Below are 144179 nucleotides of genomic sequence, written 5' to 3' on the forward strand. Positions count from 1 at the left end.
GGGGAAGGAACGCAAGAGCATCTCGCTGCAGTGCTCTTCAGAGGGAGTTGTTGTTGCAGCAGCAGCCTCGGCCAAGGCCAGTGCTGGTAGAGGGGGGCCGAAAGCAGATAAGATTGGGGTTGTTTGGTCTTGGGACGAGTAGCCGCATTCCAATTTACACAGCTCCTGGTCCATTTTATGGGTCTCCGAAACGATCCATTTGCCTTTGCAAAGCTGTGAGCTTCTCCATGATGTTATCCATATTGTGGTTCATAGACACAGTCTGAGTGCTGACAGCTCTGCCCACTGCTTCAATCATAACGGGCAGCCTTGTGGGGTTTTGGACAGCTGTCACCGTCTTCTTAATTCCTCGATAAACCAGGGCAATGCCTAATCCAAACAGCAGAAAACCTGTTATCATGGTTCCGAATAGGTAGATATCTTCAATGTCCTCCACGGAAAGAGCCGCCAGACACACGACCCGCCACCTCTCCCACGCGTCCATCATGTAGCCAGCTGCGAACGCTCCGGCAGGGCAGTCAGGTTCCCCCGAACCCAAGCTTCTCGTTGAGAAGATGGTGTCAATTGCGTTGAGAGACCAGTTGATCAAATCCATAATTTCTTAGTTTGGAGAGCAGTGCGGAGAGAGTCTCTCAAAGTACAAGACAGTAGACTAGACGAGACGAGAGGAGCAAAGCAGGGGAGATAAGGGAGAGGAGGGTAAGAAAATGCGACCGCCTTCGTTGAGAGCCAAAGAGAAAAAAAACGAATTACTAACTAATTACTAACTAAAAACTAACTAATTCATCATGCTGGAATAAAACCTGGCTTTAGAACAATGCATAGCGCCACTCGTCGTGGTGTGCCAAAACACTTAATTATAAACTTCTACATTTCATTCAAAACAATCTCAAAACGCTTTGTGACATTCTGAAAAGCCGTGCATGCATTACTGCCACTGGAACCATGAGCGTGACAGAATACTGGTTCTGATTTTATTGTTTGTCGTTTAAACGTGCCTGTTGCATATCTTTATTTTATATATTTTATATGGTCTATTGAATTAGCATTGAGATATAGCTATATATATATATATATATATGTTTTTTTTTTTTACAGAACTGCTTTTGAAATTACGATTGGAATTATTATAGGCTACAGAAGTAAAGTCATTGTATAATATTTGTTCCTTAGTGTAAAATGGAAATGCATGGTAATTTTATTTTATAAATATAAGCAAAAAACTATGGTGTAACAGAGTTTTAGAACTAGACAAATCTCTCTGCATCAATAATAGGCTATAAAATGCATTAATAGGCTAATATAAAAATAACAGTAGTCCAAGTTGGTTCGGGATTTGAACCTGTGTCATCTAAATGATCGTAACTTAAGTTATACCACTCGGCCATGAATTTTCTCGTTGCGAAATGCCCAAACGTTCCAATGTGTGTTCTCTCACATGAACGAGAAGCGCTCTTCATTTGTCTCATTCCTCAATAGAATAGTACAAATAATCAGCTTCATTGCACATGAATTATTTTTATTTTTTTATTTGGTATTAAAATTGTTTGTTTTTTTTAGTTTTTTTTAGGCAAGACGTCTCGTGCGCATAGGCAAGACGGCTCCCAGCCGCAGCCCGCCGCCGCTTCGCAGAATCGTCGACAGGCCCGGGACCCCCTCCGCCCCCCTCCGCGTGGGCCCCGGCCTAAGATCGAGATAAAGCCCGAGGCCTCAAAGTCTTCCTAGCCCGCCTAGGAAAACGACGGTGTTCAAGTCCCGCTGCGGCCGGACTTCCACCAAAACTTTTCGCTCGTTCAGTTCCAGAAAATGCGACTGTTCCAGTGTATTTTGCAGAAAACAAGCCGGTACCACAGCCCGTTTGCCTGCACACAAACGCCGTTTTTACGGCGACCCAGATGAATCTCATAAAGAGTGTAATTTCTGGTATTCCGGCCACGGCCAACGGTGTTATGAGTGTAGTAAAAATGCCCACGGCCCAGTGTTCATTCCTACACACAAGCACAGCCTGCCACACAGGGCTCGCACACATAAAATCGACTCATGTCGATTGTGCATTAAATGTAGTGAATGTGCCCACGACCCAGTGCCCACAAACACTACACACTGCATGTCTCACGGTTTCTGTATAAATGAAACCAACACACATACAGTCAGCTCAAGCCGACGGTGTTTTCAGTGTAAATATGCCCGCTGTCCTGCGCCCACATTCACTCACAGACATGACAAGCCCCACGCTCGCTCTCTCTCAGCAAGCCGCCATAAGAGAGCCGAGCGCGGGCAGGCTGCCCGCTGTGATCAGCGCGCCCCCCGCCTCGAACGCTGCAAGCACGGCGTCTATGTTACAGCATATCGGTGCTCTCCGGTCGTCACCATGTCGCGGCCAGAGCCCAGATCTCATTCAACCCCTAGCTATTCATGCAAGTGCATTGGCAAAGCTTCCCGGGGTATCAGAGTGGGTGCTGAACATTATAAAGAGAGGCTATTCGCTACAGTTCGCTCGACGTCCCCGCCGTTACGCGGTGCGAATCAAAACTACGGTAGAAAAGGAAGTAGCACATCTACTTTGAGCCGAAATAGCGAAACTGTTGAGCAAAGGGGCCATAGAGCCTTTATCTCAAGCTCAGAGCGAAGGGGGTCTATACAGCAGATATTTTCTGATACCGAAAAAAGACGGGGGTCTCAGACCCATTCTAGATCTAAGACAGCTGAACAAAGTCCTTTCGAAACGCCGGTTCAGAATGCTCACAACCAGGAAAATTCTCACGCAAATTCGCCAAGGGGACTGGTTTATGTCAATAGATCTGAAGGACGCATATTTCCAAATACAAATAGCGTCACGTCACAGGCGATTTTTGAGATTCGCCTTCAAGGGCCAGGCATATCAATACACAGTCCTGCCGTTCGCCTTGTCCCTAGCACCCCGTACATTCACGATGTGCATGGACGCGGCGCTTGCACCCCTGAAACTTCGGGGCATGCGAGTTTTGAACTACTTGGACGATTGACTGATTCTAGCTCGATCACACTCAGAGCTCATAGAACACAGGACCATATTACTCGAATATCTCGAGAATCTACGTCTCAAAGTCAATTGGGCGAAGAGTTCACTGTTTCCCAGTCAGAGAATATCTTTTCTGGGCACAGAACTGGACTCGCTGTCTATGACAGCACAACTATCGCCACAGTGCAGACTGAATATTCAGCGCATGACGAAATCCTTCCGCTGTGGCACTATAGTCCCGCTCAGAAAGTTTCAAAGAATGCTGGGTCTCATGGCCTCAGCATCATCAGTACTCCAGTTGGGTCTGCTTCGCATGCGCCCACTGCAGTTCTGGCTAAAAGCGCGAGTACCGAGTCGAGCGTGGACCTCCGGTCTTTTCCGCCTCAAGGTCGATCAAAAGTGCGTCTCAGCTCTGAAACCTTGGAGAGCGACCGACTGGTACCGGTCAGGTGTAAGCCTGGGGACTTCCTCGAGTGTGAAGGTGGTGTCCACGGACGCCTCCACCTCGGGATGGGGAGCGCTGCTCGAGGGCAGACTGTTCTTCGGCCAGTGGTCAGAACGGGAAAAGCTCCTACACATAAACTGCCTGGAGATGTTGGCAGTCGACAACGCGCTGAAGCGTTTTTGTCCCCAGATAAAAGGACACCACATCTTGGTCAGTTCGGACAACATGTCAGTGGTGGCCTATATAAATCGCCAAGGAGGTATCAGGTCCCGAAACCTATACAGGCTGACGGAGCGCCTCCTGGTCTGGGCTCAGCACAATCTGCGCTCGTTGAGAGCAGCGCACGTGCCAGGTCACCTGAATGTGGGTCCAGACAGACTGTCCAGAAACAATGTTCCGGCAGGAGAGTGGTCTCTACACCCGCAGACAGTCCAACTGCTGTGGAAGACATTCGGCAGAGCGAAGGCAGACCTGTTTGCATCTCAGGAAAATGCTCACTGTCCGGAGTTTTTCTCCAAGAGCAGGGATGCGCTGGCCCACGTCTGGCCCCGCTGCCCTCTCTATGCTTTTCCCCCCGTCACGCTCCTAGGTATTAGAGCGAATCAGGGAAAACGGATGCTCAGTGCTACTTGTGGCTCCGTTCTGGAAAAAAACAGGCTTGGTTCCAGTTCTGATGCAGCTGACAAGCACTCCCCCATGGCCGATACAAGTGAGGAGTAACCTCCTCTCTCAGGCCAAGGGCTCGATCTGGCATCCTCGCCCAGAGCTTTGGTCCCTACACGCGTGGGCAATCAACGGGTACCCGCTAACCTCCCGGTGGGAGTGTTAAACACGATCACGCAGGCTAGGGCTCCGTCTACTAGACGGCTCTATTCCTCGAAGTGGTCTGTGTTCTCTAGCTGGTGCACAGCCCGTGGCATATCACCCTCAGACTGTGGGGTGACGGAGGTTCTTCCCTTCCTGCAAGAGCTACTGGATAAGGGTAGAACCCCATCCACGCTCAAGGTTTACGTGGCGGCCATAGCAGCGTTTACTAAACCAGCGTTTAGTCAGTCACTTGGAAGGAATGATCTGGTTATCCGCTTCCTTAGAGGAGCTAAGAGGATGAATCCTCCCAGACCTCCCTCAGTCCCCATGTGGGACCTTTCTACGGTTTTGGAAACCATGAAAGGTGCCCCATTCGAACCAATCCAATCAATAAATATCAAACATTTTTCTTTCAAGACAGTGTTTCTTCTGGCTCTCGCTTCGGTAAAGCGTGTAGGGGACTTGCAAGCGCTCTCAGTGAGCGCGACGTGTATGGAGTTTGGGCCAAATGACTCGAGAGTCATACTCAAACCAAGGCACGGGTACGTTCCTAAATCCCTCAACACACCGTTTAGGGCACAGGTGATTTCCCTGTCGGCTCTGCCGGTCTCTAATGAGGAAGAAGACGCGGGCTTCCTTTGCCCGGTCAGGGCATTAAGGGCTTATGTGTCTCGCTCGACTGTCTTCAGATAGACGGAGTAGCTCTTTGTTTCATTCAGTGGAAGTTCTAAGGGACTAGCTGCGTCAAAACAAAGTCTATCCAGGTGGATAGTTGATGCTATAGCGCTGGCTTACACTTCTAAGGGCCTGCAGTGCCCGTTAGGTGTCAGAGTGCACTCCACAAGAGGCATGGCCTCGTCGTGGGCTTGGTCTAGTGGGATTGCCTTGCAAGATATCTGTACGGCGGCAGGCTGGGCCTCCCCGTCTACATTTATAAGGTTTTATAACCTAGAGGTTCCCGCCTTGCAGGCTAAGCTGCTTTCGGTCTAATATATCAGTATTGTCTGCCCTGATGCTATCGGCTCAGAATACTGAAACTGCTTGAGCGCCGCTCGCTGATCGATTAAATAACTCTATGGGCAGTGTGTAAGACCCATAATATTCATCAGTCCAGGCCGAGTTTTCGCCCTGAATGTGTGGAACACTATTGATATAATTTGCTCCTTATAGGATGCTACTTATTATGGGAATGATGCTGTTCTAGCTCCTCTTTCCCGGACTCTCTGCGAGTCCCTGGTGATCATGCACTATATGAGCCCCGGGCACCTGCCCTTGGGACTTTGGTGTTGGATCTCAGCACGCACGGCGTTTTACACTGTGTTCCCCTAGTGTAAGATATTACGCAGTACGAGAGACCTCTCGTAAGAGAACGTACTCGGTTACTAATGTAACCTCGGTTCTCTCTAGAAGAGGGAACGAGTACTGCGTATCTTTGCCGTGCCTGCAACACGCTCTGGTTCGCTTCGGCGATGAAAAAAAAAATTCTATCAGCCTGTCGAGCTGTATTTATAGGCCCAAGCCACGCCCGTTTCGGCGGGACGTGACGCAGTCTGACGTCACGAAGGGCCTCTCTCGATAGGCTGCTGCAGTTGCCGCAGGGCAGCCAATAGGCGCACGAGCCGTCTTGCCTATGTCTGCATGCTGCTGCAACGCATTTTACATTATTTCAAAATTAAGGATAATTTTTGGCTTCAATATCTCGCGAAAAGACATTTTCCCTTAGCGTAAGATATTACACAGTACTCGTTCCCTCTTCTAGAGAGAACCGAGGTTACGTTAGTAACCGAGTACGTTACACTGTATTCAGCGTAGTTTTGAGATAATGACGTTTATGCGTGGTTTGTGAAAAAACTAAAAAATAATTGTCACTGAAATAAGGTCATGAAACCCATACTAATTATTTGTTCACAAGACAATTGAAAATTGTATCACGTAGCCTAGAATATTTACTTCAAAACTATGTGAAAATCATCCTGCGTACTCATTCAGATAAAACAATATATTAATTTAAAATTTGTTAGACATGTTTTGTGTAAGAGAGCTGTATGCGAGGAGGCGTGAATCATCATGAATATTGATGTGTTTCACACCTGAGAAAGACAAAGCCCCTCCTATAATGGCCCTATCAGGTGGGGCTGTGAGAGAGCTATAAACAAAGAATGAGTAGAGATTTTTAAAAGAATGGCTTTTTGATTGTTTGGATTTATTTACAACACTACATAATCCAAAGATACACAACAAAGGACAAAAAAACACATTATTGAACACACTGATCTAAAGACAGAGACTTGAACAGTCACATAACTTTGTGCGATTCCTGAAACATAGTAAATGCCTGTCATTTCCAAGGTGTTTGATTTTTCATTTTACCATGGTCATGTACAGAGACTCTGTGAATGTTGAAGTCAGCAGGACTCTTCAGTGGCATCTGTATAAAAAAAAAAACTGAACATGCTGATATCAAGAGAAACTATAGGGCTGCACGATTTTGGGTATACATTTTTTATTTTTCTGGTTAAAATTGCGATTTAAAAATTACTTATAAATATATATATACATATATATATATATATATATATATATATATATATATATATATATATATATACTGTATATATATGTATATACCAGGTTTGTTGTGCCTTGTGGGCATATACGTGTAGGGCTGCATAGAATAGTAACAATAGCCTATATTCGTATAGCCTATAGTTTCCATTCGTTATGACGTTATGAAATGAAAATGGAGTAAAAACATGAAGCCTAACTCAAACTCACAGCGCGTGCAGGGAACATATTTCAACATGTTTCTGTATATATAGCATATATATATATATATATATATATATATATATATATATATATATATATATATATATATTAGTGGTGGGCATAGATACATTTTTTTAATCTAGATTAATCTCACTGTAATCTTGGAATTAATCTAGATTAATCTAGATTAAAATGGCTCATTTGAATTCTGCCGAAGGCATTCAGAATATGTGTGTGCTACCCAAATAATGACTAAAGGGCACATGTTTCTTAAATACAAAGTGACATTTAAAAGAAGAAATGCCAGAGATTTTTTTTTTATTAAAACTAACATAATAAAGTATGATTTTTTTTATTTATTTGTTTTTACTTTGAGCAATGATGGAGCTATAATAGACTCTTCTTATGAACATATAAAACAAAACAGCTCCTTGGAAAAAATGAAATGTAACCTAATATTGTAGTAGTTATAAACAAAGGTCTATTTTTAGTTCAGATTAACATTTGAAGGCAGCAATTTTATTCATAATGTCAAAATAAAACCAACGTAATATTACTTGAAAGCATTATAGCCTACTATTCCTGCCAAACTTCCATGGTTGCAGTTTTACTACAGTAAATCCATGGTAAATGTTGCAGATCTGTGGATACTGGATAGTTCATTCATGGCACAATGTTTCTTCCTGGCTTCCACTGTGCTTCCTGGCACTGTTTGATCCGTTAATAACGGAGAAATGTGAATGTTTCTCACTAGATCTCGCAGCGATGTTATTACTTAAGTAGCGAATTCAAATGCTTTCTTTACTGGATCTCTTAGCGCTGTGTAGTAACAGTGTCGCATGATCAAGATCGGCTCGCGCTGCTTTGGTCCAAACTGATAAACAACGGTCCGTCAACCACACAATAACGAGTAGCTCAGTTTCGTTCCGCTTGCATTACGTTTGCCATTTGATGTTGGGCAATGTTGTGGTCGCGCCAGCGAATGCCACGCGCGACCCGCCTACATTTGAAATAATGAAATTTTGGTCGGCAGGAAAAATGATCCAACGAACCGTTCGGTTTGAAAATGCATACCGAACACCGAACCGAATTTGGCTAGGTATACATCTGCGCTAAAATATCAAGGTGAAAGTCATCATAGCTTGCGTAGTATAGACCCAGCTCACAACCCAACTTTGAGAATAGATTAACGCCGATATTTTTTTTATCGCCTGATAAGAGTCTCACGTTAACGCAGCACGTTAACGCCGATAACGGCCCACCACTAATATATATATATATATATATATATATATATATATATATATATATATTGCACCAGTTTAACTAGTAGCTACAATGTAAAGTTTATGCAACAATAACATGCTTACTATTATGAGCGGACATGTCTTACCTTAAAAATCTTAGGTAAATCCAAGGTAAACAGCACAGCACAAACACAGTCTTCCACAGCACAAACACTGAATTCTCCGATTCTTTGTTTTGAGGTAATGGCCGTTTACAGGTCAGCGTTCCTCCACGTGGTCACATTAGAGCTAATGAGTTCAGACTGGAGAAACTGTACATGAAGAGTTCAGATGCAAAAACCTCTAAGTGCCATCTGAAATTTTCTTCTAGAATGATAATTTTTATCAAGCTCGTTTATTTAAGTACAGTAATTTCACTTAAATGGCAATTAATAGGTAATTTTCATTGCCATTTAGGTTAAATTACTGTACTTAAATATACAAGCTTCATATAAATGATAAAAATTTCAGATGGCACTGAACATGTCGTTGTTTTCATACGGATTACTTAAACAAAGAATTTTTTTTTATATGATTTACAACATTTAAAAAAAGAGATTTCAAGCTTTGTAAAGACATATGTTTCATGTATGTGTGGCAAGCATTCGCAGAGTTACAGATCAGTTTCTGTCATGTTTATTTTCTTTATTTTAAGAAAAACACAACATTTTGTTTTTATTATTAGTGTACACAAATAAAAGAAGACTTTTTAACAGTTTTGAATGTATAACACTTGCCTGTATGACAAAAATCAACGGAGTTATTTGAGTCCCTTTTGCACTTATAAGAAAAAAAGCGAGACAATCGCGCTGGCACGACAGCCGACCCCAGGGGGTTAATAGCCCCGTTTTGGCCCCGAGTATGGTTCTCGGACCTAGAGTCTCTCCTCGACGACTCTCCTCTGGCGATTCCGCTCTTGGGGGAATCCTTTTCTCTCAGGCGAGCGGGTCGATCCTTCACCCCCACCCAGAAAACTTTGGGCTTGGCCTCTGAGGGGGCCCAGCTCATAAGTTCAGGTCTCTCAACCGAGGTTGTTGAGACCATCCTCCACACCAGAGCTCCCTCCAAAAGGAAACTCTACGCCTTGAAGTGGATATTGTTTCACTTCCTGGTAGGGCTGGGCGATAAAACGATAACGATATGTATCGCGATAGACACGTAATCAATATCAATAAAAAATGCGTTCGATAAAACGTTCGATAATTATTTATTTTTTTTCGTTGGAAGAAACCAGCAAAGCAAGTTTGATTGCATGAACAAAGGCACTCACTCTCTAGTAACTAGATAAAACAGGAAAAGTCAGCTCGCCTGACTTCAAGTCTGACCGTAGTCTGAACAATGTCGTCTGCAGATTATGCAAGACCGTCGTCAGTTTCTCTGTCATTCGCGTGCTGCTGATGCGCTGTTCTAGCGTGTGCGTTTCTCAGCGCGTAGTTACATGTGAAGCTCACATGCACTAAAAGCCTGTCTTTCGAGTCTTATTGTGCTAATACTGTTATATACACACAAGGTTTACATAAACTAGTCGGATATGTCTAAAGTGAAAGCAAACTTGAGAAAATTGAGAGAAAATCTGCTTGTCAAATGCGTGTATATTAGACGCGTCGCGCGCAGCTCTTAAAGAGACAGTAGTAATAGTAAACACGCTGCCGCTTGTCCTTAAAGGGATAGTTCACCCAAAAATAAAAATTATCTCATTATTTACGCACTCTAATGTTGTTCCAAACCTGTATTCATTTCCTTATAATATTTTCTAATATTAATATTTTGAAGAATGTGGGTATCCAAACAGTAGCTGGTCCCCATTGACTTCCATAGGAGAAAAATATACTATGGAAGTCACTGGGGTACATCAACTGTTGGTCATTCTTCCAAATAACTTTTATTTTCAACAGAAGAAAGAAACTTATTCGAGTTTAAAACAACGTGAGAGAGTAAATTATGAAAATTAGAATTTTTAGGAGAACTATCCCTTTAATGTTAATAAAACAACAAAATGTAAAGAGAAAATCACTCACTGCTCTTGACTGATAACTTTACTAATAGCTTTAATAAGTATCAATGTATAATTTATACAGTGAAGTCTGTTTTGTTTTATTTTCATATTTGTTCATTTAATTACTTTCTGCAATGCTACTGTTAAACACACCTACTGTAGCTGAAAACATAAAGCACTGTTTATTTAATTTGTATATTAAGTTGTGTATGTGTAATGTGTATCTTTGATCTTAATATTTAATAACAAAGAAAATAATGAGAACATTTTTTATCTTCGCCCCTGTCTGCCATTCTTTTTTATTTTATATTTTGTTACCTAAGGCTTTGTTTTTAAAATATGGACATTAGTTTGGCTGCAATGCTCAGTCACAAAATAGTAAAACCAACATAAAAAAGAATTGTGATAAAATTGTGATTTTCCTGAAAGAAATCGGAATATTATATTTTTGCCATATCACCCACCCCTTTATAAAGCATTTCTTACGTATTCTTTAATTTTGCACCTTAATGTTAAGAGATAATTGTTAAGTGTTCATTGTGATTTTAGACTTTTGAGTTTTCCATGGTCGTGTTGACATTTCTGCCTTCATAACTGATGGGATTATAATCAGAGGTAGGTTAAGTTTAAAATAAAAAATCTTTAAATGTAATATATTTGTCTCCTGGACTGGTCCTTATTTTAAATATGTTATAAAAAATTTCAATAATTATCGATATCGACCGATATGAAACACTTATATCGTGATACAGTTTTCAGCCATATCGCCCAGCCCTACTTCCTGGTGTGGAGTGCACCAGTCGGACCCAGTTATCTGCCCAGTGGGTGCAGTGCTGGAGTTCCTGCAGGAGCGCTCCTCCGCAGGTCTATCCCATCAACAGGTGTACATGGCGGCCATAGCTGCTTACCATGTCCCTTTAAGTTGTGTATCCTTGGGGAGACAACCTCGATGAACGTTTCCTTTGTGGCACTGTGAGGTGTCAGACCAAGAGACTAGAAGTATGGCTGCTTCTAAAACATTATCGTCAGAAGTTTCCCTCCAATATGTTTGTGATGTGGCGGGATGTTGCCTTGCCGCACACATTAGTGAGGTTTTATGACCTTGACCTTGGCTCCACTCCAGGGGCGCAGGTGCTTTCGTCTTAGTGTGCGCAGAGATTTCACACGGACAGGCACTTGTTACTATGGCGTCGTGGGTATAGTGTTCCCACAGCGTCTTGACACAGCTCGAGTCCCCTTGAAAGGCTCCGTCGCCCTGCCATACTCCCTGCATAGTTACTGTTCGTTCCTGGCATGCTTTACAGTTTCCTGGTTGATGACGTCACATGACTACAAATGCAAAGTTCAAGTTCAATCAACATTAAACCAACCACCAAGTATTTATGTGCCCTCTGTGTTAAATACAGCCCTAATAGAAAATATATGAAAAACCCAACACAAACACATGCTTTATGCAGATTTTGAATGGGAGTAATTGATATTATTATTCTTCTTATTATCCTTATTTAGCTAACCATATTCCTTACCCATAACCTTCTAAAACAAAATTGTTTTTAGATCATTTGAAATTACTTAACATTCAACTGTTTCATCAATGTCTCAGTGCAAAACGTAGCTGAGCTACCTGGATCCATAAAGGCATACATCTCCAAAGTTTTCTCACTCTTTATGGACTTGACTTTTACTGCCACAATTGCAAGTTTGGACTCACCTTCTCCGGCCCCAGTACCAGCGCATGATTCTTTTTCAAGTGCGATCAGAGCTGAGGATACACCTTTTTCCTCTGTGCTGACTTCTTTCTTTTGCTTGTGTAATTGATCATCCTTCTTATCAATCTGAAGTATGCTAGGGTGTCACTGTGAACATTGTTGGCATATCACCCAGTGTCAGACATCCGAAGCATTTTGACTTCAAAAATTGAATTCTTTCTTTGGAAGAGCACTCTATAAATTTACCACAAGACTTCAGTGTGTGGTTCTTCTGACAGAACAAACAGGGTTTCTCAAATGCACTTGCAGTTATTACTGAGGTTATTTTTGCAGTAGAGTCAGATGCTTCCTTTTCAAAAGGATTAATGGCTGTGACAAAGCTACCTTTTTGTGGAATTTTCATTGGAACTTTAATATTGACAGATGTGACCTTTCCTTTTCCTTCACTGCCTACAGAAAAGCTTTGAATTTCCCCACACAATGGATCAGTGACTACCTTAGCTTCTCTGTCTATAAAGCCCACAAGGTCTGCAAATCTTGCTCTCCTTCCACATTGTTCTTGAATTTCAAAGGCACTACCTCTCCATTTCTCTTTCAACTTGAATGGAAGCTTTGATATGACTAAATATTTGTGGGATTGTCCATTTCATCCATATACTCAAGATCTTCCATTACATTTCGACATACAATGAGAAAAAGTTCATACGTTTTCAATGCCTTTCCAGCTCATCGCCAAACCCCTTGTGCAAAAGGTCCCAAGCTTTTTTGTAGCCTTTGTCAGGTTCCATATGAACACAACTACAGACAAGATCTTTGGCTTCTCCCCCAGTGTACTGTTCCAAATAGTACAATTTGTCTCTTGCACTCTCTGTTTTGGTGTCGATGGCATGTTCAAAAACTGACAAAGGTTCTGTATTCCATCAAATTTCCTGTGAATATTGGAATGTCTCTTTGTGGCAAATGAGACAAATTTTGCTGTTTAACAAACATCTCAGTGATCTCATTCTGTCATTGCATCACTTTATATAAATTACCTTCAAGTTCTCCAGAACTGCTATCTTTAACAAGTTATTTTCTAAATCTTGTACTGTGGGTTCTCTGAGAAGGTGGTGGTGTCACGTCTCTTTTACTATGCTGTTCCACAAGGAAAGAGTTTTTCAGTTCCTTTTTACAATGTATATCTGAATGTTTTGATTGACATTAAAGTCCAACTGAAATCAAAATTGACCCTATTTACTTTGTTAGCGCATATTATTAGTCTTGTGGTGAAAAATTAATCCGTGCAAGTTAATACACAGAAAAAAAAATTGTTTGCCATCGTAATCTTTAATCAAAGTGTCACAGGCCGGGGTGGCCTCCCCCTATTAAGCGTACCACCTCGAGGAGTTACCCAGAGACACCACGAGACCAGACAAGGTAATCAGTATCAAATGTTGTATTTTATTATAAAATTTTATAAAATAGGCTAAATGCTAGGCTGATCCGCCTCTCTTCTTCGTCAGGCAGCGTGGGAGGTTCACGCAGCGATTCCTCTTCAGGCAGACAGAGGTAAGTAATGGGGCAGACGCTGGTAAGGAATTCACACAGTGGTTCCTCTTCGGGCAGACAGAGGTAAGTAGTGGAGCAGACACTGGTATGGGGTTCACACAGCGGTTTCTCTTCGGGCAGACGGAGGTAAGTAATGGAGCAGACACTGATACAGGGTTCACACAGCGGTTCCTCTTCGGGCAACCAGAGGTAAGTAATGGAGCAAACACTGGTAAGGGGTTCACACAGCGATTCCTCTTCGGACAACCAGAGGTAAGTAACGGAGCAAACACTGGTAAGAAATTCACACAGCGGTTTCTCTTTGGGCAGACGGAGGTAAGTAATGGAGCAGACACTGATACAGGGTTCACACAACGGTCCCTCGTCGGACAGCCAGAGGTGAGTGATGGAGCAGACGCTGGCACGGGGTTCACACAGCGATTCCTCTGCGGGCAGACGAAGGTAAGTAATGGGGCAGACACTGGTAAGGAATTCCTACAGCGGTTCCTCTTTGGGCAGCCAGAGATAAGTAATGGGGCAGACACTAATAAGGAATTCATACAGCGGGTCATCTTCGGGCAGCCAGAGGCAAATAATGGAACAGACACTGGTAAGGAGTTCACACAGTGATTTCTTTTTAGGAACCCAGAGGTAAGTGATGGAGCAGACACTGGTAAGGGATTCGCACAGCGGTTCCTCTTCGGACAGCCAGAGGTAAATAATGGAGCAGACGCTAATACGGGGTTCACACACCGGTTCCTCTTCGGACAGCCAGAGGTAAGTGATGGAGCAGACACTGGTAAGGGATTCACACAGCGGTTCCTCTTTGGACAGCCAGAGGTAAGTAATGGAGCAGACGCTAATACGGGGTTCCCACAGCGGTTCCTCTTCGGACAGCCAGAGGTAAGTAATGGAGCAGACACTGGTAAGGGACTCACACAGCGGTTCCTCTTCGGACAGCCAGAGGTAAGTAATGGAGCAGACGCTAATACGGGGTTCACACAACGGTTCCTCTTCGGACAGCCAGAGGTAAGTAATGGAGCAGACACTGGTAAGGGATTCACACAGCGGTTCCTCTGCGGACAGCCAGAGGTAAGTAATGGAGCAGACACTGGTACAGGGTTCACACAGCGATTCCTCTTCGGACAGCCGAGGGTAGATAGTCGAGCGAAGGGCCCTTCCCAACAGGAACAGCTCAGTAGCCTGGTAGCAAATCTTACCAGAGAATCAAACGACAGTGCATGAGTGTCAAGTCAAGTCAAGTCAAGTTTATTTATATAGCGCTTTTCACAACATAGGTTGTATCAAAGCAGCTTCACAGTAATAAAACAATACATCAATGTTTGTTTCTAGTGGAACGTCCACGTTTGGTAATGCTGATCAATAGTATCGTTGATTGATTAATTAAATTAAATATTCCCAAATATCCCCAACTGAGCAAGCCAAAGGCAACAGTGGCAAGGAACCGAAAAACTCCATCAGGTGACCTAATGGAGAAAAAAAAAACCTTGGGAGAACCCGGGCTCAGTCGGGGGCCAGTTCTCCTCTGGCGTTTATGAACTAGAGGTCGGATTTAACTGTAAGATTAAAAGTATTATATGAATGCCTGGCTGAAGAGATGCGTCTTTAATCTAGTTTTAAACTGGGAGAGCGAGTCTGAGCAACGAACAGTATCAGGAAGGCTATTCCAGAGTTTTGGAGCTAAATGTGAAAATGCTCTCCCTCCTTTGGTGGATCTGGATATCCTAGGTATGACCAAAAGCCTCGAATTTACTGACCTTAAAGAGCGCAATGGATTATAGGGCGATAGAAGATCGGTTAAATAGACTGGAGCTAAGCCGTTTAGGGCTTTATAAGTCAGTAGCAATACCTTGTAATTAATACGGAACTTTATAGGTAGCCAATGTAGTGATGATAAAATTGGTGTTATATGATCATATTTTCTTGATCTAGTTAGAACTCTAGCGGCGGCATTTTGGACTAACTGTAGCTTGTTTATTAAGGATGCAGGACAACCAGCCAATAAAGCATTACAGTAATCTAGTCTCGAGGTCATGAATGCATGAACTAACTTTTCTGCATCAGAAACTGATAGCATATTACGTAGCTTAGCAATGTTTCTAAGGTGGAAAAAGGCTGTTCTTGTAACATATGAAATATGATTTTCAAAAGACAGGTTGCAGTCTAATATAACACCCAGGTCTTTTACTGTAGAGGATGAAGTAACAGGACATCCTACGATGTTAAAGTTGTATTGTAAGAGGTTTTGTGGGTGGTTTTTTGAACCGATGATTAGTACCTCTGTCTTGTCTGGATTTAATAAAAGAAAATTGCGCGTCATCCAATCTTTTATATCTTTAACACACTCTGTCAATTTGGATAATTTAGCGTTTTCATCTGGCCGTGATGAAATATAGATTTGAGTGTCATCAGCATAACAATGGAAACTAATTCCATGTTTCCTTATAATATTTCCAAGTGGCAGCATATATATTGAGAATAATAGAGGGCCTAACACAGATCCCTGCGGCACTCCATAGTTTACTGGAGTTATGATCGATTTTTCTCCATTTAAATAAACAAAATGGTAGCGGTCAGATAAATACGATCTAAACCAGCTTAGTGCTTGTCCTTGAACACCAGTATAATTTTGTAGTCGATCTAAGAGTATTGTATGATCTATAGTATCGAACGCAGCACTAAGATCAAGTAAAACTAGTATTGAGATACAGCCTTGGTCAGAAGCTAAAAGTAAATCATTCGTAATTTTAACAAGCGCAGTTTCAGTGCTATGATGCGGCCTGAATCCAGACTGAAACTTTTCATAGATGTCATTTTCTTGCAAGAAAGAGCCCAGTTGAGCGGACACAGCTTTTTCTAGTATTTTAGACATAAAAGGTAGATTTGAAATGGGTCTATAATTTGCTAGATTATGTGGATCTAATTGTGGTTTCTTAATGAGAGGTTTTATAACTGCCAGTTTAAATGTTCTTGGAACATAACCTAAAGATAAAGACGAGTTAATAATATTGAGGAGAGGCTCCTCCACTATAGGTAACACTTCTTTCAAAAGTTTAGTTGGTATCGGATCTAGTAAACATGTTGTTGTTTTAGATGAAGTGATAAGTTTATTTAACTCTTTTTGTTCTATAGTTGTAAAGCATTGTAATTGTTCTTGCGGGGTGATAATTGAGGCTGAATTATAAGACGCAATTGAGGATTGAACGTTTACAATTGTGGTTCTGATGTTTTCTATTTTCTCAGTGAAGAACTTCATGAAATCATTACTACTAAACTGTAACGGAATATTTTGTTCAGGAGACATCTGTTTATTTGTTAGTCTAGCCACAGTGTTAAATAAGAACCTAGGATTGTTTTGGTTGTTTTCTATTAGTTTGCGGAGATGCTCAGCCCTGGCCTCTTTTAGGGCCTTTTTGTAACGTGACATACTGTCTTTCCATGCGATTCTAAAGACCTCTAAGTTAGTTTTTTTCCATTTACGCTCTAAATTACGGGTTTCTCTCTTTAGAACATGCGTAGTATTGTTGTACCATGGTGCTTTACTTTTCTCTCTAACCTTTCTTAATCTAATGGGTGCAACAATATCCAATGATCCAGAGAGAATGGTGCTCATAGTGCTAGTTAATTCCTCAAGTTCATCTGTTTGTTTAGGTTCACTGAGCAGCTGAGACAGATCTAATAAGCTATTTGAAAAATTATCTATGGTAGATGGAAGGATTGTTCTGCCTAATCGATAACGCGGTAACGCGGAGTGTGCAACAAATCCTCTTCACGTCAGGCAGTAATCAAGTACTCACGCCAGGGACCTTCTTCAGTGTGAACAGCTCAATGGACAGATAATGCTTCCTCTTCGAGTCAGGGAGTCAAACAACAATGCATGAATATTCAACACATCCTCCTCAAATCAGACAGTAATCAGATACTCACGCCAGGGATCTTCTTCAGTGTGAACAGCTCAATAGACATAATGCTTCCTCTTCGAGTCAGGGAGTCAAACAGCAATGCATGAATATTCACCACATCCTCTTCAAATCAGACAGTAATCAGATACTCACGCCAGGGATCCTCTTCAGTGTGAACAGCTCAATAGACAGATAATGCTTCCTCTTCGAGTCGGGGAGTCAAACAGCAATGCATGAATATGCACCACATCCTCTTCAAATCAGACAGTAATCCGATACTCACGCCAGGGATCCTCTTCAGTGTGAACAGCTCAATAGACAGATAATACTTCCTCTTCGAGTCAGGGAGTCAAACAGCAATGCATGAATATTCAACACATCCTCTTCAAATCAGACAGGATGGAGCTGCAATCCTGCACAGCATACACTCAACACACAGCAGCTAGTTAATTTCAATTCGGCACTCGAGACCAACAAGTATGCCAACTGGGGACACGAGCAGACACAAAATTATAATATCCACACCTGTGCATGCATCAATCACTTCAAGTGGTCACACGTGTTCACTTCACACTAAGCACTGCAACTCACAACAACTCACAGTGAATAAGGTCTCCACTCGCGGTCCCAGCCAACTCCCTCCTCTCAATTGACGATACTGTACATCCAAAACTGTGTGGGAAGTGTACTATGAACACACAACGGGCGTTAGAGTCTTCAAATCGGATCTCAATAAACTCAGGGGCAGTTTCACCAAACTGTTGTATACAGCGAGTACTGAAGGCATTAGGTTTCCTAATAAGAATTACAGATGACACTTAACTGCTTGATGAAGTAACATAGATCCACTGCCTGTCTTCCTCTGTTAGCATTATCTCTCTTTATAAATCCAGATCCATCAAAAACCGCTGATTTAAGGCTCCTTCCTCCTAATGTGCAGTCTCTCCCCGCTCTGTGTGACACCCTTTCTCCACACAAACAGGTCCTTTTATAATCCCCCTCGCGAATACATATCTCTCTCGCGGCTCAATCGCCGCTCGTTACACAGCTGATGCTCATTTCCCCATTTACTAAGCCCGGCCGGACTGTTTACACGGAAGGACCCGGAACCGGCCTGGTGTTACATTGAAATCGCTCCCACAGGGAAACAACATTAGGCAAAAATAGATCCGCTTCACGTCACCCCGTGACAAAAGTCTGAAAAGTTACTTCCGGTCTGGAATGGTGTTCCTTCTCTGATGATGTAGGTTTGACGGCTTGGGTTGGGAAACGCTTAACCACTCCCCTCAAACCGTTAGTCTGCTATGAGTGAGAGATGGAGAGGAGGAGCACTAGAGTAAAACCCTGCCCTCTGTTCAATATTCCTTTTCACTGGGAAATACGTCACAACACTGGAGAAAAGTCGTTTGCAACTTCCGGTTCACGCAGACTTTAACTCTTATCGTCAAACAGGAGGTCATTGTCTTTAAATACTTTGAGTTTGGCAAAGGAAGCTGCAATTTCTGTGTCCAACTCCAACTGCTCTTGTTCTGCCTTCAATTGTGCCATCTCTTGCTCAATGGATTGCTTCTTTTTCAAAGATGCAGAACACGCTAATAATGCTTATGTTCTGCTTCTTGTTTAAGCGGAGCTGCAGAACTTAAACTACGACTGGATACATTTGACATTCGTCCAGCTATGGACCCATTATTCTTTTTGTGTCTTTGTGATGAAGCTACGGAAACACTGTCTTCAGGTCCAATGTGAGCTTCTATCTTATCTTTGGTTGTAAGAATCCAAGTTTGAGTCTGTTTTACAAACTCCAAATATGCAGCTTTATGCTGTAACCAGTTCTCGTGATCTGCTTTTCTTTCTTCCTCAGACAGAAGCACTCCTAATTCAGTATCGAGGCAATTTAATTCTTTATTCAACTCTGAAAAGTCCTTCTGAAGCTTTTCCTCAATATTATTTAGATTCCTCTCATCATCTTTAAGACTATCAATTGCCATGTTTTGATCTTCTGTCCTTTATGAGATTGTGAATGAATGAATAAGCACTGAAAATTGTTCAAATAGTACCTGTTCATGAACAATATCCCTCATACAGGATATACCAACAGACTGAACCATGCGCATAAACTTTTAAATGTCTTGTGCGCTTCACACGCGTAGTTCCATAATGGACGTGCATCCACCAAGCGCATCCATACAATCGCTTAATCCTTTGATGTTTACGATCATCAGGTAGTCCTTGTTAGTAAAAACAGTAGTCCCAAAAGTCAATAATCCGTTTAGCGATCGTCCTTCAAAAGCAAAGTTTTAGCGATCGTCCTTCGAGAGCTAGGTTTTTGACTAGATGTAACAGCACTCCTTCTAGAATATGTACCATTTGTCTGACGCGACAAACTCATCCAAGTCGTTATATTCCTTTTTCATTCTTGTTTATTTTGTACTTGAAAGCAAGAACAACCTTTTAATTTTATATAATAACACAATATGGAACGACGGTCAAAAACTTATCGCTCCGTCACTTGCTACTGTCCACCACACGGATATGACATCTTATTCTCCTCATCAGTTAGCAAGGACATAACAAAAGCATAAATACTTATAAACATTGTTAATCTTTATAAAAAATACAAGTACAACAAATAATCTAACAACACTTCAATTTTATCAAATTTGCACAACGTATATTATGGCTTCTAATTATGGCGTCTACTAATACTCAAAGGTCCGGTTTCACAGATAGGGTTTAGATTAAGCCAGGATTAGGCCTTAGGTCAATTTGGACATTTAAGTAGCTTTCATAAACGTACCTTAGAAAGAAAAAAAAAAGAAACAGAAAAAAAAAAACATTACTTGTGTGCATCTTAAGACAAAACAGTGGCACTGCCATATTTTAAGACACGTCAGTGCAAGTTGTTTTTAATTAAAACAGCTCAAAAATAACACAAAGTAGTTATTACATAGTATTATAAACGTACATTAAATGTTATATTTATTTGTATTTATTTGCTAGATTTACAATGTCAGTAACTTTGAAACAGTTATTTTCCATACTCCAACTCACGGGCGTTGTGGAAATGTTGCCAGGATGTGTGGATAATAATGTGATCTGAGAGGCTATGTGGTTGCTATGGTGTTCTGGGTGATATAGGATGCGAGGACTAAACTTCCAACGAAGTTTATGTTGTCAAAATACTAATCCTACCCATAGAATTGATAGAATGATGCTTTTCTTATCAAGCAAAAGTAATAATGAAAGGGGTGTATAATAACCTTGACTGAGAACAGGGCAGATTTCAGTACCAAACCTTCTGAAACACCTGCTTTTCCTGCATGACCTGAGCAGAGCAGAGAAGAGAACAACTGATGGAGAGAGGGAGGCAGTCAGTTTGTGGGGGATATAAAGCAGATCGTTATCGGCCAGAGAAAAGATGACAGTTCCATTACCTTTGAGAGGAAAGAAGCCGGTTTGATCCAGCACAAAAGTGACATTTCCCTCTTCCTTCTCACAGGCAGTTCATCAGCTCCACCGAGCGTCAGTTCTTCATACCGCAGTAGACATGTTGACATCAACCCTTGTCTCCAGGTAATAACAGGTCAGAGACATCCAGATCAACAGTACCCCGTCAACAGAGCATTGTTCAGAAAGAACCAAATCAGATTTGGTTCTTCGGGGTCAGTGTCAGCCACTGCTCGTCTGTATGGGCAAAATATGAATCCAAACATAGACCTCTATATGAACTGAATTAATAATAAATTATAAATGTGTTCAGCATTCTGCAACAAATATTTTTTCGGATGTTCTAGACTATTTTAAGTCGTAAAGTAAGCAGGGTATATTAAACATGGGTTTGGAAGGCATGTATTTATGATACTAGTGGGGCAACCGGTCTCAGAGCTCTCCCTAGCTCTACAGTGCCCCACAAATTTCCAATGTAAATCTGTGGTGAAAAAATGGAACTGCAGTTCTCATAGAGAGTCATTTGGGAAGATTTCTGGCTGCACCGCTTATTTCCACGTGACCTTATGTAAACCTCGCAACAGAACAAGACGCTCTCAGTCCTCTTCAGCTATGTGTCTGCATCATGTCAGTAATGTCTGTTTCTCCCCTTCTGCACAGTAAAATCTCCAGTGTTGAAATCCTGGTGTTAAGGACTCTTAGAGTAAAGAGTTAATTTTCTGGTGTTGAATTTCAAGGGATTAACACTGCTAGTGTAAACCGCACCCTCTGGCTGGTGAAAATATGTAGAGTTAAATCTAAATAACACAGAGAGAGTGTAATTAGTTACATTTACGCACTGGGCATGGCGAAACGAGCTGAAACTTATAGGATAATAAAATATTACATAGAAGCCTACTCCTCCTCATTGAAAATTGTCTAAAACATTTAGGTCGATTACAATGAAATATTTTTTCATTTTTCATTTCATACAATAGGCATATAATTAATTATTAACAGTCTATAATATGTCCGAACACTGCAATAATTCATAAATGAAAATAAAAAAACAGCTTTATTTCAAAAACATTGTTTAACAAATTAATAAAAGAGGTAAAGTGTACATCGCAGGTGGCTTGGAAGACGTGGGAAATGGTTAATCCATTTTGCAACACGAACTGGAGGTAAGCAACAGTAAATTGTAGCTACTCTGCAGGGTTTTTTTTTTGCTGCAGATGAAACTTCTGTTTTCGCGTAGGCGCAGTGAGGGAAAAAACAACAGCTTCAACTGCGATATAATCATGAGGAGAGACCAAAATTTATATCATGCCAGAAATTCATCTGACCATCCGATTGCCGGTCGGGAGAGGTTAATCGCCTCTCGTTTCCCCCTGTACACTGCATGAACACTGAACGACAAACGGCGCACGACAAAGCTGAAAATCGGCCCGACCCGGAAAAGAGTCGCACGAGTCAGAATTTGGCTCAAAATCGGACGAAAATCGCAAAGTGTATGCCCGCCTTAAAATACTCCATGCGACTCCAGTGGTTTAACATCAATTTTTGTAAACTAAGTGCTGTGCTTGCAGCAAAAAAAAAAAAAAAACACCACTTAATTTATAAAATATTAATTTCCAACATGCATTCATGAGGACATTACAACTCATGCATGTTGTTGATGCGAGAGCAGATGTTGTTGCGTGAACGTGCATTGAAGATAAATATTTTGTAAATAAAGTTGAGTTAAAATTGTCGTAAAAAAAAGTCATAAAATTGAGGTTAAACCTGTCATGATTCCTGTCTTGTGTTCTCCTTGTCTTGTGTGGACTTTTGTTATTTCCTGTTCTGTGCCATGTTTTGTAGTTCTTTGTAGTTTTTCTTGTTTATTAGTCTCTCCAGGTGTTTCTAATTAGCCCTGCCCCCTTGTTATCTTGATTAGCTTGTTTGCCTGTGTATTTACACCTCTGTGCTTCAGTTGTTGTTGGTCGGTCGTTGTAGCTGTTTGCTGTTAACTTTTCCTTGTTCCTGTCCTGAGTTCCATGTTACAGAACGTTGTTCCGTGAGTCCTCATCGTTACAGAACGACCGACCAAAGATGAATCCAGCAGCACAGATCATGTGTCTCCATCAGGGAGAGAGGCCCATAGCTGCTGTTAACTTTTCCTTGTTCCTTGTGCTTGCATGTGGATTCTCTCTCCGCTTCGTCCTTGCCTCATCATTACAAAACCGCTGGAGTCACTTATGATTTCCTTTATACCTTTCCGTGGCTTTGGAAGTGGTAGTTTAATAGGCTGTCGATGAAGGGACAGAAATTTCTTAGATTTCATTAAAAATATCTTCATTAAGTGTTCTGAATGGGGGGCGCCACTGAGCGATGATGGAGTAAGACGCGTCTTTAAGAGCTCCGTCAGCCAAATCCGCTAAAAACTACTTTCAAGGGCCAACAACTATGTAAATTCTATACTTTCAGAGCGCATTTACTTCTAAAACACTAAAACTTCAAGTTTGACTGGATATCCCAATATGAGCAAACAAAAACCCAAGAAACCTAAATCGACTCAACTAGGCCTCAACCAGCCTGGCGCGCAGACCGAAGAGTCCAGCGGTGATGAGGAGGATCCACCTAATCGAGCTCTACTAGCTGCCATTACAGCACTCAGAGGTGAAATGACCAAGATAAAGGATGACATCTGTGAGAATTTGGACAGACGCATTGAGCGTGTGTATAACGACTTGAGAGAGGAGATTGTTACGTCTAACAACGTCGCCCAGGCGCCCAGACGCTACAAGCTAAAGTCACTGACATAGAAGAGGCCACCACTGCACACTCTGATAGCATTAGCCAACTTGAGCAACAGGTGGCTAATCTCAGTGCCGAAGTTGTCAGTCTTAAACAAAAGAATGAAGATTTAGAAGGAAGATCTCGTAGAAACAACATCAGAATTACGGGTGTACGAGAGGGCTCGGAAATGACAAAACCGAGGGACTTTATTGCCAACTTGCTGAAAGATGTACTCTTGTTGGACGAGGCCCCGCTTATTGACAGAGCCCACAGGACCCTTCGCCAACGTTCGAGCCCCTCTGACCCACCGCGCCCATTCGTAATACGCCTTCATTACTATCACATCCTGGAAGACATTCTCCGCAAAGCTGCCGCTATGAGAAACCTCCAGTATCAAGGTGTAAGGATGGACTTTTACTAAGACTGAATTCAAGAATCCTAACCCGCAATAAAACAATAAAACTCACTAATCTGAAGAAGAGATCTATGGGACAGAGAGCACAACACAACTTCTCCAATCTCATCTCTTCCCCCCATGCTGGGGTCCTGACTCCTCACACTATCTTCTCCCCCCAGGTCTCATTCAGCCATGCAAAACACACACACCTACTGTCTCCAGTTGTTTTATGAGAGGTCAAAATAAATACTTCTGGTGCGAATGGTAAAGAAGTTTCATTCCCGCAGCAGCAGAACAGTCAGAACAAAGAAAACAATGCCTGTTCTTCTGATGTGGGAAGATGCCCCAATAAAGATAATAGATAACCATTTGTGTTTATCCCCCAAACCCAGGCGTGACCACTTGGGCACGAGAAAGGGTCCAGCAAAAGCTGAATAAATATTTGGGTGCTAGATGTTTATTGTTCTTTTGTTCCACTTGGGTATTTAAAGGGGATTGGCAAACCACTCAAGGAAGCATCTGTAAACAGAACTTCCCACACTGTTGCTGTGTGTCTCTATTGCCAGGTATGCTGACTCTTTGAAACTATTTTTGATATTGCATTTTGAATGTTGTCTCTATTATATGCTGATCAGTTGTGTATTATGTATTCTTTTTAATTCTTTTTATTGGATGTTTAATTCTGCCTGGCAAAAATAAATGTTAACCTTGATTTATTCTGCATTCTTCTGAAATCATTATTTCCAGTAGATTAATGTGTAGTCTGGTGTTTCCGCAAATCTTTGTCCAGAATAGATCAAACTGAAGGCACTTTGAATGGACCATGGGGCACATCTTAGAAAAACCTTCTGATTTCTGACTATTCCCTGCCTTAGCATGTTGTATGCTGCAAATATTATAAAAATTACACCTATGGGTCTGTAGTGTGCGGCCGCATAGGGTAAAATATTTGTACTGCACCCTCTGACTATTTCAGGACTGGCTAGTTTGTGATCGTGAGCGCGCAGTCGCGACGTGACGTCTCAAAGCGACACTAGGTCCGTAATGAGCGAATATTTGAAAGTATGAGATGCCCAGAATAATTCTTGGTCTAAATTAAATCACAACTAATCTGCGGATCAGCTGTTAAGATAGACAATTGGAATAAACAAAGAGTCACTTAAAATTTGGAGTCAGATTAAATTATTCATGGAGTCAGAATTAAAATTGGAAATTAACTGTTTAATAAATTAAAGTGATTTTTCCAGAAGCGCCCGAAACGTCCTACACGCTGAATTCCCTTCGAACCAAGACACTGGACACCGTCTTTGGGCCGGTGATTGGAGCTTACAAAGTGGTGACCTCGACGTGATCTCCCAGTCTCAGGCGAGTGACGTCTTTCGGCGCGACAATTCAGATCCGAACGGAGCATGAGGTTTGAGCTTCTCCTTCTCTGTCTCCAGCTACTGTGGTAAGTACGTTTTTCCTGTATCTTTTAAAAAGTGTTGAGGGAAAACTTAGACGCACCTCATATAGACACATTGGTAGAACGGGTCGGAATACCCAGGATAGACCGGAACCGCAGAAAACCGGTATAAATCTAAGATTACAAGAAAAACATGGCTTATCAGGGAAATGGTAGTTCGAGTGTAGACAAGGATGTAATGGAATCTCTTGCTTTGCAAATCAAAGATCTTCTTTTTCGTTTGCGTAACAATGGGGTAGATTTTGATTGGAATAATGAGCAAATTTTAGCCTGGTACGCTACTGAGGGGCGAAAACTAGAGACTAAATCTCATTTTCGGAAAATCCCGGTCGCGATCGTCTATTTGCTACGTCGAAATGATTTAGAGACTATTGTTGAAAACGAACGCGTGATTTCAAACATCAAAGAACTAGAAACAGCGCGATCAGATGAGTTGAAAAAACTCAGAGCACAGGTCGAAGCATCTGTGTATGATAAACAAACTTGGGCAAGACAGGGCAACGCGATGGGAACACAAATTAAAAAACTTGAGAAGAAACTTCAAGTAGATAAACAATACACGTCCGCGCTCGAGGAGTGCTGCGGTTCTGCAGGCTTTCCTATAGCTGCAGTTAAGCTAGCGGCTATAAATTCTAAAATCGAAGGCGATGTATACAGTGATAGCGACGAAGATGATATGGTAGCAGCTCTACCGAGCGGCATCCAAGATCAGTTGTCACTGGGAGAAACTCGTAGACAAACTCCAAAGGGACGCTCTATTCTGGGAGTGCGCGATCTTTCTCCAGAACCCGCGACTGAAATGTATTATCCAAATAGACCCGAAGAACCGAAACCCCGCAGTCCCATACGAACTCGAAGTAAATCTGGCACTGTTCTCCGAAAACCCGTAAAAATTGCTGTTCTTAAAACAATGACTAACGCAGATGATGAAGTCACTACCATTAGCCGACCTTTAACTTGCGAAGAATGCACAAAACACAAAGAAGTTGTGGGCACAATGCCAAGAAAAGGCCCTTTTCAACCCTACTGGGACAACTTAATGTTACAGGCCTCAGTGTACAAGTTAGAGCCTAGAGACATTTGGCAAGTAGCCCTCCTCACTATTCCAGACGAGCTAAAACCAAAAATGTCACGCGAATTGAGATCTGGAGAAATTATAATCAAACAGGAAGATGAAGATGAAAATGAGGTTTATGAAAGATTGAGGGAGACTTTATTAGAGTTAAGGGGACCAACACACGCGGAGTGGAACAGAATTTTGGACATCAAACAGGCCACCAAAGAGCCATTTGAAATTTATGCTGAACGGTTATGGGTGACTTACAAAGAGCACTCAGGGTTAGAAGATGCACAGCGTGATCAGGAAGTTTTACTGCAACTCCTGAAAAATAATGCAGGCCCTCATATACAGCAGGCGCTCGTTCATGGAGCCGATCCATCTGAAAATACCTACCGGTCACTGGTGGATTGGGCTTCCAAAATAGAAACTAGGCTCAAGCAAAGCAAAGCTCGTTCTGTTTCAACAACGCAATGGTTAGCTGAAGGAAAAGGTGCTAAAAATCCTGGTTTTAGGACTAAGCCACTACAATGCTTCTATTGCAAGAAAACTGGCCATACTATTCAGAGCTGCTTCAAGCTAAAAAGAGAGCAGGTCAATCAAAAAACGCATTCTAAAAATGACGACGAAATTCTCAGGCGCTTAGGGAATTTGATTGCAGAAAATAATCCTTCAGAGAATAGCTCAAAACAAATTGAAGAACAATCAACAAACCGGGACGGTCCTTACAAAAACTTGCAGGCAGATCTCGCTATCCTACTGGCGAAATATAACAATCCCCAATAGGGGTTGCTATAGGAAGCATTATCACAAGCGGAAACCGAATCAAAATAAGAGCTAACCTTGGAGGCCGGTTAGTTAACATTCTTATTGATAGCGGAGCCGCTTGCTCTTGTACAAACATTCCGTTACCATTAAGCACGCAAACAATTCAAATTAAAGGTATAGGCGATACTTTAATGACAGCAACTCAAACAAAATCAGTCCAACTCGATTTAGGCATGGTAGTGCTAAACGAACAATTCTGGTATTTACCAGATAACAGCGAAGGAACTGTATTGGGTATGGACATTATGAGAAAACATGGATTTGTAATTCATTGCTTTGAAAAACAAATTGAAGTACAAACAAACAAAACGGCAAAGAAATGCCTGCCTCAAGGCAGGGCCAACATTATGTCCATATCCAGTACAGATCCAATTCAACTTCTCATCAACAAACACAGCGACGTTTGGGCTAATCATGAACACGACTGCGGCCTCGTTGATTTTGAAGTATGCATTGAGGGAGAGCCCCCTCCCCCACAAAAACAATACCGCATTAAACCAGAGGCAGAGGTCGCTGTTCATGAGATAGTGAAACAACTTGAGATTAGAGGCATAGTTCGGCGATGCTGTTCAACTACAAATTCTCCGTGTTTACCAGTTCCAAAACCTAACGGTAAATGGCGTCTTTGTATTGATTATCAGCGTCTCAATAAAGTTCTGCCTAAAGCAACAGCTATAGTGGCAAATCCAGCTACAATCTTATCACAAGTTTCAACCAATGCTTCGTGGTTCACAGTGCTTGACATCAAAAATGGTTTTTGGTCTATTAAAGTCAAACGAGAAGACCAGTGGAAGCTGGCCTTTACTGTAAATCAAATGCAGTATACCTGGGAAAGAATGCCGCAAGGCCTTCACAACAGCCCCTCGATTTTTCATCGAGCTGTGGCAGATGTGCTCAGTCCCTTACTAGGAACTGGCAAAGTAGTTCATTATGTAGACGACATACTGATAGCCACAGAAGAACCACTTGAGAACCACTTGCAGCTGGTTGACGAAGTGTTACAGATGCTAGGAAACGCAGGCTTTAAAATGAACAAAGAAAAAGCCCAAATTGCGCAGAGGGAGGTACACTATTTAGGATACACTCTGACTCAAAGCCACAGAGCTTTAACAGACGACAGAAAAAAATGCATTGCCGAACTGCCTCGACCTTATACTTTAAACTCGTTGCAAAAAGTATTAGGAACAGCAAACTATTTACGAGATTTCATCCCTGATTTTGCAAATACCGCCGCACCGTTGTATTCGCTTTTAAAAGGGAAAACGAAACCAAATGATGTCCTTGAATGGACTGACGAACACGAACAGGCTTTTACAGATTTGAAACAGCGTTTGTGCGCCGCGCCCGCCCTGGGTTTGCCCAACCCATCAAAAAATTTCCACATTCAAGTAGACGCGCATGAAATTACACTAAGCGGAGTCTTAGCTCAGGAATATGGAGGAAAACTGCGTCCAATCGCTTACTACAGCCGGAAAAAATCTCTGGTCGAACAAGGGTTCGACCCATGTACACAGCATGTGCTTGCGGTGCACTGGATGTTAAAAACAACAGAACCCATTGTAGGTTTCCAATCTGTAGTTATACACACAATGCACACGCCTGTACGAATGCTGTTACAGGGCCGAATAAAGGGAGTTTCCTCCCAAAGATTAGCAAGATGGCTAGCAGACATTCAGGCGCGCGAAATCACAACAAAAAACACACGAATTTTGCCACATCTGCTTGGGGATGTTGAGGGACACCCGCACACATGCCAGCCCAAACAAGAGGCACAAAGCCTTGTCCATGACCAGCCACTGCCAGGCCAAGTGCATGTGTACATTGATGGTTCTCGATTCTGTCAAAATGGTCATTTCTATACTGGCTGTGCAGTGTGGACCCCTCATCTTCCCGAGACAGATGCTAAACGGCAATTGTTGTTTAAACTACCAGCTAACATATCCGCACAAGAAGCTGAACTCATTGCACTGCTAGAAGCGATCAAGGCACACCCTGAACCGCTATGCGTGCACACGGACAGTCGTTATTCTTTCGGCGTCGTTACTGATTTTATGGCACAATGGCAATTGAGAAAATTCCTCACTTCTGCCGGAACGGCCATAAAACATTTCAACACCATAACTGCGATATGGCAAGCTGTACAAGTGCGAGAGAACTCCATTTCCGTGGTAAAAGTGCGCGCGCACATTAACAAAAATCCAGATGTGCACGAAAGAAACAATAACATTGTTGACCAATTAGCAAAGCTGGCAGCAGTGAAAGGCGACTGTTGGCAAAACGAGACAACCTCTGTTTCTGTAGCAAGTGCTGCACAAGTCACACCCATCGACCTCAAACAGTATCAACAAGATCTGTGGGTCTCTGATGGAGAACTTGTGCCACACTTGAAACATGATCAGATGGTGAACATAATTGAAGGCATAGTAATCCGAGATGGAAAATTTGTCGTTCCAGAAGCCCTCCAAAAGCCAATAATCAAATTATATCATGATTATGCACATGTATCGGCAACAAAAACAGCACAGTTGATACAAAAACAGTTTTGGTGGCAAGGAATGGCAGCTGACATTGAAAGATGGTGCTATGCCTGTCTTGTGTGTGCGACAATTAACCAGGGAAAGCTAGGCCGAACAAACCTACGCAGACCAGAACCACCAAAAGGGCCCTGGGAGTCCTTACATTTGGATTTCATTGGTCCGCTTCCCAGTGCCAAGGGAGGGTATCGCTATTGCCTCGTGATAATTGACAAATTCTCAAAATGGGTTGAAATAATTCCCACTCGCAATAATACAGCAAATACAGTGGCACGTGTGATGGCGAACCAAATCATCCCTCTTTGGGGAGCACCCATTCAACTTGAATCAGATCAGGGGACTCACTTTACTGGACAAGTCATGAAAAATATGTGCAAAATGCTGAACATCAAGCAAAAATTTCACATCCCATACAGGCCGCAAAGCTCTGGTATGGTGGAACGTGCGAACCGCACCATCAAAGAAAATATTGCTAAGCAAATAGCTCAACACCAAAACAGGTGGAGTGATGCTTTACCCACTGTTCTGACTGTGCTGCGAGCAACCCCATCAAAAGCTACAGGCATCAGCCCATATGAGCTTATGACTGGAAGGGTGATGAAGTTACCCATTGATCCAGAAATTTCCCCAGCAGACCTGGGGCCCCTCATGCTCGCAACTCAGCAGACGGTGTTGGTGCAATTGCAAGAAAGGCTGAAGGTGCTGCACGCCCAGGCTGGACTGAAACAACAACAGTCAGACCTGACAAATGATGCACAATTTAACCCAACCTCTGAAACAACATTTTCAGAAGGAGACATTGTGATGGTACGCGTTTTTGTAAAACAAAACGCATTTTCCCCTAGATGGCACGGGCCCTATGAAATTAAAGCTGTTTGCAACAGTTGTGTGGCCGTGACCATCAGAGGAAAATTAAGATGGTACCACATGTCCCAATGTAAACGGTTTAAAGGTTCAGTGAATTAATTATGATCTTTTTCCTTTATAGGACAGTCATCGCAATTCCATGGAGGCCAGATGCCAGGACGGTGTCCGGACCCACCTGCATCGAATTGGGACAACGAGTCACACTTGCACACACCTTAGGATGCGGTAGATGGGTATGGAAATATATTAAGGGGCCATCCACATCATACATTCCAGTCACATACAAAGAAATAGTCGTATGGCCCCCCGGATTAGCACCGGAACCAAATTGTGTAACAAAAATATGCTGTAAGACAGGTTCTACCCATCTTCCAGACAAAAACCTTACAAGCTACACACGCGCACCAAAATTTCACCACAACATTACCGCCTGGTACCAACTCGAAGAATTCCCAGATTCAAATATTGGTAACATGCACACACTATATGAAAATAACAACCATGGAGGAGATCCAAAAAAATGTTATTCCACTAAGGACCTCCAACCAACCACATATAGGTGCACACACACTACAACACATAACAATACACATTTAAAGTTTACTGAACTTCTTTTCAATCTAACAAATAAGGTATCGAACAATAATTTGAAAACATTTGTTTGGACTGGCCGAAAAGAAGGAACATACTGTGTGGGAAAATGTGAGGCAAATATGGATAATTATACTAGTCCTCACAATTGTTCATGGACTTTACACCATTGCTTTAACTTAACCACATGCGGTTACAAAAAACCCACACAGTGTCCGAAATTGTATACCACCCCTCCAGGTGGCATAATCAAAGGAAATGTAAATAAGACTTTACTACATGATGTCAATCTTGTGATAACACATGTCACGTATAACATCTCCAATGTGTTATCTGCTTATGTAAAACACTGCAACTTTAATGATAAGACGTATACATGGCTACAGTCACGCATCGATGATTTAATTTCTGATTACAAAAACAGACTTGCAGTTCAAATTCCATCTGCTCGTACCAAACGAGACCTGTTTGGAAATATAGCAGGCCTTTTTGGCTCAGTTAATTCTATATCCAACACTTACAAAATAACAGGTCAATCTCAATATTCAACTTGGTTGGCAAATCAGGTAGCTACTGGTTTTCAACACATCACCAATAGTAACGAAAACATTATCAAAGCGGTCAGATCTGAGGCGCAGGCGCTTCTGACGACCAGTCAATCAATTTTCAATCAGACCCGTACCATCGAGCATGACTTAGCCTGTAGATTGTATGCACAAGATTTGTTTACTGCAGCAAGACAAGAGATTTTAGATCTTCGTCTCCATAAAACACCTAGGCATGTTTTAAATGATCTTATTGAAATTTTAGATCTGCATAGATGGCTTGCATCAGAGAGAATGAAAAATATTAAGTATTCTGAACTGCTTTCAACATTAATGATGTATACTGGAAATGAATGTACTGGCTGTATTGGGTTCTTTGCCACTTTCCCTCTAATTCACCCAGATCAAATTTATCTAAATTCCACTACCATACGCTCTATTGGCGTGGTAGTGAGAGATCAAATTATAAAATGGGATCATCTGACGGGGTATATGACTTTGAAGGGCACTGAAACCTTGTTTACCACTCGCACCTGTTGTCATGAAACATCTAGTTACATTATCTGTACCTGCAACACTCTACAACCCTTTTCTTCCAATGATTCTAAACTCATTAATGTTCAGTCATTGCATGGTCACTCTGATGCTGTTCAAGTGTCTCACACACAGTGGTGCGTCGTCAGCGAGATGAATTCCTTCTCCTATGGAGGTCTGACCTGCCCTGCGAACCACACGTTCTGTTTGGAAGTGAAAGAGGACTTTTCAATGGGTCAGATAAACATCCTGGGGAGGGTACCGATGGACGTGGACGTTTCTCCCTGGTGGGAGGACACTTTCTATGAACAGAGCACTCAAGCTTTGGTCAAAACAATGGACTTGGTGCAAGAAATCATCTTACAGACTGAGTACCATCTCAACCAAGCTCAAGTGGAAGCGAATCTGGCGAGAAAGACTGCAGAAATCCTGTCCAGCTCCTCTACCCGCTCAGCAAGGTATGCTTATACCTGGTGGGACTGGACGTTCCGTGGATGTGTCCTTGCCAGTGTGCTCATCTTCTTATTCACACTCTGCCAGTGCTGCTACTTCAGATGTCTTCTCCGCACAATGCGCACTTCAACGAACGTGGCCATTGCGCTCAGTCCATTACAGGTACCAGCCCTACGGAAATTGCAGCCATAAGCGGACTTCATCAAATTTTGGCCCCTCAGGGACTGATCTAAATCTGCCCCAAGGGGCCAGGGGCGGAAACTGTAAGGATGGACTTTTACTAAGACTGAATTCAAGAATCCTAACCCGCAATAAAACAATAAAACTCACTAATCTGAAGAAGAGATCTATGGGACAGCGAGCACAACACAACTTCTCCAATCTCATCTCTTCCCCCCATGCTGGGGTCCTGACTCCTCACACTATCTTCTCCCCCCAGGTCTCATTCAGCCATGCAAAACACACACACCTACTGTCTCCAGTTGTTTTATGAGAGGTCAAAATAAATACTTCTGGTGCGAATGGTAAAGAAGTTTCATTCCCGCAGCAGCAGAACAGTCAGAACAAAGAAAACAATGCCTGTTCTTCTGATGTGGGAAGATGCCCCAATAAAGATAATAGATAACCATTTGTGTTTATCCCCCAAACTCAGGCGTGACCACTTGGGCACGAGAAAGGGTCCAGCAAAAGCTGAATAAATATTTGGGTGCTAGATGTTTATTGTTCTTTTGTTCCACTTGGGTATTTAAAGGGGATTGGCAAACCACTCAAGGAAGCATCTGTAAACAGAACTTCCCACACTGTTGCTGTGTGTCTCTATTGCCAGGTATGCTGACTCTTTGAAACTATTTTTGATATTGCATTTTGAATGTTGTCTCTATTATATGCTGATCAGTTGTGTATTATGTATTCTTTTTAATTCTTTTTATTGGATGTTTAATTCTGCCTGGCAAAAATAAATGTTAACCTTGATTTATTCTGCATTCTTCTGAAATCATTATTTCCAGTAGATTAATGTGTAGTCTGGTGTTTCCGCAAATCTTTGTCCAGAATAGATCAAACTGAAGGCACTTTGAATGGACCATGGGGCACATCTTAGAAAAACCTTCTGATTTCTGACTATTCCCTGCCTTAGCATGTTGTATGCTGCAAATATTATAAAAATTACACCTATGGGTCTGTAGTGTGCGGCCGCATAGGGTAAAATATTTGTACTGCACCCTCTGACTATTTCAGGACTGGCTAGTTTGTGATCGTGAGCGCGCAGTCGCGACGTGACGTCTCAAAGCGACACTAGGTCCGTAATGAGCGAATATTTGAAAGTATGAGATGCCCAGAATAATTCTTGGTCTAAATTAAATCACAACTAATCTGCGGATCAGCTGTTAAGATAGACAATTGGAATAAACAAAGAGTCACTTAAAATTTGGAGTCAGATTAAATTATTCATGGAGTCAGAATTAAAATTGGAAATTAACTGTTTAATAAATTAAAGTGATTTTTCCAGAAGCGCCCGAAACGTCCTACACGCTGAATTCCCTTCGAACCAAGACACTGGACACCGTCTTTGGGCCGGTGATTGGAGCTTACAAAGGTAAACCCATAAGCATCTTCCCCAACTACCCTCCATCAGTGGCAAAGCGAAGGGCACAATTCAACAGAGCCAGGCAACTATTGCGCAACCAACCCGGCGTCAGATATGGCTTGCTTTACCCAGCGAGATTCCTAGTGACCCACAACGGCTCCCAGTCATCCTTTACAGACCCGCAGAAGGCCGAGGAGTATGCTGAGCGTCTCACGGCAACACCATCGGGACCAACTGGGAGAAGTTAAAAGACTGATAATACATCATGTACCCTACTCCGACAGGGATCCTCACAAATTATGGTAAGATAACATGACAAGAAATGCAAGCAGAGAGAGACTTTTATATCAGACTTTTACTATGTCAATAAGCTATGAATGTTTATTCAAGTTAATATCCTTTTTCCTTTTATGGAGTGCTTCTCCAGTCTCTTAAGCTCTGTTCTGGAGTTATCCAGTAAGATTAATGTATAAGAATATATTGTTAAGTTTACAAACTTTTTACAATGTATGATTACTATACAGGTTTTATTTATTTTCTCATTTTCTTATTTTTTAAATTTAACCTACAAATATTTTGTTCTGTGTTACAAATGGCCATGACTTTATAGTTAGGCTTGATGGGCTTCCCCCAAAAGGAGTAACAGTTTTCGTAAGTTAGGTTACTCATACAGGGAAGTTTAGTTTTTGTTTTTTGGCTTTTTCTGCTAACTGTTTTCCTGCGGCTACATTAGATTAGCCGAAGGTATTTAAGTTAATTTTGTTAATGTATTTGTTGTTCACTGTGTTTGTGTTCGCGAGTATGCGGAATTACAATTTTTGTGCAGCCATAGAAGCAGATCTCATTCACTATAATTCATATAGATACTCGATTTCCCATCCCATTCATATGTCAATTTTCCTTCTTATTACATATGACGGACGCACTGAATGTTAAAAAGGGACTGACATTTACAAGCTGGAATATACGTGGCGCAAACAACCCGGTGAAAAGAGGTAAAGTTTTGAATCACTTAAAGTCATTCATTACACTCAGGCATAACTTTTTTGCAAGAGACACATTTTAAAAAAACAATGTACAAAAAAGACTGAAAGCTAAATGGGTAAAAGAGGTATACCACACGTCCTTCTCCACAAAAGCAAGAGGCGCAGCCATTATAATAAAGAAAGGGGTACCCTTTATCCATAATTCCACTATAGCCGATAGACATAGGGATATACAACACATCTCTAACTCTCGTCAATGTATATGCTCCCAATATGGATAATCCTGCATTTTTTAAGAAAGTCTTCAGTTTACTCCCCAATTAATCACAGACTATGTTAATTATAGGAGGAGATTTTAACACACATTTAGACCCATTTCTTGATCGATCATCATCTCGTAAAATACCCAAAAATAATTAAAGCGTTCTTTTAAATTCATTTCTTAAAAGTATGAATTTAATAGATTTATTTAATAGAGTTTTACCAACCCATCTGGCAGGGATTATTCCTTTTTATTATTAGGGATTATTCCCTAATATCACACCATATCAATTTCAGACCACAGCCCATTAACATTCAATTTATATTTGGAAGGGATGGACCAACCCAGTAGATCTTGGAGATTAAACCCTCAATTATTGACAGACAAGGAGTTTTGTGAATTCATTGAAGCTCAAATAAAACTATATTTTGAAACTAATGATATCCCAGAAGTCACATCATGCACTTTATGGGAGGATTTCAAAGCCTATCTGAGAGGATGTGTAATCTCATATGAAGCTGCCAAAAAGAAAAAAGTAGTAACTCAATGTAAACATCTTGAAGAACAGATACAACAATTGGACCGACAGAATGCTTTAAACCCCACTCCCGACTTGCATAGAGAAATAACTAATCTGAAATATCAACTCAATCAACTTCTCTCTAGGAAAATTACATCAGCTTTTTTATTCATTAGACAAAAACACTTTGAATTTGGAGAGAAACCTCACAAATTATTAGCTCGTCAACTTAGAAAAATAGAAGCCGATCGAGCTACAGTATTCACAAGATTGGAGATGACAGGGGACATATACTACTTAAGCCAAAGGAGATAAATGTGACACAGGTCGGGGCGGGCCAATCGGACTGCACCCACCCCTCGAGACCCGTTACCACCCTTGGGGAGTCGGACAGAGGACAGGCAAACAGGACGACAGACAAACAGGACTTCAAAGAATCAATATTTTATTAAGTATAAAAGTGTATCAGAAAGTTCAGATGGGTGAGTTTTCTGGGCAGGGTCTTTCCGTCCTACGAATCCCCCAAAGGCTCACAGGATTCCGTAAAGGGAAGTGCTCTGGTGAGTGGCTTCACTGTCTTCCAGTGGAAGGGACGAGTCGAGGCTCAGGACTGGGAGGCTGCTGCAGGACGGCTCAGGTGCGTGTTTCGGGTACGTACTCTTCTTCACAACGGGAAGCAGACAGAGAACTTACGGCTGGGGAGCTTCACTGCAAAGCAGACAGGTGAGTATACAGGCACGTAATCTTCTTCTACAGGTGGAAAACAGAGAACTTACGGCTGAGGAGCTTCACTGCGAAGCAGACAGGCGAGTATACAGGCACGTAATCTTCTACAGGTGGCAGACAGAGAACTTACGGCTGAGGAGCTTCACTGTAAAGCAGACAGGTGAGTATACAGGCACGTAATCCTCTTCTTCTACAGGTGGCAGACAGAGAACTTACGGCTGAGGAGCTTCACTGCGAAGCAGACAGGTGAGTATACAGGCACGTAATCCTCTTCTTCTACAGGTGGCAGACAGAGAACTTACGGCTGGGGAGCTTCACTGCAAAGCAGACAGGTGAGTATACAGGCACGTAATCCTCTTCTTCAGTATTGACAGAGAACCTACGGCTGGGGAGCTTCACTGCAAAGCAGACAGGTGAGTATACAGGCACGTAATCCTCTTCTTCTGCAGGTGGCAGACAGAGAACTTACGGCTGGAGGAATTTCACTGCAAAGCAGTCAGATGAACATTCGGGTATGCACTCCTCTTAAAGGGCTGGCAGACACGGAGCTTGCGACAGAGAGACGTTAGTGCAACAGACAGGTGAGTATACAAGCACGTAATCCCCTACTTCAGTAATGACAGACAGAGAACTTACGGCTGGAGGAACTTCACTGCAAAGCAGTCAGGTGAATATTCAGGTATGCACTCCTCTTAAAGGGCTGAAAGACACAGAGCTTGTGACAGGAAGACGTTAGGCTGGAGGAACTTCACTGCAAAGCAGTCGGTGAATATTCAGGTATGCACTCCTCTCAAAGGGCTGGCAGACACAGAGCTTACGACAGAGAGACGTTAGTGCAACAAACAGGTGAATATACAGGCACGTAATCCTCTTCTTCAGTAATGACAGACAGAGAACTTACGGCTGGAGGATTTTACTGCAAAGCAGTCAGTTAAGCATTCACTTACGTGTCTCTTCACAATGGGCTGACAGATAATACACTCAAGTCTCTGTGGAGTACAACAGTATTAGCCTCTTCTCACATCTTAGAACATGATAGAACACACAGGCGAGTGATGGACATCCAGCGGGGTTAAGTTCACACTTCACACATCAAAACAGTGCATTATAATACTTCATCACTGCAATTCAACACTCCATGGGAAATACATATGGCTGTCACCCATTTCCTGACCTGGCATTCTCATCAAGAAGTCCCATAAACAAGAGAGAGCAGATGGAGATCGATTGGACTACTCACAGTCTCTCACCAGCGATCTTGCTGTACAACGATTTCCTTCCTCCAGTTAAATCAGCGTGCTCATCCTCCCACACTCACAGTCTCGCGTCCATTGCCAGCCCCACTTCCTCTCCTCCTAAACTGTCGATGATTTATAGGTCATGTCAGAATTCAAATGCACAAACTAGCTAGTTAAAAAAATCGTCTTGTTTTCAAGGTACTGTGTCGTGTTTTTTAGCGCAATTTTTCACCGGACAAAATTGCGATTGTTAACTCATGATTTCTGTTCTGTGCGTCTGTGCGCACCAATCTTGCACTTCTATCTACTCCTCAACCAGACCACCTAGAGACTTCGGGTTTTCGGCATTATGTTAAGGAAGGTCTAATCTCGGGAACGCACAAAAAAAATCCAGGAAAAGATTTACTATCTCTTAGTGTTGTGATCCAATGACGTGAGAAAATTGCGCTAAAACACTCACTGAGTTTTTATTACTTGTTTAAAGGTATTAGTGAACTCTGTTGTGCCTCAATTCTAGAGCTAACTTAGGTGTTCAGTTGTTTTGGGTCCGGCGGGAGGCAATCTCGGCGGACATTAGTTCCGCCTTGCACGGAAACTAAAGCTGGCACTTGTCACCTTGTGACAAATGCGCGTTTCTTACAGTTTTATTCTGACTTGTACACTTCAAAATGTAATAGTGATCCTAATAATATGAATCAATTTCTAGACGAATGTAACTTATCAAGAATCTCGGAAAGGCTACAGATATTCACTGTATTAAAGGAGAACTCCGGTCAATAAAATTGAGCTCATTTTTTTGTAAATTTGGAGTGCTGTCAGTACAGAGAACAACGACAGAAATCGGTATTGCCTACACCGTGTTATCCTCTTTTTAAAATTTGCACCCTGTTGACTTCAATGGGGCAAGTTTTTTTTTTTTTTTTTTTAACCTTTATTTAACCAGGAAAGTCCCATTGAGGTTAAAAACCTCTTTTTCAAGGGAGTCCTGGCCAAGAGGCAGCAAAAACACAATCAATTACATTTATAAAAGTTATACAACACAAATAATTAAAAACATTTACAATTTAAACAGGTCATTTCAGGTTCTCTCAATCTGGACTTAAAAGCATTTAAGGAAATAAGTTCAGATAATTTCAAGTCTTTTTGCAAAAAGTTCCATGCAGAAGGAGCGGAGTAAACAAAAGCCCTTTTTCCCAGTTCTGTACGGGCAAATGGAACAAAGAGCAGCAACCCAGCCAACACGTTTATGTGGGGCCCATATGGGTTACAAATGGGCGACAGGGGTACAGAGTGGGCATGGGCTCAAAATGGGCTTCTTATCTGGGGCCCATATGGGTTACAAATGGTCTACAGGGGTACAGAGTGGACATGGGCTAAAAATGGGCTTCTTATCTGGGGCCCATATGGGTTACAAATGGGCTACAGGGGTACAGAGTGGACATGGGCTAAAAATGGGCATCTTATCTGGGGCCCACTTGGGTCAACTAAGTAGGTCCAACATGGGCAAACCCAGATGGGCTCCCTATGTGAGACCTAGTCAGTTCACTAATGGGAAATGAGTACATACCCAGCCAGCACATGACCGACTTTCAACGTTGAAATATGGTTGAAATAATGTCAGTTTGTTGTTGAAAAAGATTAACAAAACCCCTTATAAATCAACGTTGACATTTTTACAAGATCCCCAGCCAACACATGTGGGGCCCAAACGGGCTGCAAATGGGCTGATATCAGGGGCTCACCTGGGCTACCCAACTGGGAACCCAGCTAATTTTGGCCGCGGTTTCCGTGGTGGCCCCACATGTGTTAGCCCAGATGGGTTGATGATGGGCTCTTGATGGGCTCCATATCGGGCCCATATGGGTAACCTAGGTAGCACCCATTTAGGGCCTACAGGAGTCTGCCCACATGGGTTGATGATGGGCTCCATATCGGGCCCATATGGGTAACCTAGGTAGCACCCATTTAGGGCCTACAGGAGTCTGCCCACATGGGTTGATGATGGGCTCTTGATGGGCTCCATATCGGGCCCATATGGGTAACCTAGGTAGCACCCATTTAGGGCCTACAGGAGTCTGCCCACATGGGTTGATGATGGGACCCAGATAGGTCTTATCTAGGGCTCTTATGGGCCACAACGGGTATATATATGGGCTACCATATTTGTCTGTTTGGGTTACCCTATTTTACAGTAAACCCCTAAATACAATCATTACATGTAATCCACTAAACTATACTAAAATGTTAAAGGTATTCAATGAACAGAAAGCAGTAGTTCACTTTTAAAGTTACTTTATTAAGCAAGTACAAGTATCACAAAACAAAAAAAGTAAAAGATTTAAAACACTTAAAACACTTCTAAATCAACTTTGACATTTTTTACAAGATCTGTACGTTGAAACAACATTCAACAGAAATATCTGCCTTTTAACATTATTGTGACAAATAATTAGCATTTCATAATTTTTTTGATATAACAGCTCTTCAGTGTGTTAAAATATAATTATCATTATTAACAATACTAGTTTCAAACCTTTTGCCTTATGTGATTTTGTGTGAATTTACAATTTTGTCTGCTTGCCTAACCGTTTGCATTGCATTATTACATTTGTATTCATACACTGTCATGTCATTTGACTAATTAATTAAATAATAATACAGACTGCAAATAAAACTCAATACACCGATATGTTAACTCGCGCAAACTATTGTTATTGGTTGTTTCGCCGTTTTACTTTGAGCATGATTGGTTAATCTGTCTGTCTTCCAGGAAACTGTCCAATGAGAATGTGCGCGGCTCTGCGCACCTATTTTAAATTTGAAAATACGTCCGTTACTCTCGGTCGTTGACTGAGCAGCTGAGCTGCTGCTTGCATTGATTACTCGGTCAGAATCCGTGTATCATTCGTTCTTTTCATATTCAATTAAGAAATCAAAATCGGAAAATCGAAAAAGGACTTGTTTTTTCCTTATTCGTTTCATATACAATATTTAAAAAAACAAATAATGACTGTTTTTTGTATTTTCGATTACATGCTCAAATTGAAAATGGGAAATACGAAAAACGCCTCCAACACGAATCTGATTTTGATATTTAGTTATCCAACTTGGCATGACCCGGATGTAACGTTAGCTGTGAAACAGGGTTGCCAAGTCGGCATAACAAAACCCTCCCAATTGCTGATCAAACTAGCCACAAAACGGCCATCATTATCCCAACTGAATTCCAGAGGTGTTCCCCTTCTAAAATAATAATAATAAAAAAAATTGTACTAACTTTCCGAAGGGTAAAATTAGCGTTTTTGTATGGTAAAGCGCGTTCCACTTCCAGGAGGGAAGGAGGAACATTCAAGCGGAAAACCGTATACCTGGCAACATTAATGAGAGAGCGCGCACGATCATCACTGTCTGACAAGTGACAATCGACAGAGAAAATTTATATTCAATCGATCACAATGGAGAGTTTTGTGTTCTTTAGAGAGAACAAGCGAATCACTTTGAAAGAAAACGACCTGACAACTGACAAGATTGGCAGAATCTTTCAGGTAAAGTTACTGTAGACTCAAATACAATGCCAATTCACGCTGCATTGTTAAATTACACCTTAAATTCCAGTGGTCTGGTAAATATCCTGAACTTGTTTATGTTGAAAATAAATATTTTAAAGGTCCATGCCCCCAGTGTGTACATTACTGATGACAACAATGTGGCTCTGTTTCCTGCACCTGATGGCCACTTCAGTGTTCTTGACCTCACAGAAAGAGGGCATTATGAGGTGCACGGTGAGAGCATCAGCGTGGATACACCTGTAACGCCCAACCCTACTCGCTTTTCATTCCACCGGCCAGTCAGTGCAGCAGCGGGTTCTGCAACTGGTTCTTCTGCAGTTCCAAGAGCAACTACGCCAAAAACGTTTCAAAGGTAATCAAATTAAACAATTGCTCTTTGAAAAAACTTGAAACAACTGAATATGTTACACCTAGTACATAATTTAAGCATAATATTAATGCTTTTTTTTCCAGTGCATTAGTTACTTTGTCATCCAGTCACACAAGTTAATTGCCAAAAACATAAAAATGCTGAATGCATGTAAATATATACCCCTGGTTTCATAGACAAGGTTTAAGTCTAGTACCAGACTAAAATGTTTGTTTGAGATGTTTTAACTGAAAGCAACTTGCGCTAAGATATCTTAAAATGTGTCAGTGCCGTTGTTTTGTCTCAAGATGCACAGCAGTATTGTTTTTTAAAAAAACATTTAAAAAAGCTACTTAAATGCCCTAATTGAACTAAGGCCTAATCCTGGCTTAATATAAGCCCTGCCTGTGAAACCAGGACATAATGTACAGGAAGAGGATTCTAATATCAAATGTGAAAAAATGCATTTGTTTTTATAATTATTTAGGAATATTTTCATTGCTGAACTTCATGATGGCAAGTTGGAGACAAGCAAAACGTTAACGGTGCGTTTTTCTGAGTTTGAGTCTTCAGTTTCGGGTATTGTGAGTAAAGTTAAAGAGGCTCTTGGACAAGAAGACTCACTTATCCTGACTGATGGCCAAGGAAAGGAAATCATGGATTCTGAAGGAACCCGAGGTATAGTTAACATTTTGTATTTCTTATTATAGCAGGATTTTCACTGCCTCAAGAACACAACATGTACATCATACTTTGTTTAAAATGCTTCATAATCATGTTATAAATTATTCCAAATCTTTTGTTTTATAAATTATTTACTATACAGGATCAGCATACTGGAAGCAGAATGCACGGAAAGTATTTGCTGTGCCTCATAGTCAGGTTCATTATATTCAGATTTTAACCTTTGTGGGAATTTTTTGGGGATTTGCTAAACTATACATTTTTGGAAAGGTTATTGTATAAGGAGTCAGAAAATCAATGTTTGCATTTGCTCAGATGTCTATATGGCGGCCATATTGAAGTTAAAAAAATGGCCGCCGTAAAATGTAAAATTGTAATATCTCGACTTCTGAATAAACTGGAATGTTGATTTTTACTGCTAAACTCACACTGTAAGGGTCAAGGAATCCAATGGTGCTAGTTACACTTTACCATATTGACCCTTCGATGCATGAGTAGGAAAAAAATGAGTAGGAATATGTGGTTGTTTTCTTGCAATATCTTTGTAATGAAAAGTTATCATTTCATATTCCAGCTGTTCTTCAAAAAAATATTTTTTATATCACTCATTAAAACATTTAATATTTATTTTGGGAATTACAAAGACATGCACATTGCAAACCTACTAGAAAGGATGCTGAGAGTGATCCACACACAAAGTAGTTCCTGTTGAAAGATTTTATTTGTAGTGATGTTTCGAGCCAAATTAGCGTAGATGCCATTCTTCTTATGATGTAACGAGTACATCAGGATTTATGGGAAGTGTTCCCGGTTCCGGCTGACCTAATCTATGCAGCCTAACATTGAATTATAGAAGTCTATAATGTGTTATGTGTATGCTAGGTCAAAGAGATGTGTTTTTAGTCTAGCTTTATACTGACAGAGTGTGTCTGCTTCCCGGACAATGTTAGGAAGACTGTTCCAAAGTTTTGGTGCTAAATAGGAGAAGGATCTACCGCCAGCAGTCGATTTTGATATTCTAGGTATTATCAACTGGCCGGAATTTTGAGATCGCAATAGACGTGAAGGACTATAATGCGTTAAGAGCTCGCTCAAGCACTGCGGAGCTAAACCATTTAGTGCTTTGTAAGTAATCAGCAATATTTTAAAATGTATGCAATGTTTAATAGGGAGCCAATGCAGTGTTGACAGAACTGGGCTAATATGGTCATACTTCCTGGTTCTAGTAAGAACTCAAAACTGCGGCATTTTGGTCCAGCTATAGTTTGCTTATTAAGCGTGCAGGGCAACCACCCAATAGAGCTTTACAATAATCTAGCCTTGATGTCATGAACGCATTAACTAATTGTTCCGCATTTGTCAATGAGAGCATATGATGTAATTTAGATATATTTTTAAGATATATTTAAGAAGGGGTCAAGCTGAGGAGTCCATTAACTGGAAGCAGTGCATTTTCTGCCAGTCTGATGATAAAAAGAAAGGAGTCCTGGTCTAACACCCTAAATTAGAGTCCTATGGTCTCATTCTTCAGGTAGTTCAAGAGAGGGCCAGTTTGAATGATGGGAACTATGTCCAAGTACAAAGGCGACTGCAAAACTGCACACCAGAAACAATGTGCACAGAGAATGCAGTCTGGCATCGCTCCTGTCCCTCAGTGCAACTAATAAGGTTGAAATACAACGTGCAAGAGACCACAATGCACATGCTTTAGCTACAGGACACTACACTGCCAAAAAGCGTGGACAGAAAAGAAGAAGCACAGAAACGGCTGAGCCAGACCCCTCAACATCTGGTTCTTCATTGCCATTCACATGATCCCATACAAATCCACTGGATAAGTGATGGCATCTCTTCTGCAAACATAGGGCAGAAAGTGACTAGCTCCCTCCAACACTTGGAGCTCTGAAGCAACACATCTTGAGAGTCCATGCCCAAACAAGAGTATGGGCAAAGGCAGCCATTGCTCTGCAGGATCCACAGCTGGATCCTCTGCAAAACGGATACTTCAAACACTCGGATGGCATGCTCAAACCAGTGACCACAGAGGTCCTCCCAGCCCCAAAGGCCATCCTTGAGTTGGTTCAATGCAAGTGTAAATCTGACTGCTCTTCTGGGAGGTGCTCCTGCAGAACTAAGGACTTAGCCTGTACTGACATGTGTCAGTGCAGCAGCCAGTGCCAGAACGATGACACTTCCCAAGCCGTGATGTATGAAAGCGATGATGATTATGAGAAACTGTCTAATTATATAGGTTGCTTAATCATATGTCGATAGTTCCCGAACATCCATGTTTTACATTAGCTAATTTTAAACTCTTCAATAAAAGGAACTCTGAGTTATCTGACCAACTGCTTGTGATGTTTAGTCTTTTTACCCATATTGTGGATGTATTTCAATGGGATGATAAAAAACCATGGTTTTTGAGGAACATGGAATATTAAATGCGAACAATTTTTCATTACAATGATATTGCAAGAAAACAACCACACCGGGTCATTTCTGACCCACTTATGCATCTATGGGTTAATGTGAAAAAGTCTTGTAGCTTTGTAACTAGCACCATTGGATTCCCTGACCCTGAAAATGTGGGTTTAGCAGTTAAAATCAACATTCCAGTTTATTCAGAAGCCGAGATATTACAAATTAAAGTTTTACGGCGGCTATTTTTTAAAAATTCAATATGGCCGCCATATAGACATCTGGGCAAATGCAAACATTGATTTTCTGACTCCTTATACAATAACCTTTCCAAAAATGTATAGTTTAGCAAATCCCCCAAAAATTCCCACAAAAATATATAGTGAACCTGACTATCAAGAAGAATTTCTGCAGCTTCGAGAAAGTAAAAGGAGGAGACTGAGGTACAGAAAATGCTGCATTTCATTATTAATTCAATTCATTACAATTTCAATCACATTTGTATGGATTTTCACCTAAATTGGCTAGATATTCAGTATTTTCTTAAAAGTATATTTGAGAGTTCAGGTCTTAGTGCAGATGCACAGCATCACTTGGGCTCAGTTGGGGCCACTAAATTCAGATGGGTTGATGGACTGGACCTTGATTACTCTATTTATTACAAAAATTACTTTTGCTTAACATGTTATTTAAAATCACAGGTTAATACATAGAATTACAGTTAGACTGCATGAAGCCCTTGAGACTTTTAATAGGTTAAAATGATTGTATCTGCTTACTTTCACTGTCTGTTGAAAATGATTGTTGTATGATTTAAATGTTTTCCAGTCGACGAGAAGATACTGGCCTCCAAGAGGTTGTGGAAAATGTTGAAGAGGTTGTTGCAGCAGCCCAGGGACTGCAAGCAGTGTCCACAATGATGAAAGGGCTTGTGGAATTTGCCAATTCCAATCGGAGGACGACAGTATCCCTTACAGATGCAGAAACCACAGCTGTCAGAGATGCTTTTGCGTGTATAATCTGCAAAGGTTTGTATAATTTAATTTTATATTCTTCAAAATAATATTTTAAAATATTAAATTGTGTAAAATCATCAAGCAGTGACTAAACCTGCCTACCAATATTTGTGTGTATATACTATATATATATAATTTGTTTGTGCTAATCTAAACTTGATGAATACAACTGATTTACCACTTTTCATAAAGACAACAGTGTTCCACAAATGTATCAAATAGTTTTCAAATACTGTAACTGTATCAAATTTGCAGGTCCAATGAATGAACCCATGGTTTCATCATGCTGCCAAAGCCTTATTGGCTGCAGGATTTGCATTGAGGAATGGCAAACAAATTCTACATCCTGCCCAAAATGCCGTGCTGATGATTCTGCCAACAACATACAAAGACTCATGGGTCTCTCTGATGCATTGGCTGCACTCAGAAACATACTCTTGGATTAATACTATATATTACTAGTATTATCAAACATTGCACAATTGCGTTTTACTGTTGTTTTTGTTCTTTTGTCCATCTTCTCAAGATATCCAGTTCTAGTGCACAGTTAGATGTGCATCACTGCATTTGGTTATTTGATTTTGTTTTGCATCCAATCTGTGTATTGTATTATTCAATACAATTTTACACAACTGTTTTTTTGTTGCAAAATACAAACTGAAGCAAAATGTTTAATATAGTTATGTCGTTGTATTGAAAAAATATAGATCTCAAGATATCCAGTTCTAGTGCAGTTAGATGTGCATCATTGCATTTGGTTATTTAATTTTGTTTTGCATCAAATCTGTGTATTGTATTGTAACATTCAATACAATTTTACACAATTTTTTTTTTTTTTTTTTTGCAAAATACAAACTGAAGCAAAATGTTTAATATAGTAATGTCTTTGTATTGAAGAGTTTAAACAAATAATTTTAAATACAACAAAGTTCTTGGCAAAAAATGTACTTGTCTGTTTATTCAACTGATATTTGAGCATGGTGGCAGCTAAATACATGCATACATAAATTGAATCCATTATTTGTATACCCAGGCTGATTTTATAGACTTCACAGTAGGCTTACTACATGCCTAATTAATACTGCCAAATTAAGACTTAACTGCTTAAAAAAAAAAGAGAGAGAGAATTGATGTCACTTTTCATGCATATCTTTGGGTTACATTTATGAGGTAAAGCAATGCATCCTGAAAAAGGCTATATTCACTGTTCACTGCTTGATTGTAAAGTAGAGAGATGTCTGGATACTTTTCAACAAATTCCTGCTCTGCATGACATCTGTCCTCCTCAGTGGAAAAGGGGTCCGTTCCAAAGGTAGACATCCATGTCAGTGACGATCCCAACTCCTGCTCGTACATATTTGCCACAACAGAGGCATTAGGCAGCAGCTCATCAGAAATTTTTGATGGACATCCACTTGCTGCAAGTTCATTTGGTATTCCACGACCTAAAACAATTAAGCATGGTAAACAGCTATCAAAGTGAATGGCAGTGATTTTAAAGTGCCTATTCAGAAAAATATTTTAAAGTCCTCAGAGCATACCTGGGATCCTATGAGCATTCCATGCCTGCACTACTCGATTTAGTCCAATTTGGCTTAACTGACATGCCAGGTTTGAAGTGCAGAATTTAGTTAAACTGTCCTCCATGTTGATGACTTCTTGGTCTAGCAGGTGCACCAGGGCCTGTTTCAGTGGGTAGTTCACCCGATTGTTCACTTCTGGCCAAATCCTTTCAACTCTAAGATTCTGAAAAACAATATTTCATATTATATAAAACACAATGAAGAATGTATGCTAATAAGGAAAATAAAGTGTCAGTTTGAAATGCACATATGTATTATTAATTACATATTTTTATATTGGTTGTAGTAGTCTAATAGTTGTTATCAGAATTGCAATTCACCATTGTTGAAGTTGTTTGGAGGTATGGTTGTCTGCTGAGGTTGTGTCTGTGTCTTGACAGCTTCTCTTGCATGTATAGGGACAAGTAAAATTCCCTACCATGGTCAACCCTGAGCTGGTCCCACATGCCATAGTTAACTACAGCAGATCTGAAATAAAAAGATGTAAATTTGTTGTATGTGCACATGACAATTCTGAGGAGATTTTTGACAGCAAAGCATATTCACTGGGTAACACTTCAGTATGGCAAACACATCTAACTTTTAGTCACTATTAACTATGCCTTTTAACTAGTTAAAAGTGAGAATTGGTCCCCATATTGAAATGTTACCATTCACTGCTTGTTACGTCCTCTGAACATGCTCACCTGTAAACTTCCTCATATATTACGAGGTTGTTTTTCACTGGCATTGTAGCATTGGCAATAATTTTGCTGCTGTAGCCATCAACTGCCAAAACGTGTGTTACACCGAACATCACGAGCTTTTCATTTTGATCAAGGTGTAGTTTGTGGCCCATATATTCGGCATGATATGGGACTGGGTTAAGATTACGTGCACCCTAAACAAGGGGGAAACATTTGGTTATTGCAGGCTTACATTTTGAACCCATAGCTCATGCATTTACAGAATGTTTTTTTTTTGCTACAAGATAATTCTTATAAATGCTGGTTATATTTGATTAAGTTCCACCGCAAATACTGCAAAGGAAATTTGAAGTAATCATATTTCACTAACATTCTTTTTTTGCAGGGTTAACATTTACATGTTTTTGGAATGCTTCTGATAACAAAATGTTTTAGGACTTGTGCCACAGTTTGTATGTTGAAGGAAGTAACGAAAGGAAACAAAACTAGATGCATACACTTGGATCTCATGACCATGATTTATGGAACAAGTAATCAAGATTTGTTTCTGTCTAGAGGAGGGTGATTGTGATGTCACTTTATCATGCTTATTATTATTATTGTTTAATACAGAGTGGGAGCACAAGTGTAGCAAAACTTACTTGCCGTCGCAATTCATGGTATGGCTGATGAATTTCTCTCAGCAATTTTCCGACTCGACTTTCTCCTGCACGCACTCCCACTGAAGATAGATAGCCAGTCATGAATTTGCGGCCATACGATGGCCCTGTCTGTTAAGAAATTATAACCATGAGATAATGTTTAAGTGATAAGATTATTTTATCCATGACAACCAAACTGAGAAGCAAGATATTTAAACAGTATACAACAACGGGATATTTAACTGTAAATAACATTTTTGACATTGTCGATAGCCTGCCTATAACTTACTGCTTGAAAAACAGCGGCAGGAAATAAAAATGAACAAAAAAACTATATACTTACCTTAAACATAAGTCAACATATGTTTTAATAGTTCACTTTAAGCGTTTATTACAAAATAATTTCTAAAAGTAAATACAATCAAAAGAAAAAACATCTAAATTAAAGTTTGTTTCGAATGCAAAGCTGCCTGTTCCATGAAGTACCAACTTAGCTGTGAATGCACTGTCTTGTCCCAAAAACACTGGTCGAACAATACGAATATAAATAATAATAATAATAATATACAGAAGATGAAATACGTATTTACCTCATAAATAGATCCAATCATAGCTGCTTCCAGTTCTGTGTCCGATACATGTCTTTTTCGACGAAGGTTGTGTTTAAAACAGATTCGTCTAACGCTCATTTCAGAGCATCGCTGGACACCCATTTGTTGCAGATGGGTGGAAATCTCTGCATGAGTCTTGCCACTTTCGAATAAGCTTTTAACCAAATTAATGTATTGGTCTAGAGCGGCCATAGTAATTAAGGTAGCCTGTATACGAGTGAAGAAAAACTTCCGGGTCATGCCAAGTTGGATAACTAAATATCAAAATCAGATTCGTGTTGGAGGCGTTTTTCGTATTTCCCATTTTCAATTTGAGCATGTAATCGAAAATACAAAAAAACAGTCATTATTTGTTTTTTTAAATATTGTATATGAAACGAATAAGGAAAAAACAAGTCCTTTTTCGATTTTCCGATTTTGATTTCTTAATTGAATATGAAAAGAACGAATGATACACGGATTGGTCAGACCTGGATTATTTTATATGCCTGTTGAATTCTTAAATTTTGAGCGAATTTAAGTTGATATCAATGAAGAACAGGGCTGGACTGGGACAAAAAATCGGCCCGGGCATTTTTGCCCAGACCGGCCCACTATATGATCATAAACACCACCCATCTTTGCACGCCCTTAATTCTATGCATACCAACCCCTATTCATTAAAACCACTAATGCCATGTAATGAGTGAGTATAGGAACGAGTGAGAGTTAACAGATGAAATAAGTCAAAATTTGATATTTATTAATACAGTTGAACTATACTCCACAGTGGTGAATCCTAAAACAAGCTATAAGCGGCTCTGGCATAGCAATACAAGTGTTTCTTACAGGATTTTTGTTAAAACTATGACGGTGTGACCTCGGTCCTTCTAGGGGGGTACGGGGGCATGCCCCCCCCGTGAGAAAATTTTGTGCATTTTAATGTTAAATTCATCAATCTGGTGCACTTTGAGAGTTCAAAATTAAAAGCTCCAACCCATATTCAGTGTGCAAATTAAACAAAGAAAAATTCAAACCTCTTTTAGTTACAGTGTCTACATTACACCTACTACATAATAATAGTTATAATATTAATCCAATGACAGTAATAGCCATATTTTGTAAAACAAATGCACTAAAAAATAAAGGAAACTTTCATAATTAGTGTTGTACCAATTTCTATACTTGAAAGAGATAAGCACATGATCTTTTATTTTGACGCAAACTGCATCAAGCTTTTATTTTGGCGGAAAACATGGTTTACAAACGCCTCATTAAATTTCTAGTGAATTGCGGTAATCGTCAACTATGCAGATGTGGAAATAATCTACACTCATGACATGGCCTAAGTGTTTTGAAAGTAGTTCTGCTTACCGCGGACTCTACACTCTCTCATCTCTCTCCTGATCCTCCGTCCTCACTATCATCATCTGCCACAGGAGCTGATGAAGGTCAGAAAACATATATTTTGACACATAAAGCGTCTGCTTTAAGGGCCTGGTTCTATTTTTTCACGCTATTTATCTGCACATTCCTTGCGTTTCTTCTCCATCTATTTTTGACAGATACACACTGACTCTGCTGCACGCTCGCTCACTCGTTTAAAGTTGTGATTGGGCCAGCCCAGTGTCAATCAAGAAAAGAGCCAATGGGCCGCTGATCTACGTGTTTCATGGGCTGGTCTGTCAAAAAAAAAAAAAAAACTAACACTGACTTTGACCAATGCATTACACCGGCACAAACCCAGCGCCGCCAATTAAGCAAAACAAAACAAAACGAATGGGCCGCCGATGTACAAATTTTATGGCCCGTTAAAAAAAAAAAAAAAAAAAGTATGAGTATGAGATATATCGGCCCAAAAAGCACGTCGGCCCACCGGGCAAATGCCCGGTATGCCCAATGGCCAGTCCAGCCATGATGAAGAACAAAAGCTGGAATGTGAACAGAGGAAGGGGTCGACTTAGGTAAAGTTGGTTTTATATTCGCACATTCGCACTTTCACGTCTCAATAACAAGCGCAATAAAGCACATTTTTGCTAAATAAAAGCAGCTACATGATCTTTAGGACAAAGATGGTGAACTACAACACTCTCCACAATCAATCAAAACGGGCAAATATTGTTTTAATGGCATACAAAGTTGCGACTGTTCACTGAACATTCAATGTGTGTGGTAAAGAAGATTAGGGACCGTCTAAAAAGGTCTATTTTTTTCCATTGTGTGCAAACAGACAACTACATTTTTGCAAAGTACAGATGTACCAGCAAATCTCTCTCACATTATGTGTTCTAATGCTATTGATTGTACTTTAGCAACAATAAAAAATGCATTATAATGATTGTATTTAGGAAACCTGCCTCACTTTACATAATGTACATAAATATTTTTTGAATAAAATTACATTAATTCACCAAAGGGATTTTTTACTATCCGAAGGTTGTAGCATGTTCCTAGTGACCACACTGACTTACTACAGGTGAAATTTTGACAAAAAGTCCCTTACTGTACATACAGTTGACAAATATGTTTTTTTTTTAAATTACTGTAATTCACCCTAAGTATTTTTTCGTGTTCCAAAGGCTGTAGTGTTTTCCTACAGACCAGACTGACCTACTACAGGTGAAATTTGGACAAAAAGTCCCTTACTGTACGTACAGTTGACAAATTATGTTTTTTTTTTTTTTAAATTACGGTAATTCACCCTAAGTATTTTTTCGTGTTCCAAAGGGTGTAGTGCTTTCCTAGTGACCACACCGACTTACTACAGGTGAAATTTTGACAACAGTGTACAATTATCAAATATGTTTATGTAATGAGCATATTATTACATATGTTTATTACATGTTTATGAAATAAACTGTAAATCACCTATAGTGTTTTTTATATATATCCCAAAGGTTGTAGTACTTTCCTACAGACCAGACTGACTTACTACAGGTGAAATTTTGATTATAACTCCCTTACTGTACGTACAATTATCAAATAAGTTTATGAAAAAATTACTGTAATTCACCTAAAGTATTTGTTCATGTTCCAAAGGCTGTAGTGCTTTCCTAATGACCAGACTGACTTTCTACAGGTGAAATTTTGACAATACCTCCTTTACTGTACGTACAATAAACAAATAAGTTTAAGAAAAAATTACAGTAATTCACCTAAAGTATTTTTTCCTGTTCCAAAGGCTGTAGTGCTTTCCTAGTGACCACACTGACTTACTACAGGTGAAATTTTGACAATACCTCCTTTACTGTACGTACAATAAACAAATAAGTTTAAGAAAAAATTACAGTAATTCACCTAAAGTATTTTTTCCTGTTCCAAAGGCTGTAGTGCTTTCCTAGTGACCACACTGACTTACTACAGGTGGAATTTTGACAATATCTCCTTTACTGTACGTACAATAAACAAATAAGTTTAAGAAAAACTAACAGTAATTCCCCTAAAGTATTTTTTCCTGTTCCAAAGGCTGTAGTGCTTTCCTAGTGATCAGACTGACTTACTACAGGTGGAATTTTGACAATACCTCCTTTACTGTACGTACAATAAACAAATACGTTAAAGAAAAAATTACAGTAATTCCCCTAAAGTATTTTTTCCTGTTCCAAAGGCTGTAGTGCTTTCCTAGTGATCAGACTGACTTACTACAGATGGAATTTTGACAATACCTCTTTTACTGTACGTACAATAAACAAATACATTTAAGAAAAAATTACAGTAATTCCCCTCAAGTATTTTTTACTGTTCCAAAGGCTGTAGTGCTTTCCTAGTGATCAGACTGACATACTACAGGTGGAATTTTGACAATACCTCTTTTACTGTACGTACAATAAACAAATACATTTAAGAAAAAATTACAGTAATTCCCCTAAAGTATTTTTTCCTGTTCCAAAGGCTGTAGTGCTTTCCTAGTGATCAGACTGACTTACTACAGGTGGAATTTTGACAATACCTCCTTTACTGTACGTACAATAAACAAATACGTTAAAGAAAAAATTACAGTAATTCCCCTAAAGTATTTTTTCCTGTTCCAAAGGCTGTAGTGCTTTCCTAGTGATCATACTGACTTACTACAGATGGAATTTTGACAATACCTCTTTTACTGTACGTACAATAAACAAATACATTTAAGAAAAAATTACAGTATTTCCCCTAAAGTATTTTTTCCTGTTCCAAAGGCTGTAGTGCTTTCCTAGTGACCTGACTGACTTACTCCAGGTGAAATTTGGACAATAACTCCCTTACTGTACGTTCAATAAACTAATACGTTTCCAAAAAAATTACTGTAATTCCCCTAAACTATTTTTTCCTGTTTCAAAGCCTGTAGTGCTTTCCTAGTGACCTGACTGACTTACTCCAGGTGAAATTTGGACAATAACTCCCTTACTGTACGTACAATAAAATGATACGTTTCCAAAAAAATTACTGTAATTCCCCTAAACTATTTTTTCCTGTTTCAAAGGCTGTAGTGCTTTCCTAGTGACCACACTGACTTACTCCAGGTGAAATTTGGACAATACCTCCTTTACTGTACGTACAATAAACAAATAAGTTTAAGAAAAAATTACAGTAATTCACCTAAAGTATTTTTTCCTGTTCCAAAGGCTGTAGTGCTTTCCTAGTGACCACACTGACTTACTACAGGTGGAATTTTGACAATATCTCCTTTACTGTACGTACAATAAACAAATAAGTTTAAGAAAAACTTACAGTAATTCCCCTAAAGTATTTTTTCATGTTCCAAAGGCTGTAGTGCTTCCCTAGTGATCAGACTGACATACTACAGGTGGAATTTTGACAATACCTCTTTTACTGTACGTACAATAAACAAATAAGTTTAAGAAAAACTAACAGTAATTCCCCTAAAGTATTTTTTCCTGTTCCAAAGGCTGTAGTGCTTTCCTAGTGATCAGACTGACTTACTACAGGTGGAATTTTGACAATACCTCCTTTACTGTACGTACAATAAACAAATACATTTAAGAAAAAATTACAGTATTTCCCCTAAAGTATTTTTTCCTGTTCCAAAGGCTGTAGTGCTTTCCTAGTGACCTGACTGACTTACTCCAGGTGAAATTTGGACAATAACTCCCTTACTGTACGTTCAATAAACTAATACGTTTCCAAAAAAATTACTGTAATTCCCCTAAACTAGTTTTTCCTGTTTCAAAGGCTGTAGTGCTTTCCTAGTGACCTGACTGACTTACTCCAGGTGAAATTTGGACAATAACTCCCTTACTGTACGTACAATAAAATGATACGTTTCCAAAAAAATTACTGTAATTCCCCTAAACTATTTTTTCCTGTTTCAAAGGCTGTAGTGCTTTCCTAGTGACCACACTGACTTACTCCAGGTGAAATTTGGACAATACCTCCTTTACTGTACGTACAATAAACAAATAAGTTTAAGAAAAAATTACAGTAATTCACCTAAAGTATTTTTTCCTGTTCCAAAGGCTGTAGTGCTTTCCTAGTGACCACACTGACTTACTACAGGTGGAATTTTGACAATATCTCCTTTACTGTACGTACAATAAACAAATAAGTTTAAGAAAAACTTACAGTAATTCCCCTAAAGTATTTTTTCATGTTCCAAAGGCTGTAGTGCTTCCCTAGTGATCAGACTGACATACTACAGGTGGAATTTTGACAATACCTCTTTTACTGTACGTACAATAAACAAATAAGTTTAAGAAAAAATTACAGTAATTCCCCTAAAGTATTTTTTCCTGTTCCAAAGGCTGTAGTGCTTTCCTAGTGATCAGACTGACTTACTACAGGTGGAATTTTGACAATACCGCCTTTACTGTACGTACAATAAACAAATACGTTAAAGAAAAAATTACAGTAATTCCCCTAAAGTATTTTTTCCTGTTCCAAAGGCTGTAGTGCTTTCCTAGTGATCAGACTGACTTACTACAGATGGAATTTTGACAATACCTCTTTTACTGTACGTACAATAAACAAATACATTTAAGAAAAAATTACAGTAATTCCCCTCAAGTATTTTTTACTGTTCCAAAGGCTGTAGTGCTTTCCTAGTGATCAGACTGACATACTACAGGTGGAATTTTGACAATACCTCTTTTACTGTACGTACAATAAACAAATACATTTAAGAAAAAATTACAGTAATTCCCCTAAAGTATTTTTTCCTGTTCCAAAGGCTGTAGTGCTTTCCTAGTGATCAGACTGACTTACTACAGGTGGAATTTTGACAATACCTCCTTTACTGTACGTACAATAAACAAATACGTTAAAGAAAAAATTACAGTAATTCCCCTAAAGTATTTTTTCCTGTTCCAAAGGCTGTAGTGCTTTCCTAGTGATCATACTGACTTACTACAGATGGAATTTTGACAATACCTCTTTTACTGTACGTACAATAAACAAATACATTTAAGAAAAAATTACAGTATTTCCCCTAAAGTATTTTTTCCTGTTCCAAAGGCTGTAGTGCTTTCCTAGTGACCTGACTGACTTACTCCAGGTGAAATTTGGACAATAACTCCCTTACTGTACGTTCAATAAACTAATACGTTTCCAAAAAAATTACTGTAATTCCCCTAAACTATTTTTTCCTGTTTCAAAGGCTGTAGTGCTTTCCTAGTGACCTGACTGACTTACTCCAGGTGAAATTTGGACAATAACTCCCTTACTGTACGTACAATAAAATGATACGTTTCCAAAAAAATTACTGTAATTCCCCTAAACTATTTTTTCCTGTTTCAAAGGCTGTAGTGCTTTCCTAGTGACCACACTGACTTACTCCAGGTGAAATTTGGACAATAACTCCCTTACTGTACGTACAATAAACAAATAAGTCCAAGAAAAAATTACTGTAATTCCCCTAAACTATTTTTTCCTGTTTCAAAGGCTGTAGTGCTTTCCTAGTGACCTGACTGACTTACTCCAGGTGAAATTTGGACAATAACTCCCTTACTGTACGTACAATAAACAAATAAGTCCAAGAAAAAATTACTGTAATTCCCCTAAACTATTTTTTCCTGTTTCAAAGGCTGTAGTGCTTTCCTAGTGACCTGACTGACTTACTCCAGGTGAAATTTGGACAATAACTCCCTTACTGTACGTACAATAAACAAATAAGTCCAAGAAAAAAATACTGTAATTCCCCTAAACTATTTTTTCCTGTTTCAAAGGCTGTAGTGCTTTCCTAGTGACCTGACTGACTTACTCCAGGTGAAATTTGGACAATAACTCCCTTACTGTACGTACAATAAACAAATAAGTCCAAGAAAAAAATACTGTAATTCCCCTAAACTATTTTTTCCTGTTTCAAAGGCTGTAGTGCTTTCCTAGTGACCACACTGACTTACTCCAGGTGAAATTTGGACAATAACTCCCTTACTGTACGTACAATAAACGAATACGTTTCCAAAAAAATTACAGTAATTCCCTTAAAGTATTTTTTCATGTTCCAAAGGCCGTAGTGCTTTCCTTGTGACCAGACTGACTTACTCCAGGTGGAATTTTGACAAAACCTCCTTTACTGTACGTACAATAAACAAATAAGTTTAAGAAAAAATTACAGTAATTCCCCTAAAGGATTTTTTCCTGTTCCAAAGGCTGTAGTGCTTCCCTAGTGATCAGACTGACTTACTACAGGTGGAATTTTGACAATACCTCCTTTACTGTACGTACAATAAACAAATACATATAAGAAAAAATTACAGTAATTCCCCTAAAGTATTTTTTCCTGTTCCAAAGGCTGTAGTGCTTTCCTAGTGACCACACTGACTTACTATAGGTGAAATTTTGACAATACCTCCCTTACTGTACGTTCAGTATACAAATATTAATTAAAATAAATTACAGTAATTCACCTATAGTGTTTTTTTAGATATTCCAAAGGTTGTAGTGCTTTCATAGTGATCAGACTGACTTACTACATGTTAAATACTGCCAATACCTTTCTGTAAGTATAGTACAAACATATTATTATTAAAAAGTTACTGTAATTTCTCCTTTTTTCATGTTCCAAAGGTTATAGTATGTTCCCAGTGATCGCTCTACTCAATTAACTTTGATAAATGTATTAGGTAAAAGTATGTATTAGAACTGCTGTTCCTTGTACAACACAATTCTTTCATTGATTAAAAATAGCACATATTTTAGGTTAATAATATTTTCAATGTTATAAATAAGCAACGCCCTTATTGTAATTATTCAAGTTACGTTTTTGTTATGAAGTCCTGAAGAAGTGGATTCTGGAACACACTGCTGCTTCAATGAATATCTAATGAGTGATTATAATCAAGGTATCAATAGTTTTCCTTCTATATATCAAATGAGTTGAATGACTTCTCTAGGCTTATGAGATTTTACTTTGTTATATAAATTATCAGTGTGATTATCGAAAATGTTATTTCATGTATCATTTAAATATAAGTCTGTATTTGATATCTGAGGTGTAACGTAAGGGTCTGGCCCATGCCCGGAATGCAGTAACAGTGCTTGCTCATTTAGCCTGGCTTCCAGAGATGAAATATGGACTTCTTTAACAGGTGTCACTACATCCATCTGCTTTTCTAGGCTACCCTGATAGCAATGGTCTCAGGAGTCATTGAAACCTATAGTTGAGAGACCATTTCTTAGTTAAAGTTTTTACTTTACAGTTAGATTTAAAGTATCCTCTCCTTAAGATAAATAACATGTTATATTAATGTTTTGAGAAGACTCTCCTCCTCACCAAATCCAATCTTGAAGAAACTGTGTCTGTGTGTGTTAGTATTCTTGATTACATGTTAAGGAACAAGTGGAAATATAGCTGCAAGCAGCGATACGGGGCCAAGCCCCTGAAGCAGCAGTAAGAGCAGTAATAGTAAAAACAGCAGAAATTGAAGAAAAAAGAGCTGGTTTAGAAGTATAGGTGAAAATGAACTCATAATGAACAGAAGTTCAGATGAGAATGAACATATAATGAAGAAGATATATATATATATTAATCCAAAAGGAAGAAAGATTAGTACAACGTTGAATAATAAAGAAATCGACATGACACAACATTACACACAATTTTTTTTTTAAATCATCCCACGCGGGGCTCGAACCCATTATCTCTGGGTCAGATACCTGTCACTCATATCATTGCGCCACTGGGAAGTTGCGTTTTTGGCAAGATGAAGAAGGTCCAGTAGTTCAAGTGAGAAGCAATTCAAAATGAATAATTTTTATATAAATTCACTGCATGTTGTATTTATTGAGTTCGCTCACATATAGACACCATGTCTGGAACAGAAGCAACTTTTACACCACTTAAGGCCACAATACCTCTTGAGGTCTGGGAATGAGCCACACAGGATTCAAACCCACAACCGGAATGGTTCAGGGCTCGTGGCACGTGGTTTAGCAGCTTGCACCACTCAGATGACGCTGTCTTACCAAGCTGCCAAGGAGAGGCTTAAGTGTAAGAATGAGCACACAAAGGCATGTTAACCAGATTAGTTAAGTTAGCAAGTTAAGTTAGCTTAATGCTAATGTAGTTTATGGTTATCCTGATAGCTGAAGAGCCACATTAGAAAGAATGGCATCAGGTTAGCATGCTAACCAATTAGTATGCTAAGCTAACTACCATAAGGCAACAAATACAGGTCAAATTTGGAGAAATGTATATCAGGAACGATAGCAAAAATAAAAAAATCTGTTCAGTCACTTCTGTGTGGCTTGTCACTTCTTGTGAATTTTTTGTAAAAATTGAACAAAATTTGAATGAGTAGCACAAAAAAATTAACACTGTACTTTTCAAAATGGCCACTACTGTAATGGGCAGAGTCTTAATGTAAGATATTGATTGTGATCACCATAATGAGTGGAATCAGGTGTACTAAGTTTCATTTTACATCTATTTACATTCACATCTAGATCAAAGAGTTCAAAAGCTATAATCCTTTTAATGTTGATTTTTTTAACTGGTGGTTAGAGTTTAACCGCTATAGAGTTGGTCCTAGACTGGAGACTCAAAAATTGGTCCAATTACTATTCATTACAATCAATACAAGTGTGGAAGGTCACAACGTGCCTAAATTCAGGGTCCGAATGTCAGCCGCATAATTGATGGAGATATGCTTCAGTCTATCTATGTGTAGAAAATGTGTGATTATTTATTAGCCAATCAGAATCATTCAACCTGAAGCAATGACAAAGCTTAGACCTTGGTGAAGGGTATAATTGCTGTGATTTTTGTAAATGTAAGGGGAAGCGGCCTACTTTTGATCACTGGTTCTGATTCTTGACTTCTGCCTGATGAAACTGCAAACATTCTTCAGTAAAATTTCCTTTAATTTATTATAATTCTTAATTCTTGTCTTAAATTGAGTGCACTTCTAACTCCTGGTCTTAATAAATCATATCTGGTCCTTGGGTCTTTAACTGTAAGTCCCAAAATACAGATATACAGTGGTAATCCATATTGAAACAAGGACAATAAAGCAGAAGTTTCAGCAGATATTCTTTTGATGTTCCACTGTTTAAGGTACACAGTGAGCACAACCATTGGGCATCTTTTTTCAGGTAGCTTGTCTGGTGATAGTCCAATGCAGCATACATTGGGTACCATCTTTGGCACTGTTCACGTTGGTAAACATGACAAGGATTAATTATGTAACAAACCACTAACAGTTATAGTTATGTGTGTTAACCAATAACATAATGCAATGAATAAATATTGAATAAAATGTTCAATTGCTTAAATATTTTTGTTTACCCAAAGTAGTCCTGACTGGAAACATTTGAAAAAATTGTATTCAAACACACACATTTGTTTTACTTAAACTTTTACGTCACTTCACTAAAAGAAAATATAGTAAAGTAAAAAGTACTTGACAAAACAATCAGTTAAATGGTTTATGATAATATAAGAACAACTTAAACCAAGAGAGGATCAACAACAGCAAAATTTTAAAGAGGTGATATTGAAATTTTACTCTAACCACAAGGAATTAATTACAACTTTTATGTATAATCTCAGTGGAACAATTAGAAAGATAATAGAAATAAAACAGTGCACTGTACAGTATATTGAATGCCTCCATGATCTTGCTGTTCGTTATCTGTCAGATTTGCTGCACCAATGCATGCATACAGGTTCAGTCACTACTGTTAATATTAATGTAGCCCCTATTAATGTACTACAACCTTAAACAAACAAAAACCCCTTTAGTGAATTACAGTTATTATATATATTATTATGTAAAACAGTATTATTAGGTATTGTCAAAATTTCACCTGGAGTAAGTCAGTGTGGTCACTAGGAAAGCACTACAATCTTTGGAATATATATATATAAAAAACACTATAGGTGAATTACAGTTTATTACATAAGCATATGTAATAAACACATGTAATAATGTTTATTACATAAAAATATTTGATAATTGTACAGTAAAGGAGGTATTGTCAAAATGTCACCTGTAGTAAGTCGGTGTGGTCACTAGGAAAGCACTACACCCTTTGGAACACAAAAAATGCTTAGGGTGAATTACAGTAATTTAAAAAAAAACAACATATTTGTCAACTGTACGTACAGTAAGGGACTTTTTGTCAAAATTTCACCTGTAGTAAGTCAGCCTGGTCTGTAGGAAAACACTACAGCCTTTGGAACAGGAAAAAATACTTTAGGGGAATTACTGTAATTTTTTCTTATATGTATTTGTTTATTGTACGTACAGTAAAGGAGGTATTGTCAAAATTCCACCTGTAGTAAGTCAGTGTGGTCACAAGGAAAGCACTACAGCCTTTGAAACAGGAAAAAATAGTTTAGGGGAATTACAGTATTTTTTTCTTGGACTTATTTGTTTATTGTACGTACAGTAAGGGAGTTATTATCCAAATTTCACCTGGAGTAAGCCAGTGTGGTCACTAGGAAAGCACTACAGCCTTTGAAACAGGAAAAAATTGTTTAGGGGAATTACAGTAATTTTTCCTTGGACTTATTTGTTTATTGTACGTACAGTAAGGGAGTTATTGTCAAAATTTCACCTGGAGTAAGTCAGTCTGATCACTAGGAAAGCACTACAGCCTTTGAAACAGGAAAAAATAGTTTAGAGGAATTACAGTATTTTTTTTGGAAACGTATTAGTTTTTTGTACGTACAGTAAGGGAGTTATTGTCCAAATTCCACCTGGAGTAAGTCAGTGTGGTCACTAGGAAAGCACTACAGCCTTTGAAACAGGAAAAAATAGTTTAGGGGAATTACAGTAATTTTTTTGGAAACGTATTCGTTTTTTGTACGTACAGTAAGGGAGTTATTGTCCAAATTCCACCTGGAGTAAGTCAGTGTGGTCACTAGGAAAGCACTACAGCCTTTGAAACAGGAAAAAATAGTTTAGGGGGATTACAGTATTTTTTTCTTGGACTTATTTGTTTATTGTACGTACAGTAAGGGAGTTATTATCCAAATTTCACCTGGAGTAAGCCAGTGTGGTCACTAGGAAAGCACTACAGCCTTTGAAACAGGAAAAAATAGTTTAGGGTAATTACAGTAATTTTTTTGGAAACATATTAGTTTTTTGTAAGTACAGTAAGGGAGTTATTGTCCAAATTCCACCTGGAGTAAGTCAGTCTGATCACTAGGAAAGCACTACAGCCTTTGAAACAGGAAAAAATAGTTTAGAGGAATTACAGTAATTTTTTTGGAAACGTATTAGTTTTTTGTACGTACAGTAAGGGAGTTATTGTCCAAATTCCACCTGGAGTAAGTCAGTGTGGTCACTAGGAAAGCACTACAGCCTTTGAAACAGGAAAAAATAGTTTAGGGGAATTACAGTAATTTTTTTGGAAACGTATTAGTTTTTTGTACGTACAGTAAGGGAGTTATTGTCCAAATTCCACCTGGAGTAAGTCAGTGTGGTCACTAGGAAAGCACTACAGCCTTTGAAACAGGAAAAAATAGTTGAGGGGAATTACAGTATTTTTTTTGGAAACGTATTAGTTTTTTGTACGTACAGTAAGGGAGTTATTGTCCAAATTCCACCTGGAGTAAGTCAGTCTGATCACTAGGAAAGCACTACAGCCTTTGAAACAGGAAAAAATAGTTTAGAGGAATTACAGTAATTTTTGTCTTGGACTTATTTGTTTATTGTACGTACAGTAAGGGAGTTATTATCCAAATTTCACCTGGAGTAAGCCAGTGTGGTCACTAGGAAAGCACTACAGCCTTTGAAACAGGAAAAAATTGTTTAGGGGAATTACAGTAATTTTTCCTTGGACTTATTTGTTTATTGTACGTACAGTAAGGGAGTTATTGTCAAAATTTCACCTGGAGTAAGTCAGTCAGGTCACTAGGAAAGCACTACAGCCTTTGAAACAGGAAAAAATAGTTTAGGGTAATTACAGTAATTTTTTTGGAAACGTATTAGTTTATTGTACGTACAGTAAGGGAGTTATTGTCCAAATTCCACCTGGAGTAAGTCAGTGTGGTCACTAGGAAAGCACTACAGCCTTTGAAACAGGAAAAAATAGTTTAGGGGAATTACAGTAATTTTTTTGGAAACGTATTAGTTTTTTGTACGTACAGTAGGGGAGTTATTGTCCAAATTCCACCTGGAGTAAGTCAGTCTGATCACTAGGAAAGCACTACAGCCTTTGAAACAGGAAAAAATAGTTTAGAGGAATTACAGTAATTTTTTTGGAAACGTGTTAGTTTTTTGTACGTACAGTAAGGGAGTTATTGTCCAAATTCCACCTGGAGTAAGTCAGTGTGGTCACTAGGAAAGCACTACAGCCTTTGAAACAGGAAAAAATTGTTTAGGGTAATTACAGTAATTTTTTTGGAAACGTATTAGTTTTTTGTACGTACAGTAAGGGAGTTATTGTCCAAATTCCACCTGGAGTAAGTCAGTGTGGTCACTAGGAAAGCACTACAGCCTTTGAAACAGGAAAAAATAGTTTAGGGTAATTACAGTCATTTTTTTGGAAACGTATTAGTTTTTTGTACGTACAGTAAGGGAGTTATTGTCCAAATTCCACCTGGAGTAAGTCAGTGTGGTCACTAGGAAAGCACTACAGCCTTTGAAACAGGAAAAAATAGTTTAGGGGAATTACAGTAATTTTTTTGGAAACGTATTAGTTTATTGTACGTACAGTAAGGGAGTTATTGTCCAAATTCCACCTGGAGTAAGTCAGTGTGGTCACTAGGAAAGCACTACAGCCTTTGAAACAGGAAAAAATAGTTTAGGGGAATTACAGTAATTTTTTTGGAAACGTATTAGTTTATTGTACGTACAGTAAGGGAGTTATTGTCCAAATTCCACCTGGAGTAAGTCAGTGTGGTCACTAGGAAAGCACTACAGCCTTTGAAACAGGAAAAAAAAGTTTAGGGGAATTACAGTAATTTTTTTGGAAACGTATTCGTTTTTTGTACGTACAGTAAGGGAGTTATTGTCCAAATTCCACCTGGAGTAAGTCAGTGTGGTCACTAGGAAAGCACTACAGCCTTTGAAACAGGAAAAAATAGTTTAGGGTAATTACAGTAATTTTTTTGGAAACATATTAGTTTTTTGTACGTACAGTAAGGGAGTTATTGTCCAAATTCCACCTGGAGTAAGTCAGTGTGGTCACTAGGAAAGCACTACAGCCTTTGAAACAGGAAAAAATAGTTTAGGGGAATTACAGTAAATTTTTTGGAAACGTATTAGTTTTTTGTACGTACAGTAAGGGAGTTATTGTCAAAATTCCACCTGGAGTAAGTCAGTCAGGTCACAAGGAAAGCACTACAGCCTTTGAAACAGGGAAAAATAGTTTAGGGGAATTACAGTAATTTTTTTGGAAACGTATTCGTTTTTTTGTACGTACAGTAAGGGAGTTATTGTCAACATTCCACCTGTAGTAAGTCAGTCTGATCACTAGGAAAGTACTACAACCATTGAATATAAATATAAAAACACACTATAGGTGAATTACAGTTTGTTACATAAACATATGTAATAAACACATGTAATGTTTATTACATAGATATATTTGATAATTGTACAGTAAGGGAGTTATTGTCCAAATTCCACCTGGAGTAAGTCAGTGTGGTCACTAGGAAAGCACTACAGCCTTTGGAACAGGAAAAAATGATTTGATTATTGTACTGTTTGGTGTGTGTGTGTGTGTGGGGGGGGGGGGGGGGGTACAGTTGTAAGACCCAGGAACAGATATGATGAAAGAAGACCAGGAGTCGTGAAATTGCAGTTAAATTGGTAGAGCCAGCGTCAAAGTCACGAGAAGGCCGCAAGCCAACTCTACCTTACAAACAAATCTCACACAATTATACCTTTTTCAAGGTCATGCATTACATAATCGTTTACTTCTGATTGGCTAAGAGAACATAAAGTCTAAACAATAATACATTTTTGATAGATAAGTGGGTATATCGCCATTAATCAGAATATTTGTCGTCCATTTCCGAGATTTAAGTCCGTGGTGACCTTCTTCCAGGGTCCAAGAATGTTGTATATCACAAAGTTCTGAACCTGCAAAGAATAAAAAATGCACACACACACACACACACACACACACACACACACACACACACACACACACACACACACACACACACACACACACACACACACACACACACACACACACACAACACTGCCTGACAAACAACAGTTCTCTTTGAGGCTGAAGAAGACCTGAGCTCATTATCAGAAGAGCAGTCCACCTAAACAGGCTGATAAAACATTTCACTCCAGGAAAGCAGGAACGATAATATGCCCCTTTACTCCACTCCCTAAAGAAATACACATGAGATGTTCACTTGATGAAAATAAGGTGAAAAATTGACCCTCAAACTTATACAAGTCAACTAAGACAGATATATAGATGAAGATATGTGGATATTGTTGTGAAATATGCAATTATTCTATTGTAATCATGGCTTGTTGTATATGAAGTATTTATGGGTTATAGTAAACCACAATTGTAACTAATAAAAAAGTGGTTTTATAATGAAAGTTACCATAAGTAGTTGTTAAACAATTTATTAAGAAAGTGTTTACTGCACTGTAAAAAAAGAAAAGTTGACTTAACTTAAAATTATAAGGCAACTTACTGCAGATTTTTTTAGTTGACTCAACTAAAACATCTCTATAGTTGAGTTGACTCGATTATAACATCTCCAGTTGAGTAAACTCTATTAGTTGAGTCAACTCAAAAAATCTGTGCAGCAAGTTGCCTTAGAATTTTAAGTTTAGTCAACTTTTCTTTTACAGTGTGTAAAACACTTGTATTAATAATCATTGTAACCATATATTGAGAAAATAGTTTATTAAGAAAAACACCTGAACTTGTTTTATAAAGATTTTATTATGAAGCTGGTTTATTAAGGAAAACACTGTAACTTGTTTTATAAATATTTTTATTATGAAAATGTTTTTTTAAAGAAAAGCATACCACACTGAAGGTTGTAAGCATTTATTAAGCAGATGATGGTGGCAGAGTAGAGAGGAATTGAAAATGTATTAGAAAGAGCTTTGCAAAAGAAAGGAGAAAAATGCCATCATTATCGTCTATGTGTTGCAGACGAGATACAGAAGATACAGCCATGATGGAAAGGTCCAGAAAAAGAGGACAAAGAGACGAAGAGTTTTATATGTGAAAGTCCTAAGGGGTCTTCCAGAAATAATGACAGTTCAAGAATTTGTGTTTGACCAATGGGCTGTAATACACTGAATGTATGCAGATGGAGTTTCCAGGAGTCCCAAGACAATCCCAAGACAATTATCATCAAAAGGCCCCTTGCATGTGAACACAACCCAAGGGCACACACTGGAATGCACCTAAAAGAAAATAAATACAGAAATGATTAGGATACTACTTGATTGTTGAATTTTTAATAAGAATAAAGTAATCATTCAAAAGGATATATATAATTTAATTGAAGAAACAGGGGATTCTGACCCCAACCTTTCAGTACGTACAGTAAGGGAGGTATTGTCAAAATTTCACCTGTAGTAAGTCAGTGTGGGATAGTGTAAGTCAATAAGAAAGCACTACAGGCTTTGGAACAGGAAAAATACTTTTGGGGAATTACTGTAATTTTTTTTAAATTAATATTTGTATACTGAACGTACAGTAAGGGAGATACTGTGAAAATTCCACCTGTATTAAGTCAGTCTGGTCAGTAGGAACATACTACAACCTTTGGAACATGAAAAAATCTCTTTGGTGAATAATTGTAACTTTTACATAAAACATTTTTGCGTACTGTATGTACAATAGCCTACACAAAAGTACACTAAAGCAGTCTAGGTGAATACACAGCAAATATCAAACCTGAAACTATTTTTTTTTTTTTAAACTTGACTATGTTCACACTTGATCTTACATGATCAAGTCTGCAACTTGGGTATTGCTTTTTATATTTGCTTCGTATATTTGCGGTGTTCTGCGTTCAATATCTTGTGAGCTGAATATTGTTACTTCACAAATAACATTGTTTTAATATTTAAATCTTCTTCTTAAAATGAGCTTTCCTTCGGGTTTGCACTTTGCAGATGGTCCCTTCTTAGCAGCCTGCGCATAGAGATCAATGTATTTTGTCCAGTGAGAAGGAAAGATCGTTTTGAGGAAAATTATGTTGTAGCTTTCTGATGTTTAATCTGTAGTTATATGTGATAGGTGTTTTGTGTAGCAACGACGTTTAGTTCACGAGTTATTGAACGCGGAAGTCCGCGAATGTGCGAATATGCGAATATAAAACCAACTTTACCTAAGTAAGGGGTCGTACGTGGTCTGTAAAAATACTGGCGATATCAGGTAAGAAAACATTTTTCAGTCCTTAGTGAGTTAAATTAACGTTTATGGACATGAGTAACGGTCATAGGCTTAATGCAACCTTATACGTTAAGTTATCTCTCTGTGTGTTTTTGTACTGCTGTAGCAATATAAGCACGTATTTCAATGTAATTTAGTACCATCTGATATTGCTGTGTTTTGTTGTTGGTAATGTTGTGTGTTTAATGTCAGCTAACGTTAGTTTAAAAACGCATTAGAGGTAAAAAAAAAGCGTGGGAATGAGTAAAGTGATAAAACAGTAATTTATTCGTTAGAAGTATGTTTACATAACCTCTTCAAACACTGATAACAGTATTGAAAATATATTTGTTTACATTTTTTTTTTTTTTAGATCAAGCATTGGAATCATTTTTTTCTGGGGAGAACACCCAACAGAAAGACCCATTCACCAACTAACTGTTACAGTAAGTTAATTTTACCCACTGTTCAAAAACCTACACTGGGTTTAATCAGGGTTCTCAAGTTTTATCAAAAGCTTGGAGTGAGATCACATGCGGTTGGGGGAGGAGCCCTAATGGAGCCCCACCCCCACCTGTCCCCGCCCCCCAATTTCACCCATTGTTCATATTAACCAGCACAATTTATTATATTATAACAATTGAAATTATAACAATTGGTAAATCTGAAAAATGACAGAGCGATTCATCACATCAAATATACTCTTTAATGTTATATTTCAAAATTACAAATAAGTTATACAAAAATTATAAAAAATTATAAAAATTATAACAAATATAACAAATTGCTCCAAACAGTTTGGAAAAACAAATATTTTTGCATTTTGAATGTGTCTAGTTGAAATGGTATAATGATGTATTGTGTGGTGGGACATTGTGAACAAATTACATATTAGAGTATTATTATGGTGTGTGTGTGTACACAAGAGTACACACTCCAGCTTATGAAATATGTTGTGTTGTAAGTGTTTGAAAAATACAAATACAAATGCAATGGCAATTATTATGTTTTGACAGGATATAAAATATTACCCAGAGCACTCTGCTTTAATACATGTAGCCTTAATGTAACTAGAAAGACTATTAATACAGAATAATATATAATTTAAAATAAAATAAAATAAATAAATTTAAATTTATTTAAAATAAAATGAAGAAATACATCTTCATTCCTTCCATTTCCCTTAGTTTCAGATAACGCAAGCTAGCCAAACTGAGCCAAAGCTTCTGGCCTGGTTGCAAAGTAGTTGTAGAGTTTTTGACTGCATCAATAATAATGTATACGATGGTTTATATATTAAATGTTCTAGCCTAAAATTGTTAGACGAGCTTTCTTCCAACTTACCTTCTCCATCATTCACGACGTGTGTTCGCGCGATGTTGTTGGTTACCTAGTAACAAACGTACGGTGGTCGAGAATGTTCCGTCAACTTCCGTGTGTTCGCGCATCTATGTTGCCCATTAACGAACGCAATCTGGCCGAGATACGTGCTGGCGGCAGGAAACTTCACTTTGTGTGCCTGCGCCTCGTATACAACGTTATATATAAAGCTTGCAGGACAACTTGGTTGGCATTGCCTTTTCAGCGTGAGAAATACACGGTGTGGCGTGTGAGCGTGTGAACTGGTTGAATTGCGTGTGTCTCACGGCCAATGCGTGAGACTTGAGAACCCTGGTTTAATATATAGTATTAATATGATTTTCACCTTTAAAGTAAGACATTTAATGTTACTGATAGAAAGTCTGAGTAACTTTTTTGTCCTTTTGTCTTTTTTCTGCTGAAGTGGCGCACTGAAAGTGGATGCATGTCACCTTCATCAGTCCTTTCTTTAATCACTGGACACCGTAAAGGGAAAGACCCTCAGACGTGTCATAATAGGATAAATGGCTGCAGGTAAAATTATTTGATGGTTTGATTTTGGTACCAATTGTTTTTTTTTTTTGTTGTTGTTGTTTTTTTGTGTGTGTGCTTCCCTTGCTATGATACAGATTTCTGATGGGATTGCCATGCTTAAAGTTTACATTTTTAATCATGTAACAACTAACAGTCTCAAAGATGACATTACTAGGGCTGGATTTATTGGATGGGATGCGCGCTACAATGTTCCATTCAATCATCAACTGAAAACAGGATGAGGATGACTAATCGATTTTTGGGATTTAAGAACTGATATCGTTTCGTACAAATGAGAATCAATTAAAATCGAGAAATCAATATTTTTTACCCAGCCCTTGACATCACTCAGTTCATGTAGTGTGAATGTTAGAATGGCAAACGTTTTTACAATTTAAGACTGTTTAAAGGAATGATATAAGAAAATACTGCTTTTTAAGGACTTTTCATTGAATAATTTCTTCTTTCCCCCTCTTCAGATTCGCCAAGGATCCAGCTGATTACTGGCAATTTGATGGAGGATTATTCTTTAGCTGCTACATTGCACTATCACTTCTGGTACAGATTCATTGGCCTTTTGTGTTATTTTTTATTTTACTTGATTTAATAAATTACTTTTAATTAGTAGCCTACAATGTATGGTTAGGATTCTGAATTAAAACAGTGTAATGTTTCTCCACAAATATTATCAGAAATATACGGAGCCCCCAGGGGTCAGGCCTGCATTGAAAGATCTAATTCAAAGAGCAACAGACCACAACCCTCTCAGCTCAACACCACAATTTGTTGATTTCTTCATCTGTTTTAAAGATGAAATCATGACCTTATCATTATAGTAATCGTAACTGACACATGGGAGTAATATTATTTTTTTTACAATTCCATGTTGGGGCTCTGAAGAATTGCTTGTGTGAATACATAAAATGTGTTTTAGAATGGATTGTGTTGTATACTTTGTTCCCTTACGAGAACGTTCTCTCGTACTGCGTTGCAAACGCTTATGGGAAAACTCCTTTTCTCGAGAATATTGAAGCCTTTATTTTAAAACGCATTTGCTACAGCACAGGCGAGAGCATCAGACCCACGTGAGTGAGCTGATAGGCTGTGCTGTGGGCAACTGCACGAACCAATGGCGGATAGACAGAAGCGCGCGAGCCAATCAGGGCGCTTGGCGCTCTGTCACTGTCAAGCGCGCGAAACTACACGTGACCATAACATATAAATACAAATAGAATCCGCCATTTGACAGATTTAATCTCCTTCAGCTCGACTCACCTCGTCGCTGATTTTCTCCGGTCGTAAGAAGCCCTCGTCGTGGAAAAGCCGTCCAGCGGAACAGCTTCGCATCCCGGCATCTCGCCAGCCGAGCGTTTCCCTGTGGCATCCGACGAAAAATTATATCCTTTTCATTGCATATTTATCTAAAAGAGCAAACCGCTGTTTTCACAGCGCGGCATAATGCCTCTCTCCATCTGTGAGAGCTGCGGGGTCTCCCTGCATGCATCCGACGGACACACCCAGTGTGCGGCCTGCCTCGGCCCTGAGCACGCCGAGGCAGCGCTCATGAAAGGCGGCTGCCAATTCTGCGACGGGATGCCTGTCTCCGTTCTCCGTTCAAGGCTGTCTTCGACGGTGACCGATTCCGCCCACCTTCCGTCTTCGGCGCCCCACGAGCCCCGTAGGAAGAAGCGGCGCGATCAGAGGCGTCCTGAGCGCGGTGAGTTTAGCGAGTGCACGCCGGGCCTTTCTCCTCGTGCCTCGCCCACGCCTTCTTCGCCTGTCCTGTTCTCTCGGAGCGAGCAGCGCCCCTCGTCTGAAGCGGCTGGACTCGTCTCTTTCGGCGCATCTCCGGATGACGTCGATGACGCACTTTCTATGGCGGCATCTGAGAGCGAGGATTGGTCGGGCTCCGCGGACCCCGCCCCCCCCTCTCAGCTAGAGTTTTCTGATACTCGAGCGAGCATTGACGCCGAACTTCTCCGTGTCATGTCTCGCGCTGTTGACGAGTTGGGACTCGATTGGCTTTCTCCAGCTGAGCCCGCCAGAAGCCGCCTCGATGAATGGTACCTGCCGGGGCGCCAGCAGGCCCCTCGTCAGCGCGCCGCTCCATTTATGCCTGAGGTTCACGAAGAGCTCACAAAATGCTGGCGCGCGCCCTTTTCAGCGCGAACACGCTCATCTGCCTCTTCTACGCTCTCCACTGTTGACGGCGCTGAAGAGAAAGGATATGTGTCTCTCCCCCCACTGGAGGAAGCGGTCGCTGCACACTTATGCCCCCCCACTGCAGGTAGTTGGAGGTCTAAGACGGTGCACCCTTCTAAGCCGTGCAGAACTACTTCGGCCATTGCCAGCCGCGCATACGCTGCCGCCGGTCAAGCCGCCTCTGCACTTCACGCCATGGCGACGCTTCAAGCCTTCCAGGCCAAACTTCTCCGTTCCATGGATGAGTCAGGCCCGGACCCAGACACATTTAAAGACCTCAGGAGTGCCACGGATCTGGCACTGAGGGCCACGAAGACCACCGCTCAAGCCCTGGGCCGCAATATGGCCAGCCTAGTGGTAATGGAGCGCCACCTCTGGCTAAACTTAACCGAGATCAGGGACGCGGATAAAACTGCCTTCCTCGACTCGCCCGTCACAGCCTCAGGTCTCTTCGGCCCATCTGTCAGCGGCTTCGCCGATCGCTTCACTGAAGCTCAGAAGGCTTCCAGCGCCATGAGACACTTTCTACCAAAGCGCTCCAGCTCAGTCCAACGGCGCCCCAAGAGCACGCCGCGACCTGAGAAAGTGGTGTCCCAGGTCCTCCAGCCCCGCCCAGCGGCTGAGACCAGTAAGCACATGAAGCCAGCGAAACGGTTCCCGTTCCCTAAGCGCCAGGGCCCGCGGCCGAAGCTGACGCTCGATCACGAGCCCAAGAAGCCGTCCTAACCGGCACAAAGAGGGGTCACTGTCCCGCTGCGGCCGGACCAGCCCCAAAAATCGCTCGACTACTGCTCACGGCTCCCTCTTCAGTTCAGGCGGCTGCAGCAGTTCTAAATGCAGTTCATGGGCCCGTCACATGTCACGCACCCCTGCAAACAAACGCTGTTTTAACAGCGACCCACACAAAGCACAAATCGAGCATAATTTCTCACATGCATACATGTCAGTCCGAGCCCCCCACTCTGGGTGTTCCAGATATGATAATGCCTCTAGCTCTGCGGGCTCTAGCTTGGCAAGCTATCCCCGGAGTTTCAGTATGGGTGATGAACATCATAAAGCATGGTTACTCGCTTCAGTTCGCCCGCAGACCACCGCGTTTTCGCGCGGTTATACAAACCACGGTAAGGGGCACATTGAGTCATGTCCTCCGCACCGAAGTGTTAAGTCTGCTGGCGAAAGGGGCCATCGAGAAGATCCCCCCTTCTCTGAGCGAGTCAGGTTTTTACAGCCGATACTTTCTTGTTCCAAAGAAAGACGGCGGCCTGAGACCCATTTTAGATCTCAGACATCTGAACAAGGCTCTCATGTCACGGCCGTTCAGAATGCTCACGACCAGACATATCCTGGCGCAGATTCGCCCAGGCGACTGGTTTTTCTCAGTAGATCTGAAAGACGCTTACTTTCACATTCAAGTGAACCCCCACCACAGGCCATTCTTGAGATTCGCCTTCGAGGGGCAGACATACCAGTACACAGTTCTTCCATTTGGACTGGCACTAGCGCCTCGTACATTCACGAAGTGCATGGATGCAGCTCTCTCCCCCCTGAGACAGCGGGGAATGCGCATCCTAAACTACCTCGACGACTGGCTCATACTGACCCAGTCAGAGGCGGAGTCACATACTCACAAAGCCTGGCTCCTCAGCCATCTAGAATGTCTAGGGCTCAGGGTCAATGTTGCAAAGAGTGTTCTGTTGGCCAGCCAACGTATCACGTTCCTGGGAACAGTTCTCGACTCCGTACTTATGAGAGCATGGCCCACACCGGCCCGTGCTCTAACGATTCAGCAGCTCACGGCATCGTTCATAGAGGGCTCTCTTGTACCCCTCAGAACGTTTCAGAGGATCCTTGGCCTGATGGCCTCTGCATCATCAGTACTCCAACTAGGCCTACTGCGTATGCGTCCTCTTCAGCTGTGGCTGGCTCCTCTGGTGCCACCCCACGCCTGGCATTCAGGCCACTTGATTATCAAGGTGGACCAGCGCTGTGTTCAAGCCCTGGCCCCTTGGAAAAACGCCAGCTGGTACCAGCAGGGCGTAAGCATGGGGGTAGTTTCAGAGAGGAGGATGATTTCAACAGACGCCTCCAACTCCGGTTGGGGAGCTCTGTACGAGGGCAGGCCTGCCTCCGGCCTCTGGTCGAGCTCGGAGAAACGCCTACACATAAACTGCCTCGAAATGAGAGCAGTTTTTCTAGCCCTAAAAACATTCCTCCCATACCTGGCGGGACACCACGTGTTGGTACGGACGGACAACATGTCGGTGGTCTCTTACATAAATCGCCAGGGCGGCCTCAGGTCCCGCAACCTGTTTGCCATAGCCTCACAGCTCTTGCTATGGGCTCACACCAATCTGCGCTCGCTCAGGGCAGCTCACGTGCCAGGCACGTTGAATACAGGAGCAGACATGCTCTCTCGGGGCAGAGTTCCCCCAGAGGAATGGTCTCTCCACCCTCAGACAGTTCTCCTACTCTGGGAGGTCTTCGGGAAGGCAGAAGTAGATATTTTCGCCTCAGAAGACAACTGTCAATGCCCAATCTTTTTCTCAAAGAGCAGGGATGCGTTGGCCCACGACTGGCCCAACCTTCCTCTCTATGCGTTCCCCCCGGTCTCGATGCTCCCTCAGGTCATCGAACGGATCAGGAACACGAAAAGCGCAGTGCTATTAGTAGCTCCTCTCTGGCGGACCCAGGTTTGGTTCCCAGAGTTGATGCAGCTGTCTGTAGCAGACCCGTGGCCAATCCCAGTGAGGCGCGACCTCCTGACTCAGGCCAACAGGACAATCTGGCATCCCCGTCCCGACTTATGGGCCCTACATGTATGGCCACTCAACGGGTACCCCAGAACCTCCCAGAGGGCGTCCTGAATACTATAAAGGAAGCTAGAGCTCCGTCTACCAGACGCCTCTATCTCAGTAAATGGTCAGTGTTTTCCAGCTGGTGTTTAGCTCGAGACCTCGACCCATACACTTGTGAAGTACCAAGAGTACTGTCTTTTCTACAGGAGATGTTGGACGCGGGTCGCTCCCCCTCCACTCTCAAAGTGTACGTGGCAGCCATTGCTGCTTTTCACGTATTGGAAGCCGGGGCCTCCTTAGGAAAAAGCGACCTTATAGTTCGCTTCCTCAGGGGCGCCAGGAGGCTTAACCCGCCTCGGCCACCGTCTGTTCCGGCCTGGGACCTCTCCTTGGTCCTGCGGGCTCTTAAGGGACCTCCCTTTGAACCACTTCAGTCAGCTGATCCTAAGTCTCTCTCTCTGAAAACCGCCCTGCTTCTAGCACTGGCGTCAGTAAAGAGAATAGGGGATTTACAGGCGCTGTCTACCAGCGCTTCCTGTCTGGAGTTTGGTCCTAATGACTCCAAGGTCATTCTTAGGCCAAGACATGGATATGTTCCTAAGGTGCTCTCAACTCCGTTCAGAGCCCAGGTTATTTCTCTGTCAGCTCTCCCCTCCTCCGAGGAGGATAGCGATTCTCTCATGCTTTGCCCAGTCAGAGCTTTGAGAATTTATCTGGAGCGTTCGGCCTCTTTCAGACAGTCTGAACAGCTCTTTGTGTGTTTCGGGGGCCGATCCAAGGGCCTCCCGGTCACTAAAACCACACTGTCCAGATGGATAGTTGACGCCATTGCCCTGGCTTACACCTCACTGGGCCTCTCTTGTCCCATAGGTGTTAGAGCTCATTCCACGAGAGGTGTTGCCTCTTCGTGGGCTTGGTCAAGTGGTATTCCTATTGAAGACATTTGTGCGGCGGCCGGCTGGTCCGCTCCGTCCACATTTGTGAGATTCTATAATCTGGATGTCCCTGCTCTGCAGACATGCGTTCTTTCTGTCTAGACTCTGGCTCTGTGGATCCAGACTAGTTTTGAACCATGGTCACTTGGGTATTCCCATCTATAGCATATGTGCGGCGGCCGGATATCCGCTCCGTCCACATTGTTGAATTATAGCTTTAATGCCCTTGCTTTGTAGCTACAGTTCTTCTGTCTAGACACTGGCTCTGTGACCCAGTCTAGTTGATATTGAACACACGGTTTTCACCTTGTGGACTAAGTGACTGGCTTTGGCCAGATCCGATGAATTATAACTTTAATGTCCCTGCTTTGCAGTTACAGTCTTTTCAGTCTAGACTCTGGCTCTGCGGACCCAGACTAGTTTGATATTAAACACACGGCTATCACCTTGTGGGTTAAATGACTGGCTCTGGCCAGTCTTTATTACGGATAATTGATGGGCCCGATGTTCGGTCTCTTTTTATCCTGGCTATTCTGTACTTCCCGGAACTCTGGTGAGTCAGAGCGGCCAAAAGATTAATAGCACGGCGTTTTAAATGGAAACGTTCCCATAAGCGTTTGCAACGCAGTACGAGAGAACGTTCTCGTAAGGGAACGTACTGGTTACTTTCGTAACCTCGGTTCCCTTAGAGATAAGGGAACGAGTACTGCGTTGCCTTGCCGTGCTATTTTTCTTATGGCAGGTTTGTCGCTTCAGTCGATTATACCTGTCAAATGGCGGATTCTATTTGTATTTATATGTTATGGTCACGTGTAGTTTCGCGCGCTTGACAGTGACAGAGCGCCAAGCGCCCTGATTGGCTCGCGCGCTTCTGTCTATCCGCCATTGGTTCGTGCAGTTGCCCACAGCACAGCCTATCAGCTCACTCACGTGGGTCTGATGCTCTCGCCTGTGCTGTAGCAAATGCGTTTTAAAATAAAGGCTTCAATATTCTCGAGAAAAGGAGTTTTCCCATAAGCGTTTGCAACGCAGTACTCGTTCCCTTATCTCTAAGGGAACCGAGGTTACGAAAGTAACCAGTACGTTTTCTACCCGACTAATTGAACTGTAAAGTGAAAATCTTGTACATGACTTATTTTGTATTGAGTTTTCTTGCTTTTATTTATACAGGATAGTACAGACAGCAGGCAAGAAGTGAAGAGGAAGTGATGGCATCAGGAGCAGCACAACCAAAAGCTTGTGACCCCATGGAAGTTGTCCGAGTGCGTGGAAGAACAAGTGTAAGTGCAGAAGCCGATCTTAGGATGTAGTGGAGGAAGTGTATATGAAGAAGATATAAAGGAGCCAACTTGTTTAGTTTTTAAAATTGAACTAAGAGCCAGTGCAATTGTTGTAAAACAGGAGAAATATGTTCTGTAACATAACATTAGAGCGAGCAGACTTTGTAAAGTTGCTACTACTTACATGTCAAGTGATAAGCAATATTTGAGTTGGATGAATGATGGGCAAATGTTTGGTTTTCTAACTTGTCCTGGGAACCCTCAGTACTGCACACCCACTTCAGATCTTGCAGTTTCTATAAATGAGCTAATGTGATGAATCAGGTATATTAGATGAGGGAAACGTACAAAGTCTGCATCTGAAAACTTAGGCAGCTGACTCATTGCCTCGCTGCCCTATCAGGCAACGACTTAGCAGGCAGCGTTTACACACTATGGTGCCTCACAAAACCGATTTAGTTTATTTATTTATTTTTTTATTTGAGCAGTAACCATTCTGATTTCAGACAGACTTATGAGGCAGCATAACGGTTTAATGATCTACAACACTAATTTCTAGAAATTACTTCAAAAGTGGTAAAAGTTGGTCAAAATGTACATTTTGTGCCTCCAATATGTGCAGTGCAGGGGGTGTTCCAGGACAGGTTTGCAAACCCCTTATCTAGATACACTTGATGTGGGGCACCAAAAGGCTAACCCGACACATCTGATTGAACTGTGAAAAGGAATTAAAAAAAGTGGCATAATGGTTGACTGATTTATTTTCTCTTTTCAAAGGGCCGTTGGGAGAGCGACAACAGAGGAGTGAGAAGCTGCACGGTTATCGTTTTGTTTGTGAAATGGTTCATTTTTCATATATATATATATATATATATATATATATATATATATATATATATATTAGGGGTGTAACGGTACGCAAAAATCACGGTTCGGTACGTACCTCGGTTTTAAAGTCACGGTTCGGTTTATTTTTGGTACAGTAAGGAAAAGAAATGCAAACATTAAACTGCAGGTTGTTTATTACTATGAACTTTTTTAACAATTTGTTTACACTTTTTTAAACACTTTTTAATATAATAAAATATATATAAAATAAAAAAAGAATAAGAAATAAAATACTGCTGCAAAGTTCTCCACTAAATAAAATACTCTGTCTCAAACCAATATCACATAATAAATTTAATGAAAAATATAAATAAATAACTATGATTACAGTTTAGCATTACCAATCCCAGCTTGTAGGCCTGCTCATATTTAAAAATTAAGACTGGGAAAAAAAATGAACTTTAATTGCACAATTTGCTGTAATTAATTGCAATTCCTCCAAGCTTGTAATCATCAATAATTAAACTTATAATCACCTAATTAAATGAAACACCGGGGAAAAAAAGGAACAGAAAATAGCCCTATATTAAAATAATATTAAACATATATATCAATGTATTATTATTTTTCAATAATCAATCAACAATCAATTTAAGATTTTTTTTTTCTTTTTCTTTTTTTTTTACTAATTATCAAAATAAAATATATTCCTACAAAGCTATTATTACCAGAGCATGTGATCAGAGCAGGTCATTTTACCATTGTTGCCAGCATGGCTATACCAGCTCAGCAAACAGAAGTCCACTACTGAGAAATTTCACCTTATTTGAGCGGACTTTGCTTTTCCAGTGCGTGATCGGTACATGATTGGAGTGTTTGGGCCGTTAACGACAGAGCAGAACGCGCAGCGCAAACACGGAGTCGAACATTGAACATTGAGCAGAGAGCGCAGCGCGCAGACCATGGCGCAGACACACACACACGCGCGCGCGGAACGGAGAGTGCGGCGGCGCACACGGAGCGGAAAAGCTTTTTTCGCCCTGCAGTCGATTTCATTGGTTTAGGTTACAGTGACGACGGGTAAAACTGGTAAACCTTTACGGTGCGTGTCCACTGGCGCGTTGCGAGCGGAGCGAGCGTTTTCAATTCATTCCTATGGAAGTTGAGCTTCACGCTCGCGCAGTGCATTTTGGGATTGCCAGCGGACCGGAGAAAGCGTTGAGAGCGACCGAGAGCGTCAAAAGGTTGGGCAGTTCTCGACTTTATGCAAATATCAAGTGAAAAACGCGGTCGGCAGCCAATTGCTGTGAGGTTCGGGATGTGACGTCTGTCTTGAGAGTTTAAAAATATGCAAATTGTGCCGGAGTTTATGCTGGATTTAGTGCGTAAATCATTTTGTTTACAAATTAGACGCTTTGCAGTTGTTATATATGTTAAAGATTTTATTTTTGACGTGTTCATTGTGATTATATTGACTGGATTTATAAAAGTTTATAAAATTGAAAGGATATCTTTGCTTGGTGCATTTGGAAACAAAGCTTATCTATTTCTAAATGTAATCGCGTGCATTGCTGGTGATTATACTGTCCGTGTGTTGAAAAAAACTTAGATTAAACACAACAGCAACAGACACACCCCAAAGCGGAGACGTTACAGCGTTGCCAGCGGCACTGAGCGGAGTTTTGCCGCTGTAGTGGAGTGGACACGCACCGTTAGAATCAGCTGCAGGGCGGGATTTGCGCTGAACGCGGAGACTTCCGCCACTTAATATGTTCGTGTGGAAACACGAAAATGTACCTATTAGTCCATGAGCCAGGGCCCCAAATTTGGTCCATCGGTATCAACGGGGGGGGGGGGCAAATGCTATCATTGTTTTTTGGCAAGGTATACACCCCTAGTATTTGAAAAATCACGATAGCAGTGCAGCGGTGGCAGCGAAATCACTTTTTTGAGCTCATGAAGTTACTAACCCCCTAAAATAAATTCCGTTTTTGAAATCTGGGCCCGTATTCATAAAGAATCTTAATGCAAAGAGTAGCTCCTAGTGACAAAATTCTAAGAAAATTCTTAGAAATGTGGGCGTTTACTCTTAAATTTAAAGAAAAAATCCTAGTAAAGAAAAAAGTAATTCAGAAAGCATCTTAACCCTTAAAAGAGGTCTTAAGGTCAAAATTGTTAGGAGCACGGACGAGGACTTTTAAGAGGCTTAAGAGTTTCTTTAGCAGAGGAGAAAATGGCAGAAAGACGAAGAGGGAGAATAAATGTGTTGCAGACAATGGATGACCTAAGTTAATAAGACGTTTTAGATTAGATCATGCAGGGATCATGTTTGTGACTGATCTTTATAGAGACACGCTAATATCTCCAACACAGCGCAGAAATGCCATAGCGCCCGAAATGAAAGTAATCACTACATTATGATATTTGGCAACAGGGAAAATTCCATGTTTGATACATTAAAACCAACATTCGAACCACCATTTAAATAGACATGCCGACAATCAGTGTAATTGGAAAGAGTGAATCAATTTTTATCATTCTAAGCCAAGCAAATACCTTATAGGAAATTAACAGCATGGTTAATAAAATAAGGATTTATATATATATAATGTGTGTGTGTGTGAGAACGGTCAAATAGGAAAAATTACGCATGTAATTCAAAGTAAAGGCTTAGAATAGACCCTATACTTAAAATCACTTTTTTCCCCTTCTTGGACAACCAACCAATCACAGTCTTCAAAAGATTGTGTCATACATAGCAACGGGGTCAACCCCGCCTCCTCACTAAGATGAAAGTTTTTGTCTTTTCCTTACTCAGAGTTGCTCTCAGAACAGTCCCGAATTGCTCTTAAGCTAAGACTCCTACGTAAAAGTTTTTAAGCTAAATTAAGAGTTTTCTGAGAGGATTCTTAGAATCTTTATGAATACGGGCCCTGGTGTATATCTGGTTTAGGCTCATGCTAAGGATATTATCAATATTCTATAATATGGTGCTTGGTATCGTTGGAAAGGGGACCTTTTAGGCTTTCATTTAAGCCCAGTACTGAATCTGTCTGACAAACACAGAGGTCACAAGACTTCTTTAAACCAGAAATAACACACATTTTTTCACAATTTCCGCCTAAACTGTATGCTTTCTTTTATCCCTGTGGCATGAAAGAACAACATGGACACAAAACTCAACAACTTCAATACTCAAGGCACTCTGATGACTCAGAAAATGTATAATATACCCATACTATTTATTTGTGAGAGCCTTAAATTAGACTTGTGCAGCCAGCACAAGTCTTCAAAATAGAATAGAGCCAATAGAATGGACAAATAGAATACCCTATTAGTCCAGGGCCAAATGGCCTATTTATTCATGTACAGTTGTAATAAAAAGTAATTGTTTCAATAGTGTAGTCAATGGTGTTGTAAACATAACACTTGTAAGTGGTTTAACAAAATGTTTCTATCATGTATTTTGATATTCAGATATGATGTCAGAAAGTAGCTCATGCACGGAATGTTGATGGATTTTGACAGTTTGACGAGGTTTTGTCAGTTTTGTGAAAAGATTGTTGGTTCAGTTGACTGGTTATAACAACACTACCAACTATGATCTTCAAACAACTTCCATTGAGTTCCAGGGGTATTAAATGTAAGTACAAAATACTTTTTCTCTTGTGCTTGTGAATTGGTGGGGAATAGTAGAAGTAGCTAATGTAAGCTTGGTGTTTTTCACACTTAGTATACTTCTTTTAAACTTAAAATAAGAAAGTATACTTTCAGTCTACTTTTTATGTACTTCTCAGAAATAGACTTAAAATTACACTTCAGTGTAGGCCTACTTGATTTATACTGAGAGAAAAGTCCAGGGCCCGTATTCATAAAGATTCTAAGAATCCTCTCAGAAAACTCTTAAAGGACAAGTTCGGTATTTTACACTTAAAGCCCTGTTTACAGATCGTTTCTGATGAAATAGAATGGTTAAGATTGAAATTTGGACACGTTGCTGTCCCGAGAATTTTCGGTTTCTATGGTAGCACCCCCCCACCTCCACAATGGCTGCATAGGTGCACTATGCATCTTTTGCTGCAATTTGTTTAATGCGTTTTAGGAAGGATTGTTCCAGTGAACCTATGCAGCCATTGTGGAGGTGGGGGGGTGCTACCCCAGAAACCGAAAATTTTAAATTTTAAAATTTTAAACCGAAATCTTAACTGTTCTATTTCATCAGAAACGATCTGAAAACAGGGCTTTAAGTGTAAAATACCGAACTTGTCCTTTAATTTAGCTTAAAAACTTTTACATAAGAGTCTTAGCTTAAGAGCGATTCGGGGCCAATCTGAGAGCAACTCTGAGCAAGGAAAAGACAAAAACTTTCATCTTAGTGAGGAGGCGGGGCTGACCCCGTTGCTATGTATGACACAATCTTTTGAAGACTGTGATTGGCTGGTTGTCCAAGAAGGAAAAAAAGAGTGAAAAGTATAGGGTCTATTCTAAGCCTTCACTTTAAAATGACATGTGACTGTGTACATTACACACTGCTGCATTGTTGCATTTTCCCAGTTGCCAAATATCGTAATGTAGTGATTACTTTCATTTCTGGCGCTATGGCATTTCTGCACTGTGTCGGAGATGTTAGCGCGTCTCTAAGATCAGTCACAAACATGATCCCTGCACGATCTAATCTATAGCGTCTTATTAACTCACTGTCATCCATTGTCTGCAACACATTTTTTCTCCCTCTTCGTCTTTCTGCCATGTTCTCCTCTGCTAAAGAATCTCTTCAGCCTCTGAAAAGTCCTCGTCCGTACTCCTTACAATTTTGACCTTAAGACTTCTTTTAAGGGTTAAGATGCTTTCTGAATTACTTTTTTCTTTACTGGGATTTTTTCTTTAATTTTAAGAGTAAACGCCCACATTTCTAAGAATTTTCTTAGAATTTTGTCACTAGGAGCTACTCTTTGCATTAGATTATTTATGAATACGGGCCCAGGTATATTTGGCCTGTACTTGAACTCAATCTTTTGATCCAGATATACTTAAAAGAATAATTAAGAATTCAAAGTATACTTGTCTTGTAGTTGTGTTAACTCTTTTGATTGAGTAGTCAATTAAATATACTTTTTTTACATAGTTTTTCATATACAGTCTTATGAAACTTACATTGTTTGAAAATATTGATTAGAATATTGATATAAAACAGATATGTTTCTAATTCTGCATATCTGAATTTTTGTGTAGGCTAGTCCACTGGTAGTGTATAGCAATTTACTCTAATTCTACTTTTTTGTTTAAAATGTTGCCTTTCTTTATCAAACTTACTGACATTCAAGTGTTGATTAAAAAAGGATGCATGAAGCTAATAAAATGTTTTTAAAATTAAAGAACAGTTAAAGGTATTTTTCAAGTGCAAAAATAATATATAAATAGTAAACTATAAGTATAATGTTATGTTCAATTAAAGAAAACTTACAAGTATACTTGTAGTATAAACTACGAAACTAGTAGTTTACTGAGAGCACACATCAGTTTGTACTTTCATAAACTAAAAAATGTACTACTTGTATTAAAATAGTAAACTACTAGTATACTTATAAGTTCACTTGTAGTACAGATGCATTACAAATGAGAAAACTAGTTGTGTACTTAGTTTACTCTTACAAATACTAAAAATACTAAAAGTGGGCCAATTTAGTCCCAAGCAGTATTGAAATAGTACACACGTTTACTACAAGTACACATTATTAGTATACTTACAACATAAAGTATACTTAAAAAATATACTTGAAAATTACTTAAGTATACTTCATAAAATGAACATGAAGACATGCACTTTTATGATGGATAGATGCACATTTATGATGGACAGATGTACTTTTATGATGGACAGATGCACTTTTATAATGGATAGATGCACTGTTATGATGGATAGATGCCCTTTTTTGATGGATAGATGCTCTTTTATAATAGATAGATGCACTTTTATGATGGATAGATGCCCTTTTTTGACGGATAGATGCTCTTTTATGATGGACAGATGCTCTTTTATAATGGATAGATACACTTATGATGGATAGATGCACTTTTATAATGGATAGATGCACTTTTATAATGGATAGATGCACTTTTATAATGGATACATGCACTTTTATAATGGATAGATGGACTTTTATAATGATAGATGCACTTTTATAATGGATAGATGGACTTTTATAATGGATAGATGCACTTTTATAATGGATAGATGGACTTTTATAATGGACAGATGGACTTTTATAATGGACAGATGGACTTTTCTAATGGATATATGCACTTTTATGATGGACAGATGCACTTTTATGATGGACAGATGCACTTTTATGATGGACAGATGCACTTTTATAATGGATACATGCACTTTTATGATGGATAGATACACTTATGATGGATAGATGCACTTTTATAATGGATACATGCACTTTTATAATGGACAGATGCACTTTTATAATGGATAGATGCACTTTTATAATGGATAGATGCACTTTTATAATGGATACATGCACTTTTATAATGGATAGATGGACTTTTATAATGGATAGATGCACTTTTATAATGGATAGATGGACTTTTATAATGGATAGATGGACTTTTATAATGGACAGATGCACTTTTATAATGGATAGATGCACTTTTATGATGGACAGATGGACTTTTATAATGGACAGATGCACTTTTATAATGGATAGATGGACTTTTATAATGGACAGATGCTCTTTTATAATGGATAGATGCACTTTTATGATGGATAGATGCCCTTTTTTGATGGATAGATGCTCTTTTATAATGGATAGATGCACTTTTATAATGGATACATGCCCTTTTATAATGGATAGATGGACTTTTATAATGGATAGATGCACTTTTATAATGATAGATGGACTTTTATAATGGATAGATGGACTTTTATAATGGACAGATGCACTTTTATAATGGATAGATCCACTTTTATGATGGACAGATGCACTTTTATGATGGACAGATGCTCTTTTATAATGGATAGATGCACTTTTATAATGGATACATGGACTTTTATAATGGACAGATGCACTTTTATAATGGATAGATGCACTTTTATAATGGATACATGCACTTTTATAATGAATAGATGGACTTTTATAATGGATAGATGCACTTTTATGATGGACAGATGCCCTTTTATGATGGATAGATGCCCTTTTATGATGGATAGATGTACTTTTTTGATGGATAGATGCTCTTTTATAATGGATAGATGGACTTTTATAATGGACAGATGCACTTTTATAATGGATAGATGCACTTTTATGATGGATAGATGCCCTTTTTTGATGGGTAGATGCTCTTTTATGATGGATAGATGCACTTTTATGATTGATAGATGCTCTTTTATAATGGATAGATGCACTTTTATAATGGATAGATGCACTTTTATAATGGATAATGGATAGATGCACTTTTATAATGGATAGACAATAATAGATTTTTACAGCGATTGATTCCTGCCGGTTCCATAATGAGACTGGCGTGGCCAGAGACATTTTGGGCACTGCGGCATATTAAATATATTATAAATAGTTTGTCCGCGTTAGAAATACAATGTGTGGCGAGAGGGCGTGACAAAAGACCGAAATGAGTGACTGTCACGTGACACTTGAGAGCCCTGACTGCACTGTAGCAGTTACTGTTACACTGTTTAACCTGCAAGCTAGCTAGCCTGCTAGATAGCTAGCCTGCTAAAAACACCAAGCTTACATTAGCTACTTCTACTATTCCCCACCAATTCACAAGCACAAGAGAAAAGGTATTTTGTACTTACATTTAATACCCCTGGAACTCAATGGAAGTTGTTTGAAGATGACATAGTTGGTAGTGTTGTTATAACCAGTCAACTGAACCAACAATCTTTTCACAAAACTGACAAAACCTCGTCAAACTGTCAAAATCCATCAACATTCCGTGCATGAGCTACTTTCTGACATCATATCTGAATATCAAAATACATGATAGAAACATTTTGTTAAACCATTTACAAGTGTTATGTTTACAACACCATTGACTACACTATTGAAACAATTACTTTTTATTACAACTGTACATGAATAAATAGGCCATTTGGCCCTGGACTAATAGGGTATTCTATTTGTCCATTCTATTGGCTCTATTCTATTTTGAAGACTTGTGCTGGCTGCACAAGTCTAATTTAAGGCTCTCACAAATAAATAGTATGGGTATATTATACATTTTCTGAGTCATCAGAGTGCCTTGAGTATTGAAGTTGTTGAGTTTTGTGTCCATGTTGTTCTTTCATGCCACAGGGATAAAAGAAAGCATACAGTTTAGGCGGAAATTGTGAAAAAATGTGTGTTATTTCTGGTTTAAAGAAGTCTTGTGACCTCTGTGTTTGTCAGACAGATTCAGTACTGGGCTTAAATGAAAGCCTAAAAGGTCCCCTTTCCAACGATACCAAGCACCATATTATAGAATATTGATAATATCCCTAGCATGAGCCTAAACCAGATATACACCAGATTTCAAAAACGGAATTTATTTTAGGGGGTTAGTAACTTCATGAGCTCAAAAAAGTGATTTCGCTACCACCGCTGCACTGCTATCGTGATTTTTCTAATACTAGGGGTGTATACCTTGCCAAAAAACAATGATAGCATTTGCCCCCCCGTTGATACCGATGGACCCCCCTGGCTCATGGACTATATGTTCCGCACACAAAATATTGCATTTGGTCATTCGGTACACACGTGCACCGAACCGAAAGCCCTGTACCGAAACGGTTCGGTACGAATACACGTACCGTTACACCCCTAATATATATATATATATATATATATATATATATATTACTTTTTTCTTTTCTTGTTTTGTGATACTTGTACTTGCTTAATAAAGTAACTTTAAAAGTGAACTACTGGTTTCTGTTCATTAAATACCTTTAACATTTTAGTATAGTTTAGTGGATTACATGTAATGAGTGTATTTAGGGGTTTACTGTAAAATAAGGTAACCCAAACAGACAAATATGGTAGCCCATATATATACCCGTTGTGGCCCATAAGAGCCCTAGATAAGACCTATCTGGGTCCCATCATCAACCCATGTGGGCAGACTCCTGTAGGCCCTAAATGGGTGCTACCTAGGTTACCCATATGGGCCCGATATGGAGCCCATCAAGAGCCCATCATCAACCCATGTGGGCAGACTCCTGTAGGCCCTAAATGGGTGCTACCTAGGTTACCCATATGGGCCCGATATGGAGCCCATCAAGAGCCCATCATCAACCCATCTGGGCTAACACATGTGGGGCCACCACGGAAACCGCGGCCAAAATTAGCTGGGTTCCCAGTTGGGTAGCCCAGGTGGGCCCCGGATATCAGCCCATTTGCAGCCCGTTTGGGCCCCACATGGGTGTGTTGGCTGGGAAGTGATCATTTGATCGCAATGAATAAGCAATAATTTAAACCTGCTTTTAGCCTCTAACCAGGTTTTGCCCCATTTAAGTCAACAGGGTGCAAATTTTAAAAAGAGGATAGCACGGTGTAGGCAACACCGATTTTTGTCGTTGTTCTCTGTACTGACAGCACTCCAAATTTACAAAAAAATGAGCTCAATGTTAAAATTGACCGGAGTTCTCCTTTAAGATATTCTTAATACATAAATACAAAAGGCAATAGCCTCCCTTAAAAGCGGAAAAATCACCTGGCCCTGATGGCATACCGGTTGAACTTTATAAAAAATTCAGTAGTATTCTTACACCATTTCTCCATAGAATGTACAACCAAGCCCAACTAAATGGCACCCTACCATCAACATTAACTCAGGCCACAATCACTGTTATTCATAAAAAAGGTAAAAACGATCTAAATGTAGGCTCATATCGTCCAATTTCTCTATTAAACATAGATTATAAAGCATGTGCTGGCCAAGCCGCACATGCTGTTGTCTGTTGCTGAGAAAATCCATAATCCAGCGGCAGATAGAGGGTTCCACCCCCATAAGTGACAGCTTCTTCAAATAAATTTTGCCTTTATTTTTAACTTCACAATGAACAGAATTCTAGTATGATCCCAGACTAAGGTTACAATTTAACTTTCTGGATTGTTTTGAAATAAAGTTTTGAAAGAGTAATATAGAGTGATGTGTTTATTTCAAAGTTAATTTATTCTTTTCAGATTAAATGATTTATCAGTTTATTTTACAGTTCTTTAAAGTAGGTAATGCAGAACCCTAGAACTGGTAACTCCCTTAGTGTTTTTATTTGTAAAAAGGTGTTCTATCAACACCAGGATGGTGTAATATTTGACTCCTATAAGGTTGAGAAGATTGTGATATCCATTTTTTTTAAGTGTTAGGTCAACACCAGAGCCGTGTAGAATTTTAACTCTACCAGTGTCTGCTACAAAGCTGCACCGAGCTCTGTAACAGTGTTGTTGTTATCTGCATTGGTGTTAATATTTTACTCTCTTAGTGTTCATATTGTAACATATGCGAGAGGCAACACTTTTGAAAGTGTTGAACTAACACTTTGTGGGTGGTTCCCATATATACACTTTTATGAATACAGAATGACATTTGATTTCTGCCAAAAGTGTGCCTGATGTGTTCAGCGATTAGAATATAAAGCTTATAAGATGTTTATCATAAACTAGCGCTAAGACCCAGAATCTGCCCTACCTAAATTTATGGCCAGGAGCTGCTACTGGTTGGTGTCTCACTAAAGGACAGTTAGGATAGTCTTTAAGGGTTTGAACCCAAAGTACAAGATGGTCCAGTTAAAGCTGCTGTTAGATGCCGTAACTACACAAACATATCCCAAGAAAAATAAGTTTGTTTAATTGTATTGAATGTGCACTTGTAGTGTACTTCTAATCTTAAAAGTATATTTACAACAACAACAAAAATAAATATTATAATATTATATTAATGAAATAAAAGGAAACTTAAGTGTACTTAAAGAGTACACTTTCATGACTGTTTCTTAAAACATTTTAAAGTGCCCCAATTATGCCATTTTAAAGGCTCCTAATTTTGTTTTGGAGGTCTCCTACAATAAAGTTTACATGCATCAGAGGTCAAAAAACAGTGTCATAATATACAATGCACATCACCACATTTTTCAATGATTCTCAAACAACTTGACAGATGATATAAGCTGTGTCCCAATGTGAAGACTGCATCCTTCGAAGGCCGCGGACTTCAAATGATGCAGCCTATGCGTCCTCCGAAGGACGCACCATGTAGCCTTCGTGGGATTTCCTAATTGTGCAGTCAGGTGTTCCCGATTACCGCTCCAGGCGCCAAGCAACGGTGCGAGAGTATGCTGCCATCCTGATAATTCATTTGATATAATTGAGTAAACAGCTATGGAGCCAGAATTGGCTATTGTCATATTTATGTTTTATATTTTACTGGAGGACATGGTAAGGATGTTTCAGGTCATGTACTTTCGGCTTAGCCGAAGATTCAAATGTTCATTTACAGTGCTATGCATAAGTTTAGACACCCATGCTAAAGTTAACTAAAAAGAGGAATAAAAAATCATCTTTTGGAAATTGAACTTAATGCCTTAATTAAAAAAATTAGGAAAAATCCAACCTTTAAGGACACCAATTTTCTTTGTGAATGAATAATGTATCATAAATAAATAAATGTTCTTCCTTAAAATATAGGGTGCATAAGTTTGGACACCCCTATGTTAAATTCCCATAGAGGCAGGCAGATTTTTATTTTTAAAGGCCAGTTACTTCATGGATCCAGGATACTATGCATCCTGATAAAGTTCCCTTGACCTTTGGAATTAAAATAGCCCCACATCATCACATAGCCTTCACCATACCTAGAGATTGGCATGGAGTACTTTCCATAAGATCATCTCTCAATGCAAATCAAACCAGCTATTAGGCTAACTGAAATAAAACCATGCCAAAAAGGTATAGAAGAATTTGTTTCATGTAGAAATTATGACTGTCATGACAAAAATAAACAATGTCCAGAGCAATGAATTCTCTTTTATTTACACATTTAAAGTTGCATAAAAATAAATAAATTTACAGATTTTTTTTCCTTTTAAAAAATATAAGTGAAAACAAGTTAAACAAGAATATATATATATATATATATATATATATATATATATATATATATATATATATATATATATATTCTGCCGTGCAAAGGCAAAAGACCGTAACTTCGTTTTTGGTCGAAAATGAGTTATTTATATTTTTGGCACATTCAAGACCTTCTTTATCATGTGGATAAGTATCTTGAATCAATTCCGTTTTTTTTTCGAGAAAATAATGATTTGTCTTAACAGTAACTTCCAAAAGCCCATGAGAAACCAAGGCAGAACACCGTAACATCAGTTACCGCTCTTTGGCTTTGTTTTGGAACGCTCAAATTACGAGTTACGGTGCTCTGCCTTTGTTTAGCCGCGCGTCAATATGAAGTTACTGTGGCGGTGTTTAATCAAATAATGCTACCTACCAGATTGTACGGTTATCTGCCTTTGTTTTAATGTCCATTAAAATTAAAATTACGGTGTAGCCTGTGTACTTTGTACAGCTGCCATCAGTCGCTCTAACTTCTGATGTCCTCAGAGCGGTCAGAACATTTAGTATGGTCTGCTCCATCGACAAACGTGCGATATCGATCGCGAAGGATTATGCAGAGTTGACAGAAAAACGTTACACATTGCCGTATCAGATGAATACAACCAAGAATTAAAGCTCGGCAAACTAGCTGGCAGAGTGCCAAAACTTCGCCTTCAGCCCCGCCCTAAACGCGGTCGAGTCAACACTGGACTAATAGGAGGTATTTTGTCATGTCAAATGTATTAATAATGCCATCAGAATGCAACCAAAGCACAGGATAGCAATAAGTAGATGGCTATAAATAATTGTAAATCATACAAAATAAATGCAATGATCACTAGATTTTATAGGTGTGTACTGTAATGATTTTGTTAATGGTGATCAGCAACTAAATATTGATAATGTGGAAGTTACTGCCTTTTGCCTTGGCAAGACTTCTCACTTTTTGCTGACAATACAAAGGCAGAGTACAGTAACTTTAAAATAGTGGTCAAAAGTCAAGTTTGAGCTCAAGATTTTTTTATGTATATAATTTCCATTACTAAAACATCTATTTGCCAGATTTCCAGTGTCCTACCTATAATTAATTTGGCGGGACAACTAAAAATCTTTAAAGTCATTTTTCTCAGTTCCACACTCTAGCGACTTAAGGTCTTTTGCCTTTGTAGGGCAGTATATATATATATATATATATATATATATATATATATATTTCTCAATCATTCTTTCAAGAAGAGAAAACGTCTCGGTTACTGATGTAACCCTCGTTCCCTGAAGGAGGGAACGGGAGACGTAACGTCGATGTGACGACGTAATTGGGATCACTTCAAAGAGCCCTATCAACTTCGAGTATCTACAGAACAAGCCAATGAACGTTGGCGTGCGTGAACGCGTCACGCGCCCCCGCCCCGCCGCGCGGGTATAAACAGGAAGCGGGCGCACGCACACATTGTTTTTCGCTGAGGAGCCGAGATTTGTGACGGCCATGCAGCGATGGTCAGCAACGGTGGCGACTGGACGTTACGTCTCCCGTTCCCTCCTTCAGGGAACGAGGGTTACATCAGTAACCGAGACGTTCCCTTTCAGTCGCTCACGTTCGACGTAACGTCGACGTGACAACGTAATTGGGATCCCATGGAAAACGCCACGGTTGCTGCCACATCCAGCGCCCTACGCAAGACTCTCAGACCCCCAACTGCTCGGAAGACCTGCGTAGAGGGAGTTCAACTGCTGTTTCATTAAACCCCACACAGTGAACTCTTAATAACACTGGGAAAGCGTACCTTTCCAGGGGAAAGAACGCTGCGGAGCCACATCCTGCCCGAAGGGAGGTAACATGTGGAGAATACACATATGGACTGGCCGAAGGGGCAGTGCAACATATGGAATGTCACTGGGGTGGCTCCACCCGAAGGGGGAGACACACCGGACAGTGACGGCAGAGCAGACTCTGCCAAGGGAAGACACGGGCTCACCGCAGGGAGCTGGTCGTGGAAGAATACACATATGGGATCGCCGCAGGGATCGCACATATGGAACCCAGCCTAGCACAAGTTACACAAGCATACGAGCACTAGGCCTGGCGTCGGACGCTCCGCAACGTCCGACTGCCGAAGGGGTGCGGAGGAACTCACAGGGTTCGCCAATGGGGAACTCGACTGGAGTAAAAAGCGCACGTATCCGTTCCTAGGAAGGGAGTGGCGCAGCAAGCCGACACTAGAGCGGGAACTTCTGTGTTACCGGCTAGTAGAAGCGAGCACACAGGAAGAAACCGGCTCAACACGTAAGCTATAAAACCTAGCAAACGTGTTAGGTGTCGCCCAGCCCGCAGCTCTACAGATGTCTGTCAGCGAGGCGCCGTGTGCCAGCGCCCAGGAAGAAGCGACACTCCTAGTGGAGTGGGCTTTCAACCCGGGCGGGCAGGGCACGCCTTGGGCTTCGTAAGCCAAGGCGATGGCATCCACTATCCAGTGGGCCATCCTCTGCTTGGAGACAGCCTTCCCTTTCTGCTGGCCTCCGTAACAGACGAAGAGCTGATCTGAGGTCCTGAGGCTTTGCGTTCTGTCCAGGTACAGACGCAGAGCGCGAACGGGACAGAGAAAAGCCAGGGCTGGGTCTGCCTCCTCCGAAGGCAGCGCTTGCAGGTTCACTACCTGGTCCCGGAAGGGAGTGGTAGGAACCTTGGGCACGTATCCGGGCCGGGGTCTCAGGATGACGTGAGAGTTATCCGGGCCGTATCCCGGCCGAGGGTATAGAGAGTGGGCGAGGAGGATTCAGTCTCCTTGCTCCCCTCAGGAACCTGACGATCAGGTCATGCTTTCCCAAAGACTTACCATCAACAGCATCGTGATGTGCAGCAATAGCGGCAACATACACTTTAAGGGTGGAGGGAGACAGCCTTCACTCCAGCCCTTCTTGCAGGAAGGAAAGCACGGCTCTGATCGAGCAAGATCGGGGGTTCTCCTCGTGAGAGGAGCACCAGTCAACGAACAGGTTCCACTTCAACGCATAGAGGCGCCTCGTAGAGGGGGCTCTAGCGGAAGTGATGGTGTCAACTACCGCAGGGGGTAGGTCACCTAGAACCTCCGCGTCCCGTCCAGGGACCAGACATGGAGTTTCCAGAGGTCTGGACGCGGGTGCCATAGGGTGCCCCGTCTCTGAGAGAGCAGATCCTCTCTCAGAGGAATGGGTCAGGGAGGGGCTGTCGCGAGGAGCACTAGTTCCGGGAACCAGGTCCGGTTGGGCCAATACGGCGCAACTAACAAGACCTGCTCCTCGTCCTCCCTGACTTTGCACAAGGTCTGTGCAAGAAGGCTCACTGGGGGAAACGCATACTTGCGAAGGCCCCGGGGCCAGCTGTGTGCCAGAGCATCCGTGCCGAGGGTCCCCTCGGTCAGGGAATAGAACAACTGGCAGTGAGACGTGTCCGGGGCGGCAAACAGATCTACCTGTGCGGTCCCGAAGCGCCTGAAAATCAGCTGGACCACCTGGGGATGGAGTCGCCATTCTCCCGGTAGCACCTGCTGTCGTGAGAGCTCGTCGGCTGCACGGTTGAGCAGGCCCGGAATGTAAACGGCACGAAGCGACCTCAGATGCTTCTGACTCCAGAGGAGGAGATGGCGGGCGAGTTGTGACATGCGGCGGGAACGTTGACCACCTTGGCGGTTGATGTACGCAACGGTCGCAGTGCTGTCCGTACGGACCAGTATGTGCTTGCCTAGTAGCAGCGTTTTGAAACGGCTCAGTGCAAGACGTACTGCTAACAACTCGAGGCAGTTGATGTGCCAATGCAGTTGAGGCCCCGTCCACAGACCTGAAGCTGCATGCCCGTTGTACGTGGCCCCCCAGCCGGTGGCAGAGGCATCCGTGGAGACCACAAAGTGCCTGGACACTTGTTCCAGGGGAACACCTGCCCGCAGGAACGAAGGGTCCGACCACAAGCTGAGAGTTTGGCGACAGTGCGGAGTCACTTGGACCCGGCACGAGCCGCTCTGCCACGCCCATCTCGGGACTCGATCGTGGAGCCAGTGTTGGAGCGGCCTCATATGAAGCAATCCGAGCGGCGTAACCGCGGCTGCAGATGCCATATGCCCCAGGAGCCTCTGAAAGAGTTTCAGTGGTGCCGCTGTTCTGCGTCTGAGCGTGCTCACGCAGTTCAACACTGACTGGACACGGGCCTCGGTGAGGCGCGCTGTCATGTTGATCGAGTCCAACTCCATACCGAGAAAAGAGATCCTCTGCCCGGGGGTGAGTTTGCTCTTTTCCCAGTTGACCCGAAGCCCTAGGTGGCTGAGGTGACTGAGCACCATGTCCCTGTGTTCGCACAACTGCTCTCTCGACTGGGCCAGAATAAGCCAGTCGTCGAGGTAGTTGAGAATGCGAACACCACGCTCGCACATGGGAGCAATGGCCGCCTCCGCGACTTTCGTGAAGACGCGGGGCGACAGGGCCAGCCCGAAGGGTAAGACCTTGTGCTGATATGCCCGTCCCTCGAACGCAAAGCGAAGAAACGGTCTGTGTCGAGGGAGAATCGAGACATGAAAGTACGCGTCCTTCAGGTCGATCGCTGCAACCAATCTTGGGGACGGATGCATTTGAAAATGCGTTTCTGCGTCAGCATCTTGAACGGTAGCCTGTGAAGGGACCGGTTCAGGACGCGCAGGTCCAAGATTGGCCGTAACCCACCACCTTTCTTGGGTACAATGAAGTACGGGCTGTAGAAGCCGGTCTTCATATCGGCTGGAGGGACCGGCTCGATCGCGTCCTTCGCCAGTAGGACTGCGATCTCTGCCCTGAGCACAGGGGCATTGTCCGCCAGAACACGGGTGAACAGGATGCCCTTGAAAGCAGGGGGGCGCCGGGCGAACTGAATCGCATAGCCGAGTCTGATGGTACGGATGAGCCAGCGAGACGGGCTGGGAAGCATTAACCAGGCTCCCAGAGACCGAGCAAGCGGGACCAAGGGCACCACAGACGTACCCGGGGTGGGGCAGCGCGGCGGAATGCAGGGACCCGACTCGGACGGCACAGCGGCCCGAAGTGGGGTCTGAGTGTGTGGTGCAGCACATACCTGCTTCCGTCGAAGGGCAGAGTGAGTGTGCGGAGGCGTCAGTGCGTCCAGGACACAGCCACTGCTGCCTGCTGGCGATGAAAGAGGGGCTCGGGAGTGACAAGGCATGGCGGCGTCGTCGACTGCCAAGCGCGCCCTCTTGGGGCCCAGAGGTTTCAGAAATTGCTCTTTTTTTGAAAATGTGGGTACCACTGACCCGTGGGTCAGTGGCGGAACAAAAAGAAAAGGAAACAAAAGATTCTCCGCCCGGCCCTCCACCGGGGGAAGGAGTGGCGCCTTCGCCATCTCCTGAAGAGCAACTTGATCCACCTCCTGGCCGCCTGTCTCAGGGTCGTTTGCACCGTCGCTTGCCTCCTGGTTTGGCAGCGGCCTGGACGGGCGGGGTCGGCTTCCTACGGCTGGCTCCACGCTGAGGCCTGGATGGTTGCTGCTGCTGTTGGGGCTTAGCGGGAGCGGAGGACGCCGCAGAAGGCCGACCTCGGCGACGAGTAGACGGAGGGTCTGCGGCCGGCGGACGGGTGGGAGCAGCAGCAGTCCGCCGGGGCAGGATGTGTCGGATGGCCTCCGTCTGCTTCTGTGCGGCCGAGAACTGTTGGGCAAAGCTCTCGACCGCGTCGCCGAACAACCCAACCTGGGAAAGAGGGGCATCCAGGAACCGATATTTATCGGTGTCCCTCATATCCGCCAGGTTGAGCCAGAGGTGGCGCTCCTGGACCACCAAGGTGGACATCGCCTGACCGACTGAACGTGCGGTTTCCTTCGTCGCCCGGAGGGCGAGGTCGGTTGCCACACGGAGCTCCCGGAGGAGCTCTGGGTCAGAACCACCCTTGTTCATGTCCATGAGCGCCTGGGCCTGGTGGACCTGCAAGAGCGCCATGGCATGGAGGGAGGAAGCAGACTGTCCACAGGCCTTGTAAGCCTTCGCCGTTAGACCGGACGAAAACTTACAGGCCTTGGACGGGAGGCGTGGATTACCCCGCCAAGAGGAAACCAATCGTCCAACCGAGAAGGTTCGGGACGTGGTGGAGGGTTCCACGCAAGCCCAACCTTCTCGGCGGCCCGGGAAAGCATAGCCGTCCATTCTGGATCCGTCTCGGACAACGCTACACGCCCCGAGGGGGGCAACGCAGCCGAGTCTTCATCTCCAGAGGACTGAAGCTCCCCCTCCCCAAAGCCCCAAAGGAAACGGTTGGCCGTTCCGGAGAAGGACCAAGACGTTCACTAAGGAGCCCCAATGGCGACAGCGCTTGTGAGGCGTGAGGGGCCCGCGGAGGATGACTCGACGGGGAAGCCCTCACGGTAATCCTCAGATCACCCTGGTCATGCACCGAAGTAGGTCTATTCTGCGGGGCAGAATAGACACTAGATCGGGGCATAGGCGAGGGGACTGCACCTCCCTTGAGGTAATCGAGTCTCGATCTAAGCGCTGCGATAGTCATATTCCCGCAATGGGAACATGAACTATCCACAAAAGCTGCCTCAGCGTGTTGAATGCCCAAACACGAGAGGCAACTACTGTGGCCATCTGCTGGCGCCAGGGAACGACGGCATCCAGAAACGCACAAGCGGAATGACATCTTGAAAAAGACGCAGGGTCACGCTTGTGTTGCTCTTTTAGTGAAAACAAAAAAATAGAAAAATAACTCTCTCAGTGCTGAGGCACCCAGGGGTAGCCGCGGTGTGAATGAACACACGGGGAAACGCCCACCGAACCGACACACACACACACACAAACACAGAACAATAATGCTGTGAAAACAGCAGTTGTGAGCTGCAATGCTCGCGGCCACCGCTGATCGCGCTGTCACACCAACACAAGGAGAGTCCTATTCTCGTTTTCAAAGGCAGTCTTTTCCTGTAGAGTTCGGAAGTGAAAGCAAAAGCTCGGCTCCGAAGTGAAAGACAATGTGTGCGTGCGCCCGCTTCCTGTTTATACCCGCGCGGTGGGGCGGGGGCGCGTGACGCGTTCACGCACGCCAACGTTCATTGGCTTGTTCTGTAGATACTCGAAGTTGATAGGGCTCTCTGAAGTGATCCCAATTACGTCTTCACGTCGACGTTACGTCGAACGTGAGCGACTGAAAGGGAACAGCCTGTCCATCCTCTCCTGTGCTCTCCTCGCCTCTGCAGTCCCATGTCTTCTCTAATCAAGTCCAAAAACTCGTCCTCTCTGTCTCGCCTTCTTCGTGGTGCTGGTGCTGGTGCTGATGCTGGTGCGGGTACTCGTGCTGGTGCTGCTGGTGTTGGTGCTGCCCCTGGCTCCTCCTCTTCTTGTCACACACTGCTGAACTCGGCCCTGGTGTGTTCTCAGGGATTGAGGCAATGAGGACGGGGGTTGGTGCAATGCCACTGTCCCAACACCTCATCCATGAGGACAAACCAGGGCCAAGTTTCAGCAGTGGGTTTCGCACTCACACCCTCACATGTCCAAGGACACGTGCAGTCCTAAGTCAGAGCAAATTAACCATGGCTTGTTAACAACAACAGAACAATACATTTCAGCAAAGATGTGTGTATTAATTTTCTTTCTTTATATATATACTGTATATATATATATATATATATATATATATATATATATATATATATATATATATATATATATATATAATTTTGTGCCTGTATGGGAGTTATGTTCCCCAGACCCATTTTTTCCTGAATTGTTCTACAAAAAAGGGTACTTAACACAGGGGTGCAATATTAAGTGCATTGTTAACACTGCAAAATATGACACATCAAGACATGCAAAATATACTTAATATTTCTGTATACTCAAATTTGGTTAAAAACACATAGCTTGCATGACAGCACTACAAAAACACATAAAAGTGAAACCCCATTGCCTTATCTACTGCTTTTCTTATTGTTTTAGGCTTTATAGGGTGAGTGATATTTCTTATAATACACAAGTGAGATAGACTAGTGCAAATATTACAAATAGGTCGTTAAACTAATAACGTTATTACCACAAGTTTTGCCTAAAACTACCTGACAAATGAAGCCACGCAATGGTGACGAAGGAGTTAAGATGAAGTTTATAATAAACTTTAACTCTGGTTTCGCTAGCTATTTTAGTAAATGAAAACATAATACTTACATTTAAATGTGAATTTGCTGTCCACCACCGATCTCTAGTCTCGGCCGCCTTTAAAAATAAATAAATAAATGCTGTCGTCAATGGCACGCAATGACTTATGGGGTAGGATAGGGTAGGATAGGCCGCTAAGTGTCCATTTATGTATCCTTCCTTTCACGGGGAAACGAAGGGCGCATTTGGCGTCGCTTTTGAATCAGGGTAGCTATGGAGCTTAAAATATGACAATATGATTTGAATTTGAATTGTGTAAATTTGAATTATTTACAAGTGAAATCTAACAAAATTGAATTTTAGGTGGTAGTTTAAATAGTTCTGAATTAGATTTTTTTTAAACTAATATTGAACATTTGAAATTTAACAAATTGAAATGTTTTTATGGCTGAACTTTATAGACATGTATTTTCAAACAGCTAGTTTTTTTTTGTTCTGAATTCGTATACTGCAAATATTCAGTTTAAAAAAAATACAGATTCAAGTTTTCAAGATGAAGAAATTCGGAACTTCAAATTCAGTTTTCTAAAATTCAAGTTCAAAAATTCAAGTTCAAAAATTCAGATCTTACAGAAAGTAGGTCACAGGTCATCCACAGGGAAGAGTAAAGGATCTCAGATAAGTCGAACAGAGCATTTTGGCTGCACTGCAGTAGTTTTCTGCCGCAAACGCGGTGGTGGTTCAAGAGAATCCGTGTATCTTTCGTTCAGTCGTTTTTTATTTAATATTAAGAGTAGAAAAATGAGAAAACAGCTTGAGTATTAGATTTCTAATATAATAATAGTCCGCTGCAGCAGTTGCACGGAGCTTAAAGTAAGCTATTGCAACTATAGGCTACATTTAATTTTCTCATCAAACAACTAGACTAACGAATGGCTCGGTACAACAGAAGAGCCTAGAAAGGGCTTTTTCTCTGTGTAGACCAGCAGTTGGTCTGAATTTGCTATAACCTATAGCCTATTTTCTGGACTGTATAGGCTAAGTCACGTTTTATCATGAAACGCTATGATTTATTCCAAAGTGACTCAGGCATTTAACGTTAAATAATCTAAATGTTGACTTTCAAAAGTAGGCGCGCCAAGAAGGCTATTCTCTGTATTTTGGTTCATTTTTGGTGAGCGCCAGAAAGATCTAAAGAGACCGAGACGCGCTAAAGCAGCGCATGTTGTTTTATTTATTTTTTCAATGACATGATATTTTGTAGTCATTTTGAATGTACACAAATAAAAATATACATTTTACTGTTTCGAATGATGTCATATTATCTGTATGACTATAAATAACAGAGTATTAAGTTATTTCCCAGCAGTGGAACAAATCCAAGAGATGGCGCTCGCGCATCGTGCTCTCACACAACATAGTATCAGTTCTGGCGTTGCTTCATATCGCAGACTGCTCATTATCAAAATGAAACACAGTCAACCAAACATATAAAAAGTTATTCTGCCTAATTTAATTGGTCTGTTGTACAATATAAAGGGCAAGCTGTGCCGCACACAGTCCTACTTGTTATTCCAAACATTTACCTTGCTGTGAAGACGCTGATTTAGCCTATATGCCTACGTGTATTTTGGGACTCGACTGAAGTATGACGCCTTTTTATTTGTATTATAATATAATATATTAAAATACAAAATCTTCTGAGTTTTATGATGTAGGCCTTGTGTGTTAAAATGTATTATAATTTACATCTCAAAAGGATGCGCTTTGTGCATTCTCTGACATTATATTTATTTATTTTATTAATATTGAGTATCAATTGATGTTAAACAAAACGGTGTGTTATTTTCTCTGGCAACTAAACTTCCCAAAAAAAAAAAAAAAAAAACTTCCAAAGCAAAGCCATTGTGCGTTCTCTCCATGCTCCGCAGCTTTTACACACAGGTTTGAGAACGGCCAGCTAAAAAAAATAGGCCAAAGAAGTAGACTAACGACTAGTGTCCGGGAAATGCGAGGTACGTTCATATTTATAAATAAACATAACTGATTTTGTCTACACCTAAATACATTTCCTAATAATAACAGTGATTAAGCCCAAATGTGGGTGGGGGTAATGAACACAATGTTTTTTTTATTTGTTTTTTGTTTTGTTTTTTCCCCAAATGGTCTCCACTTTATGCATTTTGTAATAATACAGCAACATTTTTTAACTGACCATATTTGCCAGAAAATAAGTCGCATGCACATGAGTGCAAGTCACACCGGATCATGTTGAGAGAGAAACGCGTCATAAAAAAAAAACCAAAAAAAAAAAAAAAAACCTTTTTAATATTAGCCTATTCAGCAATAGTGTAAAAGACCTGTAAATAAAATACAACATTTACATGATAAACACTGTTAACATGTAGGCTATGTGTTGCCTATTTTACTTTCCCTTACTGTATGACAAATGAATGCAGAAAACAACAAGAATGAAAAATAAGTAGCCATGTATAATAAAATAATATAGGCTACATAGACTATACAAATAGCCTATACTGTGCCCTTTATTACAAACAACATTTAGCCTATTTTAAACGCCAAGCCTAAACAAATTTATTTAAATCGAAACGGTCGCGCATCTCTCATTCAGTCAAAAGTTTTCATATTTGCAATGTAACATGTGGATGCTAACTATTAAAGAAGGCGTCATACTTCAGTCGAGTCCAGGCTAAATCAGGGTCTTCACAGCAAGGGAAATGTTTGGAATAACAAGTAGGACTGTGTGCAGCACAGCTTGCCGTTTATATTGTACAACAGACCAATTAAATTAGGCAGAATATCTTTTTATATGTTTGGTTGACTGTGTTTCATTTTGATAATGAACAGTCTGCGATATGAAGCAACGCCAGAACTGATACTATGTTGTGTGAGAGTGCGATGCGCGAGCGCCATCTCTTGGATTTGTTCCACTGCTGTTATTTATAGTCATACAGATAATATGACATCATTCGAAACAGTAAAATGTATATTTTTATTTGTGTACATTCAAAATGACTACAAAATATCATGTCATTGAAAAATAAATAAAACATGATGCGCTGCTTTAGCGCGTCTCAGTCTCTTTAGATCTTTCTGGCGCTCACCAAAAATGAACCAAAATACAGAGAATAGCCTTCTTGGTGCGCCTACTTTTGAAAGTCAACATTTAGATTATTTAACGTTATAACGTTGCATTATATATGCCTGAGTCACTTTGGAATAAATCACAGCGTTTCATGATAAAACGTGACTTAGCCTATACAGTCCGGAAAATAGGCTATAGGTTATAGCAAATTCAGACCAACTGCTGGTCTACACAGAGAAAAAGCCCTTTCTAAGCTCTTCTGTTGTATCGAGCCATTCGTTAGTCTAGTTGTTTGATGAGAAAATTAAATGTAGCCTATAGTTGCAAATGCAATACACGCGTTTTGTAAGCTCCGTGCAACTGCTGCAGCGGACTATTATTACTAGAATATTAGAAATCTAATACTCAAGCTGTTTTCTCATTTTCCTACTCTTAATATTAAATAAAAAACGACTGAACGAAAGATGCACGGATTCTCTTGAACCACCACCGCGTTTGCGGCAGAAAACTACTGCAGTGCAGCCAAAATGCTCTGTTCGACTTATCTGAGATCCTTTACTCTTCCCTGTGGATGACCTGTGACCTACTTTCTGTAAGATCTGAATTTTTGAACTTGAATTTTTGAACTTGAATTTTAGAAAACTGAATTTGAAGTTCCGAATTTCTTCATCTTGAAAACTTGAATCTGTATTTTTTTAAACTGAATATTTGCAGTATACGAATTCAGAACAAAAAAACTAGCTGTTTGAAAATACATGTCTATAAAATTCAGCCATAAAAACATTTCAATTTGTTAAATTTCAAATGTTCAATATTCGTTTAAACTAAAGAACTATTTAAACTACCACCTAAAATTCAATTTTGTTAGATTGCACTTGCAAATAATTCAAATTTACACAATTCAAATTCAAATCGTTTTGTCATATTATGAGCTCCATAAGTAGCCTTCGTCGTGGAGCGATGATGCAACCGTCCTTCGAATACAGCCTTCCAAGGATGCAGAATTGAATTGGGACAGCCTTCATCGCGCCGTGGTGACGCAATCGGCCTTCAAATGCGACCTTCCAAGGATGCAGCCTTTGAATTGGGACGTCCTTCGTTGCGCCGCTGTGACACAATCGGCCTTCAAATACGGCCAATCGGCCTTCAAATACGGCCTTCGGAGGATGCAGCCTTCACATTGGGACACAGCTATAGTCTCTCTAAATCCCTCCTTTCTGCGAGCCTGCTCTGCTCTTATTGGCCAGATGGCCCAGTCTGTTGTGATTGGTCTACCGCGTACAGTGCCTGTTTCGGAAGCTAACTTCCATTACCATAACTGAACTATAGCTCCATCGGGAGGCTCCCTTAGTCCTCAGCGATTGTACACACTGTAAAGACAGTAACGATGATGTTGATTTTACCATATCAATCTAAATTGTTGTAAGGATACTAGCTCAAATAAAGGGAATATTAATAATTAATCAGGGATATGATTAACGTATCGCATACAGGTTAAATAACCCCAAAAGGGAATGCATTGCCAATGTATTTGTATCCGTACAGATAATTAACTACGACGGATTATAATCAATTATCAATACAGACAGGCTCAAATTGATCAAATATGAATAATCAATTACAACGAATTATAATTAATCATTAATATATCTAAGCTGAACATAGATCAATTGTATATATGAATAATCAATCACAACGGATTATAATGAATCATTAATATATCAATAGTCTAGAATAGATCAATTCTCAGGATAACCTTTAATGGAATTAATTCAGTTATCGAATAACTGTTCGTCCAGCAAACTGACCGTACGATCTCTTTATCAACTCTCAAGAAAAATGATCCTTCTTACAGACTCAAGGAAAGGGCTATTCTTCTGGCCATGAAAAATAACTTCCCTGTTCTTGTAAGATTAGGCTACTAAAATAGTAACAAACAGTAAAGCGTATAGCTTTAGATCGAACATTTAAGGGACTTCGTAATGTGAGCAGCAGACAGAGACAATCAAGAATATAATGGGTTTTAATAAATGAAACTACGAATACATGTGACTACAGTTAAACACGGAATATATATATATATACACAACAGAATAATGGCAGTAAACAATGAAAGAGAATGAGAATGAGAGAGTGAGAGGAATAGAGAGAGATCACAGAATGGCAAAATCACAGACGAAGTAACCTTTGAGAGACAACAAGAAATCAAATCACCCTAAGCAGGGGCGAACACTCTTAACGCATTAAAAGCTCGATAAAGCTAATACTTGCATATGGTTCTTTCTGTGTTGCTGAGGAAAGAAGGTACGCGTGTGTCGGTCCTTCGGAGCTGAGCGTGCTCTCTCGTTTCTTCCGGGGTGAGCAGAGTCGCAGGGAGTTTAAAGGTCCATTGAAAGTGAAGTTACCAAAGAAATAATTCAGGCTAAGTTCATTTCACTCGTAGGTGGATTTTTTTTTTGATTGATTTGTTTATTTACGTGTCAAGCACCAAGGTGCCCAGCCCTCATGGGCTTATTAGACACTACAGTAATAATTTAATAATTATCTCCAGATAGCCACGTGACGTAACATAGAACCTAACATAACATAACTAAATCCATAAAAATAAGTACACATACAAATAGAAATGGCTTTTCATATGGGATACAGAATACTTTGCCGGAAGGTGGAAATGAACAAAGGAGAATATGAAAAACAAAGACAAAAGACTAAAGCTAAAAAGAAAACCAAAGTGAAGAAAATGTACTCAGTTACTAATGTAACCTCGGTTCTCTCTAGAAGAGGGAACGAGTACGGCGTAATATCTTACGCTATGGGGAAATCTCTTTTCCGCGAGATACTGAAGCCAAAAATTATCCTTAATTTTGGAATAATGTAAAACGCGTTGCGGCAGCATGCAGACATAGGCAAGACGGTTTGCGTGCCTATTGACTGCCCTGCGGCAACTGCAGCAGCCTATTGAGAGGCCCCATCATGACGCCAGATCCAATGGGGGCGCTTCGCGCCCACTGCATCACGTCCCGCCAAAACGGGCGTGGCCTGGGCCTATAAATATAGCTTCGACAGGCTGGTAATCTGGTAATCTCTTCTAGAGAGAACCGAGGTTACGTTAGTAACCGAGTACGTTCTCTTACGAGAGGTTCTCTCGTACTGCGTAATATCTTACGCTATGGGGAACACAGTGTAAAACGCCGTGCATGCTGAGATCCAATACCAAAGTCCCAAGGGCAAGTGCCCGGGGCTCATATAATACATGATCATCAGGGACTCGCAGAGAGTCCAGGAAGAGAGGCTAGAGTAGCATCATTCCTGTAATAAATAGCATCCTATAAGGAGCGATTATATTGATAGTGTTCCATACAGCCAGGGCGAAAAAACTCGGCCTGGTCTGATGAATATTATGGCTCTTACACACTGCCCATAGTGTTGCATGATCGATCAGCGAGCGTCGCTCAAGCAGTTTCAGTACTCTGGGCCGATAGCATCGGGGCAGACAATACTGATCTATTAGACCGAAAGCAGCTTAGCCTGCAAGGCGGGAACCTCTAGGTTATAAAACCTTATAAATGTAGACGGGGAGGCCCAGCCTGCCGCCATACAGATATCTTGCAAGGCAATCCCACTAGACCAAGCCCACGAAGAGGCCATGCCTCTTGTGGAGTGCGCTCTGACACCTAACGGGCACTGCAGGCCCTTAGAAGTGTAAGCCAGCACTATAGCATCAACTACCCATCTGGATAGGCTCTGTTTCGACACGGCTAGTCCCTTAGAACGTCCGTTGAACGAGACTAAGCGCTGCTCTGTCTGTCTGAAGACAGTCGAGCGAGACACATAAGCCCTTAACTCTCTGGGGTCTGAGGTGTTTTTGGGGTCCTTGAGATGTTCTGACATGCCCTGACATTTGTGCTTTTTTCAGTTGCTTATAAACATATTAATGGCAAAGGTGTAATTACACTCTATTTAGCACAAACAGGGCTACCATAATATGTAAGCAATATGTATGTACATGTTTTCATTTTTGAGAGAATAATGTTTATGCATGGTTATTGAAAAAACTAAAAATGAAAGTTTCTGAAATAAGGCCACAAAACACATACTAAATATGTGTCAATAAGACTTTTGACTAATGGATGTCGTCGCCTAGAGTTTTTTCTTCAAAATGATGTGAAAATCATCCTTCCTAATCATTCACATAAAACAATACATTGATTTAAATTTTGTGAAACACTTTTAGTTTGGAAAGGCAATATGCGGATGGGCGTAAACGATCCAACACCATCATGAATATTTAGTGGTTCACACCTGAGAAGTTCACACCCATAATGAGCCTTTCATTCAGGTGTGTCACTGAGCCACAGGAAAGAATGCAAGGACTATATATATATATATATATATATATATCCCTCATGTGGTCTTCGGGTCATTTTGACCCGGAGAAGATTTTCTTTTTCCCAAAAATACTAGTTAATGTTATCGCATTGGACTGAAACTTAGTGACTCTGTTCCCAAAGGGTATAACTACTTCTCAAATGTTTTATAAGCTATTTTTTATAGTCGGGTCATTTTGACCCGGGAAGACCACAAGTATGACAATGTGCCATTTTGTACAAAATAAAAGTTTTTCAAAACAAAATTCCTGGTGAAAAATTAAAGTAGACTAGTGTGATAAACAGTGCCAATTTTCTTTAGATTTCATTTAATATTTCCAAAATTATTCAAAAATATTCAAAAATAATGTTTTTTTTACTCAAAAAATTAGATCTCTACTGTCAAATAAATGAGGCCTACGATTAATTAGATGCAAATAGAAATGTAAAACCAGTCCTAATTGAAAGAGAACAAGTTGACAAAAAGACTAAATCCAAGATTGGGTGAAAATATGGTATAATGAGTGATTTATAAGCTATTTTTTTATAGGCGGGTCATTTTGACCCGGGAAGACCACAGGTGTTATAGGGTTTTGAACACCACATGAGGGATATATATATATATATATATATATATATATATATATATACACATACATACATTCATACATACATATATATATATATATATATATATATATATATATATATATATATAGTTTTATGGTGCTTAATTTAACCCCTTGTTTGGGTCTTAAATATAGACACCTTCTACCTTATTTTGTTTATTCTCAGGTTAGGTAAAGTCAGTCGAATTCGTTCTAAACAATAAGTATATAAATTTCCATACTTACAATTCAGTCGAAAGACTGCTCCGTGGTTTAGTTCAGCTCAATATTTTGTAAAACAGAGACTTAAGGCAGGCGAGCTTCTTAATTTCAATTATATGTATTTTTTATTAAATACATGTTAACTAGTTTACATAAACGGTACTAATATATAAAATAAAAATAAAAGTAAATCAAAACCAAATAATTTACAAGCTTTCATCTTCATGAGGCGCAATGGCAAGGCATCTAACACCGGAGAGGCCGTCCTTGGTGAATCAGCGTCTGACTGGACATGTCATTCCAGCTCTTTTAAAGTCCATTAACTTTTGGACATCTTCAGAAATCTCCTCCTGGAAACTCCCTAAAACTTGTTCATTGGTCATCCTCTCCTGGAAACCCACTAGGACTTGGTTATAAAGCCTTTGTCTCTCCGTCCTCCTTCTTCTGGACCTTTTCTTCATCGCTGTATCTTCTGTGTCTCGTCCGCAACACATAGACGGTAATGATTGCATTTTTCTTATTTCTTTGGTAAAGCTCTTTCTAATACATTTTCAATTTCTCTCTACTCTGCCATATGCTTAATAAATGCTTACAACATTCAGTGTGGTCTGTTTTTCTTTATAAACCATCTTCTCAATAAATGACTTTACATCACCAATTGCAGTGTCTCTTTTTTATAAACCATTTTCTTAATAAATGTTTTTACAAACAACAGTTGTGGTGTCTTTTCTATAAACCAATAAAACAATTTATCAAAACATATCTCAGTGTCTTTTCTATAAACCAATAATAATGGTTTCCTCTATATAAATATTTCCCTTATAAGAAACCTATTATAGCATTTTTCCTTTATACCAAGATTTCCCTTATAAGAAATCTTTTACAGTGTTTTCCTTAATACACAGATTTCCCTTATAAGAAATATGTTACAGTGTTTTCCTTAATACACAAATTTCCCTTATAAGAAATCTGTTACAGTGTTTTCCTTAATACACAGATTTCCCTTATAAGAAATCTTTTACAGTGTTTTCCTTAATACACAGATTTCCCTTATAAGAAATCTTTTACAGTGTTTTCCTCTACATAAAGATTTCCCTTATAAGAAATCTATTACAGTGTTTTCCTTTACATAAAGACATTATTATAGCCAATATAAGCCTGTTTATATGAGTCATAACAGAATAAATTGCATGTTTCACACAACAATATATATATATATATATATATATATATATATATATATATATATATATATATATATATATATATATATGTGTGTGTGTGTATATATATATACAGGTGCTGGTCATAAAATTAGAATAATCATCAAAAAGTTTATTTATTTCAAGAATTCAACTTAACAGGTGAAACTAATATATTATATAGACTCATTAAATGCAAAGTGAGATATTTCAAGCCTTTATTTGTTAAAATTTTGATGATTATGGCTTACAGCTTATGAAACCCACAAAATCAAAATCCCAGAAAATTAGAATATTACATGAAATCACACAGTAATTACACAGTGATACCATGGTCACTGAACCAGGTTTTGGTTATTTTGGCAGTGTGGGCAGGTGCAAATCCTGCTGGAAAATGAAGAATTAGTTTCACCTGTTAAGTTGAATTCTTGAAATAAATCAACTTTTTGATAATATTCTAATTTTATGACCAGCACCTGTATATATATATATATATATATATATATATATATATATATATATATATATATATATATATATATATATATATATATAATTGGTTCACAGTTGGAAACACAGTTGTTGTTGTTTTTTTCACAAATTGTGCTTGCAAATTGTATAATATCCAAGGTAAACATTTCTAGTAATTGTGCATTTAATTCTCATGCTGTATTTTCAGAAAGTTTTGGAATATATTCTCTACCCAAATGTGTCACTAATAAAACACAATAAAGAATTAAAGCTGCAAGCAGCGATGAAAGGGCCCTCGCACCCGTGCCATCAACACTCTGTGGCTTTAGGAAGACAGAGCATGGTTGGGAAATGTACATTTAAGGAGGTATATATAGTAAGAGTATGTCAAAGTCAGTTACAAAATGTTTTGTATAATGGTTATAATAGCATGCTTCATGACTCAGCTAAGTGTTGCTAGCATGTTTAGTCTGTTTCTAGCATGCTTAGTACACAATAATTATGCGGTTAGTACTGCATTACTGTGTTAACCATGTCAGTTTCTGTTGCCAGTAGGTGGCGTTATGACTATAACTGAATATGAGCATGGATGTGTGTTCAGGACAGAGCTCTTATCAAACGTGTGAAGTTTGGTGCAAATTGGACATTGCCTTCTTGAGTAACAACAAAGTCATGTTTCATTGAATTAGCATTCTTTAGCACTTAGCTAAGCATTGTTAGCATGTTTAGAACTCAATGGCATTTTTAACATGTTGCTAGAACGGCATCAACGTGTTAAACATGTCACTTCCTGTTGCCAGTAGGTGGCGCTATTACTATAACTGAACATTCTCATGTAGATGTGTTCAGGCCATGACTCTTATCAAAAGTGTGAAGTTTGGGGCAGATTGGACATTCCATGCCTGAGTTACAGCAAATTCCTATTTAATTGCAATAATAGCATGCTTTAGCACTTAGCTAAGAGTTTGCTAGCATGTTTTAGCATGTTTCTAGTATGTTGTTAGCATGTTTAACACTTGCTGGCACTTTTTATATGTTATTAGGAGTCCATAATAGTGTTAAACATGTCACTTCCTGTTGCCAGCAGGTGGCGCCATGACTGTAACTGAATATAAGCATGGTCATGTGTTCAGGACAGAACGCTTATCAAAAGTGTGAAGTTTGGGGCAGATTGGACATTCCATGCCTGAGTTACAGCAAATTAATATTTAATTGCAGTAATATCATTCTTTAGCACTTAGCTAAGTGTTTGCTAGTATGTTTTAGCATGTCTCTAGTATGTTGGTAGGATGTTTAGCACCTACTGGCATTTTTTTTATATGTTATTAGGAGTCAAGAACAGTGTTAAACGTCACTTCCTGTTGCCAGCAGGTGGCGCTATGACTATAACTAAATATGAGCATGGACATGTGTTCAAGAGATAACTCTTATCAAACTTGTGAAGTTTGGGGTAGATTGTACATTGCCTTCTTGAGTAACAACAAAGTCCTGTTTCATTGAATTAGCATGCTTTAGCACTTAGCTAAGTATTGCTAGCATGTTTTAATATGTTTCTAGCATGTTTAGAACTCAATGGCATTTTTAACCCTCTATGGTACGGTGTTGCCTCCAGGCAACATAGTCTATTTTAGCTTTTTTATAATAAAAACGTAATAAAATTTAATTGATCAATGCTCTCTAAGGGGAGGGGAACTCAAATACTAACCGATGAAAATGCAAAAGAGTGGCCACATGACCCACAGGGGTCCATTTTGGTCCATCTTTCAGCACACGTGCACATGTCACATGGCTCCATATTTTCTCCACTGAAACGGGCATTTTTCACTAATTTATGTCCAGATAATCAGTTACAAAAAATCTGAGTCACCTTCATTGGTAAGTAAAGAAGTATTTTCAAAAACTTTACATTATATATCATCAAATGTTTCATAGGAAATTACATAAAACTGCATGTTGCCTCGAGGCAACATTGTACCATAATGGAATCATATAAAGCCATACCAGGCACTAGGTTTGAATACTTGAAAGTATTATTTTATTTGTAAGGAAAGAAGTTTGAATTATCTAAATGTATTTGCATTTTTGCAAACTGAAAACTCAGCATGGTTCGACAGGACATTTGGCCACTATAGTGGGAAATCGGACAAATAGTGGGTTTGTGGGACGAGGGCGTGGCTTGTGAGTGGTCGGCGGGGGCCGACTAGTCATTTGGCCACTATAGTGGGTAATCAGACAAATAGTGGGTTCGTGGGACGGGGGCATGGCTTGGGACCGGTCAGAGGGGTCAACGGGCCATTTGGCCACTATAGTGGGCAATCGGACAAAGTTGTTTCGTGGGATGGGGGCGTGGCTTGTGAGTGGTCAGCGGGGGTCGAGGGGACATTTGGCCACTATAGTGGGTAATCGGACAAATATTTGGTTCGTGGGATGGGGGCATGGCTTGGGACCGGTCAGGGGGGTCAACGGGACATTTGGCCACTATAGTGGGTAATCGGACAAATAGTTGGTTCGTGGGACGAGGGCGTGGCTTGTGAGTGGTCAGCGGGGGTCGAGGGGACATTTGGCCACTATAGTGGGTAATCGGACAAATAGTGGGTCCGTGGGACGGGGGCATGGCTTGGGACCGGTCAGGGGGGTCAACGGGACATTTGGCCACTATAGTGGATAATCGGACAAATAGTGGGTTCGTGGGACGGGGGGCGTGGCTTGTGATTGGTCAGCGGGGGTCGATGGGACATTTGGCCACTATAGTGGGCAATCGGACAAATAGTGGGTTAGTGGGACAGGGGCGAGTGGCGCCAAACTGAGGATGAAGACGGCACTACTTCTGGGGGTTTTGGATAATCGGGGGGCTCCCGTCAGGCCCCCCCCCTGACACCACGCGGGTCATTAGGTCGGCCAGGGAGGTCTTCCATATGTTTGATCTTGCTGTTGTTGAGGCCTGACTCCTCTACTGGAGAGACAGCAGAGTTTGGATGAGGTTCATATTAGGATAAGGTTATGGTGATTGTTAATGTTTTACCTTGAAACAACACAGATTGTAATGTTTTGATATGATAACTTGATGATATGATGGTTTGTAGTACTTGTGTTCCACGATGGTACAATGTTGCCTGAGGGCAACAGCTGGATAATAAATGTTACTTTTTATTAAATATGAAATGTGTAATTCATTAAAAACTTGATAAATATGTTTGTTCAAGTGTTTAGTTAAAGAAATTGATGTTTTTAATAAATATATACATTTTTTCTTCATGAAAATGTCAAATGTTTAAATTTGTCCATTGTGGTACAATGTTGCCTTGAGGCAACAAACTTTTAATTAATAAAAAAATAAAAAAAATTATGATAATGTTTATTGATATTGTTATAGTGTCCATTTTTAAGCAGGAAAAACATAACAAACAATTTTTTCCTCACTGATATCATATTGTGTACCATAGAGGGTTAACATGTTGCTAGAACGGCATCAACGTGTTAAACATGTCACTTCCTGTTGCCAGTAGGTGGCGCTATTACTATAACTGAATTTGAGCATAGACATGTGTTCAGGCCATGATTCTTATCAAACGTGTGAAGTTTGGGGCAGATTGGACATTCCATGCCTGAGTTACAGCAAATTCCTATTTAATTGCAGTAATAGCATGCTTTAGCACTTAGCTAAGTGTTTGCTAGCATGTTTCTAGTATGTTGCTAACCTGTTTAGCACTTGCTGGCTCTTTTTTATATGTTATTAGGAGACCACAACAGTGTTAAACATGTCACTTCCTGTTGACAGCAGGTGGCGCTATTACTATAACTGAATATTCTCATGTAGATGTGTTCAGGCCATGACTCTTATCAAACGTGTGAAGTTTGGGGCAGATTGGACATTCCATGCCTGTGTTACAGCAAATTCCTATTTAATTGCAGCAATAGCATGCTTTAGCACTTAGCTAAGTGTTTGCTATCATGTTTTAGCATGTTTCTAGTATGTTGTTAGCATGTTTACCACTTGCTGGCACTTTTTTTATATGTTTTTATATGTCCACAACAGTGTTTAACATGTCACTTCCTGTTGCCAGCAGGTGGCACTATGACTGTAACTGAATATGAGCATGGTGATGTGTTCAGGACAGAACGTTTATTAAAAGTGTGAAGTTTGGCGCAGATTGGACATTGCCTTCTTGAGTAACAACAACATCCTGTTTCATTGAATTAGCATGCTTTAGCACTTAGCTAAGTATTGCTAGCATGTTTTAACATGTTTCTAGCATGTTTAGAAGTCAATGGCATTTTTAACATGTTGCTAGAATGGCATCAATGTGTTAAACATGACACTTCCTGTTACCAGTAGGTGGCGCTATTACTATAACTGAATATTCTCATGTAGATGTGTTCAGGACAGAACGCTTATCAAAAGTGTGAAGTTTGGGGCAGATTGGACATTCCATGCCTGAGTTACAGCAAATTCCTATTTAATTGCAATAATAGCATGCTTTAGCACTTAGCTAAGAGTTTGCTAGCATGTTTTAGCATGCTTCTAGTATGTTGTTAGCATGTTTAGCACTTGCTGGCACTTTTTTATATGTTATTAGGAGTCCATAACAGTGTTAAACATGTCACTTCCTGTTGCCAGCAGGTGGCGCTATGACTATAACTGAATATGAGCATGGTCATGTGTTCAGGACAGAACTCTTATCAAACGTGTGAAGTTTGGGGCAGATTGGACATTCCATGCCTGAGTTAAAGCAACTTCCTGTTTCATGGCGAAACATCGAAATTTGTCAGGCCGCCGAGGACCCGCCCTTCGACGAAAACTCAAGATCTTCGCAATTTAACGTCGCAAAGGCCTTAAGATTACACTCACCAAATTTGAAGATGATCAGATTAAAACTGTAGGAGGAGTTCGTTAAAGTACGAGGCCTGAAAATGGCAAAAACTGCACAAAAATCTGAGAGGAAGTTCAAAATGGCTGACTTCCTGTTGTGTTTAGGGCTACGCTCCAAGAGACTTTTTTGTAGGTATTAGGTCATTACATGTATGTACCGAATTTCGTGCACGTACGTGGAACGTTGCGGGAGGCGCACTCCGTTGAACTTTTATAGGTGGCGCTATCGAGCCATTTTGCCCCGTCCAATTCTGAAACCTATATCAGATGTAAATTTTCGCCAGTTCTGACGCGTGTGCAAAGTTTTGTGAGTTTTCGAGCATGTTTAGGCCCTCAAAAATGCAATTAAATGCGGAGAAGAATAATAATAAATATAGCTGCGAGCAGCGATTACGGGCCCAAGCCGGTGGCACCGCAACCCCGGTGCCTTTAGTTACCTAAAGGCACCGGGGTGGCGGTGCCGCCGGCTTTGGCCCTTCATCGCTGCTCGCAGCTATATTTATATATATATATACATACATACATACATACATACATATACACATATATATATATATTAGGGCTGTCAGCGTTAATGCATTAATCGCGATTAGTTAAAAACAATCCATAACGCGTTATTTTTTTTTTAATCGCATTTCAGGTAAGCCGTTTTGTCCCTTTGACTAGCCCGTAGTCAGCCCCTTTGGTTTGTGAAGCGGTAAAAGGTGATGGATAGAAAAAGTACGACCGGATTATTAAACAGCCTGTTTAACTTTAAAAAAAAATCAGACGGTTCCGTTGACAACACTAAGGTACAATGCAGCATTTGTTTCAAGGAGTTCAGCTACCATCGGAGCACGTCAAGTCTAAGTTACCACCTCCAGGCGAAACACCCCGGTGTTTCACCTGACGCCTCCCCGCCAAGCAAGCCGCAGCCCCGCCAAAGAACTATTCCTGAGTGCGGACGTCGCAGCAGACCCTTGGATGAAAAGAAGTTAACCACAGCGATCGCCAGATGGGTGGCAACTGATTGCAGACCAGTCAACATTGTTGAAGATTCGGGTCTCAGGGATGTAATCAGGTTGGCAAGTTCTGACCCGGCTTACACGTTACCATCGCGGGGAACAATTGTTGCTCGCATAGAGGAGCTTTATGAAGCTGAGAAACAATCTAAAATCAATCTCCTGCGAAATGCAAATGCTGTGGCATTAACCGGGGATCATTGGACGTCAGTAAGTAACCAGAATTATCTTGGAGTTACTGCACACCACATAGACGCTGACTGGAAGTTGCATTCGTTTGCTTTAGCGGTTAAACACTCAGAAGAACGGCACTTTGCAGAAACATGTGCCGAACAATTTTCTGAAGTTGCAGAGCAGTGGGAAATTGCGGGGAAGGTGACAATAATTGGCACCGACAGTGCCCGTAATATGACAGGAGCAGCAAGACTCCTGCCATACGAGCACATGCCGTGCGTTGCGCACAGTTTACAGAGATCGATCACAATTTCACTCCGTGACAGTGGTCTTGAGAATGTCTTGTCAAAATGCCGCAAATTGGTTGGACATTTTAAGCATAGTCCAGCAAATGCAGCTGAATTGCGAGCACAACAAGAGGAGTTGGGACAGCCACAGGAGCCCCTCGTCCAAGATGTTTCCACCAGGTGGAACTCCACTCTCAGCATGATCACCCGGCTTCTGAGAAACAAGGACGTTGTCAAGGCTACACTTGAACTCCATCAACAAAGAGGCACACCAGCCATGCTGACTAATGCAGAACTGGAGAAGATCGAAAAGCTTGAAACACTCCTTGAACCATGCAGGTAAATATTTTGAATTTGTTTTGTTGAAAATTAAAATGTGACTGATTTATTAGTCTCTCTTTAATCATTTAGTTATTGCTAAAATTAGATGCTGCTGCTTTTGTAACTTAGCTTTAAACATTGGTTATATGAATATGAAAAGCACTGTAAGATGAAGAGGAGGAAGGCCTACACACATGCTCTAAAAATTGAGTTTTTAGAATTTTATTTCACTGGAGCTTAACTTCATCCTTTTTTTTATTTTTATTTTATAACTGGTAATTGATTGCACTTTATGTTTCTTGGCAGGTATGTGACTGAGCTTTTGGGAGGAGAACAGTACATATCCTGCTCCGTGGTCCTGCCTGCACTGTGTCATTTGTTCCGGTTGATGACTGGTTCTGACGATGATCCAGGTTATGTGCTCCGGTTTAAAGCGGCCTTCACATCTGACCTATCAAAGCGAAAACAAAGCACCAATCTCCAGTGGTTGAAAGTGGCAACAGCGCTTGACCCCAGATTTAAGGATCTGAAATGCCTTCCCAGATCTGAAAGGGAGGAAGTCTGGAAGTTGATTAAAGAGGAGAGTGCCCAGCAACCTGAGCCTCGTAGAGAACCTGAGCCAGGTCCACCTAAAAAGAAGATGCACTTTCTGTTAGCTGCTGCATCAGATTCAGATGACGAAGAAGACCCAGCATCTGACACGTCTGTGGATCGGTACAGAGGTGAGCCCAGCATCTCCATCGATGACTGTCCATTGGAATGGTGGTCTGGACACGCAAGGGCCTACCCAACCTTGGCACCTCTAGCACAAAAATATCTGGCTACACCTGCAACAACGGTACCGTGTGAAAGACTGTTCTCACTCTCTGGTCACATCTTGCAAAAAAAGAGAGCAGCACTGTCCACTGCTAATGTCACCAGACTGGTATGTGTTAGCAATTGGGTTAAAGAAAAGAAATAGGAGAGACAACTTAGAACTCAGATAGTTCTGAATCTCATGTCCAAACATGCAATATTTTTCATTTAATCTTACTGTCATTTGGACTTTTTTTTTCATCCATGTGCAGCACAGGTTAATAACAAGGATGACAGTCTTCATTTAAAACTAGAAAATGTTACAAATATCCCGCTGTGGCCGTCAATGTTTTAGACTGTTCTGTTTGTCATAAGCGAGTTAGAAATTTCCTACCAGTGTTACATATCACTTGATTGCTGTTATTTCCAGCTAGGAATTGTTTTGCTAATGATGTTATTGTTTATTTTTGAAGTAGCTTAAGAGAGTGGCCTGATAAATGTAATCTCTCAAAGTAAGCACTGCGTTACTTTATTCCTCCTAATATTTGGAAGTTGGTCTACATTGGTCAAAAAGGGAATTTTATGTGTTCTTTTGATTCCCAATGAAAACGCTGGTAAGATATACTACATTATGGGCTTAGAACTGCCTTGATATGCAAAATAACAGAATTTTACACGTGCAATTCAAACTGCGATTAATCGCAGTTAACTATGAAGCTTCTGCGATTAATTGCGATTAAAAAAATTAATCGTTTGACAGCCCTAATATATATATATATATACACACACATATATATTATATATATATATATATAAGACAGAAAATATTACTTGTCTTACTTTATTCTGATTTTATGATACACTCAAAATATTCCACAACATTGATTAACGTTGATTAACCCGTTGATTAACCGGTGGTAAAATATTCTCACCGTCACATACCTAGTATATTTTTATATAGATACAATAGGCCTACCTGATTTTGAACACAAGAGGGCAGTATAGTCCTACGTATGACTTGACTTTTATGGGACTAAAGAGTACAATTGCTATTTTTAAAAGTATAAGTAATTCTTAAATTGAAAAAAAAAAAAAGAATAAAATGGGTTTAGTTGTGATATTTGTATACTTTTATATAGAAATAAATGGTGTATAATTAAATTTTTAGAAGATGAGGCTTTTAGCGTTTCCTTTTTGTACATTACTTTAATCCCTCACTATATCAAAACTGTTTGAAATATTTAATATCCGTTCACAATTTAGCATCTTTAATGTATTTTCATCGTGTTGAAAACGTTTGGTGTGAAAAAAATAAACCAGTTAGGAGGAGTAGCTAAAAACCCAGAGTCTGAAATATCCCAAAAATCCACATTCAGACCTAAATATCTGACTTCCTGTTGGTCGGAGCAAATTACTTTAAATTAGAAAGTTGTCCGGCTCGATGAGACCAATGTACGTACTGATTTTTGTTACTGTATACAACTAACCCCCCCCCCCACTTTTGTCAAAGGCATTTTGAAAGTGACACACTTCCTGCTGCCAGTTGGTGGTGCTATAACTTTGACTCACAATAGTTACATCCATATGATCGGCCTCTTACCACGAACACACTGGTGAAGTTTCATCAAGATCAGTTAATGTATGCAGAAGTTATACCGCTTCGTGTTTCTCTTTTCTCGCCATAAATTCGTTTCCTCGCCACGGCCAAACCGTTCGAGATATCAAAAATCCTTCCGCAATTTAGCATTCTCAATGACTTGACTTCATGCACACCGAGTTTGGTGGGGATTGGATGAATTCTCTAGGAGGAGTACTTCGCATTCCACAGCAAGCGTTTTCCAAACAACCCATAATAGCCGACTTCCTGTTGGACTGGCGTAAAACTTGACCGGGGAAAAGTTGTTCGGCCCGATGAGATCTATATGTGTACCGAGTTTCATATTAATTCATGCAAGCGTGTTTGATCTATGGACCAAGTTTTCAGACCCAGTTCAAGGGGGCGCTGTTGAGCCCCCCTGCCACGCCCGGGTACCAGCTTCAGCCCGGCCCTGATGCCAGGGGGTTCTGACTTGTGTGCAAAGTTTCAAGAGTTTTTGAGCACGTTAAGGACCCCAAAAGCCCCTGAAACCTTGATTAACAATATAAAAGCAATAGTCAAATCCCCCCCTCCCCTCACACACACAGAGAGACAGAGAGAGGGAGAGAAAATTCTCCAGAAAATCCACATTCAAACCAAAATATCTCTCTTCCTCTTGGTCCGAGCTAGTTACTGTAAATTAGAAAGTTGTCCGTCTTGATGAGAACAATACACATACCAAGTTTTGTTGCTGTTGATAAAACTAACCCCCCCACTTTTGACTAAAGGTGGCGCTACTGAGCCATTTCACCACGCCCGTTTCTGAAACTTTGCACATGTCTACTGGATAATAAATGTGATGTGTCTGTCGAGTTTCATGCATTTTCAAGCATGTGAAGAGTCTCAAAAGCATCCGAAAAGAATATTAAAGTTTGATGCGTTGCCACGGCAACAGTATCTAAGATATCAATAATCCTTTCACAGGTCTACATCTGCCGTGTGTTTACATTATACACATAAAGTTTGAAGCAAATCGGGTAAAAATAAGAGGGTGATTTCAAAGCATTTTGAAAGTGACACACTTCTTGTTGCCAGTTGGTGGCGCTATAACTTTGACTCACAAATGTCATATCCATGTGATCGGCCTCTTACAACTAACACACTGCTGAAGTTTCATCAAGATCAGTTAATGTATGCAGAAGTTATAACACACTTCCTGTTTGAATTATTCGCCATAAATTCGTTTCCTTGCCACGGCCAAACCGTTCGAGATATCAAAAATCCGTCCGCAATTTAGCATCCTCAATGTCTTGACTTCATGCCGACCGAGTTTGGAGGCGAATGGATGAATTTCCTAGGAGGAGTACATCAAATTCCACAGCATGCATTTCCAAACAACCTATAATAGCCGACTTCCTGTTTGTCTGGCGTAAAACTTAGAGCACGAAAGTTGTTCGGCCCGATGAGGTCTATATGTGTACCGAGTTTCATATTATTACATGCAAGCGTGTCTGATTTATGGACAAGTGTTCGGATCCCGTTCCAGGGGGCGCTGTCGAGGCCCCCTGCCACGCCCGGGTACCAGCTTCAGCCCGGCCCTGATGGCCGCGGGTTCTGACCTGTGTGCAAAATTTCAAGAGTTTTCGAGCACGTTAAGGGCCCCAAAAGTGCCCGAAAGGTTGACAAAATAATAATAATAATAATAAATATAGCTGCGAGCAGCGATTACGGGCCCAAGCCGGTGGCACCGCAATCCTGGTGCCAGGGTGGCGGTGCCGGCGGCTTTGGCCCTCCATCGCTGCTCGCAGCTATATTTATATATATATATATATATACACACACACACACATATATATATATATATGCGCCCATTGGCTGCTCTGCGGCAACTGCACCAGCCTATCGAGAGAGGCCCCTCATGACGTCAGAACCAATGAGGGCGCTTCGCGCCCAATACGTCCTGTCCCGCCAAAAGAGGGTGGGGCCCGGCTATAAATATAGCCTCGAGAGGCTGGTTTGACCAATTTTTCATCTCTTCAGCGAAGCTCACGCATCGCTGGATCCCGAGAGGAAGAAGCCGCGCCGTCTGATGGAAGCACTCAGCGGGATTAGTGCTGCATCTGAAGCTGCTGGTCGACATCTTGCCGCCTTCAGTCGCCGTTCCTGCTCACGCTTTCCGGCGTACATATCCTTTTCTCTGCTACTGTGTTTTGTGTATGTGTGTGTTCGCCGCCGCGACACACACCCTCATTGCACTAAAAGAGCCGGGTGTCTTTTTCAAGACACCCCTTTTCCTGGTAAGGATCACGCAGCTCTCGCGCTCGCTGACGGCGCTGCCCTCAGCGAGCTAATGCCTACGGTGACTCTGAGGACTCGCCTGGCATCCTTCTTCGAAACTGCACCTCCGCCCGCCGCGGTACCGCGCCGTAAAAAGCGCTGTACTCAACGGGTCCCGGAACCTCCCCTAGCCCGCAAAGCTCGCCGGTGCGCCCGCCTGCTTCACCTGCTTCACTGAGTCTCTTCCTGATGGGCCAAGAAGCCGCGTCTGGGGGGGATGATATCTGGTCTCCCTCTGTTCGAGCCGCGCAAACTGCGCCGTTCACAGGGGATGTCAGGAGCGGAAAGTCACGGGGCTAGCTTTCTCTCTCCCTCTGTTCGAGCCGCGCAAACTGCGCCGTTCACAAGGGAGACCGGAAGCGGACGGTCACGGGGTTAGTTTTTTCTTTACGTTATAAGAAAAGCTACCCCGCCCTAGTTGCGCCCCATTCACCGGCGAAATGAGAAAAGAGTGTTTTTTGTCCTGCCGAGGCTGGACTTAACCTCCATTTTTCATATATGCTCGTGCTAACTGAAAGCTTATGTGTTTCCCCCCGTGGCTCAGCGGCGGAATCTAAGGCTTTCGCACCAGAGACCTGTGTTTGAATCCCGGGTATACCAGCACACAAAATTATGCCGTCAATGCTTCACTCTGTCAGTCCCCATAAAAGGCGACTGCAGATGTGTATTTTGCAGCCAACGAGCGCGTTGTACAACCCGCTCGCCTGCACCCAGACACCGTTTCTATGGTTCGCGTGCGTCGCTGGCGAAATGAGAAAAGAGAGTGCTTTTAGTCCCGCTGAGGCCGGACCAGTCTCCATTTCTCATTCCCCTCTGAAGTTCAGGCGACTGGAAATATCAATATTGCAGCAAACGAGCCTGTTATAAATACACGCACGCCTGCAAACAAACGCCGAAGCATACATGTTGACGCTATCTTATATGCTCGTGCTAACTGAAAGCTTATGGATATCCCCCTGTGGCTCAGTGGTGGAATCTTAGGCTTTTGCACGAGAGACCCATGTTCGAATCCCGGGTTTACTGGCACATAAAATTATGCCGTCAATGCTTTCGTTCTGTCAGTTCCCTTAAAGGCGACTGCAGATGTGTATTTTGCAGCCAACGAGCGCGTTGTACAACCCGCTCGCCTGCACCCACCCTGCACCCACTGTTTCTATGGCAACACAAAGTATTCCTAGCCGCTGCGGTCGGACTCCCACCAAAACTTCTCGCTCGCTCAGTTCCAGTAATTGCGACTGTTCCAGCGTATTCTGCAGTAAACAAGTCGGCAACACTGCCCGCTTGCCTGCACACAAACGCCGTTTTTACGGCGACCCAGATAAATCCCATAAAGAGTGTATTTTCTGGTATTCCGGCCACGGCCGATGGTGTTATGAGTGTAGTAAAAATGCCCACTGCCCAGTGCCCATTCCTACACACAAACACGGCCCGCCACACACGGCCCGCACAAATAAAATCGACTCATGTCGATTGAGCACCAAATGTAGTGATTGTGCCCACGTCCCAGTGCCCGCAAACACTACATACTACATGTCTCACAGTTTCTGTAAAAACAAAACCAACGCACATACAGTCTGCACAAACAGACGGTGTTCTCAGCGTTTTGCATGGGCCCGATGTCCCGCGCCCTCATTCGCTCACAGACATAATAAACCCCACGGGGTTCGCCCCGCTCGCTCTCTCTCAGCACACCACTGTAGGAGAACTGAGCGCGGGCAGGCTGCCCGCTGTGATCAGCGCACCCCCAGTCTCACACGCTGCAAGCGCGGCACTCATGTTACAGCACACCGATGCTCTCCGCTCGCCACTAGGTCGCGACCAGAGCCCAGATATCATTCTACCCCTAGCCACTCACACGAAAGCGTGGGCAGAGCTTCCCGGGGTATCAGAGTGGGGGCTGAACATTATAGAAAGAGGCTATTCGCTACAGTTCGGTCGACGCCCGCAAAGCCAAGCGGCGCGAATCGAAACTACGGTGAAAAAGGAAGTAGCACACCTACTTCGAGCCGAAATAGCGAAGTTACTGAGCAAAGGGGCTATAGAACCCTTATCACAAGCTCAGAGCGAAGGGGGCATGTACAGCAGATATTTTCTGGTACCCAAAAAAGACGGGGGTCTCAGACCCATTCTAGATCTAAGACGACTAAACAAAGCACTTCTGAAACGACTGTTCAGAATGCTCACGACCAGGAAAATCCTCTCGCAAATTTGCCAAGGGGACTGGTTCATGTCGATAGATCTGAAAGACGCTTATTTTCAAATACAAATAGCGTCACGTCACAGGCGATTTTTGAGATTCGCCTTCGAGGGCCAGGCATATCAGTACACAGTCCTGCCGTTTGGCCTATCCCTGGCACCTCGTGCATTCACGATGTGCATGGATGCACCGCTCGTACCCCTCAAGCTCCGAGGCATACGAGTGCTGAATTATTTGGACGATTGGCTGATTCTAGCTCGATCACAGTGAGAGCTCATAGAACACAGGACCATATTACTCGATCACCTCGAGAATTTAGGTCTCAAAGTCAATTGGGCGAAGAGTTCGCTGTCTCCCAGTCAGAAAATATATTTTCTGGGTACAGAACTGGACTCACTGTCTATGACAGCACAACTGTCACCGCAGCGCAGGCTGAGTATTCAGCGCATGACAGAAACTTTTCGCTACGGCACTTTAGTCCCGCTCAAAAAGTTTCAGAAAATGCTGGGTCTCATGGCTTCAGCATCTTCAGTGCTTCAGCTGGGTCTGCTTCGCATGCGCCCGCTGCAGTACTGGTTAAAACCGCGCGTTCCGCGCAGAGCGTGGACCTCCGGTCTCTTGCGCCTCAAGGTCGATCAGAAATGCATCGCAGCTCTGAAACCTTGGACAGTGACCGATTGGTACCGGTCAGGTGTAAGCCTGGGGACTTCCTCGAGTGTGAAGGTGGTGTCTACGGACGCCTCAACCTCGGGATGGGGAGCGCTGCTAGAGGGCAGACCGTTCTTCGGCCAGTGGTCAGAACGGGAGAAGCTTCTACACATAAACTGCCTGGAAATGATGGCAGTCGACAACGCGCTGAGGCACTTTTGTCCCCATATAATAGGACACCACGTCCTGGTCCGTTCAGACAACATGTCAGTGGTGGCTTATATAAATCACCAAGGAGGTATCAGATCCAGAACCCTTCACAGGCTGACGGAACGCCTCCTGGTCTGGGCTCAGCACAATCTGCGCTCGCTCAGAGCAGCGCATGTGCCCGGCCACCTGAATGTGGGACCAGACAGACAGTCCAGGAACAATCTTCCGGCAGGAGAATGGTCTTTACACCCGCAGACAGTCAAACTGCTGTGGAGGACATTTGGCAGAGCGAAAATAGACCTATTTGCGTCTCAAGAGAACGCTCACTGTCAGGAATTTTTCTCCAAGAGCAGGGATGCGCTGGCCCACGTCTGGCCCCGCTGCCTGCTCTATGTGTTTCCCCCTGTTACGCTTCTACCCCAGGTGTTAGAGCGAATCAGGGAAAACGGATGCCCAGTGCTACTCGTCGCCCCATTATGGACGAACCAAGCCTGGTTTCCAGTCCTGATGCAGCTGACGAGTACTGCCCCGTGGCCGATACCGGTGAGGAGGGATCTCCTCTCGCAGGCAAACGGCTCGATCTGGCATCCTTGCCCGGAGCTTTGGTCCCTACACGTGTGGGCCATCAACGGGTACCCGTTAACCTCCCAGTGGGAGTGTTAAACACGATCACGCAGGCTAGAGCTCCATCTACGAGACGGCTCTATTCCTCAAAATGTTCTGTGTTCGCTAGCTGGTGTACAGCGCGTGGCACTTCACCCTCACACTGTGGGGTGTCGGAGGTTCTTTCCTTTTTACAAGAGCTTCTGGATAAGGGCAGAGCCCCGTCCACGCTCAAAGTTTATGTGGCGGCCATAGCAGCGTTCGCTGAACCAACGCTTGGCCAGTCATTAGGAAGGAACGATCTGGTCATTCGCTTCCTTAGAGGAGCTAAGAGGCTGAATCCTCCCAGACCTCCCTCGGTTCCCGTTTGGGACCTTTCCACGGTTCTGGAAGCCATGAAAGGTGCCCCATTCGAGCCAATACAATCAATAGACCTAAAACACTTGTCTCTCAAAACAGTGTTTCTTCTGGCTCTCGCTTCAGTGAAGCGCATGGGGACTTGCAAGCGCTCTCAGTGAGCGCGACGTGTATGGAGTTTGGACCTAATGACTCGAGAGTCATACTCAAACCAAAGCACGGATATGTTCCTAAATCCCTCAATACACCGTTTAGGGCACAGGTGATCTCCCTGTCGGCCCTGCCGGTATCTGAAGAGGAAGGGGACGCAGGCTTCCTTTGCCCGGTCAGGGTGTTAAGAGCCTATGTGTCTCGCTCATCCGTTTTCAGACAGACGGAGCAGCTCTTTGTTTTGTTCAGCAGACGTTCTAAGGGACTAGCCGCGTCAAAACAGAGTTTATCCAGATGGATAGTCGATGCTATAGCGCTAGCTTATACATCTAAGGGCCTGCAATGCCCGTTAGGTGTCAAAGCGCACTCCACGAGAGGCATGGCCTCGTCGTGGGCTTGGTCTAGTGGGATTGCCTTGCAAGATATCTGTATGGCGGCAGGCTGGGCCTCCCCATCTACATTTATAAGGTTTTATAACCTCGAGGTTCCTGCTTTACAAGCTAAGTTGCTCTCGGTCTAAATTTTCAGTATTGCCTGCCCGATGCTATCGGCTCAGGATGCTGAAACTGCTAGAGCGTCGATCACTGATCGTCTGTATACTTCTGTGGGCAGTGCGTAAGTCCCCCATATTTATCAGTCCAGGCCGAGATCGCCCTGGCTGTGTGGAACACTTGATATAATCTGCTCTTATTAGAGCTCTATATTACAGGAATGATGCTATTCTAGCCCCTCTTCCTGGATTCTCTGTGAGTCCCATGTGATTAGGCACTGTATGAGCCCCAGGCACCTGCCCTTGGGACTTTAGTGTTGTATCTCAAGCACGCACAGCGTTTTACACTGTGTTCCCCTAGCGCAGGGGTGGGGAACCTTTTTCCTATCAAGGGCCAATTACAATTTTTTAACATTCTTTAAGGGCCATTGTAATGAGCAGGGGCGTTTCTAGGTTTTAAAAACATCAGGGGCTGAGCCCGAAACATCAGGGGCTGGGGGCCCCTGATGTTATATAATGTATATTTATATATAATATATATATATAATGTATATTTTAGGCCTATATGCAGGGGACATACTGGTTAAAACATTCAGTCCTGGCACTGTAGCCACACCAGCCCATATTACCACACAGACACACACATTCAAATGTGAGGTAGTTAGTGGGGTTCGGGGGCATGCTCCCTCGAGAAAATTTGATTTCTCGGACCTACATATGTGCATGTGTTTGAAGGCCAACATTTTTTGATAACAATAGCTTTAAAAGCATGTCAGTGGGCAGTAGCATAAATTATTTGTCAAGATAATAGATTCTTAAGCATGAGAATGAGGATAAATGTTGAAATGAATGATCCACACTACAAAATGGAAATGCAAAATGTTTCTGCTTATTGTTGACAATACACAATCACATATTCCAAACAGGAATGGCCTTAAATGAGAAATCTTTCAAGGATTAATTTGCATAGATGTAAACTTTTTAGCATTAAAGATTGGTTTCAGCAACTTGTTTCTTTCTTGAGTTAATCAATGTTTTTGGCACTATTAAATCAGTTCAATTAAAATTTCAATTGTTCACTCATAAAGACAGTCACTTGTCACCACCTACTGGCTTAATGATGCAAATTGCGCAAACACAGACAAGCGGAGTGATACAAACTGTGAAAAGGCTGATGCTGGTGAAATATTCGAACACATTCGAGGACCTTATATATATATAGGCTACATATCAGAGTTAAATAGGAATACATTGTAATAATGTTAATCAAGCAGACTAAATCACACGACTGCGCAGCAATATTTAAGCTCATTATACAAAGGAAATAATACAGATCTAGACAAATTGGGTTGCTTATAGTTAAAATAATTTTTTAGTCGGCCACACATTCCACTTGCTGTCGGCCACTTTTAGTCGGCCACTCATTCCACTTTAACACGCAAATGACAAAACGAAAGTAAAAGCAGCAGCCCCTCGTGGACGACTACCACACACACAGTCGTGTGATTTAGTCTGCACACACACACACACACACACACACAGTAAAGTCCATGCCTGGTCCTCCGCTGTCTTCGTTCCGATCCTTTTATGCGCCCCGAAGCTGATCAATGAGAAACTTGAAACCGGTACGGCGCGCGCGCCCCCGAAGCTCATCCGTGAGAAACTTGAAACCGGTGCGGCACGCTGGTGACTCACTAGCCGCGTTTCCATTACCCTTACAATTGCGCAAATTGAAATTGCGAATTGAAAATACGCTTAATGGAAACACGTCAATTTCGCAAAAACTCCCATTTATCGCAAAAAAGTTTTTACGCTCTCATGAGGTGGTTTTTCAGGCAATTCGAAAAAGGAATATTTCGCAAAACTGCAATGGAAACAGTTTTTGCGCATTTACAGTCACCTGACTTAGAAGACGCAGTGTGTTTGAAGTCCATGTATAGCTACGCAAATAATAATAATTTTATATTATTTTATTATAACATTTAATAGGCTATATTTAGAAGACGCTTTTATGCAAAAAAGGAACAAAGCTGAGCGTGGAGCGCGCACTGCATGACACGGAGGCGCGGCCGCGAACACTTGCATTTTCCTATCAACAGTGGAAACAACTTAAAATACTCTATCATTTCTGGTCAGACAGAAAATAATAATACATTATTCCCAACTACTTTTATTTGTGTAAACTCACAATAACAAGAAAACGCTGTGCTTTTGTAAAATAAAAGAAACAATCAGACGCACTTTCATGATCTCCGTAAACTGGAGCGCGAGAACTGAAACAAAATATAGCCTATGTAGGCTAAAGCTTGAAATGTCCACTTTAAAACGAACAAATTCGAATCGAAAGCTAATACCTTCTGATTATGTAGGCTAATCTGTATGAAAGTTGCATTTCTCTCTAAAAGCGCATCTGCTTAACAGCGGAGATGGAGATGTGATTTTAGCCGACACTTAGAAAACAATAGTTTATTAATTATATTAATGGCTCTTCTCATTCAGCACTGCGGGAAAGACATCAATTCCAGTTTCTAATTTGGCCTTAGAAAACCAGTAAAATCGACATGTTTTCCATATTAATTTGTGAATATTTTAAATGTTTAATAAAGGGGCAAAAAGTCATAAACAAAGCACAGCAGTTGTGTGTAGCCAGTTCAAATTAAAATTTTGGTGTTCAACTTTGCGTTTTAAAAAGACAACAACCGTTCATTTTTCGTTTTTCAATTAGGTTAAAAAAGGAAAAACAAATAGACACAAAAGTAGCCTACATGGATAGTTTGGACAGAATACGAGACAGAATTCTTTATTAAATTCATAAAAGAAACAATAATTAGCCTATAGGAATACTGGATTCTAAATCTCAAAGAAATGCCACAATCGGAGCAGAAATGAGGGCAAAACACCCAGAAACTCTCGGGGGTCTTTCCCTGCCATTAATGCTTAGACAACACGTCACGTCTCCTTCCATTAATAATAATAATAATGTCTAATGCGGTGGCAGTGATATTATAACCAACGTCCGTTGCCGTGATTTTTGGAATGACTTATCACGAGAGAAAAAAATACGTTTTAGTCGCATAACATCGGTTAATGGAAACGCCGTCATTTCGCAATAGTTTTTTATCGATATTTAGATAATAGCGCAAAACATTTGCGCAAATCTGTAATGGAAACGCGGCTACTGACACTCGCGCTACTGGCCTCGTCATGCTCTCACGGCTCGTGGACTCGTGCTGCTTGCCACTTTGCCTATTTTGTGTTTTCTATCACAGTAAAAGTAATTGCTGCGATTTTTGTTTCTGAAGTTTTTTTTTTTTTTTTTTTTGGAGGAATTGACTCGCGGGCCGCATCAAACTGTTTTGCGGGCCGGTTACGGCCCGGGGGCCGGACGTTCCCCACCCCTGTCCTAGCGTAAGATATTACGCAGTACGAGAGAACCTCTCGTAAGAGAACGTACTCGGTTACTAATGTAACCTCGGTTCTCTCTAGAGAGGGAACGAGTACTGCGTATCTTGCCGTGCATGCATCACGCTCTGGTTCGCTTCGGCGATGAACAACTGGTCAAACCAGCCTCTCGAGGCTATATTTATAGCCGGGCCCCACCCTCTTTTGGCGGGACAGGACGTATTGGTTCTGACGTCATGAGGGGCCTCTCTCGATAGGCTGGTGCAGTTGCCGCAGAGCAGCCAATGGGCGCGCGAGCTGTCTCGCCCATGTCTGCATGCTGCTGCAATGCGTTTTACTTTATTACAAAATTAAGGATAATTTTTTGGCTTCAGTATCTCGTGGAAAAGAGGTTTTCCCCTAGCGTAAGATATTACGCAGTACTTGTTCCCTCTCTAGAGAGAACCGAGGTTACGTTAGTAACCGAGTACGTTTTTTAGTATCAGTTGGTTTATCAATCTGTCTAGAAACCTTCCCTTAAGTTGGCTGTGATGATTTGTATTGAATAATATATATATATTGCCATTTTTATCTGACAGTCCAAGAAAACAGTCATTTCCATCACATAGCAAAACATGTGTTTTGAAGAGAAAATAATTAAATATCTTCTGTTATAAATATATTTGATTAAATAGCACACACATCTCTGATCAAATTTGTAATTTATTTATTTTTCAGAAATGTAACTGTAAAGATTTTACAATGTTTACACTAAAAAACACCTAAAACTAGATCACTGGAACATTTCATTTACTTATCATAGCTCAAAATCATGTATTTATCAAAGTGTATACACATATCTTACCCTTACTTGGAATATAGTTGTTTTGATTGTATGTTTTTTATATGTTTTACATTAAAAATGTGTTGTGGTGGAAATGACATGGCGTGGCGGAAGAGACAGTGTGTGGCGGAAATGACATAGATAGGTAACTTCCAATTAAAAACTATTTTTCTACTGCTCTATGGTGAACCAGAGCAAATCAATAAGCAACAGCATTGAACAAAAACATATAATCAATATTTTTAAATGAAAAACAATCCAAAAAATGAAAAACACATGAATATGTGTTAAAAATCAGCAAATCATTTCTTCACTGCTTTCTACATGCTGAACTAGGACAAACTAGTACAAACTAGAGCAAACCCTTTATGTCATCATTGCCTTAATATAACCTTAATATAACTAGTTCAGTTGAATATAATGTTGAATAACAGATAAAATAGGCAATATTTAAGTGGATCTGATTTTATTCTTTCTCTATATGATCTTGACCTCTGTGCTGTGGTATTGTTTGCCATCTTAAAGGGACACTTCACCCATTTGCATTAAGCTTTGTATTGTTAGAAACCCAGTCATATATTATAATAAACGTGGATTTTTCATTAATTTTTTCCTGAGATGTGAGAAATAAGGATTTAAGTGTTTTACTTCCTGCTTATTATGACGTAAAAATCATCATTTTGCGTCATAATAAGCAGGAAGTCACATTTCATTGAAAAGTGTAGAGACTACAAACACTAGCTCCTCATTATTCCAGGGGGCGGGACCCGCTCACGCTACAGGCCTATTACAGATCAGTGGGTGGGACTTCACTTTCAGAAACTAAAAGCAATATCCTCCATCTTGTTTGGAAGCTAAGCTAACAGGCACTGTGAAGCCAGCTGTGAAGATATGACAATAGCGGAGGGTAACGTTACTCAATATGATGTAGAAGAAGAGGATTTCGGAAGTCTGATGCTCGAATCAGGTGTTTGTGGCTACCTTTACAAGCCGCATAGCGAAGAGCAGCCGAGGCAGAAGACCTGCCTGTCGCGGACGAGAAGCCCAGACTGGCTCGAGCTGGGGGCGGACTGGTGGCGCCGGTGATCTCATTATGCAACTACGAACACAGAGATAGAGTCCGTCTGCTGCAAAGAATTTAAACGATGCCAATTTCTCCTGGACGAAATCTCTGAATCAGACGAGGACACGGACGTTTGTGTTGTGACCCATCCTAGTTTCGCACCGCATCTGACTGAACATCCCGGTAACGTTACCATGCAATAATTCACCACTTCGAAAGAAATACAAATGAGGAGGAGTAATTCACTAATGAGTTCGCCAACTAGCTAACGTTAGACATTTTGTGTGAAATGAATTTCAAGCTCCGGTGGTAGCTAGCCTTATAGACGGATGAGTGATTCATATGCTGTTGTGGATTAGTGGGAGTGGCTTGCGCAGCTGTGCAATGTGGTGCATTGTGGGAGTTGTTGTCTTTCATACAAATGCGTCCTGAAGTTACTTTCTTTCTTTCCTCGGTCAAGAAGGCACCAAATTCAAAATTTATTTTACATTTCGACTACATATATGACCCACTTTCAATAAAGATCAATGTTCCCATGGGTGAAATGCTCCTTTAAAGAAAGAGCCAAGACATCATGTCAAACTTACTTATCTATTGTTCTCTTATTTACCAAAAATATTGTAACAATAATAAATAATAAAATATTTCCTTACTACCTTAACTTAACCTTTTCATACATGAATTATGATAACCTCAGTCAGGATTTTTTCCTATGTGTTTTTATTGCTCTTAGGGCATGAAAAACAAGAGTTGATTTTTTTTTTTTTTACACATTTTTCAAAGAGATTTTCAGATGTCCAATTGAGTGGACAGCATGCATTTATAGTTTAAACTGAAGAGATACTGTATTAAACATAGCGTAATACAATAATCATACAGATAAAGTATGCGTATTTAACAAACTAATCAATAAAATTATATCAAATCATGTGAAAACTATAAAATATATACAAAAAATATAAATGTGAAATATTGCACAAGGCAATTGAACTGCATACAAGTTGCACTTCGCGTATCTTTGATATCAGAACATGAGGACATGATTCCATCAGAATTTTCTACAGCCTGTCAAAGTACAACTGTGGAAACCACTCAGATGCTCCCTCCAGTGCACCAGAGTATGGAGATTTACCCTTATTAGCTGATAATTCTGATTATGTTCAAGACGGACACATTTCTAGCATAGCCCTCCTCTGAGAAAACCTAGCGATACGTTTTTTTCAATCTCATCTGAAATTAGCAGTGTTGAGGGTAATGCATTACAAGCAACATGCATAACGCATTCAGATTACTTTTTTGATGTTACAAGTAAAGTAATGTGTTACAAGTAACATGCATAACATAATCAGATTACTTTTTGATGTTACGAGTAAAGAAACGCATTACAATAACCTGCATTACGAAATCAGTTTACTTTTTGATCTAAAAAGTAAAGTAATGCATTATATGTCACATACAATATGTAATCACATAACTTTTTTGATGTCAATGAAAATTACATTCTAATAACACAAATACATTTATTTACAGTCAAAAAAGTCACTGCAGATTAAGTATTTTCAAAAACAATATTCACAGTATAGCTGAAATATAGCCATTGATGCATGAGGTCCACTATAGAGGACAGATGATTAATCAGATTTTTCTCCTAATCTAAAATCAAAACTTGGAAAATGTAACTGTGATAGGACTCATTAGATATTGCTTGATGCTGCAATATCTTATTTTTTACCTATAAAGAGTCTCCTAGGATAGAAGGAATGGGTGGATATTCCGGAGCAACTTGGCATGTCTGACTGACCCTTGGCCATCTTGGTTTGGAGGGGAAAAAAAACAAAACACAATGGCTTGCCACTTGGTTGCAATGTATAGGATGATGTTCCGCGGACCCCGCCCCCCCCTCTCAGTTGGATCCTTCTGACACTCGAGCGAACATCGACGCCGAACTCTTCCGTGTCATGTCTCGCGCTGTCAACGAGTTGGGACTCGACTGGCTTTCTCCAGCTGAGCCTGCCAGAAGCCGCCTCGACGAGTGGTACCTGCCGGGGCGCCAACAGGCTCCTCGTCAGCGCGCCGCTCCTTTTCTGCCTGAGGTCCACGAAGAGCTCACTAAAAGCTGGCGCGTGCCCTTTTCAGCGCGAACGCGCTCATCTGCTTCTTCAACGCTCTCCACTGTTGACGGCGCTGAAGAAAAAGGTTATGTGTCTCTCCCTCCACTGGAGGAGGCGGTCGCCGCACACTTATGCCCTCCCACTGCAGGTAGTTGGAGGTCTAAGACCGTGCACCCGTCCAAGCCGTGCAGGACCACTTCGGCCATTGCTAGCCGCGCTTATGCTGCCGCCGGTCAAGCCGCCTCTGCACTTCACGCCATGGCGACCCTTCAAGTCTTCCAGGCTAAGCTCCTCCGCTCGATGGATGAGTCAGGCCCTGACCCAGACACCTTTAAAGGACCTCAGAAGTGCAACGGATTGGCGCTACGGGCCACAAAGACCACTGCTCAAGCCCTTGGCCGCAACATGGCCAGCCTGGTGGTTTTAGAGCGCCACTTGTGGCTGAATTTAACTGAGATCAGGGACGCAGACAAGATCGCCTTCCTCGATTCTCCAGTTACAGCATCTGGTCTCTTCGGCCCATCTGTCAGCGGCTTCGCAGAACGCTTCACCGAGGCTCAGAAAGCTTCCAGCGCTATGAAGCACTTTCTACCCAAGCGCTCTAGCTCGGTCCAACGGCGCCCCAAGAGCACGCCACGACCTGAGAGGGTGGTATCACAGGTCCTCCAGCCCCGCCCAGCGGCTGAGACCAGCCAGCGCCTGAAGCCTTCAAAGCGGTTCCCGTTCCCTAAGCGCCAGGGCCCGCGGCCGAAGCTCACGCTCGATCACGAGCCCAAGAAGCCGTCCTAACCGGCATAAAGAGGGGTCATTGTCCCGCCGCGGCCGGACCAGCCCCGAAGATCGCTCGAGTGCTACTCTCAGCCCCCTCTTCAGTTCAGGCGGTTGGGGCAGTTTTAAATGCAGTACATGGGCCCGTCACCTGTCACGCACCCCTGCACACAAACGCTGTTTTAACAGCGACCCACAAAAAGCACAAATCGAGCAAAATTTCTCACTTGCATACATGTCAGTTCGAGCCCCCGACTCTGGGCGTTCCAGATATGATAATGCCTCTGGCTCTGCGGGCTCTAGCTTGGCAAGCTATCCCCGGAGTCTCAGAATGGGTGATGAACATCATAAAGCGCGGTTACTCGCTTCAGTTCGCCCGCAGACCACCGCATTTTCGCGCGGTTATACAAACCACGGTAAGGAGCACACTGAGTCATGTCCTCCGCACCGAAGTGTTAAGTCTGCTGGCAAAAGGGGCCATCGAGAAGATCCCCCCTTCTCAGAGCGAGTCAGGTTTTTACAGCCGTTACTTTCTTGTTCCAAAGAAAGACGGCGGCCTGAGACCCATTTTAGATCTCAGACATCTGAACAAGGCTCTCATGTCACGGCCGTTCAGAATGCTCACGACCAGACATATCCTGGCGCAAATTCGCCCAGGCGACTGGTTTTTCTCAGTAGATCTAAAAGACGCTTACTTTCACATTCAAGTGAACCCCCACCACAGGCCATTCTTGAGATTCGCCTTCGAGGGGCAGACATACCAGTACACAGTTCTACCATTTGGACTGGCACTGGCACCTCGTACATTCACGAAGTGCATGGATGCAGCTCTCTCCCCCCTGAGACAGCGGGGCATGCGCATCCTGAACTACCTCGACGACTGGCTCGTACTGACTCAGTCAGAGGCGGAGTCACATACTCACAGAGCCTGGCTCCTCAGCCATCTGGAATGTCTAGGGCTCAGGGTCAATTTTTCCAAGAGTATTCTGTTGCCCAGCCAACGTATCACGTTCCTGGGAACAGTTCTCGACTCCGTACTTATGAGAGCATGGCCCACACCGGCCCGTGCTCTAACGATTCAGCAGCTCGCGGCATCGTTCTTAGAGGGCTCTCATGTACCCCTCAGAACGTTTCAGAGGATCCTTGGCCTGATGGCCTCTGCATCATCAGTACTCCAACTAGGCCTACTGCGTATGCGTCCTCTTCAGCTGTGGCTAGCACCTCTGGTGCCACCCCACGCCTGGCACTCAGGCCACTTGATTATCAAGGTGGACCAGCGCTGTGTTCAAGCCCTGGCCCCTTGGAAAGACGCCAGCTGGTACCAGCAGGGCGTAAGCATGGGGGTGGTCTCAGAGAGGAGGGTGATTTCAACAGACGCTTCCAACTCGGGTTGGGGAGCTCTGTACGAGGGCAGGCCTGCCTCCGGCCTCTGGTCGAGCTCGGAGAAACGCCTACACATCAACTGCCTCGAAATGAGAGCAGTTTTTCTAGCCCTGAAAGCCTTCCTCCCATACCTGGCTGGACACCACGTGTTGGTCCGGACGGACAATATGTCGGTGGTCTCTTACATAAATCGCCAGGGCGGCCTCAGGTCCCACAACCTGTTTGCCATAGCCACACAGCTCCTGCTATGGGCTCACACCAACCTGCGCTCGCTCAGGGCAGCTCACGTGCCAGGCACGTTGAACACAGGAGCAGACATGCTCTCTCGGGGCAGAGTTCCCCCAGAGGAATGGTCTCTCCACCCTCAGACAGTTCTCCTGCTTTGGGAGGTCTTCGGGAAGGCAGAAGTAGATCTTTTCGCCTCAGAAGACAACTGTCACTGCCCAATCTTCTTTTCAAAGAGCAGGGATGCGTTGGCCCACGACTGGCCCAACCTTCCTCTCTATGCGTTTCCTCCGGTCTCGATGCTCCCTCAGGTCATCGAACGGATCAGGAACACGAAAAGCGCAGTTCTCTTAGTAGCTCCTCTCTGGCGAACCCAGATTTGGTTTCCAGAGTTGATGCAACTGTCTGTAACAGACCCGTGGCCAATCCCAGTGAGGTGCGACCTTCTGGCTCAGGCCAACAGGACAATCTGGCATCCCCGTCCCGACTTGTGGGCCCTACATGTATGGCCACTCAACGGGTACCCCAGGATCTCCCAGAGGGTGTCCTGAACACTATTAACCCTCTGGGGTCTGGGGTGTTTTTGGGGTCCTTGAGATGTTCTGACATGCCCTGACATTTGTGCTTTTTTCAGTTGCTTATAAACATATTAATGGCAAAAAAAAATTACACACTATTTAGCACAAACAGGGCTACCATAATATGTGAGCAACAAGAATGTACATGTCTGCATTTTTGAGAGAATAATGTTTATGCGTGGTTATTGAAAAAACTAAAAACTAAAGTTTCTGAAATAAGGCCACAAAACACATACTAAATATGTGGCAATAAGACTTGACTAATGGATTTCATCGCCTAGTGTTTTTTCTTCAAAATGATATGAAAATCATCCTGCCTAATCATCCACAAAAAAACGATACATTGATTTTAGTTTTGTGAAACACTTTTAGTTTGGAAAGCCAATATGCGGATGGGGCGTAAACGCTCCAACAGCATCATGCATATGTAGTAGTTCACACCTGGTGAGACTACGTCCCTGCATACTTAATGAGCCATTCATTCAGGTGACGTGTCACCTATAGCTAACTTAAATATACAAGCTTCATAAAAATGATCATTCTAGGAGAAAATTTCAGATGGCATTTAGAGGCTTTTGCATCTGAACTCTTCATATATACACACACACATATATATGCATGCACATACATACTTTATAATCTTTTCAAAACTAGTCAACGTCTTTCAAAACTAAAGTATACATTTTATCATACGTATTTCAAAGTAAAGGATTCATTAGTTAGTTGATGACTTTATTTTTGACAAAACACATACAGTATATATTCCTCATCTCAGTATAGCAATAGAGTTTGCTAAAAGCTGTTCATTCAATACAGCAGTATTTGAAAATCGATCATATTTTGTAAAATTACATTTATATTTGCATTTATGTCAAAACCTAGACACTTTTAAACATCAAAAGGACATTTATTAATATGTATTCGTGTCAAAATGACAAATAAACAGATTTTCCTATTCAATTTTGCATGGAAACGCTTCCAAGACGCTTGCGTGTCGCGTGAAAAATAGGCGTCGGTTCTATTTCTAGAATGCACGCGTTTTCCACGCGGCTCGTGCCGCGCCTGAGACGCGCGTCTCACACAGGCAGTGTGCAAACTCTAAACTGTTAACATGGATGGGAGCCGAAATAAAAACGGACACGCCACACAGCTGAGACGCTTACGCCACGCATCCAGTGTTTCACCGGCCTTATCCAGCGGATGTGGGCGTTTCACAGGTTTGTATGGATCGCCTCACATTTGCGTTTGAATAGCGCGGTCTCCGTAGGCGGAGTCACATTAAAACTTAATTAGCTGAGATGAGAACGACTGACATCTCTCTCTTTACATACATATTATATAAACTGTGAATATTTGTTTTTTATAAAAATTACTTCATTTGAAAGAAGATAATTCAAGCTTCATGCCTGTGTGACTGTATGCCTGTTTGACTGAGTATTCGCTGAGTTACAGTTCATTTTCGGACGCGTTTCAGAATTGACTTCACTGACGGAGAGTAGGCAGAACTCGCATCATGTTTATTTTTCTTTATTTGGCGAAAAGCACAACACTTTGTTTTTATTATGAGCATACACAAAAAAATACACACTAAACAGGATCGATTGATGTATAACACAAGCATATAAGATAAAAATTTTTTTTTTTTTTTTTTTTTTTTTTTTGCACTCATACGAAAAAAAAACGAGCCTATCGCGCCGGCGCGATAGCCGACCTCAGGGGGTTAAGGAGGCTAGAGCTCCGTCTACCAGATGCCTCTATCACCTTAAATGGTCAGTGTTCTCCAGCTGGTGTTTAGCTCGAAACCTCGACCCACACACTTGTGAAGTACCAAAAGTGCTTTTCTTTTCTACAGGAGATGTTGGACGCGGGTCGCTCCCCCTCCACTCTCAAGGTGTACGTGGCAGCCATTGCTGCTTATCACGTATTGGAAGCCGGAGCCTCCTTAGGTAAAAGCGACCTTATAGTTCGTTTCCTTAAGGGCGCCAGAAGGCTTAACCCGCCTCGGCCACCGTCTGTACCGCCCTGGGACCTTTCACTGGTCCTGCGGGCTCTTAGGGGACCTCCCTTTGAACCACTTCAGTCAGCTGATCTTAAGCCCCTCTCCCTGAAAACCACCCTGCTTCTGGCACTGGCGTCAGTGAAGAGAGTAGGGGACTTGCAGGCGCTTTCTACTAGCGCCTCCTGTCTGGAGTTTGGCCCTAATGACTCCAAGGTCATTCTTAGGCCAAGACATGGATATGTTCCTAAGGTGCTCTCAACTCCGTTCAGAGCCCAGGTTATTTCTCTGTCAGCTCTTCCCTCCTCTGAAGAGGACAGTGATTCTCTCACGCTTTGCCCCGTCAGAGCTTTGAGAGTTTATCTGGAGCGTTCGGCCTCTTTCAGACAGTCTGAACAGCTCTTTGTTTGTTTCGGGGGCCGAACCAAGGGCCTTCCGGTCACTAAGCTCACTCTGTCCAGATGGATAGTTGACGCCATTGCTCTGGCTTACACCTCACTGGGCCTCTCTTGTCCCATAGGTGTTAGAGCTCACTCCACGAGAGGTGTCGCCTCTTCGTGGGCTTGGTCGAGTGGTGTTCCTATCGAGGACATTTGTGCGGCGGCCGGCTGGTCCGTTCCGTCCACATTTGTGAGATTCTACAACCTAGATGTCCCTGCTCTGCAGGCACGAGTTCTTTCTGTCTAGACTCTGGCTCTGTGGACCCAGACTAGTTTTGGACTCGGACACCTGGGTGTTCCTATCAAGGACATTTGTGCGGCGGCCGGCTGGTCCGTTCCGTCCACATTTGTGAGATTTTACAACTTAGATGTCCCTGCTTTGCAGTCACAAGTTTTTCCCGTCTAGACCCTGGTTCTGTGGACCCAGACTAGTTTTGAAATTGGACACATGGCTGTCACCTTGAGTTGTGGTTTTAAGTGAGACTGGCCCTTGGTCCAGATCTTATTTATTGGATAATCTCTGGGCCCGATGTTCGGTCTCGTTTATCCTGGCTATTCTGTAACTTCCCGGGACTTCTGGTGAGTCAGAGCGGCCAAAAGATTAATAGCACGGCGTTTTAAATAAGCGTTCCCAATGCGTTTGCAACGCAGTACGAGAGAACGTTCTCGTAAGGGAACGTACTTGGTTACTTACGTAACTTCGGTTCCCTTAGAGATAAGGGAACGAGTACTGCGTTGCCTTGCCGTGCTATTTCTCTTATGTCAGGTGTTTTTCGCTTCAGTCGATTAGACCTGTCAAATGGCGGATTTTCTCTATATTTATATTCTACGGTCACGTGCAGTTTCGCTCGCTTGACACTGGCAGTGCGCCAAGCGCCCTGATTGGTTCGCGCGCCTCTGCCGATCCGCCATTGGTTCGTGCAGTTGCCCACAGCACAGCCTATCAGCACGCTCGCGCGAGCCTGATGCTCTCGCCTGTGCTGCAGCAATGCGTTTTAAAATAAAGGCTTCAATATTCTCGAGAAAAGGAGTTTTCCCAATGCGTTTGCAACGCAGTACTCGTTCCCTTATCTCTAAGGGAACCGAGGTTACGTAAGTAACCAAGTACGTTAATTAATTATATGTTTTTTTTTACATTAAAGTTTTAGTATTATAGCCCAAATAATTAGCTGTTTAGCACGAACAATGTCATTTCCATCACAACCTGTCTTTACCACCACAATGAACACCGTGGTGGAAATGACTGTGCTGGAAATGACATTTCCCCCCTTTCTCTCTAAAATATCATGCTATGTTAGCCTGCTAATATTAGTTTTAGAGTTAGCATTAAATATACACAAATTACACATTATTAAATTAAATTTATCCAGTTATTTGTAAGTCCATGTGAAATATGAGCCGTTTGGAAATGACGACTAATAAACATACTCTCAGTTTTAGTCATATTTACCTTGATTTTTCTTCTTTTCATTACCCCCTAAAGAGGTCACCCTTTCACCCAGCCTTGTGTTCCACTGTGGGGTTTCTGTTGCTATGGTTACTAAGTATACAAACCTAAAACAATGATCCCAGGATTCTATTTTGTACAGTGTGGTGGAAATGACAGTGAACCCAAGGGACAAGGGTTCTACTTATGAAAAATATAGGAAAATGTGAATAAATATTGCAATATATAATATGTATAATTGAATTAGACATTATTTTATCATTTGTACTTGAAATCTACATTATTTAAATATTTAATTTAGAATTAAGCGAGGTTGAAGGTACAAAGTCTGGCTTAGGGACAGAGGGAAAGCAGTAAAAACCATGCATAAAAGGCCTCATATTATATAATAAAAATAATGATTGAGCCATGATACATTTTTTATAAGTTCCCCTTGGGGTGAAGTAAGTGTGGCAAAAACAAAAAAGAAGAAATGTTTTTTTTAGATTCCAGGGACAAGAAAAGTACCATAGTTAAAGAATCACCCACATATGAATGGCAAATATGCTAATGACTAACCTCTGAACAAACTCAAGTGTGCATGAAGAGGTCCTGGTACTGCAAGCTGAACTCATAGGAGGAGGCAAACAGCGCTGCCAGGCCAGTGATGAAGTCAGGCTGTGATCCTTCACACACACCTTCCAAACGTAGTATCCAGCACTGGTTGCTTAGAGATTCACCTGTAATGGAATAATAATAATAAAAAATAATAATAATATTAATAATTAAAATAAATACTGTGGGTTCCACTGTGGTTCGATGTAGTTGTCTATTCATAGTTCTATGAATTAAATTTTTCAACAAAATTTTTTAATTAGTTAGGGGTAGAATGCTAAAATGCACTGGCATATAATTTTGCTTGTTTTAAGCATAAACTCACTTAATTTTGACTTACTCTTTCAGAAAACAAGACAATTTTTTTAAATGCTTCTTCATGTAAGAATTTTAGATATCTGGACTGGAAACAAGATAAAAACACTAATTAAAGAAACACTAAAGAAAAACATATTTTGCAGTGGGGTGAGTAAATGATGGCTTTTCATTTTAGGTTTAAACTACCCCCTTAAATGTTTACATACCAGGAAATAAGGCGTGGACTCTCTGGCAAATGTAGATTGCTGGACATCAGCGTTGCAAATTCCTGAAACAATTTTTTAAAAAGGACAGCACAACCATGATCAACAGAACCAAAACATAAAACATATTACAGATTAATGAGATTTGCTGAATAATCTCTACTTATCTGCTTGAAGGATAACACCGTCTAGGCTAATGTCTTTGAATTGTGGGAGTAGTTGTAGGACCATGGGATGGCAATCAGGACTACATTTGAAAACAACATTAGGAACATTAGGATTTTCTTGTGCTTGCAAAATTCTGAGAACGATTCAAAAGCACGATCACAGAACTGACAGCATTTGATAACATTTTTTTTTTACCACATAGACTATAACTGTAACACTACTTAAAAGCACTTACATTAACACTGGCCATCAGATTACAAAGCCTGAAACTAAATAAAATATATATCAAAAGCACGTCATGCAAATAACATGGTAAATGTTGCCTATTATGTGAAATGTCGAAGTTACTTGGTAAACAGGTGAACAGAGTCAGTGAATTGCTTGCGCGGCCACGGTAACCGCGTTTGCAAAATCAAACCAAATACGTGGAAACAATGTAGAAATGTGAACGAAAAAAAAAAAAACTTATATATTGGCTTGCCGTATCACTCAGTTGAACAATTTTCAATCTTCTCAAACTCTAAATCCCACTTATAGTCACGCGCAGGTTAGATTATTCAGATGACAAATTCTTCCAACCGTCTTCACGTTAACGTCGTCCATTTTCTGCTGCGTCACAGGCAACTATGTTTGAAACACGAACCAAAGCTCACAAAAGCTTAAAAATTGCTCACAGATTCGCAGACACTGTTTATCTTGATAACAATGATGATTCTGTTCAGTTGAATCCCGCTGACAAAACAAGTTTGCCTGTAGTAGCTGCCCAACTGTCTGCTCACGTGACGCGTCACATTTGAACTGAATTGAGCGCGAAAGAAAGAAATCAATCCCACAATGCAATGTCTTGTATACAGTCAGTAGTACTGTATTACGAATTTATCGGGATGAAAACAGAAATGTGCTGTATATTTACAGCTGTTCTGTAAAAGATAATACTGTATTATGGAAATACAGTACAATTTCGTAAGAAATTCGCTGTAAATTTACAGTAAAGGGTTACAGTGTATGTTTAAATACATTTATTAAATATGTGTAAAACAAATATGTATGTCACATATTTATACTTAATATTGTCCATATATGCGAGAAACCAATACTATACTGTAATATATGCAGATATATGGTATCATATATGGATGAACTCAAACACATGTTTGGACACATACATGTTCATATATGTTACAGGCATATATTGTGTTCTCAGATAAGTAAAATATATGTATAGATATATGTCATGCTATTTAAAATATAAGTACATATACATACCTGTCAACATTTGGATACCAAAATACGGGAAATCTGAGGGGAGGGGGGGGGGGGCAAAGGCAGGCTAAATAGACATTAATTGCGCAGATATTAACATAAATAAATACATACTATTCAATTAAAATAAACATAAATAAGACTTATTCATGTTTCTTTATTTTTATCAATTGCAACAATTAACTACATTAATTAATCACGATTAATTGCCATTAAAAAAACTTACTTTTTAACATATTTTATAATGTAATAATTTCACAATTAATCTCCAAATTAAGGTAGAAAAACATAAAACAGTATATTTTAAATATTTGTCTAACAGTTAGGAAAAATATACAGAAATTGAAGTTATCAAACAGTTTGCACTGCATACAATTTAAATTGTACATAGATTAATCCTTATTAAAGTAAAAAAAGATCTTTAGTCAAGAGCAGTGAGTGCTTTTCTCTGTTACCTTTGTTCTTTGATTAACTTTACTGACAGAAAGCTTTATTGGCTACTGTCTCTTTAAAAACAGCCGCTGACGGATCTCACACGTGTCTCATTCTCTCACAACTCTTTGCTTTCATTTACGACTTTTTTTTAAACTAATTTAAGACTGCTCAGACTGCTCTTATGAGGATACTCGACAAAACGGACATTTTGACATAATTGCGTGTGTTAATGCCATGTGTCGTCCATCCTCGGATGCTGCTGTTCTTCTTCGCGCGATTTTTCCCCCAAACTACTTCAGTGGAAATCCCGCCCTGCAGCCGATTCTAAAGATTTTATTGGTCATGTGAATCACAGTACTGATTGCCTACACCAAACACTGATCCCTAAACATACCCGTCATTGTAACCTTAACCAATGAAATTAGCTGCAGGGCGGGATTTTCGCTTAACTGGTTTGCGCCCATTGGGATGTTTTTTAAAAAAAATTATAGAAATATTAAAAATACGGGAGAAATACGGGAAAATATTTAAACGGGATGATAGCAGGATAGCAATGTAAAATACGGGAGAATCCCGGGAAAAACGGGAGGGTTGACAGGTATGCATATATGGCCATATATTACTTTTTTGTATGGGACTGGTACCAGTCGATCGCTCTCCAAGGTTTCAGAGCTGAGACGCATTTCTGATCGACCTTGAGGTGAGAAAGACCGGAGGTCCACGCTCGGCACGGTACTCGCGCATTTAGCCATAACTGCAGTGGGCGCATGCGAAGCAGACCCAACTGGAGTACTGATGATGCTGAGGCCATGAGACCCAGCATCCTTTGAAATTTTCTGAGTGGGACTATAGCGCCGCAGCGGAAGGTTTCCGTCATGCGCTGAATATCCAGTCTGCGCTGCGGCGACAGCTGTGCTGTCATAGACAGCGAGTCCAGTTCTGTGCCCAGAAAAGATATTCTCTGACTGAGAGACAGTGAACTTTTCGCCCAATTGACTCTGAGACCCAGATTCTCGAGATGTTCGAGTAATATGGTCCTGTGTTCTATGAGCTCTGAGTGTGACTGAGCTAGAACCAGCCAATCGTCCAAGTAGTTCAAAACTCGCATTCCCCGAAGTTTCAGTGGTGCGAGCGCCGTGTCCATGCACATTGTGAATGTACGGGGTGCTAGGGACAGGCCAAACGGAAGGACTGTGTATTGATATGCCTGGACCTCGAAGGCGAATCTCAAAAATCGCCTGTGACGTGACGCTATTTGTATTTGGAAATACGCGTCCTTCAGATCTATTGACATAAACCAGTCCCCTTGGTGAATTTGCATGAGGATTTTCCTGGTTGTGAGCATTCTGAACCGGCGTTTCGAAAGCACTTTGTTCAGCTGTCTTAGATCTAGAATGGGTCTGAGACCCCCATCTTTTTTCGGTACCAGAAAATATTTGCTGTACAGACCCCCTTCGCTCTGAGCTTGAGATAAAGGCTCTATGGCCCCTTTGCTCAACAGTTTCGCAATTTCGGTTCGAAGTAGATGTGCTACTTCCTTTTTCTACCGTAGTTTCGATTCGCGCCGCGCAACGGCGGGGGCGTCGAACGAACTGTAGCGAATAGCCTCTTTTTATAATGTTCAGCACCCATTCTGATACCCCGGGAAGCTTTGCCCACGCATTTGCATGAATAGCTAGGGGTTGAATGAGATCTGGTCTCTGGCCGTGACATAGCGGCGGCCGGAGAGCTTCGGTATGCTGTAACATAGACGCTGTGCTTGCAGCGTTCGAGGCGGGGGGCGCGCTGATCACAGCGGGCAGCCTGTCCACGCTCGACTCTCTTATGGTGGTTTGCTGAGAGAGAGCGAGCGGGGGGGGACCCCGTGGGGCTTGTCATATCTGTGAGTGAATGTGGGCGCAGGACAGCGGGCACATTTACTACACTGAAAACACCGTCGGCTTGAGCTGACTGTATGTGTGTTGGTTTCGCTTTTACAGAAACCGTGAGACATGCAGTGTGTAGTGTTTGTGGGCACTGGGACGTGGGCACATTCACTACATTTAATGCACAATCGACCTGAGTCGATTTTATGTGTGCGAGCACTGTGGGGCGGGCTGTGCTTGTGTGTAGGAATGGGCACTGGGCAGTGGGCATTTTTTCTACACTCATAACACCATCGGCCGTGGCCGGAATACCAGGAAATGCACTCTTTGAGAGATTCATCTGGGTCGCCGTAAAAACGGTGTTTGTGCGCAGGCAAGCGGGCCGTGGTACCGGCTTGTTTACTGCATACACTGGAACAGTCGCATTTTATGGAACTGAACGAGCGAGAAGTTTTGGTGAAAGTCTGGCCGCAGCGGGACTTGAACACCGTCGTTTTCCTAGGCGGGCTAGGAAGACTTTGAGGCCTCTGGCTTTATCTCAATCTTCTGCCGGCAGAGCGAGAGCGCGGCCTCGGGTCTCGGGCCTGTCGATGCTGTGAGGCGGTGGCGGGCTGCGGCTGGGAGCTTCGAGCAGACGGCTGTTTAGAGCGGCCTGTTGCGGAGCTGGAGCGCTTCGGCAGAAAATGTTTCATGGCCTGTGACGTTTTCTGCACCTCAGCGAATCTGTCCGCGAAATCTTTGACGGACGATCCAAAGAGGCCGGCAGAAGAGATGGGGGCGTCGAGGAACGCGACGCGTTCCGATTCCGGCATCTCAGAGAGCATCAACCATAAATGTCTCTCAGCAACGGTGAGAGAGGCCATGTTCCGCCCTATGGCCTGTGCAGCGGACTTAGTGGCGCAGAGTACAAGATCCGTGGCGCTCCTTAAATCCGGCAAGCTGATAGCTCCCGGTCCTTCCTCATCCATTTTGCGGAGAAGGTTGGCCTGGAAGATCTGCAGGGTGGCCATTGTGTGCAACGGCGATGCAGCCTGTCCAGCGGCGGTGTAAGCGCGACTGTGCATGGCTGAAGTCGTGCGGCAAGCTTTGGATGGTAGCGCCATCTTAGCTCGCCGTCCATCAGACGGCGGGCAAAGATGGGCCGCTACAGCTTCTTCCACCAGAGGAAGAGAATGGTATCCTCTGTCTTTAGCACCATCCACCACGGAGAATGCTGCCGAGGCAGAGGTACGCATCCTGGCTGAGAAGGGGGCATTCCAAGACTTTGCGAGTTCTTCATAAATCTCAGGAAGAAACGGCGCGGGTCTTGAAGGCGTCGAAACGTGGTCCCCTTGCAGGAAAAAAACATCCAGCCGGTTGTGCGCAGGCTCCGCGGGCGCCGACCACTCGAGGCCGAGGCTCTCTACGGC

General features: G+C 41.4%; 2 protein-coding genes and 2 long non-coding RNA genes across 6 annotated transcripts; 3 read left to right on the plus strand and 1 right to left on the minus strand.

Moving 5' to 3' along the window:
- Positions 1-30329: 30329 nt before the first annotated feature.
- Positions 30330-33133, plus strand: LOC307156274 (uncharacterized protein; the record flags this gene model as incomplete). The annotated part of the gene is made up of 3 exons (XM_079867568.1): positions 30330-30758; positions 30940-31015; positions 31650-33133. The coding sequence occupies 3 exons, from the start codon at positions 30330-30332 to the stop codon at positions 33131-33133; spliced, it is 1989 nt and encodes a 662-aa protein (XP_079723694.1).
- An 8580-nt stretch (positions 33134-41713) lies between these two features.
- LOC307156275 (uncharacterized protein) lies at positions 41714-46558 on the plus strand (the record flags this gene model as incomplete). Its single annotated transcript, XM_079867569.1, has 7 exons — positions 41714-41803; positions 41926-42179; positions 42664-42854; positions 43003-43053; positions 45679-45721; positions 46107-46272; positions 46550-46558. The coding sequence occupies 7 exons, from the start codon at positions 41714-41716 to the stop codon at positions 46556-46558; spliced, it is 804 nt and encodes a 267-aa protein (XP_079723695.1).
- A 1110-nt stretch (positions 46559-47668) lies between these two features.
- LOC307155623 lies at positions 47669-48641 on the minus strand. Its single transcript, XR_013820542.1, has 4 exons — positions 48564-48641; positions 48198-48345; positions 47836-48040; positions 47669-47739 (listed from the first exon to the last, which is right to left on the minus strand). It is a non-coding gene; the product is annotated as an uncharacterized lncRNA (long non-coding RNA).
- Positions 48642-67962: 19321 nt separating this feature from the next.
- LOC307154963 lies at positions 67963-77476 on the plus strand. 3 transcript variants are annotated; one of them, XR_013820440.1, is made up of 5 exons: positions 67963-67997; positions 69335-69444; positions 69924-70002; positions 76547-76656; positions 77434-77476. It is a non-coding gene; the product is annotated as an uncharacterized lncRNA (long non-coding RNA). The 3 variants fall into 3 exon arrangements; XR_013820441.1 differs by lacking the exon at positions 77434-77476 and adding an exon at positions 76922-77382; XR_013820442.1 differs by lacking the exon at positions 77434-77476 and having other exon boundaries at positions 76547-77381.
- The last annotated feature ends 66703 nt before the right edge of the window (positions 77477-144179 follow it).

Source organism: Squalius cephalus, assembly GCF_949319135.1.
Source record: "Squalius cephalus genome assembly, chromosome: 3".
Lineage (NCBI taxonomy): Eukaryota > Metazoa > Chordata > Actinopteri > Cypriniformes > Leuciscidae > Squalius > Squalius cephalus.